The 144,179-nt window shown below is 45.9% G+C and overlaps 1 protein-coding gene across 4 annotated transcripts; it reads right to left on the reverse strand.

Moving 5' to 3' along the window:
• Window positions 1–710: 710 nt before the first annotated feature.
• hrob (homologous recombination factor with OB-fold) lies at window positions 711–61,296 on the reverse strand. 4 transcript variants are annotated; one of them, XR_015073446.1, is made up of 11 exons: window positions 61,121–61,296; window positions 45,384–45,437; window positions 41,201–42,520; window positions 35,269–35,352; window positions 28,465–28,602; window positions 20,108–20,216; window positions 15,554–15,639; window positions 14,603–14,725; window positions 9,272–9,494; window positions 6,064–6,147; window positions 1,153–1,209 (listed from the first exon to the last, which is right to left on the reverse strand). XR_015073446.1 is itself a non-coding variant. In XM_085966295.1 (10 exons), the coding sequence occupies exons 1-10, from the start codon at window positions 61,121–61,123 to the stop codon at window positions 1,154–1,156; spliced, it is 2,196 nt and encodes a 731-aa protein (XP_085822421.1). In that variant the 5' UTR covers window positions 61,124–61,293; the 3' UTR covers window positions 711–1,153. The 4 variants fall into 4 exon arrangements, 3 of the variants coding, with proteins under 3 accessions (XP_085822421.1, XP_085822424.1, XP_085822423.1); XM_085966295.1 differs by lacking the exon at window positions 6,064–6,147 and having other exon boundaries at window positions 711–1,209; window positions 61,121–61,293; XM_085966298.1 differs by lacking the exons at window positions 6,064–6,147; window positions 14,603–14,725 and having other exon boundaries at window positions 711–1,209.
• Between the last annotated feature and the right edge of the window lie 82,883 nt (window positions 61,297–144,179).

Below are 144,179 nucleotides of genomic sequence, written 5' to 3' on the forward strand. Positions count from 1 at the left end.
TGTTCAGTTTAGTACCTGGGTATGTTTGACACACTCCCAAGGCCCAAGGTCCTGGGTTCAGCACTGGTATTGAAAGTCAGAAAAGCTGGAAGCTAGAATGATTATGCACACTTTTGACCACTAGCTGGTGCTATTGCCCTTCATGTTGGCCTGTAAAGCATTGCAAACACTTCTGCAGCTGCACAGTGCTCCTGAAGCTCAAAACCACAAGGTGATTTTAAGAACTGGCCACAAAAAGAATACAAAAAAAAACTTTAAAATCAAAAGTACATGGAGGTACATTATTCTAGAAACTGATGCAAACAGATCAAATTAAAACTTATAGTACTGGCCTGATTACGTACTCCTGTTAATCTCAAATGCATGGGACAGCCGAAAAGACAAACAGAAGGGCTGAGAAGTTGAGAAAGCCCATGTCCCAGCTGCTCAGTGGAACTTCCTGAAGAACATTTCAGTTAAGAAAGCTCCAGTCCACCTTGCCTAAAGGCAAATGGGTCTCCAGCTCCAGAATGGTATTGGAGTCCATGGTAGTGTCCCTTCCAGGAGCAGGCGCTGAAAACTACAGAACTAGACGCCCGCAGGGAGGGGTACCGGGGTGCACAACTTGCAATGGGATCAACTAGTTTTCATTTACTGTTAATTCAGAACTTTCTCCTGCTGTATGCCCACCAAGAGGCTCCAAGTACTTCTTACAAGATAAAGGAAAAATATTTCTTGGCACAAAATCCACATTTTAATAAATTTCCAAAATCAGCATTCTTTTCTCATTCAAAATACAACAAGATTTAACAAAAAAAACCTCAGGCTTAAGCTAAACAATTACAAGTGTCTAAAGTAGATTTAACATTTCAGTTCATTTTAAATGCACCAAAAGTATATTTTGCAGTAATGTAGGAATGCTGCTGTTGTAGATCAGAACAATGGCCTCACATCCCAGCCTGGTTCCCAATCCCGGAGGGAATGTCTCCTCCTTAATGGCCGTAATTTCAGGTCCTAATTGAAGCGATTTTGGGTAGTCTCATTAACCCAAATCCCAGTGGACGCGCAAACACATGTCGCTCACAATTATTGGTTCAAAAAGAAACAAAAAAGAAATAAATAAGCGGCTATCCAAGATTCAATTCCATGCTTCGCCGGCACATCTACTGAGGTTCTAAAGGGTGGTGAAGAATTCCTCCGGCAGTTCAGCCATCAGGCAATCAAGACCATCTGCAAAAATAAAAAAATGAAATTGCAGGCAACTAGACAAGTCGGTATTGTAATTACAATTTAAATCCCATTCACAGGAAGTGAGGGAAATTACAATTCATAGATTTCACAAACTGAGATCACAAAATATAGATTTGCCCAATGGCATTATAGGCAAGGAACACTTAAATATATAGGCATCTATAGAATGCAAACTGAGAGTTAAATCTCTTATTAATGTTGCATTCTATTCATAAATCCCTTGAACTCATAGCAGCAATATACTTACATAAACATCAGGCCTTTGAGTGAGAATGATTTTTATTGAAATGACAAATGGTGGGGGGGGGGGGGGGGTGCGGAAAAGGGTTTCTAAGCAAACAAAAACTATCACACACAGACAAGGTGCCAATTCCCTCTAGTACAATACCTTATGGCCATGAGAAGGTTGCAATTAGAAATGAACAGATTGCCAATTATCTGCTTGCCATCATAACAAATATCCAAGAGTGGATGCCGAAACCCACAGACAGCTTTTGTAGATTCGATACAAGTAACTATTTAGAAATACCAGCTGAAGTGTTTCTGAAGATCGACAGCCTTGAAGTTACAACAGCAAAGTTCTATAAAAAAATCTACAATTGTACAAGCACCTACTTCATGTTTACTGCAAGGTTCTTGCAGTAGAGATACTAAAGAATTTTTGTTCTGGAGGACATATGGCTCACACTGTGTGTTGATGCTTGTTTCTCCTACTAGAGTCTGTGGTTTCGACCACTGACCAAACTTCCATGACAACAGTGAGAAAATGGTCAAACTGTTCAATCCGAAGAGCAACTTCCTACAACAACAACTTCTTGCATTTATATCGCACCTTTAACATACAGGACCTCGCAAGGCACTTCACAGAGGCATAATCAAACAACAACAGATGTTAACCCAAAGGAGGAGATATTAGAAGGGATGACCAAAAGCTTGGCCAATGAGGTGAGTTTTAAGGAGGTTTTAAAAGGAGAAGAGGGAGGTGGGGAGGCAGGTGTCTAGGGAGGGAATTCTAGAGCCTGGGGCTTAGACGGCTGAAGGCAAAGCCACAAATGGTGGTGAGAAGTGGGTGTGGAGGGCAATCTTCGTGATGAAGAGGATATGGTGGGTAGGCAGTTGGCAGTGGAGAAAATAAGCCAGGGGTTATCTCTGCGCTCTAGGATAATCCTAGAGTAGTGGGTAATTTGGCAGAGGAGAGTGAGGCTCAATAGCACTCAATGTGGCCCGGTCAGATCTGGCGATGGATGGCTAAACCAGCTGTGCACCACATACACTCAAGTTTAGATCCCTTGGACTTGAGGGCACAAGACAGAAGCCATATCAAGAGATCAACCAGGATGGAAGGGAGTAAAGGTTTTGCTGGAGACAAGGGCATTGAAAGGTGGATGCAAGGGAGGGGTGGAGCAGAATAATGGCTGTGGCAAATGGAAGGTCAAAGACTAGTCTCATATTCCTGTTCCAAGTACTCTTTAATAACCTATTAGCTACACAGGCTAATATGCACAGAAAAATTGATGGATTTGCAAATTACAGAACACTAGTAAAGATACCAGAATTCCATAGAATCATAGCGCAGAAGGAGGACATTTGTCCCACTGGACCTGCGCTAGTACCAGTTCTTCAACTGGATAATCCTCTGCCTCTATCCCTTGGTACAGGTTTGTTACTCAGCAATAAATACATGTCACTGCTAACCTTGTCATAGTCTTAATATCTTCCAATAGGTCCCTCTTAACCTTCTTTGTTTATTACATATAGACCCAATTTTCCATCTTTTCTTCATAACTATAACATCTCATTCTGGTATAATTCTAGGAAATTTTGTGCGCACAACTTTCTTTCCTATAATTGTGTACCCAGAATTGTATTCAATACTTCAAGCATAGTCTAACTAATGACTTGTATAAATTCAACATTTCTTCCTTCCTTTTATATTCAATGGGGGAAAAATTAGATTGCTTTGCGCCTCCCGTTAGCACCCTAAGAGCGCGCTAACGGGGCGCAAAGTAACTAGTGCCTGGGCGTGGCGCCGCCAATGCCTCCCGTGAAATTCAGCGGCGGTGCTAACCGTTAGCGCCCCGCGGCGCTGCACCACCGGCGATGACGTCATCAGCATGCGCAGTGCCCTGGCCGCGATCTTCGGTAGTGGTCCCCGACTTATCGGCGGACGCTATGTCCGACGGGGTCAGGGGGGCCTATCTGCGGCCGGGGCGGCGCTATTTAAAGGCGAGGTGCCGGGCGGCCATTTTTGTTGCTGGCCGCCTGCCAGCATCTGCCTCCGCCCCCCCCCCCCACCCCGCGCAGAGTGCCGGCGCGTTCCATGAGCCCAGCACCTCGAGTGCCAGGCTCCTTTGCCGACACTCCCAATCCCCGGGGGCGCAGCTGAGCCCCGGGTCGCGCTGCGCAAGGCCCCTCCCCTTTAAGAAGGGGAGGATGGCCTGCAGTACCGCGGCATGTAGCGCCACGATATTCCCTCGCAGCGCCCCAAGAGGGAGGCGGAGACTTCCAGTAGCGCCCCTCTTCCCTCTTGGGGTGTTACCACTCAATTTTGGTCACGGGGGGCGCTAATTTTTCCGGGGTGCTGCAAAGTTAGCGCCCCAAAGGGGGCGTGCGACTCAATTTTTCGCCCAATGACCCCAGAATCCCAAATGTATTTTTAAAATCATAATTTTTATCTGCACTTGCACTTCAAAGATCGATATAACTGCATCACTAGATATCTTTATTCCTTCACTCTGTTAAGCATTTTAACACTTAAGAGTATAACTACTTTTCACTATTCTTTTCCCCAATTGCACTATTTCATGTTTCTCTGCTTTGAATTGCATCTGCCTACTCTTCTAGCTAATTTCCTCCTGCATAGTCCCTCAGGTTGCCATGCCCCCTAATTTGGTATGTTCAGAAAATGTTAGTCTCACTCATCTTGTACCTATGGTCTAAATTATTTATATAAAAATGGAAAAACAGCAGTCCCAGCACAAATCTCTGGTGCACACCATTGCCCACATCCTACCTATCTGAATATGATCTGCTAACTTCTCCTTTTTATCTGCTAGCTATCTCTATCCATGCAGCTACAGACTCTTTAATACCATCTGTCTTCATTTGCTTCACAAGTGTCTAATGTGGCACCATATCAAACATTGTGCTGGAGAATGATCCAGCTCAATGGCAGGTGGGCAATGCATTTCTTCCCTTCAATTTGACAAAAGCAGCATGGGCTGAAGCCAATGCGCATCGACTCGCTGGGATAGCCAGCTCCAGGAGGAATGCTGTGTCGGACACAGACGCAAAGCAGACTAGATGTTTAATTTCCCACGATTCCAGACACAGGAAGCATAAACCTGCACCAACTGCAAATGTAATGAGACATACAGACGGGCGGATTGGGATTCTTTGTGATCGTCGCAGAAAATGGGAGGGGGGCCCATAATACAGCGTAATGGAACCATTCACAGGGGACACTTAGAAATCTCCCCATTTCCCATATGGCTAGTCCGCCCCCGCGCGCACAGCTGGTAGAGGATTGCAGCGGGCTAAAATTACATAGCGAGTTGGCAAGCTACTATTCTGAATGCCAAATGTTCAATATTTTGAAATACATGACCTATGATAGAAAAGAAAACGAGAACATGAAATTCCAAACGACAGCATACTTTTTCCAGTCTTAAATAATGATTTTCTTTTACAAGATTATACACACATGAGGAATTGAATCTTGAACATGGTTGCTACCCAAAAAAGACAGCATCAACACAAGGTATATCTTTCCAAGCAGAAAACTCAGTCAGGTCTACTTGCTACTGACAGCAGGGGATGCTGTTTCTCCATTAGTTAATACACATAGAAAAAGCAGCACCTATGCAACGCTTAGTTGTCTTCTCTTTGATTCACTAACAGTGAATTCATTACACATTTTCAGTGGCCTTTACTTTAAAAAAAAAATTACAATACTAAAGGGGTTTTACTCAGCCTACATTTTGACAGCTTCACACTATAAATCTTTTAACATCTTAAATCAAATCTCACATTGATGCTGGTGAGCCCCTTCACATATATGGAGATCAATGCACATACAGGCACAGTATGAACAGAACAATGCTTAGGAAAAGCATTAAAAACTTTTCTAGGTAAAGACATTGCCCATTGAGAGGAACCCTCTGCATATTCACTCGAGAACTACAGGAAACTCTATTATCTGGCACCAACGGGACCGGTGTGGTGCCGGTTTATCAAAAAGTCCGGATTACAGAGAAGTATAGTTAAAAGGTACGAGAGCTCCGTACACAGCAACAAATCCAGGCTTTCCTGTTGCTTAGCAACGTGTGCAGGAACTCCGGCCACAGACCAAATGTTCCTGTTGCTTAGCAACATAGAAACATAGAAGATAGGAGCAGGAGTAGGCCATTCGGCCCTTCGAGCCTGCTCCGCCATTAAACGAGATCATGGCTGATCATCCAAACCCTAGCACCCGGTCCCTACACCGACAGCCATCCCACACAAGCCCTATCCCCGTAACCCCACGTATTTAATCCCCCCTAACACTAAAGGCCAATTTTTTTTATCATGGCCAATCAACCTAACCCACACATCTTTGGACTGTGGGAGGAAACCGGAGCACCCGGAGAAAACCCACGCAAACACGGGGAGAATGTGCAAACTCCACACAGACAGTCACCCGAGGCCGGATTTGAACCCGGGTCTCTGGCGCTGTGAGGCAACAGTGCTAACCACTATGCCACCGTGCTGCCCATTAGTGCTGCAACAAGTGCACGAACCCCAGTTACACAGCCACAGATCCAGGAACTGCCACTAACATGAAGTAAAACTTACCTGAACCTACTCCTGAATTTTGCCGGTTAACAGAGATTTCCGGTCATTTAGCTGCCAGTTAAGAGTTTCCTGTATGTGCCTGAACTATGCACATTTTCAAAGACAAAAACAGAAATAAAGTGTAATAAATGATGTAAAAGTTTTTGCGAAAAGGGCAGATTCAGGCAATGTCAGGATAAAGTAATGGTTCTAAATGAGGCATTGGATACAACATCACAACTACTAAAAATATTCCAGGAGTTTGCTCTAGCCTACGAATACACTGGACCCTCTATTGTGCTGGCCATGAAAGCGGGTGGGGCGGGGAGTATAGAGAAAGCTACCCCAGCTAGTAAAGAAGGGAACATTTCCAAGATTTCTTCATTCAGCAGAAAGCTATTAATATATTTTGTATCAGAATCTTAGTGAGGAGGGTGTTAGATATAGTTTAAATCTTAATGAGAGAGCTTTAAACAATTGTCAGAGTTTAGCAGTGAGGAGTTGGTAAATTTCAATATAAAATTGGTGGTGAATGTTCAGGTCACTAAAATACATGATAAAAGTGACCAGAAATTAACTGCAATATGCCCTTTGTATATCAGGTGAGCTATTACTGACCCAGACTCAACTACATATCTGCAGAAATTGCTTACAGGAAACTTTCAATTTACCGGCACCTAAATAACCGGAAATCTCGGTTAACTGGCAAAACTCAGGAGTAGGTTTTACTTCATATTGTACTTGCCTTCCTCCATCTGTTGCTGTGCAAGGGTGTGGCTGCAGCTGTTGCTAAGCTACAGAGACACTTGGAACTTGTGGCCATTGTTCTGCACTTGTTGCTAAGCAACAGGGTTTGTTGCTTTATACGGAGCTCTCAGCTCTCTGTATCTTTTACTATAGCGCTCGGTTATCCGGAATTTTTGATGAACCGGCACCACGTCGGTCGTCGGTGCCGGATAAAAAAAGGTTTCCTGTAACTTGCTGTATTTTGTAAAAGTTGCTGCACTGACTGCAGACCCTCAGATTGTTCTCAGTCGTGCACTGAAAGATGGATTTTTAAAAAATCCTACAACCTGATACAATGAGGTGTGTGAGGTCATGTTTACACACATCAGGACTGTCCATTAACCTTCCCTTTTTCAGAATGCTTTTCTCCAAGAAGGTTATTCACTTTACTTTTAAGAATTTCACTAAGCATTTGAAAATGTAATAAGTAAAGATCCTCTTCATAAATTGTATTTTTTGGAATAACTTACTATTGTTAAGATTTAAGGTGGGGGAATGGGTGAGGAACAGACATTAGGTATAATGTATACTGAAGATCTTTTGCTAATCTGTATCTTCAGCTCTAAACTTCTTGTAAGGGCACACAGATTATGTTCTGGTAATTTTCTACCCATCTGACAGCAACTGTGGTGTTACAATTTTAATAACAAAAGCTATGATAAAAAGTCGCCTCCTCACTCCCAAGGTCACTCACTCCTGACACCAAAGCAGAAAATGATTTAGAGAGTGGAAGAAACTTGTATTTCATACAATGAACAGATGTGTACTGGACCCTCAAGGTTTGCAGCATGCATCTGTAGGTGTGGGTACAGCAGTCACTGATTCGCGGAATTAGTAATTCACACCGAGCATTACTAAATACCTAATATTTACAAATTTGATACCTTGTAATTTCCATAAACAACAACTTGCATTTATATAGCGCCTTTAACGTAGTAAAACATCCCAAGGCACTTCACAGGAGTATTAAAAGAGAGGAAAAAAAATTGACACCAAGCTGCACAAGGAGAAATTAGGGCAGGCAGAGGCAGGTTTTAAGGAGCATCTTAAAGGAGGAAAGAGAGGTAGCGAGGTGGAGAGGTTTAGGCAGGGAATTCCAGAGCTAAGGGCCTCGGCAATAGAAGGCACGGCCACCAATGGTTGAGCGATTATCAGGGATGCTCAAGAGGGCAGAATTAGAGGAGCGCAGATATCTTGGGGGGTTGTGGGGCTGAAGGAGATTAGAGAGATAGGGAAGGGGTGAGGCCACAGAGGGATTTGAAAACAAGGATGAGAATTTTGAAATCGAGGCGTTGCTTAACCGGGAGCCAATGTAGGTCAGCGAGCACAGGGGTGATGGGTGAACGGGACTTGGTGTGAGTTAGGACACGAGCAGCCGAGTTTTGGATGACCTCAAGTTTACGTAGGGTAGAATGTGGGAGGCCAGCCAGGAGTGTGTTGGAATAGTCAAGTCTAGAGGTAACAAAGGCATGGATGAGGGTTTCAGCAGCGGATGAGCTGAGGCAAGGGCGGAGACGGTCGATGTTACGGAGGTGGAAATAGGCGGTCTTAGTTATGCTGTGGATGTGTGGTCGGAAGCTCATTTCAGGGTCAAATATGACACCAAGGTTGCGAACAGTGGGGTTCAGCCTCAGACAGATGTTAGGGAGAAGGATGGAGTCAGTGGCTCGGGAACGGAGTTTTTGGCGGGGACCGAAAACAATGGCTTCAGTCTTCTCAATATTTAATTGGAGTAAATTTCTGCTCATCCAGAACTGGATGTCACAGTCTGACAATTTAGAGACCGTGGAGGGGCCGAGAGAAGTGGTTGTGAGGCAGAGTTGGGTGTCGTCAGAGTACATGTGGAAACTGACATTGTGTTTTCGGATGATGTCGCCAAGGGGCAGCATGTAGATGAGAAATAGGAGAGGGCCAAAGATCGATCCTTGGAGGACACCAGAGATAACGATGTGGGAGCGGGAAGAGAAGCCGCTGCAGGTGATTCTCTGGCTACTATTAGATAGATAAGAATAAACAAGTTAACATAATATCCGCACAGCATCAGAAACTGCACATGCTCCAATAACTTATCAACTTGGAAATCATCCATTTGTCCACAGTAATGCTACACTGCTGACATAATAGATTAAAAACCACCCATACTCAACTCACTTTGAAAAGGCAGCAGCTGGAATATAAACGCACGTAGCTTAATTAAAAAAAAGTTTTTCATAAACTAACAGATTATTAATGCAAGTTATTTGGAGAGATTAATTATATGGATTTTTAGGAGATTCATTATGGAGTTTGCACTTATGTAAATACTTTGTTCAAGATTAATGTAGGACAATACACAATACTGAAATTTACTCTGAACCAATAATAAATATTTATTTTATTATCTATATGCAAATAATTTAAACACACATTTGTCCTGGACAATTTCCCTGAACATCTGACCTACCTGCTTCCCAGTCTTCATCACAATGTCCCTGTAACACAGGGCCTTTGCATCCAGATATTTCCAAGTTGTCGTTCCTTGTACTGGTAGGAAGTGGCTGAGAATCCCATGATGTAGCGACTGTGCAGGAGTTTCTGGTCGTGCTTAAAGAATCGCTACATCTAGGTTCACAAGGAGACTTGGCCAGTAAGTTAAAGGTGGACTGTTGTAGAAGTGAAATGGGGTTCTGAAAACAAGGAAAATATTTTAAACCAAAATTGCCCGTCAGACAAAGTTTTACTCGGAAAAATCTAAGAATTCCACTCACTGAAAACCAAGACAAGGCAGCAACACCAGCTATTGTGCAACTACTTGAACCAAGCAGTACCTACAGCACTACAGACGTTACGGAAGAAGCACCAGGAGTCCAGGTTTTTGACATTATAGAGTCAAGCGCTGTTGAAAAATATTCTTTAAAAGGGTCCCCAGCCAATCACTACTCATTAGCCTAATTTACAAGTTGGTTTCTTATCAAAGGCCCTCGACTTACCAATAAATATATTCGCCTTGTTGCTGCTGGTACTCCCATTTGGCTAAATGTTCTGTGAAATGTGTTACAAGTCACTGAACCACAATCAATATCAGATGGTTATTTCACTTTATGTGGAGTAAGGTACATTTTTCAAGAAGTTGTAAGTGTCAGCCGTGGCTCAGTGGGTAGCACTCTCGCCCGAATCAGGAGGTTGCGGCTTCAATTCCCACTCCAGAGACTTGAGCACAAAAATCCAGGTTGACATGCCAGTGCAGTACGGAGGAAGTTGCACTGTTGGAGGTGCTGTTTTTCGGATAAGACGTTAAACAGAGGCTCTCTGAGGTGGATGTAAACGATCCCACGGCACTATTTCGAAGAAGAACAGGGGAGATATCCCCAGTGTCCTGGCCAATATTTATCCCTCAATCAACATAACAAAAACAGATTATCTAGTTATTATCACAGTGCTGTTTGTGGGAGCTTGCTGTGCGCAAATTGGCTGCCGCGTTTACTACATTACAACAGTGACTACACTTCAAAAAAGTACTTCATTGTCTGTAGAGCGCTTTGGAACGTCCAGTGGTCGTGAAAGGCGCTAGTCTCTATTTGTAGGATTTTGTATTGCATGACAAAAGGTAGCATTCTTGATTCAAGACCAATGTAGGAAAATACACCATTCTGAAGTTTACCCTGAACCAATAATAAATATTTTATTGTTATCTATGTGCAAATGATTTAAACACAAGCCTGCATGGCCAGAGGAACTACATGCAGCGAGATAGGTGTATTCCAATACAGAGCACAAACAAACAGTGGCATTAACATGTAATGTTCTGCATCACAAATAGTAAGAGGTCAACCAAAAAGAAGGAAAAAGTTTGACTATGTCAAGGTCAAGGGGAAAGCAGTAGAGATGACCCCTCCATCCATGGATTCAAGTCTATCTAAACAGTAGGGTTGGAACATGTCCAGGACACAAGTAAAAAAAGATCAGAAGCTCTAGTCCTTAGTATAAAAGGGATATAAATATGGACGTTTTTAAATGGAACCCAATTGAGAACAGACAGCGTGCACAGGAGATGGGCAAGGGAATTCAGATCCTTTCACTTGTTCATATAGTATTGATTGATCTATTATTAAAATGCAAATCCCTTCTCTTGAGTATCCCTCAACATATGTGAAAGAAAGTATACCCTAAATGGTCAGACTCAAGAGTAGAGGAACAGAGAATATCTAGCGGTGCAGATACATAGATCTTTAAAGGACAAGAGTGCAGGTGGAGAAGCCACAAAAAAAGCCATTTGGATTCTGGGTTTAATACAGTTGGGCGCAGAAATTCCGATCGCAGGCCTCCCGCGGGCGGAGGGCTGCGATCTGGAAAAATCTGCGCCAAGACCGGAGGGCTCCCGGAAGGCGCAGAGTTCCGATGCTGGGCCTCTCCAAACTGCTGGTGCGCAGGGCCCACGTATCCCAGAGGCGCAGGCGGTTCGCAAGCGTCCCTGGGATCACGTGGGCCATGGGGAGCCAATCAGAGAAGGGAATCTCCCTTCATACACTTGACAGGAAGACCCGTCAAATATATGAATGGAGATCACCCCCAAAACATAGTAAAACGTAGCGGTTCATGTAGATCACCACTAAATAAGAGAGTTTGACTTCGATGAACTATTAACAAGTTGTTTATTTACAGGAACAGACTAATTACATCAGGTAAGATGGCAGGTAAGATGGCTGACTGTAGGAGCACCGTGGTATAGGTCTTGTCCCAGCGGGGACTCTACGAGGACTAACTAGAAGTTTCCCACCTCAACTGCCAGCAGGTTCCGAGCTCAACTATTGGAAGGTTCCGAGCTCTGACATCATGACGTCAGAGTACAGGAGAGAAGCCCGAGTATAGTAACAGACACATACAGTAAGGTAAGTTAAAGGGAATTATGTATCTCAATGTAAGGGACAACCAGTGGTACAGCCACAGTAAAACTTTAAGTTAAGAAAAAACATCACATTTTTAAAATGACTTGAAATTACATAAATTTACTATTTTAAACAAAAATTTAAATTTGAAAAAAATTTGAAGTTTTTACCTGGGCTAAAAATAAACTTACCTTTCTTTAAAGTATTTTTAATGATAAATCAGTGGAATTTTTTTTTTTTTTTTTTTAAATAAATACTTTTTTTCAACTCTTATCCTGGTAAAAGCAGGCCTTGCGCCCCTGCTTTTACCAGGCGCAAGAATTGTAAGTGTTTTCTGCAGGCGGAGGATCTCCAAAAAGTAGAACTCTCCACCCGCAGAGGCCCTTCTCCCGGACAGATCGGAAATGCCGGTTTCCACCGCATGCGCAGTGCATGCCTGAAGCCGGCATTTCCGATGTCCCTACGGGTGAGTACACAGCGCGTACCCACCCATAGGGATCAACATTTCTCCACTGTTGTCACGAAATATAAAAGGAAGTGATGTTGAAATGATCAGGCTATTGTTGGAGTATTGCGTGTTCCTGGGCATCCCATTATAGGAAGGATATCAGAGCAATGGAAAGGGTAACGAAGATTCAATGGGATATTTGAAAAGAGCTTATAGTTATGAAGAAAGGATCAAAATATTGTGGCTTTTCTCACTAAACAAGAAAGTTAAGGGAAGACCAAGATGAGGTTTTCCAAAACTGTGAAAGGTTTTGAGGATAAACAATGAAAAGTTATTGGGTGACCACTTTGCAGAACACCTCCGTTCAGTCCGTAAGGGTGACCCCGAGCTTCCGGTCGCCTGTCATTTTAATTCACCGCTCCATTCCCACTCGGACCTCACCGTCCTTGGCCTCTTGCATTGTTCCACGGAAGCTCAACGTAAACTCGAGGAACAGCACCTCATCTTCCGATTAGGCACTCTGCAGCCTTCCGGACTCAATATCGAGTTCAACAATTTCAGATCATAACCTCGGCCCCTATTACATTTTTACTTATATATTTTTTCCCCCCACCCCTTTGTTTTGGGTTTTCCCTCCCCCCCCCATTCCTCTCTTTTTTTACATGGCAGCTGTCTCTCATTCTGCCAGTACATTTCACACCTAATCTAAGCAGTCTTTTGTCTCTTCACTAGTCCTATCACCATCTCGTCTCGTTTTGAATACCTCTTAATGTCTATTCACTTCTTTTGTTCCCTCCCCAGCCCTGCCTTGCGATCTATTTCATTTCCTTTCCAGTTTTGAAAGAGGGTTTCAACCCAAAACGTCGACTCTAATTTCTCTCCACGGATGTTGCCTGGCCTGCTGAGTTTTTCCAGCATTTTCTGTTGTTATTTTGGATTTCCAGCATCTGCAGTATTTTGCTATCGAAAAGTTATTTCCGTTGGTTGTTGAACCAGTAACAAAGGGTCATAGACCGAGGATTATAATCAGAAAAACAAAAAAGGGAAAGCTGGAAGATTTTTTTTTCACAAAAAAGGGTCATTAGGAAATGGAATGCTTTGCCAGAAGTGGCCATTGTAATTAGACAGGTATTTGAAAAGGAAGACTATAAAAAGGATATAGGAAAATATCAAGGAAATTAGAGTAGATAGCTCAGTGAAGAGCTAATAATGGCACATGATCATTGCCTAAATAGTCTCATTTTGTGCTGCAACTTTTGTGATTCTCCCTAATAAAATGCTCCCACACCAGTAAGAGTCCAAAAAAGGAAATCCACATGGAAGCCAGAGGACAGACAATCCCATTATGCATGCACATGCAGCTGGCCTCGAACTCACACTGAGCGAGCCACAAGAGTACGCATTAAACACTTGCGTAGGATATTTCCCTCTGTGTCTCTAGTTCCATTTTGTTACCTTGTTTTCATGCTAGGTGTACGTCAGTTATTTTTCTTTTTCCCCCCACAATTACGCATACAGGAAACTTTGGTTTATCTGGAGGTTAACTGTCCGGAATGCTCGAGCCACCGGCAAAAATCAGGAGCCGTTTCGTTAGTTTTTTTTCCCCCCCACCAGTCAGGCTCTGCAAGGTCTTGCTGAAGCTGTTGCTAAGCTACAGAGACGCTTGCAAGGTACAGCCGGCTGTTTAGAAGCTGTTGCTAAGCAACAGGGTTTGTTGCCAGATACGGAGCTCAAAATCTCCGTATGTTTCAACATTAGCGCTGGTTTGTCCGGCAGTTTTGATGGGACGGCAACAGCTCGGTCCCATCGGTGCCGGATAGCACAAAGTTTCCTGTATTTGGTTGTGTCATTGTATATTTTGTTCACAAAAGCATGCACTTGAACAATTTTCTTTTCCCATATCTTATCTTCTCAAGTAATTTTTTTGTTTCTTTTACAGCTCGGTCTTGTTCCCTAGGATGCCTTGATGTCGGTGCAATCACAGAACTTAACAGAAGATGGGAAGTAGCTCAATTTCCGAACAGGGGGATGGTTACTGCAGCTGAAGACCTTAGATAGGAAAAGATGCTAGCACACTACTTTCAACATGCTATTACATTATAGTACACATTACTGTTTTTGTTTTATTGAGATGCCCAATTTCAGGATCACACTGCAGGACACCACTAAGGCTGGAAAAAGAGAGACGAGGTGGTAAATCAAGAAGTAGTGATTAGGTAACAGCAAGCTTGGATTTTAAAAGCTTTATTATTATTAGAGGAAGGAGAGACTTGGGTAGGGAGTTTCACACTAAGAGTACTGAGAAAGAATAAGTAAGAGTCTGGGGGTGAGTTTGGTACCAATATCAATGTAGATCCAGCTACAGGCATATTAGTGCTGACAAAATCACTTCTCACACATAGTTGCTGGTGTGTGCAGCATCTACTCAACTGCACAAGGAAGGACCCACCGAGATTCTTACCTGGGGAGTCTGGGCCAGCTGGCTACGAATGCATTCACTCGCACCTTGTGGATATATTCTTATCACATTGCTTGGTGTTATATTCAAATAATGATTGCGAAGCGATGGAGAAAATACACCAACCTAAAAACAGAAGTAAAAATGCACGTTAGCGTCGAGGAAATGCTGGTTTCCCTTTTAAGCTCAGAATTTACATTCAAACGAATTCCAGACAAAAATCAACTGAGGATGATTTACACCCGAGGGAAAAACAAGCCAACAAATTCTCAAAAAAGTTTAAGTTGCATCAGTCAGGAATGTAACATTTTGGGAAACACACCTGTACAAATTTAACTCAGTTGACAGCCTAAGGCATCCAACAGTAATCAGTTTCTATATTATATTAGGTGTGTATACCACCTCACAACAGCCTACTCGTCATCAACATTAGCATCGACACAGGTGGCAACATCATTTTCTAGTGCAGTGCTAGCGCACAAGCAATCTTAAATGCTTTATGATAATGGGAAAGACCCAGCAACATAACGTTGTGGTGTTGTCACCAGTTAGCTGTTTGCTGAGACCAAGCTACACTCCATCCACTCTCAAAAAGGTCTCTCCTCCAACCAGCAATGTTTTTGGAGCCAGCCATTCAAACAAAGTGACCCTAACTAGTTAACATACAGCACCAGATCATGATTCATCATCCCATACTAGAAGGGTCAACATATGGATAAAGGGAAAATGAAAGGTAATGAAGTCTCCTCGAACAATTGGCTAAATTTACGTTTTTGGTTCACTGGTGATAATCATTCACTGCGTGTTAAACCCACATTGGATACGAGTGGTAAAATCCGTTCACCCGCCCCCCCCACAATAGCGTTGTTCTTTAATTGGTGTTAAATGAGCAGTAAAATTAATGACCCAAAAATTCCACCCATAATTCTAACGTTGAAGTATAGAGCTAACAACCTGTTTCAGGAGCAGCACTGTTCCAACCTTTAGGTTATTCGGTTCCTCAACTAGAAGCTGTCTGTGAATGGTGCCTTGCATCACTCCTGTACAAACAAACAGAAAGAATTAGGCTTCAAGGAAACCAAATTCCAGCAGCCATCAGCACCATACCACCAAGTAAAGGACTATATTTACAATGCTTCATTTGTACAGATGCTTTCAAAGTAGCTTTTATAATACAATATACTATGTCTTTGGATAGCCTTTAAGCTTGTTCATTCCTAATGAATCTTTCTAAAGGGGAGGGTGTAAGAAATAGCTATTAGATTCATATATGAAGGTTGACTCTTGGAACACAAATTAAAATGCAGTCAGGAACAAATGGTTGAAGTGTCAGCAATGTCAAATAACAAACACCAAAAGACAAATGGAAATGATAAGAGGATCATAAAATGCAAGAAAACACAGGATGATAATACCATAGCTAGACAATAAGGAGCCACGAAGTCATAAAATGTCCTTAAAGAAACATAAAACATTCCTCAGAAAGATAACAAAGGCCTCGTCAGCTATGCAGAAAGGGGCAGTGAGAAATGTCTTCCCGTACCACACTTGGATTATAGATGATTGACACTAGATACATCACTACCCACCGAAATAATAACTATAAATATAGGAGGGTTGAGAGAGGGAATCAGACAGTGAGGGGCGAAGGCTTCTTTGAGGTGGAAATCAATGCTGGCTCAGGCCTAACACCTTGACTAAGTTTAGTCTCTGAGGTGGATCAATGCTGGCTTATGCCTAACACCTCCAACAGCTCAGGGGACGAATCAACAGAAGTGACCTCTGTTACTGGCTGCAGTGACCCGCTGACCCGAGACCTCCACGCTGTCTCATCAGACATCTAACCAACCGTCCGTCTGGTCGTAGCATTCTGATTCGGGAGTCGTAGATCGCTCTCTACTGTCACGGGTTGTATGTCTATTATACTCAGCTTAAACCATATGTAATATCTGATTATGCTTTAAAACTGTAGATCTTTAATAAAAAGCCTTGCAACTCCCAAGACCCTTTGGGTAATGTGTGTGTGACCTGTGATCCTGAACTTACAGGGGGGAAAAACATGTCTGGGGAGGGGTGGGGAAGAAAGCAAGCAGATAGTACTCCAAGCCAATGTCTGCCCCAATTGTTTTTTTGGGTGCGTGGCCCATTCAGTTTCGCACGTGCAAAAATTTTTTACATTGGAGGACTGGCAGAGAGCTGTGCGGCCGTGCAGTTTAGATAGAGGGAACGTTGCCCCATGCCAGACTCAAAAGAAATATTAAAAACAAAAATCTTTATTACCAATTTCAGGGAAGTTACCGCAAATTGAATCTCCTGAATGGAAAAGATGTGCACGGATGATTAACTTGACAGATCCATCACTAGCTGGCTTCTATTAATTTGTACAGGGATCAGATTGTTTTCCTGTCCTGGAAGCTAATCTCAGTGCTGAAATGTAAACATAAATTTCAGGACCAGTTCAAACATGAATTTTCAATTTGGTCTAGGGACCTTTTGGAATTCTTTATTTTGGATGTTTTTATTCCTCCACAGAAGGATTTAGAAAGAATTATTTTGAATCTTGGCAAAGCGAATTCTCAAGTTTTAAAAGAAAGACACCAAGACAAAAGATGGTTAAGATGCAAATAGAAACCCCCCCCCCCCGCCCAACTAAACAATAACCAACTCATTAGTTCATCTTGGTAATCTTATAGTGACTGTTTGTCAACAGCTACCTGGACAACACTTCCTCCCACCCCGCTTCCTGTAAGGACTCTATTCCATTCTCCCAGTTTCTCCATCTCATCTGCTCTGACGATGCCACCTTCCATATTAGTGCTTCTGATATGTCTTCCTTTTTCCTCAACTGAGGATTCCCCTCTGTGTTTGACAGGGCCCTCGACCATGTCCGTTCTATTTCCTGCACGTCTGCTCTCACCCCTTCCTCTCCCTCCCAGAACCACGATAGGATTCCCCTTGTCCTTAGCTTTCACCCCACCAGCCTCCACATTCAACATATCATCCTCCGCCATTTCCAGCACGATCCCACCACCAAACACCTCTTCCCCCTCCCTCCCCTCAGCATACCGAAGGGACCGCTCCCTCCGCGACACCCTGGTCCACTCCTCAATCACCACAACACCCCTTCCCATGGCACCTTCCCGTGCAAGCACAGGAAGTGCAACACCTACCCTTTTACCTCCTCCCTTCCCACTGTCCAGGGCGCCAAACACTCCGTCCAAGTGAAACAGCGATTTACTTGTACTTCTTACAATTTAGTATACTGTATTCGCTGCTCACGATGCGGTCTCCTCTGCATTGGGGAGACCAAACGCAGATTGTGTGACTGCTTTGCGGAACACCTCCGTTCAGTCCATAAGCGTGACCCCGAGCTTCCGGTTGCTTGTCACTTTAATTCTCTGCTCCACTCCTACTCTGACCTCTCCTTCCTCGGCCTCTTGCACTGCTCCTCTGACCTCTCCTTCCTCGGCCTCTTGCACTCCTACTCTGACCTCTCCTTCCTCGGCCGCTTGCACTGCTCTAACGAAGCTCAACGTAAGCTCGAGGAACCTCACCTCATCTTTCGATTAGGCATTTTACAGCCTTCTGGACTCAACATAGAGTTCAACATTTTCAGACCATAACCACAGCCCCTATTTTTTTTCCCCACATGACAGCTGCTGATGATTATGCCATTCCCAGTTACCTCTCATCTAGACTCATCTTTTGTTTCTTAACTTGTTCCATTACCATCTTCTTTTGCCTTGCACCATCATCCTTTTTGTCTTTTAATCTCTCCTGCCTTCCATCCTATCACAGACCTTTCCTTTTGTTCTTTCCTCCCCTCCCCTTTCCCTGCCCCTACCACTTACTTAAAAACCTGTTACATCTCTAACTTTTTCCAGTTCTGACAAAGGGTCATCGACCTGAAACATTAACTCTGTTTCTCTCTCCACAGATGCTGCCTGACCTGCGGAGTATTTCCAGCATTTTCTGTTTTTATTTCAGATTTCCAGCATCTGCAGTATTTTGCTTTTGTATTAAAACCAGATGTTGGTGCTGTTACATAGGACAATCAGGGAGTTGCATAATCTCAGAGCCTCCCAACAATCTATTCATGGGATGAGGGCATCGCTTGCAAGGCGGTGGTGAGCCGCCTTCTTGAATACAAGAGAGTGGCAGAGGGCAGTAAAAGTCAACCACATTGCTGAGAGTCTGGAGTCACATATAGGCCAGACCAGGTGTGTATGGCAGATTTCCTGTTGGTTAATTATCTCCTTAAAAAAAAAGCAGCATTTTTCCAGTCTTTACATGTTAATTCAATTAGGAATTGTGCAATAAAACAAGGATCTCTCTGTCTGGCAATCTGGAGACTATTGCTGAAGGGCGAGTGTGTTGGATGTTGACAAGATCAGGCTTGCCTGCAATTAATCGCACAAATAGCACACTGTCTAAGTTTATACATTTAGAATGGTTATTTGGGGGTTCCCTTCATGGCTGTGAGTTCACCCAGTAAGTAGCTGCCTTTATAGATCAGGAAAGTCTCAGGTGCAATCCTTGGTCAGTGCGGAGTTACCGGATTTCTGTGGGGCAGTGGTAAGGGCGTTACAACTGGTCTTAATGCTCACTGTAAGGCGGTGGAATTAACAGAAGTTCCTGTTCACTACCCAGTGACCCCTGCTGGAAAGTGTGTGTTTGCAGTGTCAGTTGTGATGCTCCCTGCAGTCAAATAGTGTGCAAATTCTATCGAGCCTCACACATTAATCACTGCCATTCAGGCAAGGTACGGCCTATGACACCTTACCTCAGCAATCAGTTGATACCTTCCGGAGAGAAAGGGAAAAGAATTGGCGAGAAATTAAAATATGTAAAAAAAAGGCCAAGAATCAACACCTTCAGGATGAGATAGGAAATGGAAAGGGGAAACAAAGTTAAGTGGATATGCAACGTTTGGGCGCATAATTTTTCACAAAGCGAGTTTCTTATCTCAGTTGGATGAATCAACGTTCATATCCTCCTCGTAGAGACCAATTCAAATAGGGAATTAGTACTTAGCATAGGCCTTTTCTGATTGACCAATAAGGGTAACACTGGGTTGCCACAACGTCACCAAACTAGAATCATCACAACAAGTGCCCCTTTTAGGGCACCACTAATATAGGAAAGAAACATGGTCCAATCAAACTGAAAGAACCCAAAATAAGCAACAAAGTCTGAACAAAAGCAAAGGGAACCTTCCCAACTAAAACATCAATGTCTATAAGACACACTATATCCTGTGGTGTCCACCGATCGTGGAAGACATCAAGAAAACGGTGAGACTTAGAGTCGGCTATGGGAGATAATCAAAGGGAAAGAGAGTTCCGAATCAATATAGGCTGAACCCAATAGGATAACTTAAGGGATCCGCACGTTCCTAAAACCGTGTATATTTTAAAGTCTAGATTGATCCAATCAAAGGTATCACACTCCTGCATTGATTTAGCTTGTCCTAGTTATTGTAACAATTTCAATTAGTGAAAGCGCTACCTGATGGGTCTTTAAAAACAGCACTGGCATCCGTGTTTGTTCGTGTCAGTGACTTTACAAGCACAGCCATGTTGGGGACCTTGCCTTTAGGGAGCTGCTTTAAGGCTGCCTATAGAAACAGAAGCGTTGGTTAAAATATTTGAAAATCTTTTTTATGGATAAATTGGAGCAAATGGATTCAACAAAATGAAAAATCATTCACAAAAACTTAACAAATGCACACCACTCACTGAAAGCAGGGCAATTTCTGTCTACATTTAGTTTTAAAAGAACTTGTATTTATATAGCACCTTTCATGATGTCGGTACGTCCCAAATTGCTTTACAGCCAATGAAGTGTTGTAATGTAGGAAACACAGCAGCCAATTTGCACACAGCACGATCTCATGAAAGCAATTAGATAATGACTAGATAATCTGTTTTAGTGATGTTAGTTGAGAGATAAATGTTGGTCAGGTCACCGGGAGAACTTCCCATCTCTTCTAAGTGTCATGGGATCTTTGAAGTCCGCACGAGGAGGCAGACGGGGCCTCAGTTTAACGTCTGATCTGAAAGACGGCACCTGCGACAGTGCAGTATTCCCTCAGCCTAGATCATGCCCTCAAGTCTCTGGAGTAGGACTTGAACCCATGACCTCCTGACTCCGAGGGGAGAGTGCTACCACTGAGCCACGGCCGACACCATGAAACACGAGCTAAAAAGGGAAGTTGTCTTCCATTACAAAACTTCTAAATAAAAGGGAGGAGACAAATTGTCTATGGGAACCAGTCCCGCTTGATTGAGCTGGAAATTAGTAAGGCGAACAATGGCTCTGTTAGATGCAAATTGAATTATACATGGTCAAAGCAGTAACAAGCACTCAGAACCCAGACGATAGTGAGCACCTGCTCATTAGCATTCTAATTTATGCTTTTGCATCTCTTCAGTGGCTACAACATGTACCTCACTCACCCTCACACTGATACCAAATGACAAAAGTCAAAGAATTTTTCAAATGAGAAATTTCAAGTCAACAGACCAGCAATTCCAACTGAGTGTAAATTTGTATACAACCTTAAATTGAGGCCTCGTGCTATGAAATTTAATCATGGTCTAACTTTCTCGATTTGTTGCTTGACACTGATTCGTTTGGAATTATGTAGGGATAGCAATTTCATGCTCATGGTGAAATTCTGAAACGACTTTAGGAAGGAACTGTGCATGAGGTTTTAGTAAGGCTTGAATAGCATGACTCACCATGACTGCCTGAAGTTTATCAGCTCTCCCAGTTAAAACTAATGCAAGGAGTACTAGTTTCAATGGTTAAAAAAAGTGTTAAAATACATGAATGCAAGGAATCAACTGAAAATACGAGCTCATAAAAAAAAATGTTTAAAAGTCCCATCTCCTGTGATGGTTCAATTGGTAAAGGCATGTGTGCAAGTCTGTCGCACTGACTGGAAGATACCAGGTTAGAGCCCCAGTATGTGTCAAGTTAGTCAGGGTGGCAGTAGGGGTGCTACAATTGGCCTCAGGACCTACCAAAACTCCATCTGGGCTCACAGGAAGAATGGTCACTTGGGTTAAGAGGGCAGTCAGCACCAGTGGAACCGTATTCCAGTCGGAATCAATGCATTTAGGAAAGGAGGGGAGAACGCATAAAGTGCAAGAGGAGTTCTGAGGGGCTGGGTAACAAAAACTAAAATGATTTCAGCTACAGGGAGGGGGCAAAGAGTCTAATAATCACATCCCAGTGGGAAATGCTGGGCTTCCCTGGATAGGAATCTGTTCTTTTTATGCTAGGTGTGAGTACAGTGGATGTTTGATAGATGGCATCAAGGTTGCAATCTGGAAGGAGGGGGGGGGAAATGGGCCAGGAAACAGCTCAACTGACAGTGAAGTGATCCAGGTCATGCAATTACAACACCAACATGTAACCATGACCATCATTAATAGGCAAGACCTCGCTGCCTTCCTTCCCCCATCGCATTTATTTTTTTACATTTAGACTTTCGGTACTACACTCATTTAAGTCATTGTACAGACAGACCAGCAGAACAATCCCAGGATCGCTCATTTACACAATTCCGTGAACTGACCATAATTAGCACACCTATACCTTAGGCACTCACACGAGGTGGTCAGTTCCTCTTGTTCGGAGTCATATTACACTATGTGGTATCCTCAATTTTTAAACACATGGGAGTTTACTTAGGAAATTAAGTCATGACCTCTTATGCCCCAATAATGATTGCCCCATCCCTAATTTCCCTTGAGAAGGTGGTGGTGAGCCGCCGCCTTGAACCGTTGCAGTCCGTGTGATGAAGGTACTCTCAGTGCTATTAGGTAGGGAGTTCCAGGATTTTGACTCTGTGACGATGAAGGAACAGCGATATATTTCCAAGTCAGGATGGTGTGTGACTTGGGAGGTGGTGGTGTTCCCACGCGCCTGCTGCTCTTGTCCTTCTAGATGGTAGAAGTCGCAGGTTGGGGAGGTGCTGTCGAAGAAGCCTTGGTGAGTTGCTACAGTGCATCTTGTATATGGTACACACTGCAGGCACTTTGCATTGGTGGTGGAGGGAATGCTTAAGGTCGGTGGATGAGATACCAATCAAGTGTGCTGCTTTGTCTTGGATGGCGTTGAGCGTCCTGAACGTTGTTGGAGCTGCACTCATCCAGGCAGGTGAAGGAGGAGGTAGAGGAGATACTGGATGGGATAAAAATTGATAGAGGAGGTACTAGAAAGGCTGGCTATACTTAAAGTAGATGAGTCACCAGGATCAGATACGATGCATCCTAGGACGCCGAGGGAAGTGAAGGAAGAAATCGCGGAGGTACTGGCTATAATTTTCCAATCCTCCTTAGAAACAGGGGTGGTGCCAGAGGACTGGAGAATTGCAAATGTTACACCCTTGTTCAGAAAAGATAAACCCAGCAACTACAGGCCAGTCAGTTTAACCTCGGTAGTGGGGAAGATTTTAGAAACAGTAACTCCCACTGGCTGGAGTCATACCTAGCACAAAGGAAGAAAGTTGTGGTGGCTGGAGGTCAATCATCACAGCCCATCGCTGAAGCAGTTCCTCAGGGCAGCGTCCTAAGCCCAACCATCTTCAGCTGCTTCATCAATGACCTTCCCGCCAACAGGTGGTCAGAAATGGGGATGTTCGCTGATGACTGCACAGTGCTCAACACCATTCACAACTCCTCAGATAATGAAGCAGTCCATGCCTGCATACGAGACCTGGATGACGTTCAGGCTTGGGCTGATAAGTGGCAGGTAACATTTGCGCCATAGATATTCCAGGCAATGGCTATCTCCAACAAGTGAGAGTCTAACCACCGCCCCTTAACATTCAACGGCATTAACATCACCGAATCGCCCACCATTAACATCCTGGGGGTCACCATTGACCAGAAACTTAACTGGACCAGCCACATCAATACTGTGGCAACAAGAGCAGGTCAGAGGCTAGGTATTCTGCAGCGAGTGTCTCACCTCCAGACTCCCCAAAACCTTTCCACCATCTACAAGGCACAAGTCAGGAGTGTGATGGAATACTCTCCACTTGCCTGGATGAGTGCAGCTCCAACAACACTCAAGAAGCTCGACACCATCCAGGACAAAGCAGCCCACTTGATTGGCACCACATCCACCACCTTAAACATTCACTCCCTCCACCACCGGCGTACCGTGGCTGCAGTGTGTACCATCTACAAGATGCACTGCAGCAACTCGCCAAGGCTTCTTCGGCAGCACCTCCCAAACCCGCGACCTCTTCCACCTAGAAGGACAAGGGCAGCAGCCTCATGGGAACATCACCACCTCCAAGTTCCCCTCCAAGTCACGCACCATCCTGACTTGGAAATATATTGCCGATCCTTCATCGTCGCTGGGTCAAAATCCTGGAACTCCCTACCTAACAGCACTGTGGGAGTACCTTCACCACACGGACTGCAGCGGTTCAAGAAGGCGGCTCACCACCACCTTCTCGAAGGCAATTAGGGATCAGCAATAAATGCTGGCCTTGCCAGCGACACCCACATCACATAAAACGAATTAAAAAAAATTTAAAAAAAATCATGTCCAAGTAACTGTCAATTTTGTCCAAGTGTGGAATAATTAAGGCAAGCCAACACGGATTTGTTAAAGGCAAATCGTGTTCCACCAACTTGATCGAGTTTTTTAAATAAGGTAACAGAGAGGGTTGACGAGGGCAGTGTGGTTGACATGGTGTACGTGGATTTCCAAAAGGACAAAGTGCCACATAATAGGCTTGCCAGCAAAGTTGAAGCCCATGGAATAAAAGGGACAGTGGCAGCATGGATATAAAATTGGCTAAATGACAGGAAACAGAGTAGTGAACAGTAATATTCAGACTGGAGAAAGGTACATAGTGGTGTTCCCCAGGGGTCGGTTCTAGGACCACTGCTTTTCTTGATATATATTAATGACTTGGATGTAGGTGTACAGGGCAAAATTTCAAAATTTGCAGATGACACAAAACTTGGAAGTGTAGTGAACAGTGAGGAGGATAGTGATAGACTTCAAGATGTAGATAGGCTGGTGGAATGGGCGGACATGTGGCAGATGAAATTTAACACAGAAAAGTGCGAAGTGATGCATTTCGGTAGAAAGAATGAAGAGAGGAAATATAAACTAAAGGGTACAATCCTAAAGGGGTGCACAAACAGAGAGACCTAGGGGTATGTGTGCACAAATTGTTGAAGGTGGCAGGGCAGGTTGAGAAAGCAGTTAAAAAGCTTACAGGATCCTGGGCTTCATAAATAGAGGTATCGAGTACAAATGCGTGGAAATGATGAACCACCTGTATAAAACACTGGTTCGGCCTCAACTGGAGTATTGTGTCCAATTCTGGGTACCGCACTTTAGGAAGGATGTGAAGGCCTTAGAGAGGGTGCAGAAAAGATTTATGAGAATGGTTCCAGGGATGAGGGACTTCAGTTACGTGGATAGACTGGAGAATCTGGGGTTGTTCTCCTTAGAGCAGAGAAGTTTGAGAGGAGATTTGATAGAGGTGTTCAAAATCATGAGGGATCTGGACAGAGTAGATAGAGAGAAACTGTTCCCATTGACAGAAGGGTCAAGAACCAGAGGAGACAGATTTAAGGTGATTGGCAGAAGAACCAAAGGCGACATGAAGAAAAACTTTTTTTTACTCAGCAAGTGGTTAGGATCTGGAATGCACTGCCTGAAAGGGTGGTGGAGGCAGAATCAATCATGGCTTTCAGAAGGGAGTTGGATAAGTACCTGAAGGAACGTTTTTTGCAAGGCTACGGGGAAAGGGCAGAGGAGTGGGACTAGCTGAAGTGCTCTTCCAGAGAGCCAGCACGGTCTAGACAGGCCGAATGGCCTTCTTCTGTGCTGTAACCATTCTATGATTCTATAAGTAGAGTATTCCATCACATTTCTGACTTGTGCCTTGTAGATGGTGGATAGGCTTTGGGGAGTCAGGAGGTGAGACACTCGACGCAGAACACCCAGCCTCTGACGTTCTCTTTTTGCCACAGTATTTATTGGCTGGTCCAGTTAAGTTACTGGTCAATGGTGACCCCCAGGATGTTGATGGTGGGGGATTAGACAATGGTGATGCCATTGAACGTCATGGGGAGGTGGTTAGACACTCTCTTGTTAGAGATTGTCATTGCCTGGCGCGAATGTTACATGCCACTTATCAGCCCAAGCCTGAATATTATCCAGGTCTGGCTTCATGTGGGCACGGACTGCTTCATTACCTGAGGAGTTGTGAATGGAACTGAACACTGCAATCGTCAGCGAACATCCCCACTTCTGTTCTTATGGAGGGAAGGTCATTGATGAAGCAGCTGAAGATGATGGTTGGGCCTCAGTCTTCCTTTGTGCTAGGTATGATTCCAGCCAGTGGAGTGTTTTCCCCTGATCCCCATTGACTTAAATTTTACAAGGGCTTCTTGGTGCCCCACTCAGTGAAATGCTGCAGTGATGTCAAGGGCAGTTACTCTCGCCTCACCTCTGGAATTCAGCTCTTTTGTCCATGTTTGGACCAAGTCTGTAATGAGGTATGATGCAGTGGTCCTGACGGAACCCAAACTGAGTATCAGGGAGCAGGTTATTAGTGAGCAAGTCCCACTTGATAGCACTATTGAAGACACCTTCCATCACTTTGCTGATGATTGAGAGTAGGCTGATGGGATGGTAATTGGTCGAATTGGCTTTGTCCTGCTTTTTGTGGACAGGACATACCTGGGTAGTTTTCCCACAGTGTTGCAGCTGTACTGGAACAGCTTGGCTAGAGGCTAGGTTAGTTCTGGTGCGCAAATCTTCAGTACTACAGCCGAGATGTTGTCAGGGCCCATAGTCTTTGCTGTATCCAGTGCGCTCAGCTGTTTCTTGATATGTGGAGTGAATCGAATTGGCTGAAGACTGGCTTCTGTGATGGTGGGGTCCTCAGGAGGAGGCAGAGATGGATCATCCACTTGGCACTTCTGGCTAAAGATGGTTGCGAACCTTTCAGCCATGTCTTTTGCACTCATGTGCTGGGCTCCGCCATCGTTGAGGTTGGGATTTTCATGGAGCCTCCTCCTCCCATTAGTTGTTTAATTGTTCACCAACATTCACGACTGGGTGTGGCAGGGCTGCAGAGCTTTGATCTGATCCATTGGTTGTGGGAGCACTTCGCTCTGTCTATAGCATGCTGCTTCCACTGTTTAGCATGCATGTAGTCCTGTGTTGCTGCTGCCCCAGGTTGGCATCTCATTTTTAGGTACGCCTGGTGCTGCTCCGGGCATGTTCTTCAACACTCCTCATTGAACCAGGGTTGGTTGCCTGGCTTGATGGTAATGGTAGAGTGAGGGAGTTGCCGGGCCATGAGGTTACAGATTAAGGTGGAATACAATTCTGCTGCTGCTGATGGCCCACAGTGCCTCATGGATGGCCAGGTTTGAGCTGCTAGATCTGTTCTGAATCTATCCCAATTTAGCATGGTGATAGTGCCACACAACATGATGGAGGGTGTGACTTTGTCTCCACAAGAACTGTACTCTATTCTGCCACATCTGCTCGGTGGTCACTCCTACCAATATTGTCATGGACAGATGTATCTGCAACAGGTAGATTGACGAGAACGAGGTCAAGTAGGCTTTTCCTTCGAGTTGGTTCTCTCATCACCTGCCACAAGCCCAATCTGGTAACTATGGTAACTTCAGGACTTGGCGAGCTCTGTCAGTAGTGGTGCTACCGAGTCACTGGACATTGGAGTACATAGTACATGCACTCAGAGTACATTCTGTGCCCTTGCTACTTCCAAGTGGTGTTCAACATGATTCATCAGCTGAGGGAGGGTGGGTTTTTACAACTTTCCGATAGCTTCATGATCAACATTACTGATGATTGTTATTCCAGATATATTTAATTAGTTTATTTCAAATTCATAAACTGCCATGATGGGATCTGAACTCACGTTTCTGGATTATTAGTGCAGACCTCTGGATTACTAGTCCAGTAAGATAACCACTATACTACCGTAGCCTAACAATAATATTAATGAGAATGAGGTGGTAATCAGCAGGAGGTTTCCTTGATGCCATGAGAATTCATTGGGTCCGAAGTTAACGTTAAGGACTCCCAGGGCCACTCCCTCCTGACTGTGTACCATTGTGCTGCCTGGTGAGTCGGTCCTTCCGGTGGGACAGGACATAACCAGGGATGGTGATGGAGGAGTCTGGGACGTTGGCCGATAGTCATACTCATAGAATCGTACCTATGTCAGGCTGTTGCTTGACTAGTCCGTTGGACAGCTCCCCAATTTTGGCACAAGTCCCCAGACGATAGTTTGAAGGACTTTGTAGGGTCGACGGGGCTGGGTTTGCCATTGTCGTGTTCGAATCCAATGCCTAGGTCGATGCTGGGTGGTCCGTCTGGTTTTATTCTTATTTACCTTTTTATAGCGGCTTGATACAACAGAGTGGCTTGCTCGGCCATTTCAGAGGTCAATTAAGAGTCAACCACATTGCTCTGGGTCTGGAGTCACATTTGGGCAGACTGGGCAAGAATGGCAGGTTTCCTTCCCTAAAGGACATTAGTGAACCAGTTGGGGTTTTTACAACAATCCGATAGCTTCATGATCACCATTACTGATACGTGCTTTTTATTCCAGATATATTTAATTAACTGATTTCAAATTCACAACCTGCCATGATGGGATCTGAACTCACGTCTCCGGATTATTAGTGCAGCCCTCTGGATTACTAGTCCAGTAAGATAGCCACTACGCAACCGTAGCCTAACAATAATATTAATGAGAATAAACTGTAAAAAAAGTGAATATACAGGTGAAAGACTAGACAGAGTGCCATAACTGTGACTGTTGCTGTAAACCATACCTTTCGTAGAACCATGACAATGCTATAGCTTCGAAGGAAACAGCCAGCATCTTCCTCATCCAGCCTTAACTCTGCTTTCATGGCAGTCCACGGGCCTCTCCCAAAGTCATCTTCAACCGATTGAGAACTAGGAACCTCCTTAATAGAAAATAGAAAAATGATGTAGGAACAGTAAAACAATATTGCTAAATACTAATAGCATTTTTCACCTTCAGTAAGTTATTAATATATTAGTACAGAAAAATCAAAACAGTATTCTAATCCCTGGTTCTGCTTCCAGCAGTCCTGCTCAGTGCTTTCTTTGCACTCCCTTGCTTACTCATCAATCTTTAATATTACAACAAAAATTCACACACTGAACTTGTAAAATACGTATTCACCTCAAGGGAAGGATGTAGTTGAGAGAAAGAAAGATGAAGGAAAAATAAATCAATAATAATGAGCGCAATAACTCAACCAGCCTATAACTATCTGACTAGCAGTCACAATATAGCTGATGCGGCTTTTTTTTTAAAGATCAAAATATTAAGCATGATTTGCAGTAGAGCAGTCACTCTATTCCTGGTGAACAATTTTCAGGAATAAAGAAAAAGGCCAAACGTTCAACATTAATTCATCATCAACTCTTGTCTAACGTTCATTTAAGGATGCTGCCAGGGAGGCCAAAACACAGCTTGGCACCACTCATCGTTCTTCTGTGCAGTTCGCAACTTCAAGTGTTTTCCATTCATTGTTTCGATGATAGAATCAATCCACCATTTTGGCTATAGTCTGCAACTTCTGGTGGCACCGACCCGGGTGTTTGCTACATGCACAGGCAATCCGTAGCCATTCGTTGAACATGCCCAAAGTATTGTAACTGCTTCATCTCAATTCTGTTAGCTAAAGTCATTCCCACATTGCTCGGTTATCTGACGTCTTGTTATCAGTTACCACTGCAGCCTGCTCATACCAAGTATCTTCTGCAAGCAGAACATTTCAAAACTGAGAATCGATTATCTTCAATCTTTAATGCACATGGCCCACTGCTGCAAAAGATGCACTAGGGTGATGAGAGATTGATAAAACGTGACTTCAGTTGCACGGTTATCATTTTGATTTGCAGATGGTACCCAGCTTTTTCAATTCAGAAGTGGGGATGCTCGCTGATGATTGCACGGTGTGCAGTTCCATTCGCAACTCCTCAGATAACGAAGCAGTCCATGCCCGCATGCAGCAAGGCCTGGACGACATTCAGGATTGGGCTAAGTGGCAAGTAACATTCGCGCCACACAAGCGCCAGGCAACGACTATCTCCAACAACAGAGCTTCTAACTGCCACCCCATGACATTCAATGGCATTACTGATGTGCCTTCAATAACCACAAAACTAGAAGTTATAGACTTTAACAAGTTGGCTTTTAATCACTAAGATCAGAGCTAACATCTCAACACACCGACTGGCTCACAGGAATGAGTCATACAGATCCTGAGATCTTTAAGTAAGAGAAGTCAGGGGCGGAGCCAAGAGCCAAGACCTGGAACCTTCCAGGTTAGTCAGGAAAGAGGAAGTGAAACTATACACCGTGTGGGGGAGGGTAATATACATGAGTGCAAAACGAATACAGGCAAGACAAACAGATTTCATTACATTCACCCCTTCTTTAGATTTAGTCCATCGGGGTGATGTTTCTTAAAAGCTGGTATAAGTGAGTCTGTCAGGAAGTTTTGCGGTTCTCAGTGATCGGCGCAAAGCCGGTTGGGGTGCCTCTAGGGGAGTGGATTCTGGTTCCTCCGCTGTCCGGGCCTCCGCAGTGTCTTCCAGGTTATCTGCAGTGTCCTCCAGGTTAAAGTTGGGTATTGATACCTCTGGGCGTCCTGCCTCTTTTTGGTGTAGGTCTTCCTCGGGTAGTCTCTCATCGTTCTCTCCGCTCCCCGAGGGAGCGAGGTCTTTTATGGAAACAGTGTCCTCTCGCCCGTCAGAGTATTCGATATAGGCATACTGAGGGTTTGCATGGAGGAGCTGTACCTTTTCCACAAGGGGGTCCGTTTTATGGCCTCTCACGTGCTTCCGCAATAGTACTGTCCCCGGAGACGTCAGCCACGCGGGTAGAGATATGCCAGAGGTGGATTTCCGGGGGAAAACGAACATCTTTTCGTGAGGGGTAGCGTTAGTGGCTGTACATAACAGAGACCTTATGGAGTGGAGCACGTCTGGGAGGACTTCCTGCCAGCGGGAGGTCGGAAGGCCTTTTGACTTTAAGGCGAACGTGACAGCCTTCCAAACAGTAGCATTCTCCCTTTCCACTTGCCCATTACCCCGGGGGTTGTAGCTAGTGGCTATCCCCTTTGAGAGCAAGAACTGGCGCAGTTCATCACTCATAAATGACGTCCCCCTATCGCTGTGTATGTAGTTCGGCATGCCAAACATGCAGAATAGATTACCGAGACACTTGATGACCGTGGCACTGGTCATGTCTGGGCAGGGAATGGCGAAGGGGAAGCGGGAATATTCATCGATGATATTGAGGAAGTATACGTTACGGTCGGCAGAGGGAAGGGGTCCCTTGAAGTCCAGACTTAGGCGCTCGAATGGCCGTGTGGCTTTGATAAGGTGTGCACGGTCAGGCCTGTAGAAACGAGGCTTGCATTCCGCACAGATGCAGCAGGCTCTGGTCATTGCCCTGACCTCCTCGATGGAGTGGGGCAGATTGCGGGACTTTATAAAATGGTATAGTTGGGTGACCCCTGAGTGACAGAGGTCGTTGTGGAGACCCTGTAATTTGTCCGTATGAATGCTGGCACACATTCCCCGCGATAGGGCGTCTGGGGGTTCATTAAGGGCTCCCAGCCTGTACATAATATCATAGTCGAACGTGGATAGTTCGATCCGCCACCTGAGTATTTTGTCATTCTTGGTTTTCCCCCTTTGTTTGTTATTAAACATGAAAGCCACCGACCGCTGGTCAGTGAGCAGGGTGAAACGTTTGCCGGCTAGGTAGTGTCTCCAGTGCCGCACTGCCTCCACTATAGCCTGTGCCTCCTTCTTGACAGAAGAGTGCCTGATTTCAGGTCCCTGAAGGGTTCGGGAGAAGAAGGCCACAGGTCTCCCAGCCTGATTGAGGGTCGCAGCTAAGGCAAAGTCTGACGCATCGCTTTCGACTTGAAAGGCACACAGTGCAGCCCTTTCAATGTCCTGTTTGATACTGGTGAAAACCTCCCGAGCTTCAGCTGATAGTGGGAAGGACGTCGATTTAATGAGGGGTCGGGCCTTATCAGAGTAATTGGGCACCCATTGGGCATAATACGAGAAAAATCCCAGGCACCTTTTTAAAGCTTTGGGATTGTGTGGCAGGGGCAGTTCCTTTAGGGGGCGTAATCGGTCAGGGTCCAGTCCAATTACCCCATCTTCCACCACGCAGCCGAGGATACAGAGACGGGTTGTGTTGAAGACACATTTGTCTTCGTTGTAGGTTAGATTCAGCTTTAGGGCAGTTTTTAAAAATCTCGCAAGATTTAGATCGTGGTCTTGCTGGTTGTGCCCGCAGATAGTGACATTGTCCAGATAGGGGTAGGTAGCTTGTAGTTTATTCTCGTCAACCATGCGGTCCATCTCACGTTGGAAGACCGAGACCCCATTTGTTACCCCGAAGGGCACTCTGAGAAAATGGTAGAGGCGCCCGTTCGCCTCGAAGGCGTGTATGGGCGGTCCTCCGTTCTAATGGGGAGCTGGTGATACGCGGATTTGAGGTCGATAGTCGAGAAGACTCTGTATTGCGCAATCTGGTTGACCATTTCTGATATGCGGGGTAAAGGGTAGGCGTCCAGCTGGGTATAAATATTAACAGTCTGGCTGTAGTCAATTACCATCCGTTTCTTTTCGCTATTTTTAACTATGACTACTTGGGCACGCCACAGACTGGTACTGCATTCAATAATGCCTTCCCGCAGGAGTCTGTCCACTTCCGCCTTGATAAAGTGTCTGTCTTCCAGACTGTACCGTCTACTTTTGGTCGCTATGGGCCTACAGTTCGGAGCGAGATTAGCGAATAAAGAGGGCGGGCTGATTTTTTAAGGTTGATAGGCCACAGACTGTGAGTGGCGGCTGGGACCCGCCATATGCTAGCGTGACACTTTCGTGGTGGCACTGGAAGTCCAGGCCCAAGATTACATTAACACAGAGTTCTGGCATCACGAGGAGTTTAAAATCCTTGTAGTCCGTGCCTTTTACAGTCAGTGTTACCACACAGTAGCCCAAAATGTCCGAAGTGTGGGGCTTAGCAGCCATAGCAATTCTGCTCCGTGTAGGTGTTACCGTTAATGAGTGCCGCCGTACCAGGCTAGGGTGGATAAAACTCTCGGTACTCCCACAGTCAATTAAACATTTCGTTAAATTCCCGTTTACCTGTATGTCCATCATGGGTTTTGTCAACGGGTGTGGCCTGGATTGATCCACCGTGATCGAAGCCACTGTTGGGCCCTGGGCGGCCGTTGAGTCGGGAAAAGATGGCGGATCCCAAGATGGCGGCCCGCACGAGGCGGTGACGGAGTTGGAAATCGGATTCCCCCTGCAGACTTTGCTAAAATGCCCCTTTTTCTTACATTTGAAGCATGTAGCGTCCTTCGCTGGGCATCGTTGTCTGGGGTGCTTGGCCTGGCCGCAGAAGTAGCATTTCGGGCCTCGAGACATTGCCGCTGTAGTAGGACTCCTGGGTGAACTTCTGTGTGGGGACTCTGGCGGCGTAGAGCTGGCCTGAGACCTGGATGGGGAAGATGGCTGATTCCAAGATGGCGGCCCGCTCGGCGCGCACGAGGCGGTGAGGGCCGCATGGCCGGAAGAATAAGAGTCAGAGTTTTTCTGGGCCACGTCCAGCGATCGCGCAGTGGCCACTGCCTTTTTTAAGTCCAGGACCTCCTTCTCCAGCAGTCTCTGCCGGATATAATTCGATTTGAGGCCCGTGATGAAGGAATCGCGGACCAATTCGTCAGAGTACGCGTTGGCCATCACGGCCTTGCAGTTACAGTCCCGGACCAGGTCCTTTAGGCCCTGTAAGAAATCGTCCATTGATTCCTCAGGTCGCTGCCTGCGTGTAGCCAGCAGAAGTCTGGCGTACACTTCGTTTACTGGCCTCTGATATTGGGCCTTCAGGATAGTGATGGCCTCCGTGTAAGAGGTGGCGTCCCGGATGAACGAATAAATCCGATGACTAACGCGAGTAGACAGTAGACTCAGTTTATCTACCTCGCTAGCGGATGAGGCCCTCACGAAGAGTTCGAAGCATTTGAGCCAGTGTCCAAATTGATTTGATGCTTCAGCAGAATGTGGATCCAAGTCCAGATGCTCTGGTTTTAGGAGTCGATCCATCCTAGTATTCTTTAGTGATTAAAATTGATGTGCCTTCAATAACCACAAAACTAGAAGTTATAGACTTTAACAAGTTGGCTTTTAATCACTAAGATCAGAGCTAACATCTCAACACACCGACTGGCTCACAGGAATGAGTCATACAGATCCTGAGATCTTTAAGTAAGAGAAGTCAGGGGCGGAGCCAAGAGCCAAGACCTGGAACCTTCCAGGTTAGTCAGGAAAGAGGAAGTGAAACTATACACCGTGTGGGGGAGGGTAATATACATGAGTGCAAAACGAATACAGGCAAGACAAACAGATTTCGCAACTTCAAGTGTTTTCCATTCATTGTTTCGATGATAGAATCAATCCACCATTTTGGCTATAGTCTGCAACTTCTGGTGGCACCGACCCGGGTGTTTGCTACATGCACAGGCAATCCGTAGCCATTCGTTGAACATGCCCAAAGTATTGTAACTGCTTCATCTCAATTCTGTTAGCTAAAGTCATTCCCACATTGCTCGGTTATCTGACGTCTTGTTATCAGTTACCACTGCAGCCTGCTCATACCAAGTATCTTCTGCAAGCAGAACATTTCAAAACTGAGAATCGATTATCTTCAATCTTTAATGCACATGGCCCACTGCTGCAAAAGATGCACTAGGGTGATGAGAGATTGATAAAACGTGACTTCAGTTGCACGGTTATCATTTTGATTTGCAGATGGTACCCAGCTTTTTCAATTCAGAAGTGGGGATGCTCGCTGATGATTGCACGGTGTGCAGTTCCATTCGCAACTCCTCAGATAACGAAGCAGTCCATGCCCGCATGCAGCAAGGCCTGGACGACATTCAGGATTGGGCTGATAAGTGGCAAGTAACATTCGCGCCACACAAGCGCCAGGCAACGACTATCTCCAACAACAGAGCTTCTAACTGCCACCCCATGACATTCAATGGCATTACCATCACCAAATCCCCCAACATAAACATTCTGTGGGGGGGGGTCACCATTGACCAGAAACTTAACTGGACCAGCCACATAAATACTGTGGCTACAAGAGGAGGTCAGCAGCTGGGTATTCGGCAGGGAGTGCCTCACCTCCCGACTCCCCAAAGCCTTTCCACCATCTACAAGGCAGGAGTGTGATGGAATACTCTCCACCTACCTGGATGAGTGCAGCTCCAACAACACTTAAGAAGCTCAACACCATCCAGGACAAAGCAGCCCGCTTGATCGGCACCCCATCCACCACCTTAAACATTCACTCCCTCCACCACCGGCGTACTGTGGCTGCAGTGTGTACCATCTACAAGATGCACTGCAGCAACTCGCCAAGGCTTCTTCGACAGCACCTCCCAAACCCACGACCTCTACCACCTAGAAGGACAAGGGCAGCAGGCGCATGGGAACACCGTCACCTCCAAGTGCCCCACCATCCTGACTTGGAAATATATCGCCATTCCTTCATAGCTTACCTGAGGCCGTAGCTTTGGCACTGCACCATGTGTTGGCATCTGTGGGGCTGAAATCAAGACTTCATCCAGGTTTTTACCAAGATGCTGGAAGACAAGCAGGATTAGCAATCAATATCTGGACAACAAGGACATCGCGGTTTGAAGAGTGAATTTGGCCAGCAGTTTAGAGTGCACTATTCCCACAACAGCTGCTGCGAGCGCTAAATGTTGGTTCTGAGTTTTGACTTTTTATTTTTGGAATTCAAGTCCATTTACTGTGACAAATTATGTTCAGAGATCTATTGGGAGTGAATTCATATGGTTTTCCCATACTTGAAGACATATTGAGATTACACATTGGAGTACTCCAGACAGATCCTGGAATGACACCTAAATAAGGTTCAATTTTGTTCATTTAAAAATTTTTTTTTTTTTTTTTTTTTTTTTTTTTTTAAAAAAAGCACAATTCCTGTAAATACTGAAAGAAAAACTGAAAATAAGATCAATGACGTTTTAATACCTGGACTGTCACAGCACAAGTGCCTTCAGAATAATAGCATTATGGATCACCTAACTACAATCATCTAAACAAATGTCAATGCCTCTCTGTCAAGCAATGCAGGAGAGCTTTGGGCAAGATTCAGGCACACCATTTTTTGCACAAAGCAATCACCTTACCTGGTGGTTTTGCTCTTTTCTTGCTATGTACCACACTAGAAGGTGGTGCAAGTTGGCATTTCACTTCCAGCTTGCATATTTTATTAAGATTTCAGTAAAGTGAATGGTGGCTGTGTGAAATTTACGTATAATGTCCAATTTCACAACACCCAACAAATTGTTTAAAATTTTGTCCAGCACTGGCCCGGAATTTGCAGTCCTTACGACAGCGAACTGGCTACGTTCACCCCCCCACCCCAAGAGCCGGCAAATCAGTGAAATCACTGATCTGATGAAAACTTCCCCTTTTCCCGAACAAGGTCGCTGTTAGAAACAGCATAAAAAGTTAGACCCATTCAAATGAGGTGCAACTGGGTTTTTAATGGCAATCTGAGTAATAACTACTGATAAACAACCATTCTGGCCCGGAAAAACTAATTTTATAATGGCGGAATGTCAAATTTCTCCATGAAGTTAAAAATTATTAGATTTTAAAATGAATTAAAAAAATTTAAAGGTTGTTCATGATATTTCAGCTTCTACCTTAACCCAATGTGTATGTCCCAATCTTTATATCGCTCTCTAAGTTTTTTTTAAAAAAAAGAGATCGATTATTAGTGCTTTCTATTTCCTGGTTCCCTGTCTAAGAATTTTGCAATGTGATTGGCTGCTTAGACAGCTTGTTGGGGTCACAGCAGCTCACACTATGGGATTCCCACTATACTACAGGAAACTTTGGTTTATCTGGAGGTTAACTGTCCAGAATGCTCGAGCCACCGGCAAAATTCAGGAGTCGGTTCAGTAAGTTTTTTTTCTTTTCGTTGCTTTTTTTCCCCCCACTAGTCAGGCTCTGCAAGGTCTAGCTAAAGCTGTTGCTTAGCTACAGAGACGCTTGCAAGCTACGGCCGACTGTTTAGAAGCTGAGCAACAGGGTTTGTTGCCAGATGAGGAGCTCAAAAGCTTCCGTATGTTTTAACATTAGCGCTGGTTTGTCCGGCAGTTTTGATGGGACGGCAACAGCTCGGTCCCGGATATCACAAAGTTTCCTGTACATTGATTTCAACTGCATGTTGGAAAAGCCAAACTTCCCGCCGCAGAGATCGCGAGATCTTTGTGGGAAGCTTGCTGCGCCGCTGACTGCAAAATACAGGCTATTATGTTTAAATTTTGCCCTTTCAAACTTGTTTAGAGCTTTGATTTATATGACACTAGGGCGAAGGTCTGGTGTTGGGAACAATGAGGGGATGCCTAAAGAAGATTTAATACTGGGTATAATTCTTCCTCAGCATATTGGTATCAATACTAAATATGCCTAACCACAAATCTATTTCTACAGTTTGAGACAGTAGTACTGAATATGGAAAATTTTCACAGAATTAGAATTATTAACCATGTCAGATTAATGACACTGCTGAAAGAATTAATAAAGTTAAACCAAAAGACAAGGGATTGCCACCTTGGAGCTCAAGAAGTAATCTTCCACCTGGATAGTCAGAGCAGAGGTCAAATAAAGGCAAAGCATAAATTAGGTGCAGCAAAAATGGTCTTAATTTATGAAAATTGTGTCATTTGCATGTGTCAGGGAAAGAAGAGTGCAGAGGTTATTGATGGGAGTCTATGCGAGGGAGAATCATCAATTTATAATACAGGAGGCCATTGGACCCATCATCACACCCTGGCAGCTCGTCACATTCCCCGGCCCTTTCAATTTTTGTTCAAATATCTATCCACTTCACTTTAAAACGATTCTGCTTCCAACAATTCCATGCCCTCTATATAAAAAAAAAACAGCCTCTCATAACCTCTCCCATCATTCTTTTGGTGGTGATGAATATATGCCCTCTAGTTACCGATTTACTGACCAGCGGATATAGTTTTCTCCGATTTACTTTACCAAAACCTCTAAATTGTAAATACCTTTATCGGATTCCCTCTTAAACTTCTTTCTAATGAAAAGAGCTCAATTGCGCCAAGTCTCTCATCATAATAAAAGCCTCTCATCTCTCATCTTAGTGAATCGCTTCTGCATCCGCTCCATGGCTTTGATATGTCTCTGCTTCTCTACACCTTTTAAAAATTCTACCATTTGGTGTAGGTTCTTCCTCCTGAAATAGTATCACCTCACACGTCTCTACATTAAATCTATTTGCCCATATAGCCCTCTTCACAGTAAGCGATGCTTCCCACTTGTTGTCTTGGCCCCCTGGGGATCACTATTTACACAGCCCCAGTCTGAGAAACATTTAACCACTACCCTCTATTTTCCATCCTTTCGCCAACTTTGTATCTATTCTGCCAGATTCCCTTTTAATACCATGGGCTAAAAATTGAGTAGCACCCCCATTGAGGCGCCAGCCTCGCCAGGGCGCTAAAAGTAGCGCCCCGGAAACATTCGCACCCCCGCATCGTAAATTGAGTGGTTGCGCCCCAAAGGGAAGCGCGGCGCTACTGGAGGCGCCCCGCATCCCTCTTGGGGCACTGCGAGTGAATATCGTGGCACAACGTGCCGCAGCGCCACGTCGCGCTGCGGTATTGCAGGCCTTCCTTCCCTTCTTAAAAGGGAGGGGCCTTGTGCAGCGCGATCTGGGGCCCAGCTGGGCCCCCGAGGATCAGGAGAGCAGGCAAAAGAGCCCGGCACCGAAGAGAAGTGCTGGGCTCTTGGAGCGCAGCCGGCACTCCGTGGGGGGGGGGTTCAGGAGGCCGGGGACGGGAGCGCAAGCAGGTGCTAGCAGGCGGCCAACAACAAAAATGGCCGCCCCGCACCTCGCCTTTAATTTGCGCCTCCCCGGCCGCAGGTAGGCCCCCCTGACCCCGTCGGACATAGCATCCGGCGGTAAATCAGGGGGCGCTGCCGAATATCGCAGCCGGGGTGTCAGTGGGGTGCTGCGCACACCGATGACGTCATCGGCAGCGGCGCAGCGCTAACGGTTAGCGCCACCACTAACGCCCACAGAATTTAGCGGGAGGCGTGGGCAGTGCCGCGCCTGGGCGCCAGTTGGCTTGCGACCCACTTAGCGCCCTCTTAAGGCGCTAATGGGTGGTGCAACCAACCGAATTTCCCCCCCCCATGTATCTTAATTTTATTAACAGGTCTCTGCCTATGTGGCACCTTATCAAGTGCCTTTTGAAAATCTGTATACTCAACATCCACTGCATTCCCTTTATCAATATACTGCATTATTTTTTCGAAGAACTATTAAATTTGCCAGCTGCGATATGTATTTTACAAATCCATGGTGGCTGTCCTCAATTGATAAGATAAGAAAACAAAAACCTAAATAAACCCAGAACACCAATCACCGCAATCAGGTATTCAGTCCTCCCATTAATGCTGCCAATGGTGCAGTTAACACGTCTGGTGACAGTTCCGTAAGACAGTACTGTACAACCGAAAGCGCTCACGTAATACTAAATAGCTTTCTCAAATCAAGTTATTCAAGAAGCAGATCACATACATCTATGTAGTCAGAGATTTATGTTCAGAGAGGCATAAAAATGTGAGGATTTCATTATCAGGTCCTTCTAGGTGTGTATTAATTTTAACCCATAATATGGCTTCAAGAAGCTTACTTACTGCTGACGTTGGGCTGACCAGTCCACATTTACCTGGTGTGTCCCTTTCTCTTTTTAAAAATAAAACAGAGGTGTTATACTGGCACCTCACCAGTTTTTTTGGCACAATCCCCATACCCAAGGACATATGAGCGATTGTGGCCAGGGGCCCTGCGAGGACCTCTCTGACCTTCATCAGCATTCTTGGAAGCATGCCACCAGCACACCGTGGCTGCAGTGTGTACCATCTACAAGATGCACTGCAGCAACTCGCCAAGGCATCTTCGGCAGCACCTCCCAAACCCGCGACCTCTTCCGCCTAGAAGGACAAGGGCAGCAGGCGTATGGGAACACCGTCACCTGCAAGTTCCCCTCCAAGTTACACACCATCCCGACTTGGAAATATATCACCGATCCTTCATCGTCGCTGGGTCAAAATCCTGGAACTCACTCCCTAACAGCACTGTGGGAGTACCTTCACCACAAGGGCTGCAGCGGTTCACGAAGGCAGCTCACCACCTTTTCAAGGGCAATTAGGGATGAGCAATAAATGCTGGCCTTGCCAGCGACGCCCACATCCCAGGAACAAATATTTAAAAAAAATCAAGGACCACTGCCGTTTCCACTTTGAGACTACCACAGTCTTCTGTGAGAACCAAGGCAAAGTACTCATTCAGTATTCTACAACCGAACCTATGACAGCACTCAGAGTGCAACCAATAAAGTACAGGGTGCATTAGAAAACCTCAGTAAACCACCTTAGAGCCCCTTGAAGCAAAGAGGCAGGTTTTGCATTCTATTATACTGCCCTTTCCAGTTTTGTACAAAAAAAGTCAGTCATTTTAGTTCCCTACCTTGTGAACTCTACTCATCCTTGCTGCACATAGGAAGATGATAAAACTTTTTTGTTATTTAGGAGGGCATATTTCAAGGATCACTAATAGTTCCTACAGTCAGGCAATCAACTTTGTTCAGGGACATTTTCCTACGATACTGAAAATCTGACAGAAACATTTTCGCTCAAAATCAATTCCACATTTCAATTCCCAAAGGAAATTCAAAATACTCCACACATCAGTCATATTGCGCTCCAAATGAGGAGCTCATTTTGAACTTTTTCTTTCATACACTCACCATTCAAGGAGTTAAAATGTTTCAGTACTTCTGTAGCTAACTACGCAACTAGACTGTACAGGAAACTTTCGATTTACCGGCACCTAAATAACCGGAAATCTCGGTTAACCGGCAAAATTCAGGAGTAGGTTTTACTTTGTATTGTACTTGCCTTCCTCCATCTGTTGCTGTGCAAGGGTGTGGCTGCAGCTGTTGCTAAGCTACAGAGACGCTTGGAACGTGTGGCCATTGTTCTGAACTTGTTGCTAAGCAACAGGGTTTGTTGCTTTATACGGAGCTGTCGGCTCTCCGTATCTTTTACTATAGCGCTCGGTTATCCGGAATTTTTGATGAACCGGCACCACGTCGGTCCCGTCCGTGCCGGATAAAAAAAAGTTTCCTGTATTTGGGGCTGCAACAGCCTAAACTTGTTTAAATTATAAATCCCCAATTACACGATAATACAATACCAAGAGGAGCTTCTTAAAGAGAGTACGGCAATGATAGTGTCATCGCTTTCTTCTTATTCATGGAACTTATTCTCAATTTAGTACAGCACAAGAGTTTTGATTTAGGGGTGACTAGTTTCAGCAAATCAAAGAACCTATTAACTACTGAAACAGCGTCATACCTGTTGTGGAAGAATTCCTGCAGGTCCAGGAAAGCGTCTTTTTGCTCGCGGTCTGCCTGACTTCGCAGCTTCTGGTGTCCGATTAGCAGCCGATACCAACTGAATCAAGTGATTGGTGACAGGGGTTCCCGCACAGCCTGGATTTGCTGCTGGCGAATACGGAGCTCCCACAGCAGCTGAAGGGCTTTCTATAGCACACATCAACGCTCGAGGTTCACTGGTGGACAGAATTGGTCTTCGGAGGCCTCTGTTCGAGAGTCTAAGGGCCAAGGAGTTCTGAAGAGGCGTCGTTGGTCTCAGCAGTATCGGATTTGGACAGTTTCTCAAGGCAGTAGAGCTTATTTGCTGGTGTTGTGCAGATTGAGACCGCAGGCTTGGAGACACAAGTTTACATGGGCTAACAGCATTACCTAGCATGCTTTTTCTTAAAAGATTTTGTGGCACTGGTGTTAATAATTCTTTTGCGGATCTAATAGCGTTAGATAGAATAGGACTATATAATTCAGTCCTTGGCACAGCATTTGACAGTGCAGCAGAGTAACTATGACTATCAATTATCTGACCAGAGCAATTCTTGGTGCCTCTCATTGTAACTGCATCAGCGTTAGTATTGCTCAAACTAGTTGGACATGGGTTGAATCCAGATAGATGATTGAAAAACTTGAAAGTTTTGCTTGCATCCTCAGAATCATTAATTACAATCCTCTCTTCACCATTCTTACAAGCAGCAGCCACTTTGGAGTTTCCATTCTTGCCGTTATCCGCTTTCTCATGCCGTGGCAGTTTGGCTGGTAGTACCGCATCGTCATCGCTTGGATAGATTGGAGAAGAAACCCTCTTCCCACAAAAAGTTGGACTGCTAGTCTTCCTCAACTCTGAACTTTGTACATTCCCAGCTTCATTCAACTCCTCACAATCAGACCAAAATAAATCATCAATTTCCTCACTTGAGCCAACTTCAGTGATCCCTTTGGTGGTGTTCTTCTGCTGGGCATTGCTAACAAATTTGAAGGCAGGGGTGGAGTTCTGCTGGTTACTTGGGTTGTTTCGCCACGGTAGTGATTTTAAAGAGGCATCTATTGACGCTGCCAATGTCTTTTTTGCAAGGTCAGCATTGGTCCCCAAATTCTTTGAGGTAGAGTCATATTCTGACTGGCAATACCTCTGACCTACAGTGCTGTGTGGCAAGATCTTGGGCTCATAACATGAACTAGCTGGTGTCCTGAGGACTGAAGCAATGGGCCTTAATCCAACACAAGGGCTTGTTCCAGATGAGCTGGTAGCTGTGCTTTCAGCATCCAACACGGCCGATAATAAATCCTGTCCACAGTGGATAAAAAAGAAAAAGTAGTTGTACATCACTGGAGAAAATAACTATTGTGCATTCTACATAAAGTACAAGGATTTTTGACTTTTTAAAAAATAAATGCCCAAGTTAATCTTAAAATTGCAAAACAATTACACTATAGCTTATTTTATCCACTATGAAAAAAACTCTCACCATTAATTCAGGATTATTCATTAAGCATCTGGGCCAAAGAAAATTCAATATAATTTTCAAGATATTAAATAAAACAAAATGTTGTTCAATGAAGAGTCAATTATTGATCTCAACTGTTTGGGCTACACTGGAAATAAAACCCAACCGACAAAGTAAACCTGAATTGAGTGGGAAATCAACCTTTGACACAAATAGATCCAAACAAAAGTCAATACTAAAAAAAAACATAATATTGTCACTTTTTATTATATTTTGTTCCTGGCAGGAGTTAGCAGACTGTTGAGGACAATCAGAACACTGGCCTTTCACCTCCTTCATGCATTACTGAATCCAGCTCAGACTGATGAAAATATTACAAAAGTATTTACAGCACAGAAACAGGCCACTCGGCCAAATAGATCCATGCCGGTGTTTATGCTCCACACGAGCCGCCTCCTACCATTTCTCCCTCAATCAACATCACAAAAACAGATAATCTGGTCATTATCACAATACTGTTTGAGAGCTTGCTGTGCATAAATTGGCTGCCACGTTTCCTACATTGCAACAGTGACTACACTGCAAAAGTACTTTATTGGCTGTAAAGTGCTTTGGGACATCTGATGGTCGTGAAAGGCGCTATATAAATGCAAGTCTTTTTTTCATTAAAAAACCATCCTATTCCTTTTTCCCCTCATGCTTATCTAGCTTCCTCTTAAATGCATATATGCTATTCGCCTCAACTACTCCATGTGGTAGCGAGTTCCACATTCTAACCACTCTCTGGGTAAAGGACGTTCCTCCTGAATTCCTTATTGGATTTATTAGTGACTCTCTTATATTTACTGGTCTCCCCCACAAGTGGAAACATCTTCTCTACCTTTACCCTATCAACCCCTTTCATAATCTTGAAGACCTCTATCAGGTCATCCCTCAGTCTTCTCTTTTCTAGAGAAAAGAGCCCCAGCCAGTTCAATTTTTCCTGATAATTCTAACTTCTCTGTTCTGGTATTATTCTAGTACGTCTTTTTTGTAGCTTCCCTGGTGCCTTTACGTCCTCTTTATAATATGGAGACCAGAACTGTTCACAGTACTCCAAGTACTCTTTCTCAAGGGCAAGTAGGGAAGGGCAATAAATGCTGGCCTTGCCAGCAACACCCACATCCCATGAATGAATAAAAAAAGTGGGGTCTAACCAAGGTTCTATACAAGTTTTACATAACTTCTCTGCTTTTCAATTCTATCCCTCTAGAAATGAACCCCAGTGCTTTGTTTTTTTTTGTTTTTTAAATGGCCTTATTAACCTGTGTCGCTACTTTTACTGATTTTTGTATCTGTACCCCTACCCTATTTAGACACTTGTTTTCCAAGGAGTACATGTCCTCCATATTCTTCCTACCAAAATGTACTACCTCATATTTATCTATGTTGAAGTTGATTTGCCAATTACATGCCCATTCTGCAAGTTTATTAATGAGTGTTTAAACTCAGTCCTCCTCTGCATTAACTACACGACCCCAATTTGGCGTCATTCGCAAATTTTGAAGGTGTACTTCCGATTCCAGAGTCCAAATCGTTTATGTAAATGGTGAACAACAGTGATCCCAGCACTGATCCTTGTGGAACACCACTTCCCAATCTGAGTAACTACCTTTAACCGCTACTGTTTTTCCTGTTTTGTAGCCAGCTTGCTATCATTCTGCTACTTGTCCCCTTACTCCACATGTTCTGACCTTAGTAACGAGTCTACTATGCGGCCACTTTAAACTATCCATCTTACTCTAATTTATATAACGTTACTGAAAGGGACGCAGTTACTGCACAGCACTGTTGCTTTCAGACAAATATATGATTTGAAAGGTTTCTGTCCTCTTACTTTGAATATCACAAATGCAAAATTTAAAGTTTAGCAAATGGTTTTCTTTAATTCCAGTTGCTGACCATAAGTCCCAGTCCACAATGTTGTGAATCAGAATGATTATTCAAAGTCATTGATAATTTCTCTCCTTTCTCTTAATTTTTCTAAGGATCAGGTTTTTCCATATTCTGTGAAATCCATAGTTCACAACATGCAGGATGATTCAGATTTTAGAAATCTTCATTTATTTCACCAACAGAAAAAGGTTCTTTCTTCTGAAATGGGATCCATGTCCAAATCCTGGCTTCTAGATCAGTCTGTGCAATCATCAGTTGGAACCATTTTAAAAAGAGAACTCTTTTAAAAGGTGTACGAGAACTCCAGAATGCTCACAGACATTCAGGCATTGCAGGCGTCACTTTGATGAAAGTCCCACAACCAGTAACTCAACCCAAAGAAATAAAATCTACAAATCGATAGTTTACAGCTGCATTTGGCACTATGTTAAGCAGAGTGCAGAGCGTGGCTGCAACACGACAGGATTACAGCATGTTTAGAGAGACAATATATGGCACAAAGTTTGAAAATGTGTATTGGGCAGTTTTTCACAAGTTAAGTCCCATTTGTTGGTTCAAAACAGCATGTTCAGTACACATTGCAGCTGCTACCTGGAAAAGTAATATACTTTAAAATAATGGAACGTCAGTTTTCTTTTTTGTGCCAATATAGAGACTTCGCCAAAACATAAAAAGCGTATTTGCATTAATCAATATGTTGCACCATCAATGCAATGGAGACTGGAAATGAAAATTGGCTTAAAGCTGCAGATTACATAGAACACTTACATCATCATCATCAAACTCTTCTCCAACAGAAAACAGCTTCTGGAAACTGCAAGCCTTGAAGGAGAGAAAGAAAGGAAGGAAATTCAAAAACTTCAATGCAACTGAGAAATACATTATAGTCACAAAACAATCGGCATTAAGGCTCAATTGTTTTTTTTCTCATCCATCCTGTACAATCCCTCAAATTTATTACTGCAAGAAATAATTAGCTTCCAAACAAGAGTTTCTGAATAAGTTTTGAAATGGTTTCTAAAATAATAATGAGTTTTCATTTTATTTGCAGGCCTAATGATCATAAAAAGGGGCCTGCAAGATCTAGGACTGGCACCTTCAATTGATACCCTCAATTAAATAAGCTCATTACTTTCAAGTTTTCACAATCAAAACCCAGTTCAGTGCTTTTATTCTAAAACTCAATTAATGCCATTGTGTAGAGATCATGGCCCAGTAATTCGGGTCCCAACACGTGAGTAAGCACCGTGTACTCACGCGTAGGCCCGATGGAATTGCTGGTTTTCAGCATGCGCGGAAAACCGGCATTTCCTTTCCTCTGAACCAAGGTGTTCAGAGGTCGAACGTGTGCGCGCAGGAGTCTGCACGTGCGCGCTGAAATTCCTTTATTTTTAAAGGTTTGCCCGTGCATGAAGGCCTCAACTTTTTACGAATGAAAAAAGCAGACGTAAGGACTTAGTTTTCAAAAGGTAAGTGGTCTAATAATTAAAAGTTAGAAATTTTTTTCCACAGGGTTATTATTTTTAAAGACTTTACAGTAAGGTAAGTGTATTTTTAGATCCGATTTCTTAAAAAAAAATTTCAGTAATTTGAATAATTGTTTAAAATAGTTTTTTAGTTATTTAATTAGTGGGATTTTTTAAAACTTTTATTTGACGTTTAAGTACTGTTTTGGGCACCCGGAGTTTTCATGAGTTTGACAGTTCTTACTATCAAACTCATGAATGAACTTTTGCAACCTCCGATTGGTTGCCCAGTGCTCACGTGATCCTAGCCGGCTCATCGAACTAACTACGGCGCTGGATCACGCAAGCACAGCGCGCCGGGAGCTGAACCGGGCCACTGACAGGAAATCCACGCAGGGCCAGGCTTCAACTGTCGGCGCGCTATGCAAGTGTAGGTCGGGGGCTTGCACCCGCGGGAAGCCCCCGACACCAATTTCTGGGCCCATAATTTTCCTCATTCGCGCACCACCAATAACCTCGATTGGACGGTATGTTTTTGCTGCTGGCTGTTGAGTTCAGACAGGGCAAGAAAACAATACATTCAATATGTTGGTTTACATGATACCCCATGTAAAGAATGTTGGTGGCCAAAGACCACCTAGCAACGTACAGTAATAGCAGCAAATGATCAGAAGTACAGGAAACTTTGGTTTATCCGGAGGTTAACTGTCCGGAATGCTCGAGCCACCGGCAAAATTCAGGAGTCGGTTCAGTAAGTTTTTTTTCTTTTCGTTGCTTTTTTTTCACTAGTCAGGCTCTGCAAGGTCTAGCTAAAGCTGTTGCTTAGCTACAGAGACGCTTGCAAGCTACGGCCGACTGTTTAGAAGCTGTGGGTTTGTTGCTAGATACGGAGCTCAAAAGCTTCCGTATGTTTTAACATTAGCGCTGGTTTGTCCGGCAGTTTTGATGGGACGCCAACAGCTCGGTCCCGTCGGTGCCGGATATCACAAAGTTTCCTGTATGTTAAAATTGAGTTGGGAGCTGGAGATTTTGATGCAACTCAGCTATGTGGAATTGGATGTTTCTTCAGAATGCCTTTTATAAGATTCACCATCTGAGACTTTTAAGATAAAGATGAATGGAATGAGAGACAGTTCTTTGTGTTTACACAATTTACAAGTGACATGGTGGTGAGCACTTTCTAGATTATTATTTACTAAGCTAGGTAGCCAGATGATCAGTGGAGTGATAGTATTCAAAAGGATCGAAATAACATAAAATAGGTTAGAAAATATAACTAGAATCTCCACTGTGAGGACAATATACATTAAAATATTAATCATAGCTTAATGATGAAGTCAAGAAAGCGGAACTCAGTGACTAGTACAACAGCCAGTGTCATTGTTGAGTGCTTTAGTTCTCTACAAATAAACAGAGGAAGGCTAATGGTCACAATGACAAAACACAGAACAGCCATTGGTGGAATAAACTATTTTTACCCAAGGGAATTTCTTAACTGGGCAAAAGGCACACAAATATGTACTCTGTAAATCTTCCCTGCAATATTCCTTAAGTTATAAGGACCGGTAGACAGAATTGCCTTTAATGTCTTTAGAGAAAAGCCAGGCCCAACATGATCCAGGTCTTTAAACTGCTGTAAGGCATGGATTGTATAGCTGCAAGAGCTTACTTAAATTGTGATCATAAAACTTTTAGGGTGCAAACATAAAACCGACAAGCCTAAAGAGAGACTAAAGATTAGAAGTATTGCAATCCCCCTGCCAGAGTCATGTGATTAATTCCTTTAAAGAACCGGATAAATGTATGATTGAGAACAGAACTGAAAGCTACAAGGATATGGACAAACAAAGATGATCGATTACTCTGCATGAAATGTAACAAAGTCACGGGGGGAAAAAATTCAGTTGGTTGCGCCTCCCGTTAGTGCCTTAAGAGGGCGCTAACTGGACGCAAACCAACTTTCGCCCGGGCGTGGCACTGCCCATGCCTCCCGCAAAATTCAGCGGGAGGTTAGTGATGGTGCTAACTGGTAGCGTTGCGCCGCTGGCGATGAAGTCATTGGCATGCGCAGCGCCCCGCTCACGATCTTCGGGAGCGCCCCCCTGACTTACCGCCTGACGCTATGTCTGACGGGGTCAGGGGGGCGTACCTGCGGCCAGGGAGGTGCAATTTAAAGGTGAAGTGCGGGGCGGCCATTTTTGTTGCTGGCCGCCTGCCAGCACCTGCCTGCGCTCCCGTCCCAGACCTCCTGAAATGCCCCCCCACCCCCGTGGAGTGCTGGCTGCGCTCCAAGAGCCCGGCACTTCTCGAGTGCCAGGCTCTTTTGCCTGCACTCCCGATCCCCGGGGACCCAGCTGGGCCCCAGATCGCGCTGCACAAGGCCCCTCCCCTTTAAGGGGAGGAAGGCCTGCAGTACTATGGTGGGATGTGCCGTAGCATGTGGCGCTGCAGCACATAACGCCGCAATATTGACTCACAGCGCCCCAAGAGGGAAGCGGGGCGCTTCCAGTAGCGCCCCGCTTCCCTCTTGGGGTGCTACCCAATTTTTAGCCCATGGAGTTATACAGCACAGAAAGAGGCCCTTCGGCACATCGTGCCCGCACTGGCCATCAAGCCCTGTCTATTCAAATCTCATTTTCCAGCACTTGGTCCGTAGCCTTGTAAGCTATGGCGTTTCAAGCGCTTGTTGAGATACCGCGGCAAACGTGGGAGTCGAGACCAGAGCTAGTAAAACACAACTGCTTTATTCAACCTCATGGCAAAGAGAAACTGGAAATGCCCGCGCATCCACTTAAATACTCCCCAGACAGGAAGTGCTCCCGGCAGCCTGTCCCTGCGGGAAACAAGTTGCTGGAGGAAGGGGCCCCCGGCTGGGGGCGTCTGCTTAAACTGTCCGTGCCGCCGTGAGCGGATTATGTCCAGTGGTGGCGTGTCGCCACAGAGCTCCCCCCAGAATCCGCTTAGGAGGAGTGGATGAGTTGTGACGGTGGTCTGATTGTTCTGCCGCAGCGGCTCCGAGTGGTCGCCGGTCTAGTTGGTGGGGCCGGGCGGTTCGCCGCCGGCTGTGCTGGCGGGACGGCCTCTAGTTGGAGGCCGGGCCACGGGGACCTGTTCCCCTGGTTCTGTGTGTGCTGGTTTGAGCCGGTCGATGGAGACTGTGTCGACCCTGTCGCCGAGTCGCAGCTTGAAGACCTTGTCCCCGGTTTGTAGTACCTCGTACGGTCCGTCGTACGGGGGTCGCAGGGGCCTGCGGTGCGTGTCGTGTCGCACGAAGACGAAGCGCGCCTGCTGTAAATTTGGCGGGACGTGAGGTGCGAGTTCGCCGTGTCGGTTGACCGGAAGTGGGGCGAACTGCTGAGCGGAAGAGAAAGGGTTGAGCCGCTGCTGTTCGGCCGACCAAGGCGTGGTAGCCTCCGGAAGGAATTCGCCTGGGACGCGCAGCGGTTGGCCGTAGACTAACTCCGCTGCCGAGGACTGGAGGTCTTCCTTGACCGCGGTGCGCAGGCCTAGTAGCACCCACGGTAGGCGGTCAGTCCAGGTACTGTCCTGCAGGCCGGCGCGGAGTGAGGCCTTGAGTGACCTGTGGAAGCGTTCACACAGCCCATTGGCCTGTGGGTGGTACGCCGTGGTTCGGTGGAGCGTCACCCCGAGGTTGCGTGCTGTGGCCGTCCAGAGTTCGGAGGTTAGGTCGGCTGGGACGCCGAACCTTGCGACCCAGGTGTTAACGAACGCCCTGGCGATGTCGGCTGTAGTGGTGGAGGGCAGCGGCACTGCCTCAGGCCAGCGTGTGTAGCGGTCGACCATCGTGAGGAGATAAGTTTGGCCTTGCGATGGCGGCAGAGGACCGACGATGTCGACGTGTACGTTGTCGAAGCGGCGGCTGGGTACCTCGAAGTCTCCCAGGGGTGCTTTTGTGTGTAGCTGTACCTTAGCCCGTTGGCAGGCGAGGCAGGAGGTGGCCCAAGTCCGAACATCTTTGCTGAGGCCGCGCCAGACGAAACACTGGGAGAGGAGTTTGCCGGATGCGCGGGCACCCGGATGGGAGAGCGCGAAGATGCGGCGGCGCCAGGTTGCAGGGACGACCGGCCTGGGTTGGCCGAGTGAGACGTCGCAAGTGACTGCCGTGGCTTCGGGCCCGTGCGCGACCTTGGCTAGGTGTAGCCCTGGCAGGCTGGTAGCCGCCGAGAGGAGGTCTGGGTCCGTGAGCTGGGCCGCTGCTAGTTGCGCGTAGTCGACCGCGAGGTGATTCGCGCAGATGGCGGGGCGGGAAAGGCAGTCGGCGACAACGTTGTCTCTACCGGAGACGTGCTGGATGTCCGTAGTAAACTCGGACACGACCGCGAGCTGGCGTTGCTGCCTAGCGGACCAGGGTTCGGTGTGCTTGGCCATCGCGTATGTCAGCGGCTTGTGGTCCACGTACGCGGTGAAGGGGTGGCCTTCCAGGAGGAACCTGAAATGGCGGACCGACAGGTGGAGTGCGAGAAGCTCGCGGTCGAAAGTGGAGTATTTGACCTCCGGGGGGCGCAGTTGGCGGCTGTAGAAGGCAAGTGGCTGCCACGCGCCATTGACCCACTGCTCGAACACGGCTCCGACCGCATGGTCGGCGGTGAGCGCGACCTGGGCATCGGCCCTCGGGTGCGCGAGCAGGGTGGCGTCGGCGAACGCGTTTTTGGTGGCGTCGAAGGCGGCTGACGTGTCAGTGGTCCAGGCTACGTCCATCTTGCCGGATTTACCTCGGAGGGCGTCGTATAGGGGCTTCATGAGGGCTGCAGATCTGGGGATGAACCTGTTGTAGAAGTTCACCATCCCGAGGAACGCCTGGAGGCCCTTGATGGTTTTGGGGCGGGGGAATTGCTGGACGGCCTGCACCTTGTTGGGCAGGGGGACGGCCCCAGCAGGGGTGATGTGGTGACCGAGAAAATCGATCTCGGTTAGGCCGAATTGCCACTTCGCTGGGCTGAGGATGAGCCCGTGTTGGGCTAGGCGCCCGAACAGGATGCGAAGGTGTTCGAGGTGTTCCTGTTTGGAAGAGCTGGCCACGAGAATGTCGTCTAGATAGACGAATAGGAAGTTCAGGTCCCGGAGGACTGAGTCCATAAGGCGCTGGAAAGCCTGGGCTGCATTCTTGAGGCCGAAGGGCATCCTCAGGAACTCGAACAGGCCGAATGGGGTGATGACGGCCATTTTGGGGATGTCCGCGGGGTGTACGGGGACTTGGTGGTAACCGCGCACCAGGTCGACCTTGGAAAAGACGGTTCGTCCGGCCAGTTGGGCCGAGAAGTCCTGGATGTGCGGCACCGGGTATTGGTCGGGGGTGGTGGCATCGTTGAGGCGGCGGTAGTCCCCGCAAGGGCGCCAGCCTCCGCCGGGCTTGGGGGCGATGTGGAGGGGCGAGGCCCAAGGGCTGCTGGAGCGGCGGATGATGCCGAGTTGTTCCATGGTGGTGAACTCGGCCCGCGCGATTTCCAGCTTGGCCGGGTTGAGTCTGCGGGCGTGGGCAGAAACTGGGGGGCCGGTGGTGGGGATATAGTGCTCCACCCCATGTTTGGCGGCTTTGGCCGAAAAGGTCGGGTTAGTGAGGGCGGGAAACTCGGCTAGGAGTGCCGAGTAGTCGTCCGTGGCTCTGGCGAGGCAGTAGGTCGTCAGGCCGGCCGAACGGGCCGGGGTGAATGCGCCGGGGATGGGGGCCAGTGTTGATGTCGACGAGGCGGTGCCTCGGAATGTCGACAAGTAGGCCGTGGGAAGTCGGCGCCGATGAGTGGGCAGAGTACCTTGGCTGTGAGGAACTCCCAGCGGTAGCGGCGGCCTGCGAGGTCGAGCGTGACCATGCGGGTGCCATATGTGCGGATGTCAGAGCCATTGGCTGCGGCCAGCGTGATACCCCGTGTGCCGCGTTGGATTTCGAGGGCGGAGGCGGGGGTGATGCTGTGCTGGGCCCGTGTGTCGCACAGAAATCGGCGGTTGGTTCTGTTGTCGGTGACGTACAGTAGAGGCCCCTTTTGCCCCGCGGCCATCGCGGGGGCCGGTGCGGGGTTGGGGGGGGGTTTGAAAGTGCACGGTGGCGTGCAGCGTTGGGCCCTAGTGCCAAAACGGGTGTGGTAGTAGCAGTGACCCGGAGTGGTAGGGCGGTCGGGCCTAGTGGGCCGGGAAGACCGCGTGGTCGTTGCCGTGAGGTCGGGCGCGATGTCGCGAGCGGACTGCGCAGAGAGCAGCCGGTCAGCCTTTTCGGCTATGTCATTCAGGTCCGTGGAGGCAGACTCCACAATGAGCGGGCGGATGCTGGCGGGGAGCTGCCGAATGAAAAGCGCGCGAAAGAGGGCGCCGGTGTTTTTGTCGTCCGAGAGGGACAGCATGTGGGAAAGCAGATCCGAGGGTGAAGCGTCACCAAGGCCGGGGAGGTCAAGGAGTTGGCAGTTGCGCTGGTAAGAGGACGTTTGAAATTTTTTAAGGAGCGCAGCCTTCAGATGTTCGTACTTGCCTTCCACTGGTGGATCCTGCAGCGCTGCCCAAACCTTGGGGACTGTGGCGTAGGTGAGAGAGGAGACGAGGTAGTCGTACTTTGTGGCGTCGACTGTAATGTGTTTCAGCCGGAATCTGGACTCAGCTTGAACAAACCAGGCTTCGGCCAGGTTCTCCCAAAAGTCCGGTCGTTTAACCGTGACTGCGTTTGTATCCGCCATGCTAGCTTAGGATTCGTCCTGAGCGTCGGGGTCACCAGTGTTGAGATACCGCGGCAAACGTGGGAGTCGAGACCAGAGCTAGTAAAACACAACTGCTTTATTCAACCTCATGGCAAAGAGAAACTGGAAATGCCCACGCATCCACTTAAATAATCCCCAGACAGGAAGTGCTCCCGGCAGCCTGTCCCTGCGGGAAACAAGTTGCTGGAGGAAGGGGCCCCCGGCTGGGGGCGTCTGCTTAAACTGTCCGTGCCGCCGTGAGCGGATTATGTCCAGTGGTGGCGTGTCGCCACACGCTCATCTAAATGCTTCTTGAATGTTGTGAGGGTTCCTGCCTCTACCACCCTTTCAGGCAGTGAGTTCCAGATTCCAACCACCCTCTGGGTGAAAATGTTTTTCCTCAAATCCCCTCTAAACCTCCTGCCCCTTAGCTTGAAACTCTGCCCCCTGGTTATTGACCCCTCCACCAAGGGGAAAAGTTCCTTTCTATCTACCCTATCTATGCCCCTCATAATTTTGTACACCTCAATCAGGTCCCCCCTCAGCCTTCTCTGCTCTAAGGAAAACAGCCTCAGCCTGTCCAGTCTCTCTTCATAGCTGAAGCGCTCCAGCCCAGCTAACATCCTGGTGAGTCTCCTCTGCACCCTCTCCAATGCAATCAGATCCTTCCTATAGTGTGGTGACCAGAACTGCACGCAGTATTCCAGCTGTGGCCTAACTAGCGTTTTGTACAGCTCCATCATAACCTCCCTGCTCTTATATTCTATGCCTCGGCTAATGAAGGCAAGTATCCCATATGCCTTTTTAACCACCTTATCTACTTGTCCTGCTGCCTTCAGGGATCTATGTACATGCACACCAAGGTCCCTCTGATCCTCTGTCCTTTCTAGGGTCCTACCATTCATTGTGTATTCCCTTGCCTTGTTAGTCCTCCCAAAATGCATCACCTCACACTTTTCAGGGTTAAATTACATTTGCCACTGTTCTGCCCATCTGACCAACCTGTCTATATCGTCCTGTAGCCTGAGGCTTCCCTCCTCGCTATTTACCACTCCACCAATTTCCGTGTCATCTGCGAACTTACTGATCATACCTCCTACATTCATATCTTAAATCATTAATGTACACTACAAACAGCAAAGGACCTAGCACTGATCCCTGCGGTACACCACTGGACACAGGCTTCCAGTCACAAAAACAACCTTCGACCATCACCCTCTGCCTCCTGCCACTAAGCCAATTTATTTAACCAAAGTGCCAAATTGCCCTGGATCCCATGGGCTCTTACCTTATTGACCAGTCTCCCATGCGGGACTTTGTCAAAAGCCTTACTGAAGTCCATGTAGACTACATCAACTGCACTACTCTCATCCATGCACCTAGTCACCCCCTCAAAAAATTCAATCAAATTGGTTAGACATGATCTCCCCCTGCCAAAGCATGATGATCCTTGCTTCTCCAAGTGGAGACTAATTCTGTCCCTCAGAATTTCTTCCCATAATTTCCCTACCACTGATGTTAGGCTCATTGGCCTGTAATTCCCTGATTTATCCCTACTACCCTTCTTGAATAATGGTACTACGTTAGCTGTCCTCCAGTCCTCTGGCACCTCCACTGTGGCCAGAGAGGATCTGAAAATTTGTGTCAGAGCCCCTGCAATCTCCTCCCTTGCCTCACACAGTTCCTTTACTGCTGGGACTTTGGGATTATCACCTGTGGAATGTAACAAAGTTGGGGTAGAATAAAAGATTGTGACAGTGGACTGATATTTGAAAGCTTTTGCTCAATTACCTTCGAGGGCTGGAGAAAGTTCCACGCATGGGATTAAATAAACTGGGGAAGAACCAATGACACTGAATATCACATACGGTTTCTACTGGAATGAGTGGGCTTCATGCAATGAAAAACTCTCTTATACCATGCTTCACTTTTATTTTGAATGTGCTAGTCAAGGTGAGGGATGTTAATGTTGGGAAATGGTACACCTTTCATTTCAGGCATTCGCAGGTCAAGTACAGCACAATCAAATGCAGAGTAAAGGTCCCTCCACTCTACCCTAAAAACCATGCCCCAGCCCTTATAGAACACCCCCTAACTTTTTTCCATTTCCTACATGTGGTAAACCACTGTTATTGTTATTCACTGTTGTTGTTGTTGTTGCACACTGTTGTACCTATGCATGCCTCAACATGTCTCGGCTGGCTCCACCCACAGGCCCAGGTATAAAGGTGATTGACCTGCAGCCCCCTGCCTTCTTGGAACCCAGTCAACCACGAGAGGCATGCTCTGTTCTTTGCTAATAAAAGCCTTTAGTTACTCTCCTAACTCTCCGTCTTTTATGAGTAATTGATAGCGCATCACTACAGCAGCCATCCTGTGATTTCTCTGACTGAGAGTGCCTAATTAGAGGCAATTTTGTGCTCATGCCCATTGAGAACTAGATTGAGACTACCCAAACCCATTTCACACAGCCCCCGTACAGCCAGCAGAGATTTACTTACTCTGGGCAAGATTTGAACCCAGGTCTGAGGTAAAAGGACAGTATCAAATCCACTGTCCCAACTCATTTCCCCCTTCTGCTCGTCTGAATGCTGATAATTTGATTTGGGTATCAAGGCAACTAACTGGTCTACTCAATGTCTCCCCCATCCATTTACAATGAAACAAAAAAAGTTCTAGCAATATTACATGGAATTAGTAAAAAGTCCACTGGCTTCAATACCGAAATGCTCGCTCTTCCCTATTTTCAGGCTCTCAGTTTCCTCTTTGGTCGTAACTGTGTAAACCCCTCACACTCACTCACTTTGAAAGCTTCTGCAGTTACTCAGGGTAATACTGGCAGAGCCCTGGAAGCAAATCTCTTCCCTGCTGCAACAGTAAGGGCACTTGAAATAAGTGATATTTTCTCCTCGACTTTATTCACTTTTATAAACCCTTTAACTTCTCCTCGTGTTCCAAGCACCCCCATCACCAATGTCTTCATTCTGAAGGTCAAAACAATATCCTTTGATTTTTCACTGGTCTGCATCAATGTTTAATGCTCCAGTGGACAAGATTTCGTAGATCAATATTTCATTAAAATTTTACACTTCCTGGGACTATTATAAAAAATGAATTGTTGCCTTCCAAGAATGTATGGAAAAGCCAATCTAGCATCTGGTCTGCCCCAACTCTTTCTTACTGAAATGATATTTAGTCTGCACAATCATCTTGAGCTGCAGCAAAAAGGATTACCAACAATAATTAGAGATTGGCATCTTGATATTAATTAGATCATTGCTCCTATAACTATGTAAAAATCGTAGAATGGCAACTGAACCTAAATCCAATTGAGGTCCTCATCATATGAAAGATATTGCAAATAAATTAAACTGTAATGTATTCAAAATGTTATAGCAATAGGCATTACCCAACTTAGAATTCATAAAATCAAAATGTTTACGATTTTTAATGTGACCGTATACTTTTTAAGCTATGAAAAATGATGACCTAATTTAATATTTAAGTCTTACTTTGAGTACTGAAGAAATCAATGAGCTAAGAGTGACTTTTTTTCCCCCCAATATAATTTATTAAAAGCTGGTAAACTCCTTATTGCATTTCAGTGATTGTGTAGCCTAAACAATATGCAATATTTAGTATTAAAATTCCCAAATGGATTCATTAAGTTTTGATATCAAAGTAAAAGAAAAAAAATGAGCCCACCGTCTAATAATTTACTGTCACTCATTAATTTTGGTGCAAATTAAAAATTCATTTACAACTACTAAGTAGGCCATTAATGCTTATCTTAGTTAACTGTCACATTGATCATAAAGGTAATTGGGCATAACATTATTTCAAACTTTTCCTTTTTCAAGGCAATCTGTAGCCTGGCTTAGTGTAAGACTATGGAAACTAATTTAAAATTTCAACTTCATGATAGACTGGAGAAAAATTGCAGAAAGGTTTTTTTTTTTTAAAAAGTTGAAAGTCAACAAACTCCGATTTAATCCCCAGCGCCAGCGTGTAGGATGTTAAAATATTTGAGGTGTGGTACTCACTTGATCTACGCCACACTCGCTGCTTTAACAGGCGTGTTTTGGGCAGAGTGAGATACAAATGTCGAGGTCTGATGGCATCGTTCAGTCCCCATACAATTTTATGATGTGTCGTGCATTCAGCACCTGGTGCCAGCCTCACCAGCGGCACCCTGTGCCAGCCTCACCAGCGGCACCCGGTGCCAAAGAACACCAGGTCCGGAAAACGGCCCAGAAGGGAAGTTAATTTTTTTTGTAAAGGTTTCCTTGTAGGCCAGGGGAAGCAGGAGTGCTTCTCCAAGCCCCAGAAGGTAACTTTGGGCTTCTCCTGCCCCCAGCATCCCCTCCACTCCCCCGACTGTGATGGTCTCTGGCTGCTGCCCCCCCCCACCACACCTGATCAACTCACCTGACTGCCAGGAAATGTTCCCCATGGTCTCTGGTGCTGCCTCTCTCACCCCACTCCTACCCGCTGGCCTCACATAATTTCCACCAGGTTCGGGTGGGAGTCGGGCCTGCACTATGGTAATAAGGCCAGGGAGTTAAGAGAGATCCAGGCCTCACGTCAGTGAAAAAAGATTTACACTTATCTAGTGCCTTTCACGACCACCGGACGTCTCAAAGCGCTTTACAGCCAATTCGCACACAGCAAGCTCCCACAAACAGCAATGTCATAATGACCAGATAATTTGTTTGTTTTTTTTGTTATGTTGATTGAAGGGTAAATATTGGCCAGGACACTGGGGATGACTCCCCTGCTCTTCTTCGAAATAGTGCTTGGGATCTTTTACATCCACCTGAGGTTTAATGTCTCATCCGAAAGACGGCACCTTCGGCAGTGCAGCACTCCCTCAGCACTGCACTGGAGTGTCAGTCTAGATTTTTGTGCTAAAGTCCCTGGAGTGGGACTTGAACCCACAACCTTCTGACTCAGAGGCGAGTGTGCTACCCACTGAGCCACAGCTGACACGGTGAGTAAGGAAAGGGGGGTGGGGGAGCCTGCCTCTCACCCTGCAGGCCCTATGCTCACCTCTTGTTCCGTGTTAAAATCAGAAGAGTAGAGACTGAGTAGTTTGTGATAATTATAATCAAAAGCCAAAGTGTGCTTTGTAAACTGTATCAGAGCTAGAACAGAAGAATTAATGTGGGACATGATGGAAAATGATGGCTACCATGGCCCTATACTATTACCTTGTTGGGTTCTTACCACTACTAATGAGTGAGGGTCCTCTATTATAATTTTTGAATCCCCCCAATGGCCTCATCCCTCCCTATGTCTGTAAGCTCTTCGAGCCTCACAACCCTCTGATAACTATCTGTTCCTTCAGCTCTGGCCTCTTGTGCATCATCCACTTCCTTTGCCCCACCATTGGTAACCGTGCCTTCAGCCGTCGAGACCCCAAACTCCGAAATGCCCTCCCTAAACTTCTCTGCCTCTCTCGCCTCCTACCTTTCTGACCAAGCTTTTAGTCACCTGTTCTAATATCTCCATATTTGGCTCAGTGTCAATTTTTGTCTGATTATTCTCCTGTAAAGCACCTTGGGACATTTTGCTACACTTAAGGCGCGATATAAATGTAAGTTGACTTTACAGATAGATGGAGGAGCTCCCAATTCTAGAACTGCACAACATGTGACTCAAGGTGCCAAAATAAAATACTGTATGAACATAGGAACAGGAGTAGGCCATTCATCCCCTCGAGCCTGTTCCGCCATTCAATGAGATCATGACTGATCTGCAACCTAACACCACCACTCTGTATTTAGATAGTGCCTTTAACATAGTAAAACGTCCCAAGGCGCTGCACAGGAGTATTTTAAGACAAAAAATTTGACACCGATCTACATAAGGATAAATTAGAGCAGGTGACCAAAAGCTTGGTCAAAGAGGTAGGTTTTAAGGAGAGTCTTAAAGGAGGAAAGAGAGGTAGCGAGGCGGAGAGGTTTAGGTAGGGAATTCCAGAGCTTAGGGCCTAGGCAACAGAAGGCACTGCCACCAAAGGTTGAGCGATTATAATCAGGGATCCTCAAGAGGGCAGAATTAGAGGAGCGCAGATATCTCGGGGAGTTGTGGGGTTGAAGGAGATTACAGAGATAGGAAGGGGCAAGGCCATGGAGGGATTTGAAAACAAAAATGAGAATTTTGAAATCGAGGCGCTGCTTCATATAACCTAACTCCATTTACCTGCTTTTGGCCCATATCCCTTAATACCTTCAACCTCAGATTTAAAATTAACAATTGATCCATCATCAATTGCCATTTGCAGAAGGGCGTTCCAAACTTCTACCACCCTTTGTGTGTAGAAGTGTTTCCTAATTTCACTCCCGAAAGGTCTGGCTCTAATTTTTAGACTATGCCCCCTAGTATGCATGCATTGCACTTATTTTATAAAGATGCTCAGAAATTATTCACTCCAGTTGCCACAGAAACTCGATTCAAAATATATGTTCCAGGAGCATTTCTGCAGGAAGGGGGCTTTATTTGACTTTAGGAAATTGTGCTCCCTTTTGGTCTGGCGTACTCAGTCACATAAAATGTGTGAAAAATTGAGCACGCGGGCCTCACTACTTCTGATCAACTATGCCAGGCCAACAGTGGGATTAGCAATGAGCTTACCAAGGAAATAATAATATCAAGGTCTTTTCAGCTGTTAGCCGTCTGACTTCATTGAAGGATTTGTCAAAACAGATTTGGGTGAACTCCCAGGAAAAGGTAAAGACTTTAAATAGCTACCATTAGCTTTGACTTCAGTTATAGGTAGGTTGATGGAAGGGATCATTAGAGATGCACTGTTTGACTATCTTGACAGAGGAGTTATTATAAACTCTCAACAGAGCTTCTGGAAAAGGTGGTCATGTCTCACCAAAACCTGGTTGAACTTTGAGGAAGTGATTAGGTTGTTGGATATAGGTAGCCCAGTTGTATACCTTGATTTTCAAAAAGTCTTTGTCAAGATGCCATTCAATAGGGTACAAAAAGAATTGCGAGGGACTGGTGGGCAGGTTTTACATTGGCAATGCAGCTAAAAGTCCATATCCTTAGTTATTAATTGGTTGTTTTTAATGGCAGTGGTTCTGCCCGCTACTAGCAAAGTTTCACAGGGATCTGTGCCCTTGAGTACTGCATACCTACCTAGTTCAGGCATTGAATTAATAAGTCAGCCACAGAGGGTTGACTTGGCTCCAACCTTCCATCACCAAGCATTTGATCTTAGAGCCACTCTGATCCCAAAGAGATAGCGGTTTGCTTCCTTCCTCTCTCGTCCCAACCCTAACCTCACCCATAGTCAGTCATTACTCATTAGATAATTGACAAGCATAACGTCGCATCCGTTTTTCGGATGAGACATTTAAACTGAGGCCCCTTCTGCTCTCTCAGGTGGACGTAAAAGATCCTATGGTAATATTTTGTTATTCCCGGTGTCCTGGCTGATATTTATCCCTCAATCAACATCACTAAAAAAAAATTACTTATTTTTTTATCCACTGCTTTGTTTTGGCCCTTTCCCCTCCCCCCTTTTTTTTCTCTCCCACATGGCAGCTGTCTCACATTCTGCCAGCGCATTTCACACCTAATCTTGAGCCGTCTTTTGTCTCCACTAGTCCTATCACCATCTCATCTCGTTTTGAATACCTCTTAATGTCTCTTCACTTCTCTTTTGTTCTCTCCCAGCCTGGCCTTTTAATCTATTTCATTTCCTGTGCTTTTTCAGTCTTGACAAAGGGTTTTGACCCAAAACATTGACACTATTTCTCTCTCCACGGATGTTGCCTGGCCTGCTGAGTTTTTCCAGCATTTTCTGTTGTTATTTAGGATTTCCAGCATCTGCAGTATTTTGCTATCTCACTAAAACAGGTCATCTGGTCATTATCACATTGCTGTTTGTGGGAGCTTGCTGTGCACAAATTGGCTGCTGCATTTCCTACATTACAACAGTGACTACACTTTAAAAAAAAAGTACTTTGCTGGCTGTAAAACGATATGGAGTCGCAGAAGGCACTATATAAATGCAAGTCTTGCTTTCGAGAAGTGCTCGGCCGACGCCCCCCTCCCTCCCTGCAGCTCAACTTGTTAAAGAGAAAGTTCAGAGTTGCTGTGCGGCTGCACAACCTACGTGTGTAAACAAAAGCAAAGAGTTCTCCCAACCTCTTCATTCTCCTCTTGGCCCACACACAGCCCACTTGCACAGAGGACAAGTGAGCAGCTGCTGCTTCTGCCAGGTCGCCCTACCTGGGCTTAACCGGAGCCGAGAATCTCCACCCTCCACCCCCAACAATGAACGGTCCGGCTCCAGTTCCACACACCGCTCCCTCCCCCCGATATCCGCACAGTTTCTTACCATCCATCTATCTCTCTCCTCTCGCCTCTCCTCTCCTGTAACTTAGCGCCCAGGAAGCAACTCCGCCGCCCGGGGCCCAGCTTGTTGTTGAAGCTTGCCGCCGCTGTGACGTTGCTCGCTCCCACAATCCACCGCGAGCCAGGCTCCCCTATAGCAACCAGGCCAGCCAGCCCCTAGCAACCAGGCCTTTACTCGCTCCAGGCAACCATAGAAGGCTTAAAGTAAGAAAAACTTGCATTTAAACAGCGCCTTTCGCGACCACCGGACGTCTCACAGCGCTTTACAGCCAATGAAGTACTTTTTTTTGGCAGTGCAGTCACTGTGGGAAACGCAGCAGCCAATTTGAGCACAGCAAGCTCCCACAAACAGCAATGTAATCTGTTTTTTAGTGATGCTGATTGAGGGATAAAATATTGGCCTAGGACACCGGAAATAGTGCCACGGGATCTTTTACGTCCACCTGAAGGAGCAGACGGGGTCTCGGTTTAATGTCTCATCTGAAAGACGGCACCTCCGCCAGTGTGGCACTCCCTCAGCACTGCACTGGAGGGTCAGCCTAGATTTATGTGCTTAAGTTCCTGGAGTGGGACTTGAACCCACAACCTCCTGACTCAGAGGCAACTGTGCTACCCACTGAGCCACAGCTTTTCTTGTTATAAATGCAATACAGCATTCCCCAGCTCAGAGTGTTCTACTGTAATTGTTTCTATATTATTATCGTACCTATGAGCTCAACCCATAAAATTGTAATATCATGATGCCATGGATTGGCAGAAGGAGCTTCCAACTGTGATTCCCCATAGAACTTAACATTATACAATCATAGAATTCTTACAGCACAGAAGGAGGCCATTCAGCCCATCGAGCCCATGCCAGTTCTCTGCAAGAGCACTTCAGCTAATCCCACTCCCTCGCCCTTTCCCCGTAGTCCTGCAAATTTTTCCCCCTTGGGTACTTATCCAATTCCCACGATTGATTCTGCCTCCACCACCCTGCATTCCAGATCCTAATCACTCGCTGGGTAAAAAAGTTTTCCCTCCTGTTGCCTTTGGTTCTTTTGTCAATCACATTAAATCTGTGTCCTCTGGTTCTCGACCCTTCCGCCAATGGGAACGGTTTCTCTCCATCTACTCTGTTTAGACCCCTCATGATTTTCAACACCTCTATCAAATCTCCTCTCAGCCTTCTCTGCTCTAAGGAGAACAACCCCAGCTTATCCAGTCTATCCACGTAACTGAAGTCCCTCATCCCTGGAATCATTCTCATAAATCTTTTTTGCACCCTCTCTAAAGCCTTCACATCCTTCCTAAAATGCGGTGCCCAGAATTGGACACAATACTCCAGTTGAGGTCGAACCAGTGTTTTATAAAGGTTCATCATAACTTCCTATGCCTCTATTTATGAAGCCCAGTATCCTGTATGCTTTTTTAATTGCTTTCTCAACCTGCCCTGCCACCTTCAACGATTTGTGCACATATACTCCCAGGTCTCTGTTCATGCACCCACTTTAGGATTGTACCCTTTAGTTTATATTGCCTCTCCTCGTTCTTTCTACCAAAATGTATCACTTCGCATTTTTCTGCATTAAATTTCATCATGTGTCCATACACGAAAGAAAAAAGACTTGCATTTCTATAGCGCCTTTCACGACCACCGGACGTCCCAAAGCGCTTTACAGCCAGTGAAGTACTTTTTGAAGTGTAGTCACTGTTGTAATGTAGGAAACGCGGCAGCCAGTTTGCGCACAGCAAGCTCCCACAAACAGCAATGTGATAATAGAAACATAGAAACATAGAAGATAGGAGCAGGAGTAGGCCATTCGGCCCCTCGAGCCTGCTCCGCCATTCAATGAGATCATGGCTGATTATCCAAACTCAGTACCCTGTCCCTGCCTTCTCCCCATATCCCTTGATCCCTTTAGCCTTAAGAAATATATCTAACTCCTTCTTGAATATATTTAATGAATTGGCCTCAACTGCCTTCTGTGGTAGAGAATTCCACAGGTTCACCACTCTCTGGGTGAAGAAATTCCTCCTCATCTCTGTCCTAAATGGCTTACCCCTTATCCTTAGACCTCTTATCCATAATGACCAGATAATCTGTTTTTTAGTGATGTTGATTGAGGGATAAATATTGGCCCAGGGCACCAGGGATAACTTCCCTGTTCTTCGAAATAGTGCCACAGGATCTTTTACATCTACTTGAGAGAGAGCAGACGGGACCTCAGTTTAACATCTCATCCGAAAGACGGCACCTCCGACAGTGCAGCACTCCCTCAGCACTGCACTGGAGTTTCAACCGAAATATTTGTACTCAAGTCTCTGGAGTGGAACTTGAACCCACAACCTTCCGACTTGGAGGCGAGGATGCTACCAACTGAGACACGGCTGACACATGACACGGCTGACATGCAATTTTATGTAAAAGAAAACTCAATAAAGATGCACGTTGGGGGGCTGATTTTCATCTTTGAAGTCTAAACCAGTTCTAAATAGTTTAGAAATGGTGCAAATCCCACCTACAAGGTCATGTGCAAATAGCAGTCATTTGCCAATCTGCTAATTTGCATAATTATTCACAGATTCAGATACATCGAAGGATGACATGAGTAGTAGATGGATAGAGGGACAGGGTGGAAAGAGCTACTTAAAGTGGAAGGAGGCTCATGTGGAGTATAGATACCGGCATAGACCAGTTGGGCCGAATGGACTGTTTCTGTGCTGTAGATTCTGTGCAATTCTATGTAAAAAACACTTTAAGACTCAACCAAGTGATGAAAGCATGAAGACTGCCGCTACTCGGGCCCGGCTTGTTGTTGAAAGTTGCTGCCACTGTGACGTTTCTCATTTCCATAATCCACCGCGAGCGAGGCTCACCTTGGCAACCAGCCCTAGCAATCACACAGCAACTAGGCCGAGGGAGGCCCTGCACTTCCCAGGAAAACCCCAGCAAATGTTAATGAGGATCAAGATCATAATATAAATGAGGAAACCACCTTTCAACTCACTTTTGACTCATTCATTCAAAAAAACAATCCAGCTCCGCAACTACAGTATCTCACTGTCTCTTAAGCCATTCCAGATGATTTTGCTTTCTCCACCTGGATGGTCATTGCACCTGTTCACCACTTTTTATGTGAAGCTGAGCTTCCTAAAGACAGTTTTACAATTACCCTGGGTTTGGGCAGAACCCGCGCCAAACTGGCCCCTGTGGTGCTCTCGTAGAATCATAGAATAGTACCTGTACTGATTCTGCCCTTGTGTAGTACTGTTGGAGGCTGATTCAAGAAACAGAGACCCAACCTTTCTGCAGCTCTCCATTTTTCGATTTGTTCTGCAGGAGGGCCATAATTAGTATAAGTTACTTGGTTCTTCTTTTGGAGTTTTTTCAAAAAAATAAATTTAAAAAAATCTGAGTTGAGGTAAATACAGATGATGATCCAAGCCAGATCATACATACATGCTCATGCCATGACACAATATTTCATCACAATGCAATCATGGTGATGTGGTGAACTGACTCAACAACAATAACTTGCATTTATATCAGCGCCTTTAATGTAGTAAGGCACTTACATGAGCGTTATCAAACAAAGTTGACTCAGTATATTTGGAAGGGCAAGGAGGGAAGTCACTGTTCTAGCAGCAGATCGTGAGACCCACAACAAAGTATGTCCCTTCTGCTGATGAAAGGTAGGTCAGGTGGTTCATATTTCCACAAGTGCAGCCAATGGCAGGAGAACTGCTTGTTGGCCATCAGTTGAAATCTTGAATTCTTTGGAGAAATAACAGAAAGAGTAGACAAGGGCAATGTAGTGGATTTGATATACATGGACTTTCAGAAGGCCTCGGATAAGCTGCCACATGAGACTCATGACAAAGTATGCCGTCAAGGGCCAAGTAGCAAAATGGATTGAAAGATAATAGGAAACAGAGGGTAGGCGTTAAGGGAAGTTTCTCAGACTGGCAGAAAATGGGAAGTGGTGTCCCGCAGGGATCTGTGCTGGGACCACTGATGTTCACCATATACATAAACAATTTAGACTTAGAAGTTGGAGGTATGGCGTCGAAACTTGAATAAGATACTACATTAGAGGGTATAGCTAATGTGGAGAACGGCACCAAAAAACAGGAAGACATAAACAGGCTTGCAGGGTAGGCGGATAAATGGCACGTTAATTTCAAGATAACAAAGTGTTGGGGTGGTTCATTTTGGTAGGAGAAAAAAAGGCCCCTTATTCCTTGGAAGATAAGAAGCTAAATAGGCTAGAGGAGCAAAGTGATCTTGGAATATGGATACATAAATTGCTAAAGTGGCAACGCAAGTTGATAAGGCCATAAAGAGGTCAAATAAAGTACTAGAGGAATATAATACATAAGCAGGAAGGTAATGTTCAATTTATATAGCACCTTGCTTAGACCACACTTGGAGTGCCATGTGCAGTTCTGGGCTCCATATTACAACATGCAAATTGAAGCGCTGGAAAAAGTGCAGAAAAGATTTACATGGATGATACCAACATTGAGAGGATGCAACTATCAGGAAAGATTGGGAAGGCTGAGGCTCTTTTCCCTGGAAAAGCGAAGACCAAGAGCAAACCTGATAGAGGGCTTTAAAATTACAAAAGTGTTTGATAGGGTGGATGTGGAGAAACACTTTCCACTTATGGGTGTCCAGAACAAGGGGGCATAAATATAAGGTAAGCCACTAAAAGATCAGACAAAGAATGTAGGAGGAATCACTTTATACAGAGAGTGATGCGAACGTGGAACTTACTGCCACATAGGGTAGGGTTGCCAACTCTTTTTGGATGCATTCTGGGAGATTTCATCACATGATCTTCTGCCCCCAACACCCCACCTCATTCTCCCGTCATTGGTCGCTCGACACATCCATCCTTGCGGCACACCCCCTTCCCACGCCAATTGGAAAGCGAACAGACTGTTACCTGATTGGATGATTCTCGGCTGTCGGTCAAACAGCTTTTTTCCCCCCCCCACTTCCAATATTTTTATAACTAATAAATGAAAGTGTTAAGAGAAAATTTAAAAAAACACACCATTTTTTTTAATGCCCTATAATTTTTCTCCTAGGATACTTGCAGTAGTGTCCGAGAACTAAATCTTTAATTCCTGGAAACTCTAGGGCAATCCAGGAGGGTTGGCAACCCTAACAAAGAATGGCTGAAGCAGATAGCACTGATGCATTTAAGAGGAGGCTTGAAGGATACATGAAGGGGAACGGAATAGAGGGATACAGGCACAGGGTAGGCAGAGGTACTTAAAGTGGAAGGAAGCCCGTGTGGAGTATAAACACTGGCATAGACCAGTTGGGCCGAATGGGCTGTTTCTATGCTGTAGACTCGATGCAATTCTATGTAAAAAACACTTTAAGACACAACCAAGTGATGAAGGCATGAGTTGCAGCCAAATTGACTGGGAATTCAATGGTTGGTTTAGGAGATCCAGAAGCTTTAGGTTATTACAAAACCAGACCTTTCAAGTCCTATTCATCTGCGGTAAGACTCCCTCGTTTTGGTTTAAAAATGTAACCCATTTTGATGTGTCTGGCTCTGAATAATAAGTACAGGTCCATATTTTTAAATCGCATTGCAATTCATTTCACTCCTTTTGATCGCACAGCTCACTTCTAATATTTTCCTGTTGTTGACAGCCCTGGAAAAGTTTAATGCGTTCTGTTTGATAAAAAATATATCAGTAAACTAATCTGTATATATATATTAAAACAAATCAAGTGATTGTTCAGAAACAAGCGTGGCGCCATTCAAATGAAAGTGAGTTGAAAAATTTGTGCTAGCTGAACACACAAAGCAATAAGACAGGCCATTGGCTTTGTTAGTACAACCGCTTTGTTCAAGCCCAGCAACAAGAAAGACTACTGGACCCAGTATCCTACACACAGGCCATAAACTACTGGATATGCGATAGTTACATAATTAAAACACACAGCAAGGGAGTGGTCAGCAACGATTGGAGGCCAGAGCTCCAGATCAGGGGCCGGAGGAGCAGACCGGACTGGTGGAGAAGTGGGGTGGGGGCTCGGAGCACCATTGGAGGGCCAGGAGGAGCACGGGGTGGGGGGGTCAGGAGGAGCAGGGTGGGGGAGAAGGAGCAGGGGACGGGGTTGGCGGCAGATGACATTGGGTGACCAGAGGAGCATAGGGGGCGGTGCTGGGGGGAGGCTTCGTGGAGGAATCGAAGGCCTGAGGGGGGTGGGGGGGGGTGGATTGGTGGTCTCGTGGGGGGGTTCTCTGATTGCGGGGGGAGGGGGGGTGGGTTAGGTAGGGACACTGGATCCAGGAGGTAAGTGTAAAGGCACTTTCCTCTTGGATTCAGCAGTCCTCGCCTTACTTTAGCTGGCAGGTTTCATGAGGCCTGCAAAACCGTAACAGCTAAAGTTAAATTCAAAATGGAGGTTAAATCAGAGGCTTCCAGCCTCATTATAATATTTAATGGCCGACCTGCCTCCTGGCTGCCTGCCCCCCACCCCCCTCCCGCCCCGTCCCTCCTCCGTAAAACCGGAAGTGGGCGGGTTGGAGGGGGGTTCTGGTCAGGATTCAGATTTTTAACACTTTAACTTCCCACATGACCTCAACCCACCTGTTTTTTGTGGTTAAAATTCCCCCCATTGTTGCTTATGCTTCTGTGTCAGGTTGATTGACTGAGTCTGGAGAGCTTTTCTTTCCCTATTTAATTGAGTTTGGGTGTTGATGTTGTTAGCAATCTTTGACAGAAATGCCATATGCATGGTTTTGAATCAGACTGTCCAATTTTTGAACGGTTTATATCTTAAAAATTTCCAGACTGCCCAAATACCAAGGGCTGGATTTTCTTAGCGGTGTCGGGATGGTGGCGGGATAGCTGGTTGCCGGGTTCCGGTCCCGCTCCCGGCTGCAGCCGCTCTGTCAAATGGATTGTCCCTTGATTGGCCTTGTTAGGCCCGCCCGGCCAATTAACAGGAAGCAGGTCTGGTGACGTCATTTGATGATGCGTCATCAGCCGGTTACCTTAAAGGGACCACGGCCACATTGAGTTTGACAGTTGTTCTGTCAGTGTTTTACAGCATTGAGGTGCTGCAAACACTGACAAGCACTGCACAAAGGTGGATGCTTACTCCCAGACTCTCCAATGACTCCCTCCATAAGGGAGTCACAGCACGCTGGGAGGTTCTCTTCCCTTCCAAGGGTGGAAGAGAGCTCCCAGGACACCAACGCAGCCTGGTTACACATTGTACAGGAGGGCAAAAGCAGGGATGCCATCAGGGGGTCCCTGGCTGCAGTGGTGCCAACCTTCAATGATCTCAGTGGATCACGAAACGTTACTGCAAAGCCACACTCAAATTCACCCTGCTGTGCCACTCAACACATTCCCATCGCTCTGCCTTCCACACCCATCTCCTGCACATCCTTACTCACACCAACTTACCTTGCACCTCCACCCATCCCTCTCTACCTACATTATCACTTCCCCATCTCACTAGCCACCCCTCACACTCACCCTCATCCTAGTGCAATCATACCAACTAACAACACACAAGGGTGGGCACTTGAGAGGTTTAGCCAATGTCCATGTGAAGTTTCTGGTAATGTGTTGCCATTCAGTGAAATCTATATTTTCAACATTACCCCTTATTGGACAGATCTGTGCACACCTTGAGAAGTGACTTAATGAGTTCCAGTGAATGTTGAGAAGTCCATTTTATCTCATTTATGTACTTTCTGATGGGGAGACAGTAACGCCACTAAGGTTTTCAATTAGTTTTCATTGTCAACAAAGCAAATCTCAGAACTCAAGCTGTTGTTGTTTCGTATGAAGGGAAAAGCTTATAATGGGATGTCTCGTTTGGCTCTCCATTCAATGGCCTCCTGAGATGCCGAGTGGAGAAATGAGGTGCCTCCCGCAACAGATCTCAGTGGGCAGGTTAATGTGATGTGTTCCATGGTCTGGGACTCATGGCCACAGTCGCACTCTGGGTCGTCCCTCATCTTCCACTTATGGAGCAGGTAACCGCATCGTCCGTGCCCCATGTGGATCGGGTTGAGCGCCGTCCACTGTCTTCGAGGGAGGTCGAAGCCAGGAACCTCTGCTGTTGGGTCAGTGACGAGGTGTTGTTTCTTTATATTGCGCGCGTCCCACGATTCCGTCCGTCCGTCCAAGCATGAAAGCATCAAACATGCCAACTCAAGCTGTAGTTCTGTCCTTAATCTGATTCTTGGCAAAAGATACAACTGCAGGTTTTCAGTGTCAATGCTGAACTTCCACAGTGTGCCACTTTTAGACAATTTCCCCCTTTATTCTTTGTGACGCAATTTCTCAGCAGCATCACAAAATAATGACATTCATTCATCATTGCAGGGTTGGCATGCCATCTAATTGAGTGACCCCCCCAAACTATGCCTATAGGAGCATTAAACATTGTAGGTGCTAATTGAACAACCCATGTAAACTCTTCATACTCACTACAAACCACTCATAAACGTTCAAAGCTGCTGAAAAACACTCAGAATAACTGCCTATTAATGCTCCAAGGTGCTTAACTGCTTTAAACCAATTACAGCTGTTTATAACCATTCATGAATATTCAGAAATAATTAAAGCTTGCTGAAGACTAGCTGGACCATAAATGAAAGGTTGGACTTATTCTGTTCATGGCTTTTAATGCAAAAAAACACACAAAAGTGATTGCAATCATTTACCACCTACGTATTGATACATGATTCTCCACTTTTAACACCTTAATTTACTGACAGTGTCGAGTTACATTACCCAATGGGATATTTGGTGTAGTCATAGAAATTAAAATGTTTAAAAATGAGATATTTGTCGTGAAGTGGTGCGCTGATAACAACCTGGCCCTTAACATCAAGAAAATCAAAGAAATCATTGTGGACTTCAGGAAGTCTAAAGGCGGAAGTCACACCCCCATCCACATCCATGGGGCTGTGGTGGAAAGGGTGGACAGCTTTAAGTTCCTTGGAGTCCACATCACGGAAGACCCCTCCTGGTCCCTCAATACCTCCTCTCTGGTGAAGAAGGCCCAGCAGCACCTATATTTCCTAAGGAGGCTGAAGGGATGTAACCTGTCACCCCTGATCCTCTCTAACTTTTACCGCTGCACAATAGAGAGCATCCTGACGAACTGTATCACAGTATGGTATGGCAGCTGTAGCTACTGCAGCGGGTAGTCAAAACTGCCCAACGCATTACCGGCACCCGGCTACCGACCATAGAGCACATATACCAGAAACGCTGTTTACGGAGGTCACGGACCATCATCAAAGACCCTACCCACCCCAGCCACAGTCTGTTCGCCCTCCTGCCATCTGGGAGACGCTACAGATGCATTCGCACCCGTACGACCAGATTTAGGAACAGCTTTTTTCCCAGGGCTGTCATCCTACTGAACTCCACAAATAAACTCTAAAGCCTGCACATCTGCCAATGCACTTTATTATGGTTATGTTTATGTTAATGTATTACAAGCCAAATGAATGTTGAATGTTTAAATGTCTTAATCTAAATGTACACTCTCGGGAGCCGCAAGCCTACATTTCGTTGTACTGCACTTGTGCACTAACAATGACAATAAAGTTGATTATGATTATGATTATGAAGAAAAATCACCTTTAGTTATTGTGGAAGTAACAGGTAGAAAAGTCAGTTGCAGATGTAAGACACATTTTAGGGAACATAAGTACTTTTTTAAAAAAGGAAGCAGAGACCCCATTCTCCACAGCTAGTGGGCTAATTTATGTAAAATAATAAATACAGATGGATACAAAGGACTTTTGGAAGTTGCTGAATGACTCAGAAGTGTGGAAAAGGCGGCCTGTAACAAAGATCTGTGAATGGGGACAAATGTGGAGAGGCAGCCCAATCAATTATTCTTTGTCACCAGAAAGTAAAAATGGTTTGAAGAATAAAATAGAGGATGTTTCCACCTAGGCCTCAGATATTGGTAAGTTTTTTTTTTACTTTATATGTCATCATACCATTTACCTTAATTATATTTCTATTCTCCTCTCGTGAAAGTACCAATTTATGCTGGGCTACAGCTATCCACAGTCACAAATACTCTTCTGATACTTTACCGAAGTGGCCTTTATTCATTCTCAACAGTGAGAAAGTAGGCTATTCAGCAATGGAAGTTGCACATCACGACCAACAATAATCCTTTCTCTCCCAAAAGCTCTGCAGTACTTGCCAGCACAGGTTGCTGCCACTGTGATTAGGAGCAAGATCTGTAATTAATCATTCCCCTCCTTAGCTCCAGGATACTGAAGACAATTTTAACATCCCCACATTCAGTGTGTGGACACTAAAAATTCCACTAGCCGAGAACACTTGGGGGAAAAATTGAGTTGCGCCCCCTTTGGGGCACTAATTTCGCCGGGGCGCTACTTTTAACACCCCGAAAATATTAGCACCCCCGCAGCCGAAATTCATCAGTAGCGCCCCAAGAGGGAAGCAGGGTGCCGCGGTACTGCAGGCCTTCCTCCCCTTCTTAAAGGGGAGGGGCCTATCGCAGCGCAACCTGGGGCCCAGCTGGGCCACCAGGGATTGGAGTGTCGGCAAAAGAGCCCGGCACTCAAGAGAAGTGCCGGGCTCACGGAGCACAGCCAGCACCCCGCCGGGGGGGGGCTGCAGAGGAGGCCGGGGACGGCAACAGGGTCAGGTGCTGGCAGGCGGCCAGCAACAAAAATGGCCGCCCAGCGCCTCACCTTTAATTAGCGCCGCCCCGGCCGCAGGTAGGCCCCTCTGACCCTGCCGGACATAGTGTAAGTCAGGGGGCGCTACCGAAGATTGCAGCTAGGGCGTGAGTGGGGCGCTGCGCATGGCAATGACGTCATTGCTGGCGGCGCAGTACCGTGTCGCACTAACGGTTACCGCTGCCGCTAACTTCCTGCTGAATTTCGCGGGAGGCGTTGGTGGTACCGCACCCGGGCGCTAGTTGCTTTGCGCCCCGTTAACGCCCTCTTAGGGTGCTAACGGGAGGTGCAAAGCAACCAAATTTTTCCCCCAAGATATCCAGTTAACATTCACTTGTGGATTCAACTGGCTTAACTAGCTGTAGAAAGCCACTTCACCTATGCAAGAGTTATTTTTTCTTCACTCTGCACAGGTTGCAAATATCATAAAATACCATCTGGTGTAGTTACAGGACAAAGTTTTCCAATGTCTCATTTAATAGTCAGTTTGTTAACCATAGGGTCATAGTGAAAACTCATTTCAGCTCCCTGGACAAATCAACTTGGAGCTTCAATTAGCCTAAAAGAGTTATTTCCATCAAAGGTGACTGTGCTCTAATGATGTGAGCAGGTCAAACTTCAACATCTGTTCACTGTTGGCTCAAAACAACAGTCTTTGAACCATTGATACCATTGATACTCAGCCAGTTAGTGATCAGACTTTTACCGTGTGCGTCCCAGCTGCAGAAACATAGAAACATAGAAAAATAGGAGCAGGAGTAGGCCATTCGGCCCTTCGAACCTGCTCCGCCATTCAACACGATCATGGCTGATCCTCTATCTCAATACCATATTCCCGCTCTCTCCCCATACTCCTTGATGCCTTTTGTGTCTAGAATGAACAAAAACACACAACATCCTAACCATTGATGTTTGAAATACACTGAAGGGATTTGTATATAAGAAAGTTAATAGGGGAAAAAAATTGAGTATTGCCCATTTTGGGGCGCTAATATCAGCCAGGCTCAAAGTTTAGTGCCCGGTGCTAATTATCGCAAAATTTGCCTCTATCGCCCCCTGGAGGTGATTTGAGCGCTAAATCAGGTGCTACACACCTCTCTTAAGGCGCTAATGTCGGGGAGCGAGGCGCTACCTCAGAACGCTACCGAAGCTCAGGCGATGCCAGTTACCATGGAAGCCATACAGACTGGCGCCATCCAGTAAAGGGGAGGGGCCATCTTGCTGGCCAGCCACACCCTGCTCATTGCAGCCTTGAATCTCGGCCTGGAGAGAGCTCTGAAGCATTTGTGTTGGAAGCACTAATGGATAGGCCCAGGGAAACATAGAAACATAGAAGATAGGAGCAGGAGTAGGCCATTCGGCCCCTCAAGCCTGTTTCGCCATTTAATGAGATCATGGCTGATCATCCAAATTCAGTATCCTGTCCCTGCTTTCTCCCCATATCCCTTGATCCCTTTAGCCTTAAGAAATATATCTAACTCCTTCTTGAGTTTTGTTTCATTTCCTGCTTTTTCTCTCAGTCCTGACGAAGGGTTTCGACCCGAAACGTTGACTCTGTTTCTCTCTCCACGGATGTTGCCTGGCAGGCTGAGTTTTTCCAGCATTTTCTGTTTTTATGAAAATCTCCACTCAGCTTTGGACCATTTAGGTATTTTGAGATGGTTCAAAGGCATGGAGTGGTTCTGTCTGATTTCATTTCTGTTTGAACAGAGCCGTTAATCGGTGCAAGGCTCCAAAACCCTCCCCAGGCACCTTCACCTAATGATTTGAATCATCTCTTGGAAATATCCTCTGTGTGTCATTCCATTCTATGCATATTTGTTGCTGCTGCAAACTCTCTACTTCCTCACACTTGTCTTTTTCCGGGATACCCAGTACAAAGCTCTGTATTCCAGGATCGCTCTTGCTACTACTGTACTCGGTTTGGAGAGTGCTACACAGTCCAGTGATAGCCAATAAATGCCTCTGCTAGATTATGGATGTCCTAGCCGTAGATCCATTCTGTGACTAGGATGAAATTACTTTCCATGTGAATGTACAATGGCAGAGGTTACAGTATTTGAGGGGGTTACTTTACAATGTTTAGCTGTATCCGTCTGTGTGGAGTTTGCACATTCTCCCCGTGTTTGCGTGGGTTTCCTCCGGGTGCTCCGGTTTCCTCCCACAGTCCAAAGATGTGCGGTTAGGTTGATTGGCTATGATAAATTGACCCTTAGTGTTAGGGGGATTAAATACGTGGGGATAGGGTGGGACATGTGTTGGTGTAGGGGTTACGGGGATCGGGTGGGATACGTGTCGGTGCAGGCTCGATGGGCCGAAATGGCCTCTATCTGCACTGTGGGGTTTCTGTGATTTCTGTCATAATATTTACCTTTGATCACCCGGTGAGCAGCTCAGAGGTCCTGGTGGATCCACTCCTAGGCCTGGCAAGATCTGTCATGCGCTGCTTTGGGATGTGTAAGATTTCCAGGGAGAATTTCTCAAAGTGTTTACCGATGTTCCAAGTAGATGCCTGGGTGATCATGGACAATGTTCACACGTCCACGCAGATTGGGTGACCGCTTTGCGGAACGCCTCCATTCAGTCCATAAGGGGGACCCCGAGCTTCCGGTCGCCTGTCGCTTTAATTCACCGCTCCACTCCCACTCAGACCTCACTGTCCTTGGCCTCTTGCATTGTTCCATGGAAGCTCAGCGTAAGCTCGAGGAACAGCACCTCATCTTTCGATTAGGCACTCTACAGCCTTCTGGACTGAACATAGAGTTCAACAATTTCAGATCATAACCTCGGCCCCTATCATATATATATTTTTTATCCACACCTTTTGTTTGTGTCTTTTCTTCTCTCCCACAGGGCAGCTGTCTTTCATTCTGCCAGCGCAATTTACACTTCATCTAGAGCCATCTTTTGTTTCTTAACCTGTCCCATTACCATCTCCTTTTGCCTTGAATATCTCTTAATGTCTCTTAACCTCTCCTGCCTTCTATCCTATCACAGACCTACCCTTTTGTTCTTTCATCCTCTCCCCCATTTCCCAGCCCCTGTACTTGCTTAAAAATCTGTTCCATTTCCTGCTTTTTTCCAGTTCTGACGAAAGGTCATCGACCTGAAACGTTAACTCTGTTTCTCTCTTCACAGATGCTGCCTGACCTGCTGAGTATTTCCAGCATTTTCTGTTTTTATACCACATGTCCACTGTTTTGCTTGAAGTCTTCCATGACCAGTGGGCACTGCAGAATATTGATTGTTTGATCGATACAAAGTACCATATACATGTGTTTTAATTTGAACAGGTCATCTGTTTTTTAATCAGCGATGACCTCCTCCTAGAGGGGCAGCTGTAGTTGTTCTGATGACATTGAGCTTCACTCAATGCCACCCTACAGGCCTGAACAACTTGCATCAAAAGGCAAGTCAAAAAGCATAGGTTAGCAACAAAACCCTAACTTAGTAACTCAGCATAGAAACATGGAAACATAGAAGATAGGAGCAGGAGTAGGCCATTCGGCCCCTCGAGCCTGCTCCGCCATTCAATGAGATCATGGCTGATCATCCAAGCTCAGTACCCTGTCCCTGCCTTCCCCCCATATCCCTTGATCCCTTTAGCCTTAAGAAATATATCTAACTCCTTCTTGAATATATTTAATGAATTGGCCTCAACTGCCTTCTGTGGTAGAGAATTCCACAGGTTCACCACTCTCTGGGTGAAGAAATTCCTCCTCATCTCTGTCCTAAATGGCATACCCCTTATCTTTAGACTGTGACCCCTGGTTCTGGACTCCCCCGCCATCGGGAACATCCTTCCTGCATCTAGTCTGTCTAATCCTGTTAGAATTTTATAAGTTTCAATGAGATCCCCTCTCATTCTTCTAAACTCCAGCGAGTATAAGCCCAATCGACCCAATCTCTCCTCATATGTCATTCCTGCCATCCCAGGTATCAGTCTGGTGAATCTTCACTGCACTCCCTCCATGGCAAGAACATCCTTCCTCAGATGAGGTTGGTGTACACATGCTTGGTGTTAGCCCTACCCACATGCTCTGAGGTGGCCAGTATGCTAAATTTTCATTTTATGGAGTGCTGTAACAAACTTGCCTTACCTTTAACATCTGTAAACTAGGTGTCCATGTACACAAATCGTTAAAAGCAGGTATGCAGGTAGAAGTAATCCAGAACCAAGAAGGCATAATCTTAGAATGAGAACTAGGCCATTTAGGAGTGAAATCAGGGAGCATTTTTTCACAAAGGGTAGTGGAAATCTGGAACCCACTCCTGAAAAGGATGTGAATGCTGGGTCAATTGAAATTTTCAAGGCTGAGATTGATACATTTTTGTTGGGTAAGGGTATCAAGGGATATGGAACAAAGGTAGGTAAATGGAGTTGAGATATGCATCAGCCACAATCTAATTGAATGGAGGAACAAACTCGAGGGGCTGAATGGGCCACTCATGTTCCTATAATTCACAATGCAAAATTAAAGTTAGCTGTATTAACACCAAAAGCACATTAAACAACCAGAAAGCAATTATCCAATGAGCACCAACTGCACCATAGATAGGGTGGTTCTATACATAGATAGAGCTAATTTACAGAACAAATGGGAAACTGTTCAATCTCCGTCGCCTCCAGTCCAGATCCAAGGTTATCCCATCTTCTGTCATTGAATTACAGTATGCAGACGACGCTTGCGTCTGCGCTCACTCAGAGGTCGAACTCCAAACCATCGCCAACACCTTCACCGAAGCGTACGAGAGCATGGGCCTTACACTAAACATCCATAAGACAAAGGTCCTCTACCAACCTGCCCCCGCCACACAGCACTGTCCCCCGATTATCAAAATCCACGACAAGGCCTTGGACAATGTGGACCACTTTCCATACCTCGGGAGCCTACTGACAACAAGGGCAGATGTCGATGACGAAGTCCAACACCGCCTTCAGTGTGCCAGTGCAGTCTTCGGTCGCCTGAGGAAGAGAGTGTTTGAAGACCAGAACCTCAAACCCGGCATTAAGCTCATGGTCTACAGAGCAGCAGTGATACCCGCCCTGCTCAGAGACACGGACCATGTACAGCAGGCACCTCAAAGCACTGGAGAGGTACCACCAACACTGCCTCCGCAATAGGCGCACCAACGTCAGTGTTCTCGCTCAAGCCAACATCCCCAGCATCAAAGCTTTGACCACGCTCGATCAGCTCCGACGGATGGGTCACATCATCCACATGCCCGATACGAGACTCCCAAAACAAGCGCTCTACTCGGAGCTCCGCCACGGCAAGAGAGCCCCAGGTGGGCTGAGGAAACACTTCAAGGACATCCCCAAAGCCCCCTTGAAAAAGTGCAACATCCCCACTGACACCTGGGAATCCCTGGCCCAAGACCGCACAAAGTGGAGGAGAAGCATCTGGGAAGGCGCCAAACACCTCGAGTATCTTCGCCGGGAGCAAGCAGAAGGCAAGCGCAAACAGCGGAAGGAGCGCACGTCAACACAAGCACCCCACCCACCTGCCCCTTCAACCACCATCTGCCCCACCTGTGACAGAGACTGTGCAGTCACCTGAGAACTCATTTGTAATGTGGAAGCAAGTCATCCTCGGTTCCGAGAGACTGCCTAAGAAGAAGAAGACAAAGCAATTTGCCAATTCCCAGGGAACATAATGGAAGTTTCTCATTGTTTGAAGTAAAATATTGCAGTTGCTAAGAATTCTTTTTATCCGTGTATTTTGAATTCAAGGAATGATGAATCATGTTTGAAATAATTGCAGAAGTCAGCTAGTGCACCGTAAAGTTTCCATGTAGATGTGGAGCTGGTCAGTATAATAATGAGCCGTCTTTGTCGGAGGAATGTGGTAACAATTCAGATTTGCAAGGTCAAGCTCTTTCATGAAACTAGATCATGTATATAACCATAAAGGGAATCCACACTTTGATATCAGGTCATTGTAATTCTTCCTGACCCTTTTCAGGTAGGCTATTCTTCCCTAAGTACCATATCTTGTGTCTCAGGCTATGAACACAGCTGCACATATAAAATCTGCATTCAAAACATAATATCGTACAGTCAACCAAAACCATTTTCTCTACAAGATTTCACATTTCAATAAATAAATGATAACTGCCCCTCTTGTGTTATACATTATTCATGTCTTAAACAGGGGGAGGAGGGAGGGGGGAGGGGGAGGCGGGGAGGGGGGAGGGGGAGGCGGGGAGGGAGGGGGAGGGGGGGAGGAAGGGGAGGGGGAGGGGAAAGGGGAGGGGGAGGAAGGGGAGGGGGAGGGGAAAGGGGAGGGGGAGGAAGGGGAGGGGGATGGGGGAGGAAGGGGAGGGGAAGGGGGGGGAGAGCAGGGGGAGGCCCCGCCCCCCGATCTCCCGCCCCCCGATGTCCCGCCCCCGATCTCCCGATGTCCCGCCCCCTGATCTCCCGATGACCCGCCCCGCAATCTCCCGATGTGCCGCCCCCCGATCTCCCGTCCCCCGGATCTCCCGGTGTCCCGCCCCCGCGATCTCCCGATGTCCCTGCCCGAGCCGGCTTCAAGACCAGAGAGACGCTGCCGCGCAACCTACCGCGTGAGGCTCGGCCGGACTCAAGTCGTGCTCCGGGCAGAAGATGACGTGGACGCTGACTCCCGCCCCGCCCACCTTTACTAAGATGGCGGCGGTGGCAACGCTTAGCTCAGGCCCGCCCCCTCCAGCCTTCACAAAGATGGTGGCGATCGCTGGCCTTTTGTTGATCGCGACGGGAGGCGCCTAGCTCGGGTGTGGCTGGTCAACAGATGCCCAGGCTTTGAGGCCTGGAAAAACGGTGAAAGGTAGGAAAATTATAGAGGTTAGACAAAAGATTTACAAATTAATTAACTTTTTTAAAAAACAATTTGTCTTTTAAAAGCAACTTTTTTTTTGCTGGAAATGTAGATTTGAAAAGAAACACGCAGAAAGCGGGAAAAAGAAAGGAAAAGTTTGGAATCAAGATGGCGGCGACTCATCTCGGTTCAGAACGATAAGGCCCGCCCACACACGCACCGATTGGTGGACTGTCAGGTCACCGAAGCGTAGGATTGGTCAATCGTCCCGTCACTCGACCGTAGGAGGGCCCGGCCGCACGTGCCAGGAACCCGCCGTACGATTGGTCGACCTCGATGTCACTCGATGCTAATGAGCGGATAATGAGCGGAATGTTGAACGTTTTTTGGATACCGCGGGCGCAATTTTTGTCCGGCCGAAACGTAAATATGCTTAGGACGGTTCTGGAATCGTCAGCTTTCTTTCGACGTAACGCACGTGTAGGTACGCTCTATAACTTTTGCATTAATTCAAGACAGACAGACAGACGGAATGACAGACAGAAGTATCCTTTTATATATATAGATTCAGTTGGAGCTTTGGATTTATACTGCACTTACTGTTCATTAATCCAGGCAAATTTTTTGGACATTCGAGTTCCAGGAGTCTTAATTTATCAACCCACTAAATGTATTGATCTTGTAATGCATTGCTGTTATAATTTGCCTCTGCTTCCATTAACATATACAAGATATCAATGAGGGGACACTGTCACCTCACTCCACCCAGAAGTTTCATCCCAGGAGAGCTTCTTAGGACTACATAGACACCCATAATTTTCATAATTTAAGGAAAATCTTGAGGCATCACCATGCCTGGTAAACGGTCCTCCTCCAGTATTATGTGCTGATCTTGCTGAGTGTTCCAGCTCAAGCTCTGGTAAATGTTAGCCAATTGTTTTGGTTAGTGACCATTATACAGGAAACTCTCGATTTACCGGCACCTAAATAACCGGAAATCTCTGTTAACCAGCAAAATTCAGGAGTAGGTTCAGGTAAGTTTTACTTCATATTAGTGGCAGTTCCTGGATCTGTGGCTGTGTAATTGGGGCTCCTACACTTGTTGCTAAGCAACGGGGACGCTTGGTCTGTGGCCGGAGTTCCTGCACATGTTGCTAAGCAACAGGGAAACCTGGATTTGTTGCTGTGTACGGAGCTCTCGTACCTTTTAATGATAACTCTCTGTAATCCGGACTTTTTGATAAATCAGCACCACGCCGGTCCCGTCGGTGCCGGATAATAAAAAGTTTCCTGTAGTCCTTTGCTTGTTAGGCCAGATTCACCAAATTTTTCTCCACAGTGGCACAAGATAAGATGCCACTGCTAAAGAGGTGGGTTATTGTCCAGGCTATTGGAAAATTGTGGAAGATGTGACAAAAAATGAGGATTTTCCTTAATTTCTTGTGGAGATAATGTGGGCTACTGTAGATATTGTTTATTGGTGCTAAATCAAATATTTGTTAAATTGTTTTAAAATGATTTACAATAATTTCCCCCTCCCATCTGAGTTCTCATAGCCACTCTTCTTCCCCTGTTTATGCTAGCACTGTCCTCCCCATTACGCAAGGTCCACTTGGTACTTTGCTTCCCTCCCACTCACATTTCATGCTGGCACTCGTTTCCCCCCCACCCTCAGCTGACAATAACACTCTTTTCACAACACGCCTAGTTCATGTTGTATTTTTCTTCCCCATTCATGCTGGCAGTCCTCTTTCCCCTCTCGCCGGTTGATGCTGACACTAATCTCCCAATTTCCTTGCTCCAGTTTATGACACAGTCTTTCCTCATTTGCTTCTCGCTGTCCCTTCTGACCCCTAAATGATGCTACCACTGCTCCAAGAGCAGGTATACATGCTTTAGGAGTGTTGGGGTGAGACAAGATCTCAGAAATATCACAATATCAGGAATTTCCAGCTGAAGTGTGCAGTAGTCTTTTATACCCCAGAGCGTAATACCATTAGGTGGGAGCGGCAGTGAAGGCACAAATAAGAGGGTAGAGCAGAATGATTTTTGTGGGGCAACGTGGCTTTGTAGATTCCATAATAAAAACATGGCTGCAATTTGTCAGCAGCACAGATTACTGGACAGGAGAATATGAATCCAAAGTTGAGTTGATGTAATGTATTTATTCAGGGAAAATCATCTTGAATGTGTACAAAATCTAAAGTCCAGACAGCAGACTTCTCCATGAACACCGCTAATCACAAAAAGAAAGACTTGCATTTCTATAGCGCCTTTCATGACCACCAGACATCTCACAGCGCTTTACAGCCAATGAAGTACTTTTGAAGTGGAGTCGCTGTTGCAATGTAGGAAAACAAGGCACATTGCAGGCGAGATGGAAACAGAGTAGGTTGTACATCTTACACTCAGCTTCCTCCATGGAGGAGGACAGTATTGTAGGTCTATGGTTGGCTAACATTAATACATTTATGGAGTGGTATGGCAGCAATATTCGTATACCCATCTGGTGCAGTCTTCTACTTCTGTCACGTATATCACAGTAGAAATGGAAGCTGATTCCATAATAATTTTAAAAGGGAGTTGGACAAGTACTTGACAATGAGGAGCTTACAGGGTTACGGACAAAAAGCGGGGATGTGGGACTAAATACGACTGCTCTTTCAAAGAGCCAGTACAGGCACGACAGGCCGAATGGTCTCCTTCTGTGCTGTAGGTTTCTATGATTCCATGAAACCTGACAGAATTAATTAAATTATAGCTGGCCGATTAATATTGGGCTATGGAATGTTCACTGCAGGTTTCATTGGTGAATTTAGACTGTCCTGGAACTGAAATTCATAGCTATTCGCTGCCTGTTTTTTCCAAGCTAACACGTGGGTAATATGCCTGAAGAATTTTGACTGTTAATAGAGCCCAAGTGAATGGTGGCAACTCACGACACTTGCAGCCTTTTCCTTATGGCTGTTTCACCTCCAACCATACTTCTGTAGCAGTGAATTTTCAGTGACACTCTATGGCTTCTAGTTAATTGCATTAGTCAAGTGAGTGATGATCAAATTAGGTGTAGCGAGTGCCTTCTGAGAAGGTTAATATCCACCCAGGGAAATGATCTTTAACTGCTATATGTTCAGGACATGCTGAATAATGGATAACATTTACATCTGAGCCTAGACATGAATCTATGAAATATTATTGTATGAACGTTTAATACAGAGTCATATCCTGCATTCACAGGGCACTTAATGTGTTCCTTTCAATTCTCCTGTGTCCTATTTTAACAGTGTTTACCCATTTATTTTAAATAGATAGTCTGGTGCCTGGAGCAGAGTTGTGATGTTACCATGGTCCCATTCTTAGCAGGAAGTGGGGGACAGCAAGAAAGTGGGTATGGGGGTGGGGGTGGGGGGCGGAGGGGGTGGGAAACTAGTTGGGTAGATGAGCAGGGAGAGGAGCATAATCGGGGCGAGGAGTACAGAATTTCAAGATTAAAGTCACTCACTGGACACTGAGGGAAGTAGTGACCTAGTTGTTTAGTAGTGCTGGAGATGCAACAAACTGTGATACCAGCTGTTCTAGGAGAAAATGTTTTTCTCTGGATCTTTTTTCCGATCTGAAGGTTGTATCTAGGAGAAAATATTTCCCTCCAATCAGGAAAAAATTGTGCTGTGTCCTAAAAGGCTAGAGTGTTTTTATTGACACAGTAAAAAGAGAGGTTGGGGCCATGGTCGGCCTCACCACCAGATTTTGCCTCGTTCTCTGCCCCATTTTGGGTGGGGTTGCAGAGAAGAATGCAGCTTGTAGTCTAGTCTGATGTGCACAGAATGACACTGGTAGATCCTGGATGTCTGCTACTTAGTTGAGCTTCTTGCTTCCTGCAAGGCTCAGGTATACGTTGCTGGCTGGAGAATGAAAGATAACTCAAGGCCAATGCGTAGAAGGAGGAGTAATACCAACACTTCTTGGTGCCATGGCTAACATATATTGGCTGACTTTTTGGATAAGGTTTTTGGAATTATTTATTTTTTAAACCATTTATGCCATAAATATTTTTAGTTGTATGGAATGGGCTTTGTGGACACTTGGCACTTCTGGCTGAAGATAGTTGCAAATGCTCAGCCTTGTCTTTTGCACTTACATGCTGGGCTCTGCCATCATTGAGGATGGGGATATAGTCATAGAGCCTCCTTCTCCCATTAGTTGTTTAATTGTCCACCACCATTCATGAATGGATGTGGCAGGACTGCAGAGCTTTAATCTGATCCATTGATTGTGGGATCGCTTAGCTCTGTCTATAGCATGCTGCTTCTGCTGTTTAGCATGCATGTTGTCCTGTGCTGCAGCTTCCCCAGGTTGGCACCTCATTTTTAGGTACGCCTGGTGCTGCTCCTGGCATGCTCTTCTACACTCCTTATTGAACCAGGGTTGGTCCCCTGGCTTGATGGTAATGGTAGAATGAGGGATATGCCAGGCAATGAGATTGCAGATTGTGGTGGAATACAATTCTGCTGCTGATGGCCCACAGCGCCTCATGGATGCCCATTTTTGAGCAGCTAGATCTGTTCTGAATCTATCCCATTCAGCACGGTGGTAGTGCCACACAACACGATGGAGGGTGTCCTCAGTGTGAAGACGGAACTTTGTCGCCACAAGGACTGTGCGGTGGTCACTGCTGCCAATGCTGTCATAGACAGGTAGATTGATGAGGACGCGGTCAAGTAGGTTTTTCCCTTGTGTTGGTTCTCTCCCCACCTGCCGCAGGCCCAGTCTGGCAGCTAATGTCCTTCAGGACTCGGCCAGTATTGGTGCTACTGAGCCACTCTTGGTGATGGACATTGAGTCCCCCACCAGAGTACATTCTGTGCCCTTGCTACCCTCAGTGCTTCTTCCAAGTGGTGTTTAACATGGAGGAGTACTGATTCATCAGCTGAGGGAGGGCAATAGGTAGTACTCAGCAGGGGGTTTCCTTGTCCATGCTTGACCTGAAGCCATGAGACTTCATGGGGTCTGGAGTCAATGTTGAGGACTCCCAGGGCCACACCCTCCCGACTGAACACCACTGTGCCACCACTTCTGGTGGGTCTGCCCTACCAGTGGGACAGGACATAGCCAGGGATGGTAATGGAGGAGTCTGGGACATTGGCTGAAAGGTATAATTCTGTGAGTATGACTATGTCAGGCTGTTGCTTGACTAGTCTGTGGGACAGTTCTCCCAATTTTGGCACAAGTCCCCAGATGTTAGTGAGGAGGACTTTGCAAAGTCGACTGGGCTGGGTGTGCCTTTGTTGTGTCCGAAGTTGGTGCTGAGGTCGATGCCGGGTGGTGTGTCAGGTTTTATTCTTCTTGTTTTTTGTAACGGTTTGTTAAAACTGAGTGGCTCGCTGGGCAATTTCAGAGGGCAGTTAAGAGTCAACCACATTGCTGTGGGTCTGGAGTCACATGTAGGCCAGACCAGGTAAGGACGGCAGATTTCCTTCCCTAAAGGACATTAGTGAACCAGATGGGTTTTTATGACAATCTGATAGTTTCATGGTCACCATTACTGATACTAGCTTTTTATTCCCGATTTATTTAACTCAATTTAAATTCCCCAGCTGCCGTGGTGGGATTGGGATCATTTAGCCAAGTGAGTGAAGATGGACCAATGATTCACCGACTACCCATTCACCTTGAGCTATCAGTTGATCATAGGTCCACTTATTACTTTGTTGCCTTTATTGTCCATGTATTGATCAGTGCAATATTTGTGATGCGACTAATATCAATTTTTTTGCTAGCTGTGTGGCCCTTCAGTACAAACTTAATTCCTGAACCTCCTCGCAATACTATAAAACATGTAAGCTTGTCTTTCGACACCTTCTTTCCTCCTTAAACCTTATACTATATTTGCATTTCGCTCTTTGCCCCGAGCAACACAATGTCCTCCTACCTCTTAATCAGCAAAAACCTTTTGCAAATCTCTCTTCAGCAAAGTGTGAGCCCCTTCCCCCTCCAAATAGGTTTGAATAAGTCTAATCATTTTTGTTTTGTGGTAACAATTGGCTCCCTATCTGGCTATGTGCAGACCATCCTTCCCTTACCACTGGCGCGCCCCTATCCATCTTCAGCAGGTTTCATTTACAGCGCAGGATTTTGTTGCCCTCTCTCATGCTACATTTAATAAGATCTTTGAATGCTTGCCAGACTAATTGGTGGTTCTGTAGATGTCATATAATTTTTTGACAGTTTTACATTTGCAGTGATTTCTGTGTTCCCTTTCAGCCATTCGAAGATGGATGACCTTTGGTTAACTTACTGACTAAATCAACAATTTTCATATGACTTGAGGCGTACAGGATTGATGAGTTACAGTTAAAACCAGTAGAAATCCAAAATCGCATAACGATAAATTTTCTGGTAAGTTTCAAAATTTGTTTGTAGACACAATATTCTATCTATATAAATTTAAAGTGTCTGTCAAAGTGTCATTTTTTTTTTAAAAAGCAAAGGCTAATTAAAGGTCAATATTATATAAAATATCAACCAATCTTAATTGAGCATTCTTGCAGTATACAAGAGAAAGGAAGCCCGTTATTAGCCTTTAATAGATCTCAGAATGTACCTATCAGTACCTATTGGAATGTGAATATTTACCTTGTGGGTTAAGGGACAGACTAGGTTAGTACAGCTCTACCTTAGCTGCAGAATAACACATTGGATTAGATCTTGACTTTGTGCGATAGAGTAAAATGGGCGATAGAGTAAAATGGTAAAAAAATCCATCACATTTTTAAAATGAATTAAAATTACATTAAATTAAATATTTTAAACAAAAATTTAATTTTTTTGAAAAAAGTAATTAAAGTTTTTTACGGGGCTAAAAATAAACTTACATTTTCAAAAAATATTTTAAAATTATAAATGAGTGAAATTAAAAAAAAAAACCTTTTAAAACTCTTATGCTGGTAAAAGCAGGCCGTACGCCTGCTTTTACCAGGCGTAAGATTTTTAAGTGATTTCTGTGGGCGGAGGTTCTGCAGAAAGCGGAACTCTCCCCCCGCAGAGGCCCTTCTCCAGGGCAGGTGTCCGATCTGTCAAGAGCATTCTTGACATCTCGGAAATGCTGGTTTTCAGCGCATGCACTTCGCATGCACAGCATAGAAACCTCACAAAAACAAGCGACACAGAACTCCATTTATCGTGATCACTGTAACCCAGAGACTGAGCTCCGTCTCTCACAATCTCTGTAACCCAGAGACAATGAGCTTTGTTCCTTAGTTCCAGGTTCCTCAACAAGTTCCAAAAAATAACAAAACAATCAAATATTTTACACTGTGAAACAGAGATAACGGGGTCGATTTTCCAGAAGCTGTCGGGAAGAAGGCGGGACTTCAACTTTCGGGTTTTTGACCCGCCCACATCGATGTCCGGCCAATCCACGCAATTTCCCCTTGATTGACCTTGTTGAGCCTGCCCAGCAGGCTCAGCAGGCCAATTAAGGGCCACCCGGCAACAGGTGACGTCACAGACTGCAATTTCATCTGTCAAGAGTTCTTGACAGATGAAATATCAGTGTTTCACAGCTGTTTGAAGCTGTCAAACACTGACGGTCTGAGTTCTAAGATGAGTCCTTCTGCACAGACTCAGTTAGAAATCTCAGCAGCACTCAAAGCTGAAGGCTGTCACTTTTCACAGATCGCAGCCATTCAGCTTTAAGTGCCGGCTGAGTGATGGGCTCCCGACGCCTACAGGAAGAAAGGCTGTTAAGGTAAGTACAGGTAAGTAAAAGTTCTTTACACACTTTAGACACACCAAACACACTTACCTTTGCACTCATGCACCCATCACTCACCTGAGCGCCGACATCGCAACCCCTCCAACCCCTTCAACCCGACGGCCCGCCTGCTCTAACCTGGCGTGGTTTGGAGCCGTCGGGAAAACCACACGAAACCCCTCAAAATAGGGATTAGGCTAAAAACTGTCTGTTAACTACCTGTTAACAAGCAGTTAATTGGCACTAATTCCTTCCCGCCTGGTTTCGGCGGGTCCCAGTGCGGGGTACCCGCCGCCCCTGAAACTTGTGTGGGGCGGGGTTTTGGGCGGGATGGTGTCGGGACCCCCCAATTCGGGATTTTCCCCCCCCCACACGCCTGAAACCCCGCCTGACGGCTGCAGGAAAATCAACCCCAACAAGTTCACTGTGAAGCATCCAGCAGCTTGACTCCAATATAATCCAAGTAACACAAATCCTGAATAACATCCAGACCACAACAGAATGACAGACATGTTTTATACAAATATTTAAAAAAAACTTTAATTCTTTTACTTTATAAAAGAAATTACTTCCACCAATTTTTTTCAAGCAAATTGTTTTTGGGGGGAAATTTGTTACTTTCATTCAGTAACCGGTGAGAGAACCTAATTAGAGAAACTGGTAGTGGCCTCTGCGGGGAGAGAGTTCCGCTTTCTGCCTTTGTTTAATGCTTAATTGGCCATTGTCTTTTTACCTGCCTGTATGCAGACAATTGTGGTAATCAAAAAGTTTACTCAGATGACAACAGTCAAGATGTGATGTAATTGTCCTTTCAGGCTTCTAAGAGCCATATGGGCTCGATTTTCATTGGGCCGTTCAGGCGGGATTGGAGGCATGTGGGGGGTTAAAATCACAAAATCGGGGGGCACGAACCCATCCCACCCCCAACCCGCCTCCATGCCAGTTTCAAAGGAGGCAGATACCCGACCTGTGCTGGGAGCCACCTCCCCGAGGTGGGAAGGGGATTAGTGCCAATTAACTGCCTGTTAACAGGTAGTTAACAGGCAGTTTTTAGCCTAATCCCTATTTTTATTCCTGAAGTGTGGGATTCCCGATCGCTCCAAGTTAGCGAGGCGGAAAGTCAGGCTGAAGGGCTTGGAGGGTTCCAGATGTCCGGTGTTCAGGTGAGTGATGGGTGCATGAGTGCAGAGGTAAGTGTGTTTAGTGTGTGTAAAGTGTTTAAATAAGTTTTACTTACCTTTGCAGCCTTCCTTCCTTCCTTCCTTACCTCCAGCCTGTGGAATTCCCTGCCACAGAGGGCTGTGAAGGCTAATTCAATAAATATTTTCAAGAGAGAATTGGATATATTTCTGAAGGCTAAGGGGATTAAGGGTTACGGAGAAAAGGCGGGGACGGGGTACTGAACTGGTAAGATCAGCTATGATCTCAGACGAAGATCAGCCATGATCTCATTGAATGGCGGAGCAGGCTCGAAGGGCCGAATGGCCTACTCCTGTTCCTATCTCTATGTTTCTATGTTTCTATGTCTCAGGAGTCCCTCATCTCACCGGCACAGAAAGCAGAATGGCCGCGAGCTGTCAAAAGTTGCAGCATTCAGCTTTCTGTTCTGGAGAGATCTCTAAATCAGCCTGAGAGGAAGGAATTAACTTAGTGTACAGATTTTCAGTGTTTGACAGCTTCAAAGAGCTGTCAAGTGCTGATATTTCATCTGTCAAAAGCTATTGACAGATGAAATGTCAATCTGTGACTTCAGCTGTTGCCGGGTGGCCCTTAATTGGCCTGCTGAGCCCGCTGGGCGTGCTCAACAAGGTCAATCAGGGGAAAATCGCGTGGGTTGGCCACAACTCGATGGAGGCGGGACTACAACCCCGAAAGTTGCAGTCACGCCCCCTACACACCTCCAGTATCAAAATCCAGCCCTATGAGCACCATGGACTGCCATACAATGAAGGCAACCTGATTGCTTCCCAGATAATGGCATATGACATGCATAATGATGTCTCTGCAGTCAGATACTACCTGAATATTAACTGAGTGTAAACCTGTTGTGTATGTACCTTTAAGAGAATAACTGGTCTCAGACTGCAGTACCGGCAGTGACCACCCCTGTATAAAAGGCGCTAGAGAGCCTCTGTTGGTTAGTTTCGTTATGGCCTTTCACCAGTAAAGATCTATTTGTTTTCTCTCCTGCTAGTCCGTGTCTCAATCATTCACGGACTTAACACTGGCGACGAGTAAGAAACGTACTTACCTGCAACTCGGCAGCAGCTCCGACGACGTGTTGAAGGTCGGAGCCAGAAGAAAAAAAAAAAAAAAATAGGCCATTGAAACTCGAGAAACGGGCATCGACCGTCAATCATCGGGTTCAAGGCTTTGCAGGAGAAACTGTCCAGAGCCAGGCTGGGTTCCTCGGTCCGTGGTTTCCCAGCTAATCGGGCTGGTGGCAGGTAGTGCTCTGATCCTTCCTGGGCTGCGGTGGGCTGAAGCTCGATCGGGTGGCCTTTCAACGGGGCCGGGCAGCGAGTCGGGAAGCAAGGAAAGAGAGAGAGAGGGTGGAGCACACAGGGCGCGGCCGGTGTTTCGAAGCTGGGCAGCGTTCGGACCTCAGAAGAGGGAGGGAAGTGTCCCAGAGGGTCCGCTCCATGACGGGAAAATAATAAAAGAAAAAGAATACGCGCAAGAAACCGTGGAAAGCAGCGCTAACAACAGCGGGGAAGAAGACAAAGCGCGGGAGGCGCCATTTTGTTAAATCGGGGAAGAAGGCAAAGCGCGGGAGGCGCCATTTTAGATTTGCAAGATGCCGAAGACTGGCTGTATCACTGCTTTTGATAATACATTAGAGGACTGGACCATGTATGTGGAAAGAGTCGAGGTATATTTCGAGGCAAATGAAATAGCGGAGGGGAAAAAGGCATCAATATTGCTAAACTTAATGGGCGCTAGAATGTACGGCCTATTGCGGGATCTGATTACTCCAGCCAAACCGAAGGCGAAGAGTTTTAACGAAATTGTTGCTGTTCTACAGGAGCACTTAAACCCTGCACCGCTGTTGATAGCAGAAAGATTTAAGTTCCACAGGAGAACTCAGCGCAAAGATGAGAGCAATGCTGAGTATCTTACGGAACTACGCAAGCTATCAAAGCACTGCCAGTTCGGAGCAGGACTGGCAGATACCCTACGGGACAAATTTGTCTGTGGACTCCTGAGTGAAGGAACACAGAAGAAGCTACTCTCAGAGAAAGAGCTGACGCTAGATAAGGCTTTCAGCGTGGCAGTATCGTATGAAGCAGCAGCCAGGGGAGCTGCAGAAATGTAACAAAAACCACAGGAATACGGCACCCACGAAATGACACGGGGATTTGCAAAATGTTATCGCTACGGCAGAACTAACCATGACCAGAAGGACTGCTGGTCCAAAGACAAAATATGCAGACAATGCGGGAAGATTGGACACATTGCACGAGTTTGTAGGTCTGGGAAGAAGACCAGCGACAACAAAAAGGCTACTAAGGAACCGTACAAGAAAGTACAAAAGATGACGGACAGTAGTTCCGAAGACCAGATGAGCGATAGTGAATCCGAGAACAGGAGGTTAAGCTGTCTCAAACTTCACAATGTAATCGCAAAAGAGGATCACCGAACCATTTGGGTCACCCTCACGATAGCAGGGTCCCAAGTTAAAATGGAATTGGATACAGGATCAGCGCTAACCGTCATGAATCGACGAGACTATGAGCGGCTATTTTCACACATACCCTTGAGAGAGACATCCATCGTCTTGACAACGTATACGGGGCAAAAAGTATACCCCAGAGGAAAAATAAGGGTGCCTGTCGAATACAATGGCAAGAAAATACGGAAATTGTATCTCTACATACTGCCAAATGGTGGACCACCGTTATTGGGACGGGAATGGATCAGGAAGATAAACTTAGATTGGCATTCCATTCATGCAATGACGGTGGACGGTAAAAAAGATGAAGACGTCACTCCTGGACGATTGTCAACAATCTTAGCTAACGCCAAAGAGGTATTTCAACAAGAACTGGGCACGCTTAAAGGCGTAACTGCCTCGATAAAAGTAGAAGAGAATGCAGTTCCCAAGTTTTTCAAAGCGAGACTGGTACCATATGCAATTCGTCCAGCCGTCGAGGCAGAGCTGGAGAATCTGGAGAAGGCGGGCGTGTTGTCTAAGGTCGACTGGAGCGAGTGGGCGACACCCATCGTTCCTGTCATGAAGAAAACGTTAAGCAATAAGTCTGGAGAGCCAAGGAAGATTCGCATCTGTGGGGATTTCAAGGTGACGGTGAACCCTGTCCTTCACACAGTACAATATCCTCTTCCAAGGATAGAAGACATCTTCGCCTCACTGTCTGGAGGGAAGCATTTTACAAAAATTGACCTAGCACAAGCATATTTGCAGATGGAGGTTGAAGAGTCCTCTAGGAAGTATCTCACGATAAACACTCACAAAGGTCTTTACCAGTATCATCGATTGGTATTCGGAGTAGCATCGGCTCCGGCGATATGGCAAAGAGCGATGGAGCAAGTCCTGCAAGGGATTCCGGGGACTCAGTGTTACTTGGACGACATCCTTGTAACAGGTGAAGATGACAGTGAACACCTTAACAACCTAGAACAGGTGCTCACTAGACTACGGGAACATGGGCTGCGAGCCAACCGCCCCAAGTGCGAATTTTTTAAGAAACAGATATCGTATTGTGGCCACGTGATTGATGAAGAGGGGTTACACAAGTCCCCTGACAAAATTGAAGCGGTTGTTAAGGCCCCCAGCGCCTGAAAATGTGTCGCAACTGAGGTCATTCCTCGGGTTGGTGAATTACTAGCATAAGTTTTTGCTGAATTTGTCGACAATTCTGCATCCACTGAACGCCCTGCTACGAACGGGGGTAGCATGGAAATGGAGCGATGATTGTAAACGTGCTTTTCAGAAGAGTAAGGACTTAATCACTTCGAAGGAAGTATTGGCTCACTACAACCCAGCACTGCCAATCAGGCTGGCGTGTGATGTGTCTCCCTACGGCATTGGGGCGGTACTGTCACATAAATTCCTTGATGGTTTGGAGAGGCCGATAGCTTTTGCGTCACGCTCGTTAACTTCTGCCGAGCGTAACTACGCCCAGATTGACAGAGAGGCCCTCAGCCTAGTGTGGGGGGTGAAGAAGTTCAATTACTATCTGCACGGTCAAAAATTTACTCTACTAACCGATCATCAACCTCTTGTCTCCATTTTCAACCCTCAGAAGGGCGTACCGATAATGACAGCACAACGGCTGCAGAGATGGTCCCTTTTCCTAGGGGCACACCAATATGACATCGAGTACAGGGGAACTAAACAGCATGGAAATGCTGATGGATTGTCACGTCTACCATTGCCGACGGTGGAAGAAGAAGACCTTGCAGTGGATCCAATGGAGTTATTCCACTCGATCATAGTCGAATGTCTCCCTGTGACGAATGCAAACATAGAAAAGGAAACACGGAATGACCCGACACTATCACGGGTCTATGATTTAACGGTGAAGGGATGGCCAGCACATGGCGAACCACTGCTGCCAGCATTTTCGCCAAGAAGAGAACAGCTGTCAGTGTGCAGAGGAACCTTGATGTGTGGATCCAGAGTAGTAATTCCACCTAAGTTGATGGATAGAGTGCTCAATGAGCTTCATGAGGGTCATCTGGGTGGGGTAAAAATGAAGAGCTTAGCCAGAGCGTTTGTGTGGTGGCCGGGAATCGATAGAGAAATCGAAGAGATGACCAAGAGCTGTGCAGGATGCCAGAAGGTCCAAAACGCCCCACCACAAGCTCCTCTGCATCCATGGGAGTGGCCCTCATCTCCATGGCAAAGGGTGCACATTGATTTTGCTGGTCCCTTCATGGACTCGATGTTTTTAATTGCGGTGGATGCACATTCAAAGTGGCCAGAGGTAATAAAAATGTCCTCAACCACCACGGAAAAAAGTATCGCAGTTTTACGAACCATATTCGCCAGGAATGGGCTGCCTGAACAGATTTGCTCTGACAATGGACCACAGTTTGTGTCTGAAGAGTTCCGGAGGTTCTTAAAGAACAATGGTGTTAAGCATTACACATCTGCCCCATATCATCCAGCCACTAATGGATTGGCCGAGAGGTTTGTCCAAACATTCAAGAAGGCTATCAAGGCAATGTGTAATGAAGATATACCCCTACAACACAAGGTGGACAACTTCTTGTTTGCCTACCGGAATGCGACACATGCGGTTACCAACCAAACTCCAGCCATGATGTTCTTCAATCGAAGACTACGATGCCACTTGGATTTGGTTAAGCCAAACGTCCGAAGAGATGTGGAGAACAGGCAGTTTCAGAATATGAATGAAAGGCCGACCAGGAGTTTTAAGATAGGTCAACCAGTTTTGGCCCAGGACTACCGCACTGAGAAATGGCAGTCAGGAACGATTTGTACACGACAAGGACCTCTCATGTATACCGTGGACGTTGGGGAGAGCATTGTAAGACGCCATGCTGACCAGATTCTAGAGTCACTGGAAAACGTCAACTCCACACCACGATCTGATACACCTGGTAATGAAATCGACGTTCCAATTGCAGCTACCGCAGAACCGGTAATATTGGAAGCAGATGAACCAAACAACGACATTGATTCCGACTCAACATTGCCAGAAGAACCTGATACTCCAAAGAGGCGTTATCCAGACAGAATCAGGAAGCCTCCTCAAAGACTGAACTTATAATTGCTTAAACTTAACCAATGTATCTAGCAACAGTAATTGTGATTGTAATTCGTTATCATTAGTTGTTAAATGAATGTTATGTACTGTTTATCTAAAAGGGGAGGAATTGTTGTGTATGTACCTTTAAGAGAATAACTGGTCTCAGACTGCAGTACCGGCAGTGACCACCCCTGTATAAAAGGCGCTAGAGAGCCTCTGTTGGTTAGTTTCGTTATGGCCTTTCACCAGTAAAGATCTATTTGTTTTCTCTCCTGCTAGCCCGTGTCTCAATCATTCACGGACTTAACAAAACCCTTTTTGTTCATGTAGCCCATGAGGCTCCTATGAAGACCCCTGATGTCCACATGGGTGCAATCCACAATATCCCACACACGAGTGCATTAGGAGAGCTTTCAGCTACCATGCCCCTGCAATTTTCTTCCTAAACCTTTCCTTGCCTTCAAACACCTTTTCAGTACTTGGCTCAGTGACTGTGCTTTCAGTCACCTTTCCAAATCTTATTCCTCTACATCTTGCTTGGTGTCCACTGCTCCCCTCTGTAAAGCGTCTTTGGGGAAATGTGAAAAAATAAATAATTTTGTTTTCAAGTTTCCCATAGCAACCGCTTTGTTACTTCCTTTTGCTTTTAGATTGCTTGCCGAGGGCTGACTCGCTGGCTCTTTGATTTATCAGATGCAGTGTCCATAGAAAAGCTGCCAAAATTCCCGTGACTTTTATCTGTACCTTTTTTTTTGTGGCACACTCTGTTCCGTGTCCTTCATCACACGGAGATAATCGGGGGAAAAGTGTCTCAATTGAACTGCGCTCAGTCAACCAGACTGAGATCAGATTGCCACATCACCATGGCAACAGGAATAAAGGGCAGATAATACACTCGGGGCTCTGGATATCAGAATTCAGAATACTAATAGCCATTTGGACCCGAGTGAGAAATATTATAGGCCTCTCGCTGCCAGTCAGGTTCTAAAATTTCAGCAGTTCTCTGGACACAAGGCAATATTTCGCAATGCATATAATGTTTTTTTTGCCTGCATACCTATGCATTAATTGCTGAGAAAAATGTACAACTTCAAAGTAAGAAAATGCTCAATCAATTCCAGTTTTGTTGTCCCTGTCATCTATCATTCACATCTCAAATTCAATATTGTTACTGAATTTTTCTTTAACCTGGTAGAGGAATTATATCATCTCTCATGACAACTGGTCAGTAATTTCATAACTTACTTTGTCATGGCGGAAATTGCCTGTCGCCATCTGTATATTTAATTTTGTTTTCTGTTTTATAGATTAGAAATCTAATTACTTGAGATCTTGTGACTCGCTTCTTATTTTTGTTGTGCAAATTCTACTGAGAATATCCCAGGTGCATAATTGAAAGCCACAGCCCAAAACATAGTATACAATGACCACTGTATTAGAGATCTAATTGACACTGACTATTCAATTCATTCTCTTTGATTCTGCGTTTCTTGGATTGTTTTAAACTGTAGACATTTCATCATTGTGGCAAATATGTGGCCATGTAGAAATGACAGGGTAGATATTAACTATGGGCTGGCTGAGTCGGGAGCTGGCGGCCTGATCCTGCTGGCAGGAGGCCCGGTCCATTTTGGGGGCCGAGCCTCATTGCCACGCTGCCGATGAGCCGCAGCCGCGAAATGGGCGACCGCTGCAGCTGGGCAATCTGACCCTGCTGGTAGGTTGGGGCAGGGTGGGGTGGGGGGGGGGGGCGGGACGCTGCTAGCTTGGAGCAGCAGTGGCCCACATTATTTTTTTGGAGCCTGGCGGCGCATTCGTGCTCCTCCTGACCTCCCCAAAAATAATTTTGTACTTGTAATGTATTATCACATGGTTTGTCTCATGGTTTAGTGTGAGCATGCTCAGTTCGCTCTGGCCCAGTAAAGCAAGCACATGGACGAGCAACTCCTCCTGTCTCTGTCCTTCATTTGTTCTACCCACATATATTACATTTTGGCAGCAAGGATGGGATCCCAAAGCCATTTTTAGGGATCATGGAAGGACACAGTGTTCAACCTTTGAGTGGAAAAGTTTAAGGTGAATTTGTGACACCTAAACTGAATTTTTGCAATGTTTTACCATTAATGCTGATGCAGAATTGTCTGTGCTTCGCCTTCGCTTGTATGTATACACAGCAACAGTGGCGTTGATTCTCATAGGTACACAGGGAGCGGCTGAGTCACTGTTCAACAGGATGGGGACAATCATGGCCGCACCTACGGGATTCATCGGAAGCCTCGGCATGTATGACTGAGCTCACGAACCATTCAGTTCTTACATTGAGCGGATGGAGATTTTTTTTAGGGCCAATAACATTATTGAGACTGAAGGTGCAGATGAGAATGTTCAAGCTCAAAATAAAGTAATTCGTGAACAAAAAAACGCAATTTTTCTAATGGCGATTGGGCCAGATCTCTACAGAGCATTGACAAACCTACTCGCCCCAGGCAAAGCAAAGGATGCGTCGTTTGAAGACATTGTCGAGAAGCTCGAGGACCATTTCAACCCAACGCTGTTAGAAATAGCAGAGAGCTATAAGTTTGATATTAGAAACCAAAAACAAAGTGAAACCATCAGTGAGTACATTGTAGCTCTTAAGAACCTGCCTTTGCATTGGAGCTTCGGCACATTGTTGGATCGTGCGTTGCGAGATAAGTTTGTGTGTGGACTGGTGGATGAGCGCACACGGTCCAAGCTACTGAACACTCCAAACCTAACGTTTGACATAGCATGCAAAATTGCCCTATCTATGGAGATGGCGTCTAAGAATGCCAGGAAGCTCCGTCCAACTCAAGTGACGAGTGCAGCTGAGGTCTACAGTCACAAAGCCACCACTGAACCTAAAGCTCTGAGACCGAGTCAAAAAGCATGTTGGTGAGTGCAGTTCAGTGCATTGTTATCACTGCAATGGAAATCACTCACCACAGCCCTGCCAATACAGAAATGCGAAGTGTTTTCACTGCCAGAAGCAAGGCCGTATTTCAACAGCTTGCAGAGCTAGATCTAAAACAGGAAGTGAGAACCATTCTAGTGGCAATGCAAAGCAGCGACAACAAAAGGGAAGAGTTCACAATATTGAAGTGAACACACCTGATCTTGAAGAACTAGGTATCTACAGTATCTATGCCACTAGCGGCAATGCTAGCAGTTGTGAGAAAGACTTCCATACAAAACTTTTGATCAATGAGCAATATATTGATATGTGTATCAACACAGCAGCGGACTGCTCTATCATGAGTAAGGACACATATGAGAGTAAGTTTAATCAAATCCCACTAACAAAGAGTACCGTAGAGTTAAAAACCTACTCTGGAGAAATCCTAGCGACATGTTGACAAATGGAATGTACAGTTCAACACAATGGCCAGTTAGTAAAGCTGCCTATTATTGTAGCGAGCTACAACAACAGGCCAACACTCATGGGCAAAGACTGGTTGAGAAAGTTAAAACTAGACCGGAAAAACATCTTCAGTGTAGATGCTTCAAAGAAGCGACTCGACACAACGCTGAACAAGTATGAAAGCATGTTCACAGACAGTTATGAGGGCATCGCTGGGTATGACGCGCATATCCACATCAAGTCCAACGTGAAGCCGATCTATTGTAAGGCAAGGCCAGTCCCCGATGCGTTGAAAAGTCAGGTGGAGGAAGAGCTAGAGAAGCTCAGAGAGAATGGAGTGCTAGTAAAAACTGACAAAAGTGAATGGGCTACCCCGATTGTGGTAGTGCCCAAAGCAGACAAAACTCTACGTGTGTGCGGTGACTACAGTGTTACTATCAACCAAGCAGTTGACGAATGAGCAGTGCCCGTTACCTACATCACAAGATTTGTATACAGCACTCCCTGGGTCAAAGGTTTTCTCCAATCTTGACCTGTTGCACGCTTACGCTCAGCTGAATGTTGACAAAGAGAGTCAACAGTATCTCACCATCAACACACAAGGGACTGTACTCCTACACCAAGCTGCCGTATGGTATAAAGTCCTCCCCCAAAATCTTCCAGGCTACAATGAATAGGAACATAGGAACAGGAGTAGGCCATTCAATGAGATCATGGCTGTTCTGCGACCTAACTTCATACACCCGCCTTTGGCCCATATCCCTTAATGCTTTTGGTTAACAGAAAGCTATCAATCTCCGATTTAAAATTAACAATTAACAATTGCCGTTTGCGGAAGAGAGTTCCAAATTTCTACCACCCTTTGTGTGTAGAAGTGTTTCCTAATTTCACTCCTGAAAGGTCTGGCTCTAATTTTTAGATGATGCCCCCTAGTCCTAGAATCCCCAACCAGCAGAAATAGTTTCTCTCCATCTACCCTATCTGTTCCCCTTAATATCCTGAAAACTTCGATCAGATCACCCCTTAACCTTCTAAGTTCTAGGGAATACAACCCTAATTTGTGTAATCGCTCCTCGTAACTTAACCCTTTGAAGTCCGGGTGTCATTCTGGTAAACCTACGCTGCACTCCCTCCAAGGCCAATATATCCTTCCTAAGGTGTGGTGCTCAGAACTGCTCACAGTGCTCCAGGTGTGGTCTAACCAGGGTTTTGTACAGCTGCAGCATAACTTCTACCCCCTTGTATTCTAGTCCTCTAGATATAAAGGCCAGCACCCCATTAGCCTTTTCGATTATTTTCTGTACCTGTTCATGACATTTTAATGATCTATGTACCTGGACCCCCAAGTCTCTTTGGACCTCCACTGTTTTTAGCTTTTCACCATTTAGAAAGTACCCTGTTCTATCCGTTTTAGGTCCAAAGTGGATGACCTCACATTTACCTACATTGAAATCCATTTGCCACAGTTTTGCCCATTCACTTAATCTGGCGATATCCCTTTGTAATTTTATGCTTTTATCTACACTGCCTACAATGCCGCCTATCTTTGTGTCATCGACAAATTTGGATATATGACTTTCTATGCCATCATCTAAGTCATTAATAAATACTGTGAATAGTTGAGGCCTCAACACAGATCCCTGTGGGACACCACTAGTCACATCCTGCCAGTTTGAGTGCCTACCCATTATCCCTACTGCCTGTCTCCTGCCACACAGCCAATTTCCGAACCAGGTCAATAATTTGCCCTCAATTCCGTGGGCTTCTACCTTAGTTAACAGCCTCTTATGGGGATTTTATCAAATGCCTTCTGGAAGTCCATATAAATAACATCCATAGACATTCCCCTGTCCACTATTTTCATCACCCCTTCAAAAAATTCACTCAGGTATGAAATACTTTTCACATAGAAACAGAAACTTAGAAAAATAGGAGCAGGAGTAGGCCATTCGGCCCTTCAAGCCTACTCCGCCATTCAATGTGATCATGGCTGATCCTTTATCTCAATACCATATTCCCGCTCTCTCCCCATACCCCTTGATGCCTTTTGTGTCTAGAAATCTATCTATCTCCTTCTTAAATATATTCAATGACTTGGCCTCCACAGCCTTCTGTGGTAGAGAATTCCACAGGTTCACCACCCTCTGAGTGAAGAAATATCTCCTTATCTCAGTCCTAAATGTCCTACCCCGTACCCTGAGACTGTGACCCCCTCGTTCTAGACCACCCGCCAGCCAGGGGAAACATCCTCCCTGCATCCAGTCTGTCTAGCCCTGTCAGAATTTTATACGTTTCCACGAGATCCCCTCTCATTCTTCTAAACTCTAGTGAATACAGGCCTAGTCGACCCAATCTCTCCTCATACGACAGTCCTGCCATCCCAGGAATCAGACTGGTGAACCTTCGCTGCACTCCCTCTACAGTATATCCTTTCTTAGGTAAGGAGACCAAAACTGCACCCAGTACTCCAGGTGTGGTCTCACAAATCCATGCTGGCTCTCTCTAATCAACTGAAAATTTTTAAGGTGTTCAGTCACCCTATCCTTAATTATAGACTCCAGCAATTTCCCAACAGCAGATGTTAGGTTAACTGGCCTATAATTCCCTGGTTTCCCTCTCTCACCATTTTTAAATAGCGGAGTGACATGCGCAATTTTCCAATCTAAAGGAATGGTTCCTGAATTGAGAGAACTTTGGAAGATTATAGTTAAAACATCTGCAATATACTCACCTACTTCCTTTAAAACCCTGGGATGGAAACCATGTGGTCCTGGGGATTTGTCACCCTTTAGTGCCATTATTTTCTTCTTACTGTTATTTTACTTACATTAATTTTATTGAGTCCCTGTCCCTGATTAAATGTCCTTGGGATTTCTGGCATTCTATCCTCTTCCTCTACTGTAAATACTGATGATAAGATTTTGCAAGGAGTTCCAAATTACTTATGCAATCAAGACGATGTGCTGATCACAACAAGTAGTGAGGAAGAAAATCTAGAAGTATTAGATATAGTGCTTCAAAGGCTGAATGCCCACAATGTCAAATTGAAAAGAAACAAATGTGCTTTTGTGCAGCCTGAGGTTGTGTACCTTGGTCTGAAAGTTGATGCAAATGTCTTGCAACCAGTTACGGAAAAGGTTGATGCTGTCATCAATGTTCCAAAGCCACAGAACATATCTGAGTTAAGATCTTTCCTTGGAATGGCCCAGTACTACGCACGTTTCTTACCTGAGTTAGCGGCCATGTTAGCTCCATTGCACAAGCTCCTCAAGAAGGGTGTCCAGTGGAAGTGGACAAAAGTGCAACAGGAAGCTTACAACGCTTGTAAGAGAAGTCTCTCTAGCGATGCTCTACTTGTGCACTACGACACAGAGCGTGAGCTTAAGTTAGCGTGTGATGCTTCCAGTTATGGCGTGGGTGCTGTCATAAGCCACGTAATGGATGGCGGTCAAGAGAAACCAATTGCATACGTATCGTGAACCCTCAAAGAGCGAAAGAAACTACGTGCAAATTGAAAAGGAAGCACTCGCCATTGTGTTTGGAATTAAGAAATTCCAACAATTCCTGATCGGCAGAAAGTTTACCCTGATAACCGATCACAAACCGTTCCTAGCAGTATTGGGGCCCAAATCTGCCATCCCTGCAATGGCTGCTTCAAGAATGCAACGTTGGGCAGTGTTGTTGTCACAAATATGACTGCACGATTGAATATCGCACTTCAAAGTAAAACGCAATCGCAGATGCCTTGTCCGGGCTGCCACACGAAGACTCGTGTTGGGACTGAAGGTGAGATTTTCACGCTAGGTGCAGTTGACAAAGACTTTCCTGTGAATGCAACTGAGATTGCAGATGAGACTCAAAAGGACTCAGTACTGAAAAGAGTGTATGAAAACACCTTGACTGGATTGGACCGTGATCTTGAACCACTTGATCATGAACACAGACATGAGTTTGGCTCATTTCAGTTACTGAAGTCTGAACTATCAGGTTCAAACAAATCTGAGATAGAAACCGGATCATCTTTTGAGTTCGGAACCAAAACAAAACAGCCCGAAAATTAGTTCAACACCAGAACCATCTGTAAGGAGATCAGGAAGGCTCTGCAAACCTATTATTAAACTGGATTTGTAGTTCATTTAAAAGAAAAAAAGCCCAGGGTTTTGTTAAGTGGTACATCTAATGCTTACCTATTTGGCGTCTCTTCTGCTGTACCGCCTGGTAAAACTGGGCTGAGTGTACACTCTCCCCAGCTCTGCGTCAAAATATATAACCGGGGTCCTATGTACCTCCCGATATGCTTATTAAAATGGCCAACCACCTGAAACTGGTGGGCGGTTGGCTGCCCAGTGGAATGCACTTTTTGAGGAAAGCGCTAGCATAAACGGGGTGTCGAGCCATTTTAGAGTCATAGAGTTTTACAGCACAGAAAGAGGCCCTTCGGCCCATCGTGTCTGCGCCGCCCATCCATCCCTGTCCAGTCTAATCCCATTTTCCAGCATTTGGTCCATAGCCTTGTATGCAATGGCATTTCAAGTGCTCATCCAAATGCTTCTTGAATGTTGTGAGGGTTCCTGCCTCTACCACCCTTTTAGGCATTGAGTTCCACATTCCAACCACCCTCTGGGTGAAAAAGTTCCTCCTCAAATCCCCTCTAAATCTCCTGCCCCTTACCCTGAATTTATGCCCCCTTGTTATTGACCCCCCTACTAAAGGGAAAAGTTCCTCTTTGCCTACCCTATCTATGCCCCTCATCATTTTGTACACCTCAATCAGGTCCCCCCTCAGCCTTCTTTGCTCCAAGGAAAACAACCCCAGCCTGTTTAGTCTTTCTTCATAGCTGAGGCGCTCCATCCCAGGTAACATCCTGGTGAATCTTCTCTGCACCCTCTCCAAAGCAATCACATCCTTCCTATAGTGAGGTGACCAGAACTGCACACAGTACTCCAGCTGTGGCCTCACCAGCGTTTTGTACAGCTCCATCATAACCTCCCTGCTCTTATATTCTATGCCTCGGCTAATGAAGGCAAGTATCCCATATGCCTTTTTAACAACCTTATCTACCTGTTCCGCTGCCTTCAGGGATCTATGTACATGTACACCAAGGTCCCTCTGACCCTCTGTACTTCCTAGGGTCCTACCACTCATTGTGTATTCCCTTGCCTTATTTGTCCGTCCAAAATGCATCACCTCGCACTTTTCAGGGTTAAATTCCATTTGCCACTTTTCTGCCCATCTGACCAACCCGTTTATATCGTCCTGTAGCCTGAGGCTTTCCTCCTCGCAATTTACCACCCCACCAATTTTCGTGTCATCTGCGAACTTACTGATCATACCTTTTACATTCTCATCCAAATCATTTATGTAGATCACAAACAACAAGGGACCCAGCACCGATCCCTGAGGTACCCCACTGGACACAGGCTTCCAGTCACAAAAGCAACCTTCGACCATCACCCTCTGCCTCCTGCCACTCAGCCAGTTTAGGATCCAACGCGCCAAGGCACCCTGGATCCCATGGGCTCTTACCTTCTTGACCAGTCTCCTATGTGGGACTTTGTCAAAAGCTTTACTGAAGTCCATGTAAACCACATCCACAGCATTTCCCTCATCCACCCCCCTAGTCACCCCCTCGAAAAATTCAATCAGATTTGTCAGACATGATTTACCCTTGACAAAGCCATGCTGACTATCCCCGATTAATCCTTGCCTCTCCAAGTGGAGACTAATTTTGTCCCTCAGAATTTTTTCCAATAATTTCCCTACCACAGATGTTAGGCTCACTGGCCTGTAATTCCCTGGTTTATCCCTGCTACCCTTCTTGTATAATGGTACTACATTAGCTGTTCTCCAGTCCTCTGGTACATCCCCTGTGGCCAGAGAGGTTCTGAAAATTTGTGTCAGAGCCCCTGCAATCTCCTCCTTTGCCTCCCACAGCAGCCTGGGATACATCTCGTCCGGGCCTGGGGATTTATCCACTTTTTGGCCTGCTAAAACCGCTAGCACCTCCTCCCTCTCGATGCTAATATGTTCAAGTATGTCACAGTCCCCTTGCCCGATTTCTATGTCCGCATCGTCTTTCTCCATAGTGAACACAGATGCAAAAAATTCATTTAAAACCCCGCCTACATCATCTGGCTCTACACACAGATTGCCACTTTGGTCCCTAATGGGCCCTACCCTTTCCCTGGTTATCCTCTTGCCCTTAATATACTTATAAAACATCTTAGGATTTTCCTTTATTTTGCTCGCCAGTGTTATTTCATGGCCCCTCCTCGCCCTCCTAATTTCTTTTTTAAGTATGCCCCTGCATTTTTTATACTCCTCTAGGGCTTCTTCCGTCTTTAGTCTTTTGTAACTGCCAAAAGCCCCCCTTTTATTTCTAATGCATTTTTGTATATCCCTTGTCATCCAAGGTTCCCTTTGCTTGTTGGTCCCACCCTTGACCTTTACAGGAACATGTTGGCGTTGTACTCTCTCTATTTCCCTTCTGAAAGTCTCCCACTGTTTTGATGTGGATTTTCCTATAAGTAGCTGCTCCCAGTCCACTTTGGCCAGATCCTGCCTTATCATATTAAAATCGGCCTTCCCCCAATTTAGAACCCTTATTTCCGGGCCGTCTTTGTCTTTTTCCATGACCACCTTAAATCTCACCGAATTATGGTCACTGTCGCCAAAATGCTCTCCTACTGATACTTCCACCACTTGCCCGGCTACATTCCCCAGAATTAGGTCCAGTACCGCCCCCTCTCTTGTAGGACTTTCTACATGTTGGCTCAAAAAGCTCTCCTGGATGCACTTTAAGAATTCTGCACCCTCTAAGCCTTTCACACTCTGACTATCCCAATTTATATTGGGGAAGTTGAAATCCCCCACTATTATTACCCTATTATTTTCACACTTCTCTGAGATTTGCCTACATATCTGTTCCTCTATCTCCCCCTGACTGTTTGGGGGCCTATAGTACACTTCCAGCAAAGTGCTTGCCCCCTTTTTGTTTTTAAGTTCTACCCATAAGGCCTCATTAGAGGAACCCGCTAATATATCATCCCTCCTTACAGCAGTAATTGACTCCTTAATTAATATTGCAACACCCCCTCCCCTTTTACACCCCCCTCTGTCTCGCCTGAAGATTCTATACCCCGGAATATTGAGCTGCCAGTCCTGACCCTCCCTCAACCATGTCTCCGTGATAGCAACAATATCGTACTCCCATGTGCTCAACAACAACTTCAGTTCATCCACCTTATTTGCAAGACTCCTTGCATTAAAATAAATGCCTTCCAGCCCTGCCATATTCCCTTTTGCCTTCACATATTTGCTCTGCCTTCCCAGCTGACTTGTTTTTTCCTCTGTATTTGGCTGTAAATCACCCCCTACTATAGCTCCACTCTGTACCCCATCCCCCTGCCAAGTTAGTTTAAACCCCCCCCAGCAGTGCTAGCAAACCTCCCCGCAAGGATATTGGTTCCCCTCTGGTTCAGGTGTAAACCGTCCGACTTGTACAAGTCCCACCTTTCCCAGAAGCAGACCCAGTGATCCAGGAAACTAAAGCCCTCCCCCCTGCACCATCCCTTTAGCCACGCATTCATCTGTTCTATCTTCCTATTCCTATACCCACTAGCACGTGGCACCGGGAGTAATCCAGAGATTACAACCTTTGAGGTCCTGCTCTTTAATCCTTCACCTAGCTCCCTAAATTCTTGCTGCAGGACCTCATCCCTCTTTTTACCTATGTCGTTGGTACCAATGTGGACCACGACCTCTGGCTGTTCACCCTCCCCCTCCAGAATGCCCTGCAGCCGCTCAGTGATATCCTTGACCCTGGCACCAGGGAGGCAACAAACCATCCTGGATTCACGTCTACGGCCACAGAAACGCCAGGCGGCCCAAGTTTGAAATCTGCCCCTAAAATTCTTTATTTCAGAGCTAAATGTATTCTTAAAAACTGTTGCTAACTGCACTCATTCAGCTTGTACTTGACTGAATTACTACACGCATTTTTGTAATTCTCCTCTCTCCAGTTTTTATAATTCAGCCCTTGCTGAGAGGGTGGGGTGGCGATCATCAAACAGGAGGAGTAATCCTGATTGCAATTCAGAATACAACCATCCAGCTGTCAGCTATTATCACTTGCCTCGAAATGCTACTTTGGCTGAAGTGGCACAATGCATTTTATATTAACTTGCATAACAAGCCAATATTTTGGAAAAGATTTCTACCCCTGGAGACTTGATGGAAAAGTTGAACTGTGCCTTTTGTGTATGGCATTGTATAACATTGCATTTTTTTGAAAAATGTTTGGAGTGCAAATGTTGGACTTAAGTAGGTTTTTCCAAAGAAAGCCTCAAACCCTGGGTTTCTGTGCCCAGACCCCAAGGCATCACCCTTGCTGTCTCCACAAGCCGAGACCCTCTTCCCGTGGATCCCATATCTCAAGATCCCGTCCTCCCTCCAATGCTTTCACCTAGAGAACTCCCTAACTGTTCATAAACCCTGGCAATTCACTCCAATGCTTCAAATGCCTAGGACACGCCTCAGAGACTCAAGACTTGGTGATCTCCATATTCTGCCAAACTCTACTATCCCAGCCAATTCCCAGGTATCTCCCACTTCCTAGTACTTTGCTGCAGCTTTTCAACCACCTTCTTCTGTAACTTGGGTCATAAAGATCAGAGGTAAAGTTGAGTGCATAAGTAAAGGAACATATAATAATAATCAAGGCCACTAATTTAGAGTTTTCATGGAAAAATGGACATAATCATGTAATTTGACCCTTTTTATTATTGGTAAAACTCCCAGAATTACAAAAATATGCATTTTGACTGCTCAGTTGGCAGCACTCTCGCCTTTTATTCAGAAGGCTGTAAGTTCAAGTCCCACACCAGTACTTGAACACATAGGCTGACACCTCCGTGCAGTACTGAGGGAGTGCTGCAGTGTCGAAGATACCATCTTTCAGATGAGGTATTAAATCAAGGTCTGTCTGTTCAGGTGGATGTATACGATCTCATGCCACTATTGATAGGAGAGCAGGGAGTTCTCCAGAAGGATTCGAAGCCAGTGGCCAATACTGCCGCTATAGGCTTCACAGGCCTGCAGGAGCAGTTGACTTTCCTCCCTGCTTCTGGACACTGGCCTCTGACAAAGTTTGTGCCTGTGCCTGGGGGGCATCAGGCCTATGCAGCTGACCTGAACCCGGGAATATAGGCAGGGTCGGGTCAGGCCAGGTGGAGCATGCTCAAGTTGAGGGGGTGTGGCAGAGTGCTTATGTTATTAAATTAGTAATCCAGAGGCCTAGACTAATGATCCAGAATCAGGAGTTCAAATCCCACCACAGCAGCTGGGGAATTTAAATTCATTTAATTACATATAAATCTGTAATAAAAAGCTAGTATCAGTAATGGTGACCATGAATCTACCAGATGTCATAAAGACCCATCTGGTTCACTAATGTCCTTTAGGGAAGGAAATCTGCTGTCCTTACCCGGTCTGGCCTATATGTGACTCCAGACCCACAGCAATGTGGTTGACTCTTAACTGCAGTTCAAAAAAGGCAGCTCACCACCTTCTCAAGGGCAATTAGGGATGGGCAATATATGCTGGCCTTGCCAGTGACACCCACATCCCATGAACAAATATAAAAAGAAAGGAGGAAAATTGGGTCCTAATTATTTTTTGTTTAAAACGCAGTATCATTGGATTGATGGGGACTTTATTAATGTTTAGATCTTCTGAGACAAATATATTTTCTGCTATTTATGCTGTAAATCCTAGCTAGCTCCACACTCTGCATAAAATGTAATTATTTGTATATTTTCATTTATCATTGGCAACTATCCATATTTGAATGCAACATTAAATTAGTTTGACGATCTCAATTGCAAACAATGAGATAAAAGGGAGCCATTGTCTTAGTTCAATAATTCTTCCGAGATCCCATCAGACATCAGTTAGAGACACTTTCATTCTGATTCAATGCATGAAAAATCTGGCCCTTAAAACAGCTATTTTTTTAATAACACAAAGTGACCAATTGGAGAGTTTTCACTATGAGTAAATCAGACTGCTACTTTTGTATGACGGGAAAAGCTTATAAAGGGATGACTAGTTTGGCTATCCAGTCGATGGCCTCCCGAGATGCCGAGGGGAGAAATGAGGTGCCTCCCGCAACAGATCTCAGTGGGCAGGCTGATGTGATGTGATGTGTTCCACGGTCTGGGACTCATGGCCACATTCACACTTCGGGTCGTTCCTCATTTTCCACTTGTGGAGCAGGTAACCGCATCGTCCGTGCCCTGTGCGGATTGGGTTGAGCGCCGTCCACTGTCTCCGAGGGAGGTTGACGCCAGGGACCTCTGCTGTTGGGTCGGTGATGAGGTGTTGGTGCTTTATGTTGCGTGCGTCCTACGGTTCCGTCCATCTGGATAGTGGGTCGATACCAGCTGCAAGAATATTGGCTGCTGGTTCCCAGAATGGCCAGTAACTGGATGAATGAGGGATTAACCTCAACACACTGATGTTTGAATCCAGTGAGGAGGCTGTCTCTAAAAGATGCAGCTCTTAAAGAACAGTCTGTGAAAGGCTGACATTTAATTCCCTGCTCTTTCATTGCAGTCTTTGTGCTGCTGACAGGCAGAATATTAATGAAAACATCATTTCTCTCCACAATTTGTTATATTTTTTTTATCACCCTTTAGCTCAAAATGTTTGTGCCACAAATTTCTGGAAGTGTCAGTGAACATAGGAGCTAGGAAAATAGGAACAAGAGGAGGCCATTCAGCCCCTCAAGCATGTTCCGCCATTCAATGAGATCATGGTTGATCTGTATCTTAACTCCATCCACCTGTCTTGGCTCCCATATCCTTTTATACCCCTGTCGAGCAAAAATCTATCAATCCCAGATTTAAAATGATTAATTGAGCTAGCATCTACTGCTTTTTGTGGAAAAAGTTCCACACTTCTACCACCCATTGTGTGAAGAAGGGGTCGATTTTGCCAGCCCTGGGGAGGTGGGTTTGGAGGCAGGTCTGCCGGGAAAATGTCAGAATCTGGGGGCGGGTACCCATCCCCCCCCCCAACCCACCTCCTTGCCATCTTCCCAGGAGGCGGATACCCGACCCGTGCTGGGTCCCGTCTCATCGAGGCGGGAAGGGGATTAGTGCCAATTAACTGCCTGTTAACAGGTAGTTAACAGGCAGTTTTTTTGAGAATCCCCATTTTGAGCCCTGAAGTGTGGGTTTCCTGACAGCTCCGAACCTTGCCAGGGTCAGCGAGGCGAGCCGTGGGTCTGCGGGGGTCTGCGGGGCCGAGATGTCCGCTGTTCAGGTGAGTGATGGGTGCAAGTGTGCAGAGGTAAGTGTGTGTAAAGTGCTTTTAATAAGTTTTACTTACTTTTACTTCTTCCTGCAGGCTTCCTCCCTTCAGTTCTTAGGAGTCCCTCAGCTCACCGGCACAGAAAGCAGAATGGCCGCTGAACTGTCAAAAGCTGCAGCCTTCTGCTTTCTGCTCAGGAAGGCTTTCTAACTGAGCCTGAGTGGAAGGACTCAACTTAAAGGACAGATTGTCAGTGTTTGACAGCTTCACAAATGCTGACATTTCATCTGTCAAAAGCTCTTGACAGATGAAACGTCACTCGCTGACGTCACCTGTAACCGGCTTTCCCTTAACTGGCCTGCTGAACCCACTGGGTGGGCTTAACAAGGTCAATCAAGGGAAAATAGCGTGGGTTGGCCACAAGTCAATGGAGGCGGGACTAAAACCCGACAAGTGGGAGTCCCACCTCCAAAAGCTTCCCATTGACAAAATCCAGCCCGAAGTGTTTCCTGCCTTCTCTCCTGAATGGCCTGGCTCTGATTTTAAGGTTATGCCCCCTTGTCCTAGACTCTCCCACCAGCGGAAAAAGTTTCTCTCGATCTACTCTATCAATTCCTTTTAAAATTCTAAAAACCTCAATCAATTCAACCCTTAACTTTCTATATTCCAGGAATACAAGCTTAGTCTGTGTAATCTCTCATAATATAACCCTTGGAGCCCTGGTAACATTCTGGTGAATCAGCGCTGCACTCCTTCCAAGGCCAATATATCCTTTCTGAGGTGCGGTGCCCAGACCTGTACACATTACTCCAGATGTGGTCTAACTAAAGCTTTGTATAGCTGCAGCAAAAAGGCTAACATTCTATTATCTTTTTGATTATTTATTTGCACCTGACTACTTTTTAGTGATCTGTGTACATGGACCCCTAAATCTCTTTGGACCTCCACTGTTCCTAGCTTTTTACTATTTAAATAATACTCAAATCTATCCTTGCTTAGGTTCAAAATGGATGAGCTCACACTTAACTACATTGAAATCCAGCTGCCACAGTTTTGCCCACTCACTTAATCTATCAATGTCTGTTTGTAATTTTATGCTCCTGTCTACATTACTTACTATACCACCAATCTTTGTGTCAGTGGCAAACTTGGATAGATGGCTCTCCATTGTGTTATCTAATCCATTATTAAACATCGTGAATAATTGCGGCCCCAGTACAGATCTTTGTGGGATATCACTCGTCACTTCCTTCCAATTCAAGTAAAAATCCATTAACCCTACTCTCTGTCTTCTACCGCCTAACCAATCTCCTATCCAGGTCACTAATATGCCTTCAATTCCAGGGGCTTTAATTTTAGCTCGCAGTCTCTTATGTGGAAACTTATCGAATGCCTTCTGGAAATCCATATAAACTACATCCGTAAATATTCCCTTGTCTACTACTTTAGTTACTTCATCTAAAAATTCAATTAGGTTTGTTGGACATAACCTATCCTTTACAAATCCATGTTGGCTCTCTCTGATTGGCTCAAATTTCTCTAAGTGCTCAGTCACTCTGTCCTCAATTATAGATTCCAATAACATCCCCACAGCAGATGTTAGACTAACAGGTTTGTAATTTCATGGTTTTTCTCTCTCACCTTTCTTTAAATAATGGAGTTACATTTGCAATTTTTCAATCTAAAGGGACAATTCCTGAATCGAGAGAGCTTTGGAAGATTATGGCTAAAGCATCTGCAATTTCCCCATCAACTTCTTTTAAAACCCTGGGGTGGAAACCATCAGTTCTTGGGGATTTGTCAGTCTTTAGTGCCATTATTTTTACTAATAAGGTTTTCTTGCTTAGTGAGTTCCAGTCCTTGATTCATTATTAATTTCCCTGGAGTGTCCGGTATATTATCCTCTTCCTCTACTGTGAAGACTGATACGAAGTAATTATTGAACAAGTCTGCCATTTCCTTACTTTCATTTAGGCCACAGTATTAACTTTTTAAGTGCCTTACCAACTAAGAGCCTATTTTCACCTCATTAATCTTCAACAGACTTTTATTTATTTTTTTAAACTTAGCATGGGTGCTGCAATAAAATCAGTCATGTTCGGGTTATGAGGACGGCAAAACAAGATATCCTCTGACTCACAGTGAGCAAAGCCACAGGAGATCTGTTTATATTAAAGTCTTGTATGTAGTGAACACCTCCTGTAAGTGCCAAACTTGCTTTTTGAAACGCTTATCCTGTCAAACCTTTATCACACTTGGTTGATTTGATAGAACAGAATTTGACTTATTCAGTCATTGTAAATCAGTGGCCCTGGTACAAGTACATTGTGGATTACACGGTTTAACATCCCCATTGTTACAGAACAGTGTATCCTCAAACTTGGCTTGAAAACCCGCAGGAGCGCTACAGTTTATTGAATAGTCAATAGCAATTGAAAGAGGGAGGGAGGGCAGTTGAAAGAGTCTTCTGTGAATAATCACCGTGTGCCACTGGAATAGGAGAGATAGACAGCCCTTTGCAGCTTGAGGCAGAGTCTAGCCTTAAATTAACTGCAATGAATGTTTTGGATTTTTGTATTTGAATGGGATTTAATTTCACACGCAAGGTTATACCTTGGCTGAGAACAAAAAGGGGAAAAGTTGAAGCTTAGAATCTAAATTCAAGCCCTATGGGTTCACCTCCTGTGAGAGTCCCTGCGTTGGCGGTGTGCTGGGTATCTCGCGGCTGCTGCATGGATCACACCGTTTGTTGTTGCAACAGCAGACCAGTGGAAATTTATGCAGACAATCCATAATTGCAAATAGGGAGGCATAACATTCTGATCATTTAGCTGACACATAAATAAACCATGAGTTTGTCACAATGACCAGTTTAATTGAAATTTCGAGCACAGCTTTCAACTTCCGAGAAAAAAATCAGCATAAAAATGTAATTTCAGGAATTTTGTGAACTCTGCTTTGATACAGTGTTATAAGTCAATGATGTAATTTTTGATTCTAACTGTATCTGAATGAAAGGCAAGATAGTTAATTATCTTGGTTAAGTTCTGGCACATTTATGTTATCAAATCATTTCATGAAAAACATTTTTTTAATGCTTCTGATAAATTCATACTTTGTGATTGATACGGATTTTGCAAAAATACATCCTGTTTCATCACATTTTGTTAATATGCTTTAATAACTTTTGCAATGAGGCATTAAATTTCAAATATGAATAGACTGAAGAGCAATAAAGATACATAAGAACATAAGAACATAAGACGTAGGAGCAGGAGTAGGTCATTTGGCCCCTCGAGCCTGCTCCGCCATTCAATAAGATCATGGCTGATCTGATCTTGGCCTCAACTCCATTTTCTTGCCCGCTCCTCATAACCCTTGACTCCCGTCATATATACAGGCTGGACCATTCAGTGTAGGCAAGAATTTCTAGACTGAGACTTGCCTTGAGAGAATCATATTAAATGAAGATGTTCAACGTGAAGCGGGTAGTACAAGAGAGACCATTCAGAGTAAGGATTGTATCCCTTACAAGACCTGATTTTTGTGCAGCGAATCCAATATAGGTCCCAATACCAAGAACTATATGCAATATCAGACCTAACCCCAAGACCGTATCCGATGTGAGACATGATTAAGTCTGTGTCCAATTTGAAGACTGTATCTAATCAGAATTAAAATGTTCTGTTTTGATTGTGTGAATGTTATGCACTCAAGCTTGATGGAGGTCAAAAAAGTCCAGTGGGGACATTCTTAGGAAATGCTTTAACATGCAGTGGAGTGTTCGCCAATGACCCCGCTTCAATGCAGTAGCTGAGGTGGAGAGTTCCGACTACTGTTTCACCCAGGTGATGCCTTTTAAAATCTGTGAAGGACCACAAAATGAGGTAGTGCCTTAAAAACTAGCACAAACTCTGCTGTCATTGGAATAATGAAAATTCTGCCTAGACTGAGAAATGCAGCAAAGCAGGCTAATCAGAAAGATAAGAGCACAGGTTAAGCCCTCAATTGGCCTGTTGTGTTCAGTTTTGGGGAATAGTCGAGGCATTATTACTATTTGATGAAAATGCAGCTGCCTATCCTGTCTCGCACTAAACTCTACTTGCCCATCGCCTCTTTCCCCTGTCCTCGGGAACCTACATTGCCTCCCTGTCCCTAGTGCATTAAATTTAAAATTCTTGCCCCATCCTCCAATCCCTCCATAGCCTCACTCCAGCTTACCTCTGCAACCTTCTCTAGACTTGCTTTTTCTTCCCCCATCCTTTGGTCTTCCAACTGCTCCTGTCTATTCTCCTTCTCCTTTCACCCCACATTTGGTGGCAGAGCTTTCAGACTTTTGGGGCCTGTGCTCTGAAACTCTCTTCCCTAAACCTCTCCACTTCTCTACTTCTCTCTCTTTTAAAAACCTCATTTTGCCCATGTCTTTGGTCACCCCATTTAAACTCTCTTCCTTACCTCGGTGTTCCGTTCCTCTAACTGTTACCCTGTAAAGTACCTTGGGGAGTTATTTACATTTAAGACATGGTATAAATGCTTCCTGTTGTTGTCATCATCTGATGAATTAATAAACTCCTTAGCTGAATTACTCCCTTTTGCCTTGCAGCATCATCCATTTTGTCATTCAATCTCTCCTACCTTTCACCCTATCACAGTCCTTCCCTTTTGTTCTTTCCTCCCATTCCCGCCTTTCCCTGCCTCTTTACTTGCTTAAAACCTGTTACATCTGTAACATTTTCCAATTTTGATGAAAGGTCATCGACCTGAAACGTTGAGCTGAAATTTGCGGTCAGAGGCGTACTTCCGGAGTATGCCTCTGACCCGGGAAAAAAAAAATCTGAACCTACCTGTTGGGTCCCGGGCTTCGGAGTCTTCGAGTCCCAGGCCTGCAAAAGGCCCATGGATCCCAGGGACGCAGGCGGTTCAGAAGCGTCCCTGGGATTACGTGGGCCAGATCCTTCAAGCAGAAAGGAGGATTGCTATTAGGCTTATTGAGATTCCATTTACGAACAGAATCTCCATAAGCATATGAGGAATCCCTAAATAATTAAATCATTTATACAACTGAAATAAAAATAAATGTTCCGATTTTCAAAATTAATTTAAAGTCCCTTTTAATGAAGCATTTACAATCATTTAATTTTTTGAAAAATAATTTTAAACATTTTAATCCAGGCCAAAATTTACATAAACGAATTTAAAGGGCTGGATTTTCATTGAGGAGTCGGGTAGGAGGCGGGACTACAACTTTTGGGGTTGTAGTCCCGCCTCCATCGAGTTCTAGCCAACCCACGTGATTTTGACTTGATTGACCTTGTTGAGCCCGCCCAGTGGGCTCAGCAGGCCAATTAAGGGCCACCTAGCAACAGGTGACATCACAGATTGAAATTTCATCTGTCAAGACCTTTTGACAGATGAAATATCAATCTTTCACAGCTGTTTGAAGCTGTCAAACACTGACAATCTGTACTCCAGGTTAATTCCTTCCTGTCAGGATGATTTAGAGATCTCCCCGGAACAGAAAGCTGAATGCTGCAATTTTTGACAGCTCACAGCCATTCTGCTTTCTGTGCCAGTGAGGTGAGGAACTCCCGAGACCTGAAGGAAGGAAGGCTGTAAAGGTAAGTAAAGGTATGTAAAACTTCTTTAAACACTTTACACACACCAAACGTACTTACCTTTGCACTCATACACCCATCACTCACCTGAACACCGGACATCTCGACCCCTCCAAGCCCTTCATCCCAATGGTCCGCCTCCTCTAACTTGGTGTGGTTTGGAGCCGTCGGGAATCCCACACTTCAACATTAAAAACAGGGATTAGGCTAAAAACTTGGCACTAATCCACTTCCCACCTCAGGGAGGTGGGTCCCAGTGCGGGGCGGGTACCCGCCTCCTTTGAAACTGGCATGGAGGCGGGTTGGGTGCGGGATGGGTTCGTGCCCCCCCCCCCCGATTTCGGGATTTTAACCCCCCACACGCCTCCAATCCCGCCTCCACGGCCCAATGAAAATCCTGCCCAAAGTGTTTGTGTATTCTTTTTGATTTTTAAAATTTTAATTTAACATTTATATGAACCCATACGTTGGTAAAAGCAGGTCCTATGCCAGGCGTAAGGGTTTCATGGGCATTTGCTGGGCAGTAGTGGGGCAAATGTGCACCAGCGGAAGTGTTTTTGGGGTCGCAGGTGGACGATCTGTCAAGGCGAACCTCGACAGAGCACAAGTTTCGGGTTTTTGCGCATGCGCCGTGCGTGCAGAGACCTGGAACTAGTGGGTCCTTTTACAAGGCTTACGACGCTGTGCGTACACTGTCACAGAGACCTCCACAGATGCTGCCTGACCTGCTGAGTATTTCCAGCATTTTTCAGTTTTTATTTCAGATTTCCAGCATCCGCAGTAATTGGCTTTTGCACTCCACATTGATGTTTTGAATTTCTCTCACGCTTAATTAGATTCTGATGGGTATTGATCCAGCCCCTTTCATCTGCACTTTTACAAGCATTTCATTTGTTGCCCTTGATCAATTGAGTGGTAAGGTGGCATAACTCACTGGTGTTCATCTTCTTCAATGTGATCAGATGCACATTTAATCTCCCAATTAGCTTCATAATGTGATCAGTGGGAGACCCAAGAGGGGGGGGGACTTTAAAACAGCCATACCAATTCCTGGCCTCTTTTTGTTCCGCCTCCTTAGAGTTGGCACAAAATGATCTTTACAAGCCTGAGAGCAGCTCGTCTGCCTGCCTGCCTGCCTTGGCTGATGTGTAACAGGAAGTCCTTAAAATGGAGGGCAGAAAAACACATTTAAAAATAATAGAGGGGATTAAAAAAAAAGAATTATGCAATAGGGTTCCACATGAAAGATGGCATTTCATTGTCCATTTATTACTGTGGACAAGCATTGAGAAGTTGCAGAAATATGATCATTGTTAAGATGAGGCATTAGTTATGAGCCTACGTTACAAGCTGTTGCCATTCTGCAGGTCGTCTGACTTATTGCAAAGCACTCAAGAGCAAGCATTTTTTCAGATAATTCATCATGACAGCACCACATACAGTTCATGTTTAATAAAAGACATGAATGGGAATTGAAATAATTGAAAGCCCTCTGGGCTCTCCAAAAGCACCTTATTCTCAAAAATATGACAGCGATGTTGCTAGTTAATTAAAACCAAAGAGGCCAAAGGGGAAGTAGAAAGGTTGAACATTAATATATAATGCTTTGGGGCAATGCATACGTACAACACAATGAAATTCAGATTGAAGAGCTGCTGCATTGTGAAAACATGATTGTATCATTTATGAAATATTACAGTGGTGGAAATGATATATGGCTCTTCCGTGGGCATTTTCCCAACCTAGTATGTTGACTATATGAAACTATCTGATGTCCTTTCTCTAAAGTTGTCCCATTTTGGACATAATGGGGGTGATCTTTGACGTAATAAAACTCACGACGCACTTGGTTTGAGCGTAAAGCAAGGCTTTAATCAACTTATTTCAGAACATGGAGGTCTAGTTGTATTTCACTAGCTCCTTGTCTTTACAAAATGTCCCTGGCAAGCTGGGGCCAACGCCCGAGTATTTATACTCCTTGGACAGCGCCACCAGCTGGCCGTCCAGTGTTATTTCATAGGCAGTTTCTCGATGATGAGATTTATGACAATCTTCGTCAAATCGCCATTGCAGCCACTCCTCTCATTCGTGCCAGTGTGAGGCACGAGCCAAATGGAGTCCTGAGTCTCATTTGCATGCCACCAGTGGGCTGCAGCTTGCCAGTTCTGGGAGGGCAGGAAATTGGCCGATTTCCCATACTGAGCCAGGTTGGGCCTGGGGCAGAGGGGGAGGGGAGGGTGCGGGGGCGGGGGGGGGGAGGGGGTGAAGAGGTGATCCCGGTAGGGTGGGAGGGAGCCTTGAACGGGCCAGAAAGGCTTTCTATAGCGCCTTTCATGACCACCGGACGTATCAAAGCGCTTTACAGCCAATGAAGTACTTTTGAAGTGGAGTCGCTGTTGTAATGTAGAAAATGCGGCAGCCAATCTGCGCACAGCAAGGTCCCACAAACAGCAATGTGATAATGACCAGATAATCTGTTTTTGTTATGGTGATTGAGGGAGAAATATTGGCCAGGGCACCGGGGATAACTCCCCTACTCTTCTTCGAAAAAGTGCCATGGAATCTTTTACGTCCACCTGAGAGGGCAGACGGGGCCTCAGTTTAACATCTTATCCGAAAGACGGCACTTCCGACAGAGCGACACTCCCTCAGCACTGCACTGGAGTGTCAGCCTAGATTTATGTGCGCAAGTCTCTGGAGTGGGACTTGAACCCACAACCTTCTGACTCAGAGGCGAGTGTGCTACCAACTGAGCCACAGCTAACGCCATTTCTGCACTTCTTGGATCCACTTTAAAAAAAAATGGAAGCTTCTTTGGCTGTTTTTTGAGCAGCCTCTGTTAGGTTGAGTCTGCACGGTGCACATTCTGCCCATGTGCACCTGAAAATTGCAGTTGGCGTAGGACCCCAGTTTGCCTGTTTCTGATGGGCGGGCTGCCCACCCATTTACAGGCTCACCTGGAGATTGCATCAGGCGGGTCTTGGGCAATAAAGGAGTGGCTGAGGTGCCCCCTTTGATTTTCAATTGCTGGCTGCCCATTGTTTTGAGGGAGAAATGGGCGGCCAGTGGTTGAAAATTGCCCCCAATTTCTCTTGCTCCAGGACTAAGTATTTCAGTTTTTAACTCCTTTTGAAGATATAATTAAAACTGAAATTGGGGATTTTATTTCTATTCTACAGAATTCTACAGCTCATTGTAGTGTTGAACAGTTTAGGCTTAGTCTTGTGTAGTTGAGACACAGGGTGGGATCTGGATTTCAGACCCACCTAGTTGAATTAAGCCTTGAAGTGAATTCAGGTCCAGGTTTGGATTTGGGATTTGGATTTCAACCCAGACTCTGGGTTCAGATTTGAATTTATATCTAGACTCTGAGTTTGGATTCAGATTCAGTGGGCTGGATTTTGTCGTTGGGGGCGGAACTGCTGGTTGTCAGGTTTCAGTCCCGCCCCCAATGAAGTTCGGGCAACCCACGCTATTTTCCTTTGATTGACCTTGTTAAACCCGCCCTGCGGGCTCAGCCGGCCAATTAAGGGAAAGCCGGTGACAGAGAACATCAGCGTATGACGTTTCATCTGTCAAAAATATTTGACAGATGAAATGTCAGCATTTGACAGCTTTGAGAAGCTGTCAAACACTGACAATCTCTGTTCTAAGGTGAGCGCTTGTACTGAAGGCTCACCAAACCTCTTTCTTTAGCAGAAATCAGATGGCTGCTGCATTGGAGAATGCAGCAGCCATTCTGTCATCTCTGCCATTGAGAGGAGGTACCTCCGGATCCGCAAGGGTTGAAGTCTGAGGGAGAAGCAAAGGTAAGGAAACTTTTTCTAACACTTTACACTTACCTCTCATACTTACCGCTCCACACTTGCACCCACCACTCACCTCCACAGCGGACTTTTCGACCCCTCTCACCCCCGCAGACCCACTGCTCGCCTCGCTGACCCTGGTGAGGTTCGCAGCCATCGGGAAGCCTGCACTTGTGTGGGTAAAATGGGGATAATCCTCTTAACTGCCTGTAATCCCCTTCCCGCCTCGAGGAGACGGGTCCCTGCACGAGTCGGGGACCCGCCTCCCGGGAAGATGGCACAGAGGCGGGTTGGGAGCGGGTTCGGTACCCGCTCTCAGTTTCTGCCATTTTCCCGGCAGTCCCGCCTCCACATCCGCCTCCCCAGGGCTGGGAAAACTCCCCCCAGTGAGTTCAACATTTGGCACCTTGGAAACCAAACCCAAAATCTGAATTTCAAGCCATGGAATGCAAGAGCTATTTTTAAATCTCCTGCCTGCTGGATTGTGGCTGATTGGGCAATTACCAGCCAAGCATGATCTGAGATAACAATACTCTTTCTTGTGGCTGGTGAGATTGATTTCAGATTCATGAGAGATACTCAGATTTGTTCTCTATGTGGGATTGAATTGTGATAAGGTGGAAATTTGTATATCTATCATTCAACAACAACATGTATTTATATAGCGCCTTTAATGTAGTAAAACCTCCCAAGGTGTTTCACAGGAGTATTGTAAGACAAATAAAAACATTTGACACCGAGCCACATAAGAAGAAATTAGGGCAGATGAACAAATAGGTAGGTTTTAAAGAGCGTCTTAAAGGAGGAAAGAGAGGTAGAGAGGCAGAGAGGTTTAGGCAGGGAATTCCAGAGCTTAGGGCCTCGGCAACAGACGGCACGGTCACCAAAGGTTGAGCGATTATAATCAGGGATGCTCAAGAGGACAGAATTAGAGGAGCGCAGATATCTCAGGGGGTTGTGGGGTTGGTTGTGGGGGTGATGTGTGAACGGGACTTGGTGCGAGTTAGGACATGGGCAGCCAAATTTTGGGTGACCTCAAGTTTACGTAGGGTAAAACGTGGGAGGCCAGCCAGGAGTGTGTTGGAATAGTCAAGTCTAGAGGTAACAAAGGCATGGATGAGAGTTTCAGCAACGGATGAGCTGAGGCAAGGGTGGAGACGGTCGATGTTACGGAGGTGGAAATAGGCGGTCTTAGTTATGCTGCGGATATGTGGTCAGAAGCTCATTTCAGGGTCAGATATGACACCAAGGTTGCAAACAGTGTGGTTCAGCCTCAGACAGATGTTAGGGAGAGGGATGGAGTCAGTGGCTAGGGGGCCGAAAACAATATTCAATTGGAGAAAATTTCTGCTCATCCAGAACTGGATGTCAGACAAGCAGTCTGACAATTTGGAGACTGTGGAGGGGTTGAGAGAAGTGGTGGAGGTCATTAGAATACACGTGGAAACTGAGGCTGTGCTTTCAGTTGATGTCGCCAAAGGGCAGCATGTAGATGAGAAATAGAAGGGGGCCAAGGAAGGATTCTTGGGGGATACCAGAGGTAACGATGCGGGAGCAGGAAGAGAAACCATTGCAGGTGACTTTCTGGCTACGATTAGATAGATAAGAATGGAACCAGGCGCGTGCAGTCCCACCAAGCTGGACGACGGTGGGGAGGTGTTGGAGGAGGTTAGAGTGGCCAACCGTGTCAAAGGTTGCAGACAAGTCAAGAAGGACGAGGAGGGATAGTTTACCTTTGTCACAATCACAAAGAATGTCATTTGTGACTTTGATCAGAGTTGTTTCGGTACTGTGGCAGGGCGGAAGCTTGTTTGGAAGGATTCAAACATGGAGTTGCGGGAAAGATGGGCATGGATTTGGGAGGCAACAACATGTTCAAAGACTTTGGAGAGGAAAGGGTGGTTGGAGATGGGGCGGTAGTTTGCAAGGACGGAGTGATCAAGGGTTGTTTTTTTGAGGAGAGGGGCGATGACGGCAGATTTGAGGGAGAGGGGGCCAGTATCTGAGGAGAGAGAACTGTTAACAATGTCAGCTAACATGAGAGCCAGAAAAGAAAGTTGGGTGGTCAGCAGTTTGGTGGGAATAGGGTCGAGGGAGCAGGAAGTGGGTCTCATGGTCAAGATGAGTGCGGAGTGGTCATGAGGGGAGATTGGAGAGAAACTGGAGAAAGATGCAAGTTCAGGCCTAGAGCAGGGGACAGCCTTAGAGAAAGTTTGGCCTGGTGGGCTGGGGGAAGGAAGGGAAGTGGCAGAGGCAGCTGAACGGATGGTCTCAATCTTAGAGACAAAGAAGTCCATGAGCTCCTCATGCTTGTTGTCAGAGGTGAGGGTGGAGGAGACTGGAGAGTGGTTTAAGAAGACGGTTAGCAGTAGAGAATAGAAGCCGGGGTTTATCTTTGCATTCCAGAATGATTCTGGAATAGTGAGCAATTTTGGCAGACAAGAGCAGGGCCCGATAATGCTTTATGTGGTCCAGCCAGATCTGGCATTGAATGGCTAAACCAGTTGTCCGCCATATCCATTCAAGTCTGTGTCCCTTGGACTTGAGGGATGGAAGGTGAGGGCAGTACTAGGGGGAATGGCCAGGGTGAGAGAGAGTAATTGTCTTAATAGGGACTAGGGCATCAAAGGTGGTGGGGAGGATGTGGTTGAGCAGATCGGCAGCTGCAGAAATGTTGTGGTGAATGGAGAGCCAGAGGTTGGACAGTTGGGATTTCATAAGTGCATGTGTAAGAGAGTTGGGAGAGAGGTTTTTCCAGGGGCGGACACAAGAAGGAAGTAAGGTTGGGGGGTGGCGGGGGAACAGATGTGGGTGGAGAGTGATACGTGGAAGTGGTCAGAGATGGCCTTATCTGCAATTGACACAATGGGAGTAGTGAGGCCATGAGAGATGGCAAGGTCGAGGGGGTGGCCGTGAATATGGGTTGGGTAGTTTACATGGAGGGAGAGATTAAGGGAGGATAGGAATGTAGTGAACTTAGAGGAGAGAGAGTTTGATGAATTGAGATGGAGGTTGAAATCACCGAGGATGCGAAGTCGCTCGGTGCAGAGGCTGAGGGAGGAAAGCAGTGAAGATATCTCGGTAGTAACATTTTTATGGTACTTGGGTGGGCGGCAGAGAACGAGAATTTTAAATGAGAGGTGAGAGCGGGTGGAACAAGGTGAGATGATCAAATGAGGAGAAAGTGCCGGAGGAGTAGGGGGACAGACCAAGGTGTGATTTGGTGATGAGAGCCACACCGCCACCACGGCGGTCTGAGCGGTGCCAGTGGTGGAACGTATAGCCAGGCGGGGAGGCTTCATTTAAGGGTAAGGTGTCATCACCCATTCAGTTGTAAGAATCACTTTATTACAGCTCATTGCCAAAGTCTGTTCTGCTTTTTGTAAGAAGCCTGTCCACCACCAGGGTCAAGATCTATACAGATAAATGCCAATGATAAAACTGAACTTGTCTCCAACAATTTTTCAGATGTTTTCTTAGTTAACTAAACAAACTGTTGGTTTATGTATCCCTTTCATTCAATGTATCATCTAAAGATGGGAAGCACTGTTCCAGAATTGCATATTTCTATCATCAACACAAATCTTCCTCTCGCCAAACTTCCTGCCCAGCATACCCACTGGGAGCCAAACACATTCCTGCCCCACTCATCCCACTGTCCCCTTGGACTCCGCCAACAAATCAACAGTAACAGCCCCTCTCTCCATTTCCTCCCAGAATGTCTGTTCACGCATGAACGAGGCCCTTGCCATCCTCAACCTTATTAGGGATGATTGCTTTGACTGAAATTTGGCTTATGGGTGGTGACTCCTTACCCTCGCACCTTTCCACCACCTGCCTTACCCAAACCACCGTAGTGGTAGTGGGGTCCTTATTCCCAAATCACCCCTTCATTTCCCTCTAGTACCTTCTCCTTCGAGCACTTCACCTTGTTCTATTCCTCTTCCATCTCCTTTAAATCTTCCCTCCTCTCCTCCCTCAGCCTCTGCGCTGAGCTACTCCTCGTCTTCTGTGATTTCAATCGCCTCCCCTTGCACTTTCTCCTCCGAGTTCAATGCCTTCCAGTCCTCCCTGAACCTGTCCCTTAATTTTTTCTGCAGCCTCCTCAAATGTCGAAGGCACAATTGGTGACGCATTTCTCGGAGGTCCAGGGGCATGCTCCCCCCAGTAAGTCTTTGTTTTTGTTTTCATTTAAGATAATATACATTCTGGCAAATTTAAATGCTTTTAGATTTCACAGGTGGATTTTTTTATTTAAATAAAAAGCAAAGTGACATTTGGATTTCTGTCACTTCCCCAAATGTTACCCCAATAGTCACACTCCCGCAACCAATCCCCTGCCCCAGTTCACAGAGACATTCTGCCCCCCTCTGGACAATGTACACCATCCAACTCCCTACCCTTTCACAGAGACACACTCTCCTCCTCCAATCCTCCTAGTGTCTATTGCCTCTTTGCACCCCATCACCCTTCAGTTCAACCTGGCACTCTTCAAGATGGCACTCTTCTTCCACCCATTCCCTGTTCAAGCTGACACTGTTCTCTCCCTCCATTTCCTGCCACCTCCTCCCCCCGCCCCCCTCCCACCCGGATCAAGCTCCTTTCTGCCTCCAATTCATGCTGGCATTCTTCATCTCCATATTAATGCTGGTCTTTTCTTTCCCCACTTCCCTTCAGTTAATGCCAGCATTCTCTTTCCCCCCTTACCTCATAAGAACATAAGAATTAGGAGTAGATGTAGGCAGTTCGGCCCCTCGAGCCCGCCCCGCCATTCAATAAGATCATGGCTGATCTACGACCTCAACACCACTTTCTTGCCCCATCCCCATATCCCTTAATTCCCCTAGAGTCCAAAAATCCATCTATGTCAACCTTGAATATACTCAACAACTGAGCTTCCACAGCCCTTTGGGGCAGAGAATTCCAAAGATTCACAAGATACCTCAGTGTCCCTCCCAGCTTCTGCCCCTTCCCTGTCTTCTTTGCTCCTCCCTCCTTCATTACCATCCACCTCCTTCTTCGTTACCATCCAATTCCCCCATTATTGACATCCATTGCCCACTTCATTGACATCCAATTCCCCCATCATTGACATCCAATTCCCCCATCATTGACATCGATTGCCCACTTCATTGACATCTAATTCCCCCATCATTGACATCCATTGCCCACTTCATTGACATCCAATTCCCCCTTCATTGACATCCAATTCCCCCATCATTGACATCCAATTCCCCCATCATTGACATCCATTGCCCACTTCATTGACATCCAATTCCCCCATCATTGACATCCAATTCCCCCATCATTGACATCCAATTCCCCCATCATTGACATCCAATTCCCCCATCATTGACATCCAATTCCCCCATCATTGACATCTAATTCCCCCATCATTGACATCCATTGCCCACTTCATTGACATCTAATTCCCCCATCATTGACATCCATTGCCCACTTCATTGACATCCAATTCCCCCATCATTGACATCCATTGCCCACTTCATTGACATCCAATTCCCCCATCATTGACATCCAATTCCCCCATCATTGACATCCAATTCCCCCATCATTGACATCCAATTCCCCCATCATTGACATCCAATTCCCCCTTCATTGACATCCAATTCCCCCATCATTGACATCTAATTCCCCCATCATTGACATCCATTGCCCACTTCATTGACATCCAATTCCCCCATCATTGACATCCATTGCCCACTTCATTGACATCCAATTCCCCCATCATTGACATCCAATTCCCCCTTCATTGACATCTAATTCCCCCATCATTGACATCCATTGCCCACTTCATTGACATCCAATTCCCCCATCATTGACATCCATTGCCCACTTCATTGACATCCAATTCCCCCATCATTGACATCCATTGCCCACTTCATTGACATCCAATTCCCCCATCATTGACATCCAATTCCCCCATCATTGACATCCATTGCCCACTTCATTGACATCCAATTCCCCCATCATTGACATCCAATTCCCCCATCATTGACATCCAATTCCCCTTCATTGACATCCATTGCCCACTTCATCGGCATCCATTGCCTCCCTAGATTGCTCTTACTGAACTGGGCCAAGGCCCATTTTTCCTCAGCACCACTAATGGCATGATCCCGGTTGCTGTATAGTATAGGAGGGAACTTTTGTTCTTAGAGAGAATTCCCACCTACAGTATCTGCTGGTCAAGATCACTGACATTAGTGACATTGAGGTGAGAGGAAGCCCAGCTGGACTTGGGTGGGAGCCAGGAGAGAGAGAGAGAAAAAGAGTACAGTAAACTCTCCTTTAAACAGCACTTAATCATCCAGAATTCTTTAATAACCGGCAAAATAGATAACAGGTAATCTTGCCGAATCCATCCATTGTTCGTTTTTCCAAGTCCGAGTTTCTCGCGGTGGCCGAGTCAGTCAGTGGTTTTTAATTTTTTTTTTGTGTTAAAAATTGCCTACCTCTCTGTTATCTGGAATTTTTCATCAACCGGCACCATCCCGGTCCCGTAGGTGCCGGATACGAAAGAGTTTACTGTACATGGCTGCACTGATTTCTAATTGAGCCCCTAGAATGCTGAGTATCGGTGTGGAATGCTAATATTTGTTGTGTATGATATCCCCAGCAAAATTAAAAAATTGGCACTCCTTAAACTAACGTTTGAATTCAGAACTTGCAGCTTTTTCCCAATCTCGCAGCATTATTATTCACCCTTACAGCAAGGAATTACACTTCAGGCTATATAATTGTCTTAAATACAACTTTAATGGCAGGAATTTATTCTCCAGCCACCTCGTCTACTAATATGATTTCAATCGTAGAGACTCAATTGAACCTGTTAATCACATCAAAAGCTTGTAGAACAGGCATGGTAAATCCCTCTGGATTTCATTTCAGTTTTGAAGTGTTGAGCAAAACTACAATAATACTTCAGGTAAAAATCACAAACAAGGCTATAAACTATTATTCTATATGCTGTCTATCATTCCAAGCAGTCTTGAGCATATTTGATGCAGCTTGGCCTCTGCCTTCAATGGGGGAGTAAACAACATTGGTTTCCCTCCATTTTGATCTTAAGGAGGACTGAATAATAAGAACCATATCTCACTATCATAAAAGGTTTTCCTTCATGTTACCAAACCTTTCTTTTAAAGCTCAGCGCATATGCTAATATCTACTAAAAGCTCACTCACTCCCATAGTTACCTGGATTACACTTCCTCCCACCCTGCTTCCTGTAAGGACTCTATTCCATTCTTCTAGTTTTTCCGTCTTTGTTGCATCTGTTCTGACGATGCCACCTTGCACGCCAGTGCTTCTGATATGTTCTCCTTTTTCATCAGCTGAGGATTCCCCTCCACTATGCGTGACAGGGACCTCAACCCCATCCGTTCCATTTCCTGCACTTCTGCCCTCTCCCCTTCCTCTCCCTCCCAGAACCACGATAGGGTTCCCCTTGTAGTGTCCGCGTATCAATAATACACGGACTGCAGGAGAACAATAATAACAGGTATTTACTGAACAGAGGGTAAGCTTAAACTGAAAGTACAGAAGCCTGCTATGGCTTTATATACAGGTGTGGTCACTGCCGGTACTACAGTATAAAATCAGTTTTCCCTTAAAGGTACATACACAACAATTCCTCCCCTTTTAGATAAACAGTACATAACATTCATTTAACAATTAAATAATAACTAATTACAATTACAATTTTCTCTGTACTATATACATCAACTGAAATAATCATTTATAAGTTCAGTCTTTGAGGAGGCTTCCTGATCCTGACTGGATAGCGCCTTTCTCGAGTATCCTGTTCTTGCGGCGGAGTCGATTCTGGCTCATTGTCATCGGTTGGTTCGTCAGCTTCCAATACCACTGATTCTGAGGTAGACGCAATCTGTACTTCGGGTTCATTACCAGGTGCACATGCTCATGGTATGGGTTTGGCTTGTTCCTGTGACTCTAGAATCTGGTCAGCATGGCGTCTCACGATGCTCTCTCCAACATCCACTGTGTACATTAGTGGTCCCTGCTGTGTGCATATAGTTCCTGGCTGCCATTTTTCTGTTCGGTAGTCGCGGGCCAAGACTGGTTGCCCTATCTTGAAGCTCCTGGTTGGCTTCTCATTGATGTGCTGGAATTGCTTATCCTCAACATCTCGTCTTATGTTTGGTTTGAGCAAATCCAGGCGACACCTTAGCCTTCGGTTGAAGAACATTATGGCTGGAGCTTGGTTGGTGACTGCATGTGTCGCATTCCGGTAAGCAAACAAGAAATTATCCACCTTGTGTTGTAGTGATATGTCGTCGTTATACATCACATTTATTACCTTTTTAAAGGTCTGAACAAACCTCTCAGCCAATCCATTTGTGGCTGGATGATATGGGGCAGATGTGTAATGTTTCACCCCATTATTCCTCAGAAACCTCCGGAAATCCTCGGACACAAACTGTGGTCTATTGTTGGAGCAAATCTGTTCTGGCAAGCCATTCCTGGCGAAGATGGTCCGTAGGACTGCAATAGTTTTCTCCGTGGTGGTGGAGGACATTTTGATGACCTCTGGCCATTTCGAATGGGCATCCACGGCGATTAAAAACATTGAGTCCATAAATGGACCAGCAAAATCAATGTGTACCCGTTGCCATGGAGATGAGGGCCACTCCCATGGGTGTAGCGGGGCCTGTGGTGGAGCATTTTGGACCTTCTGGCATCCTATGCATCTCTTGGTCATATCCTCGATTTCTTTATCAATTCCCGGCCACCACACAAACGCCCTGGCTAGGCTCTTCATTTTTACCCCTCCCAGATGACACTCATGAAGCTCATTGAGCACTCTATCTCTCAACTTGGGTGGAATTACCACTCGGGATCCACACATCAAGGTTCCCCGGCACACTGACAGCTGTTCTCTCCTTGGCGAGAATGCTGGCAACAGTGAGTCGCCATGTGCTGGCCATCCCTTCACCGTCAAATCATAGACCCGAGAGAGTGTCGGGTCATTTCGGGTTTCCTTCTCTATACTTGAGTTTGTAACAGGTAGACATTCGACTATGGTCGAATGGAATATCTCAACAGGGTCCACTGCAGGTGCTTCCTCCACTGTAGGCAACGGTAGGCGCGACAGCCCATCAGCGTTTCCATGCTGTTTCGTACCCTTGTACTCTATGTCGTACTGATGTGCCCCTAGAAAAAGTGACCATCTTTGCAGCCGTTGCGCCATCATCACCGGAACGCCCTTCTTTGGGTTAAAAATGGAGACCAGAGGCTGATGATCAGTCAGTAGGGTGAATTTCTGCCTGTGCAGATAGTGATTGAACTTCTTCACCCCCCACACCAGGCTGAGAGCCTCCCTGTCAATCTGGGCGTAGTTACGCTCGGCTGAGGTTAACAAGCGCGACGCAAAGGCTATTGGCCTCTCTGACCCGTCGAGGAATTTGTGTGACAGCACCGCTCCAATGCCGTAGGGAGACGCATCACATGCCAACCGAATCGGTAGTATTGGATTGTAGTGGGCCAATACTTCTTTTGAAGTGATTAGGCATTTACATTTCTGAAAGGCACGCTTACACTCATCACTCCATTTCCATGTTACTCCAGTTTGCAGCAGGGCGTTCAGTGGGTGCAGAATTGTAGATAAATTCGTCAAGAACTAATGGTAGTAGTTCACCAACCCGAGGAACGACCTCAGTTGCAACACCTTTTCCGGTGCTGGAGCCTTGACTATTGCCTCAATCTTGTCTGGGGACTTATGCAACCCTTCCTCATCAATCATGTGGCCACAATACGAGATTTGTCTCCTGAAGAACTCGCATTTGGGGTGGTTGGCTCGTAGCCCATATTCTTGTAATCTAGTGAGCACCTGCTCCAGGTTGGCAAGGTGTTCACTGTCATTTTCGCCCGTAACCAGGATGTCGTCCAAATAACACTGGGTCCCCGGGATCCCTTGCAGGATTTGTTCCATCGCCCTCTGCCAAATAGCCGGGGCTGATGCTACCCCGAATACCAGTCGGTTGTACTGGTAAAGACCTTTGTGAGTGTTTATCGTGAGGTATTTCCTAGATGCTTCTGCCACCTCCATTTGTAGATACGCTTGGGCCAGATCAATCTTCGTAAAGCGTTTCCCTCCAGATAGTGAGGCGAAAATATCTTCTATCCGTGGCAGTGGATATTGTACTGTGTGCAGGACTGGGTTCACAGTTACATTGAAGTCCCCACAGATGCGAACCTTCTTCGGCTCCCCAGGCGTGCTGCTCAATGATTTCTTCATTACAGGAATGATGGGGTGTGGCCTACTCGCTCCAGTCCACTTTGGACAGCACCCCCGAACGCTCCAGACTCTCCAGCTCTGCTTCAACAGCTGGGCGGATCGCGTACGGTACCGGTCTGGCCTTAAAAAATTTTGGGTTTGCGTTATCTTCGATTTTTATCATTGCCGTTACTCCTTTTAGAGTCCCAAGTCCTTGTTGGAACACCTCTTTTGCCTCAGTTAGAATTTTTGACAGTCGTCCAGGTGTGATGTCGTCATCCTTTTTGTCAGTCACAGTTAGCGCCTGAATGGAATGCCAATCCAATTGTATTTTTCGGATCCATTCACGTCCCAATAATGGTGGTCCTCCATCTTGTAGTATATATAGATACAGTTTCTGTGCTTCCTTGCCATTGTATTTAACTGGCACCCTTATTTTTCCTCTGGGGTAGACTTTTTGCCCAGTGTATCTTCAATACAACGGACGTGTCCTTCAAGTGTATGTGTGAGAATAGCCGCTCATAGTCTCGTCGATTCATGACAGTTAGGGCTGATCCTGTGTCCAATTCCATCTTTACTTGGGACCCTGCTATCATGAGGGTGACCCAAATGGTTCGGTGATCCTCCTTTGCGATCACGTTGTGTAACTTTAGACAACTTAGTCTCCTGCTCCCGGAGTCATTATCACTCTCCTGATCTTCTGAACTACTGTCTGTCATTTTTTTTACTTTCTTGTACTTTTCCTTAGTAGTTCTTTTAGTGTTGGTTTTCTTTCCCGACCTGCAGACTCTTGCTATGTGTCCCATTTTCCCACATTGCCTGCATACTTTGTCCTTAAACCAGCAGTCCTTCTGATCATGGGTTGTTCTGCCGCAGCGATAGCACTTTCCTGCTCCATATGCCATTACGTTAGCGCTGTATTCTTGTGGTTTCTGTTGTATTTCCGCAGCTCCCCGTGCTGCTGCTTTGTAGGATACTGCCACGCTGAAAGCCTGTTCTAGCGTCAGGTCCTTTTCCGAAAGTAGTCGTTTCTGGGTTCCTTCACTCTGGAGCCCGCAGACAAACTTATCCCTTAAGATGTCTGCCAGTCCTGCTCTGAACTGGCAGTGCTTCAATAACTTGCGTAGTTCTGTAAGATAGTCAGCATTGCTCTCATCTTTGTGCTGGTTTCTTTTATGGAACTTGAATCTTTCTGCTATCAGCAGCGGTGTAGGGTTTAGGTGTTCCTGTAAGATATTAACAATCTCTTCCAAACTTTTATCCATTGGTTTAGCTGGGGTAATTAAATTCCGCAATAGGCCATACGTTCTCGCGCCCATCAAATTTAATAACACCGACGCCTTCTTTACATTGGCCACCTCATTTGCCTTGCAGTACACTTCAATTCTTTCCACATACGTGGTCCAGTCTTCTACCTCGTTGTCGAAAGCAGTGATACTGCCACTCTTCGGCATCTTGGGTGGTTTAAAATGGCGCCTCCCGCGCTTTTTCTTCTTCCCCAATGGATTAAAATGGCGCCTCCCGCGCTTTTCCTTCTTCCCCAATGGAATAAAATGGCGCCTCCTGTGCTTTTCCTTCTTCCCCTTGCTGCCACGCTGCTCCTAGCGTTCTACAGGGTAATGGCGGCGACCCGCGGATTCGGCGCGTCTCACTTTTCCTTCCCCACGTTTTATTTTCTCTACGCTGCCCGGTTCTTGAGCACCGACCGCGCCCTGTGCGCTCCACCCTCTCTCTTCCTCCCGACGACGCTGCACGGCCCCTTTGCAGAGCCGCTCGATCGAGCTCGAGCACGCCACCGTCCGGAAGGGTCAGCGCACTACCTGCTACCAGCACGATTTGCTGGAACACCTTGACTGGGGAGCCAAGCCTAGCTCTCCACAGCCTCCCCTGCAATTCTCCGAACTCTGATGGATCCCTGGGCGGTTGCCCGCGGTCGACGCCCGTTGCTCTGACTTCGACCTCCAAGAAGCTTCTTTTCAGGGAAAGATCCCCGTGAGGTGATGCAGTACTGCAGGTGAGTTCGAACCTGCTCGTCACCAGTGTAGTGTCCGCGTATCAATAATACACAGACTGCAGGAGAACAATAATAACAGGTATTTACTGAACAGAGGGTAAGCTTAAACTGAAAGTACAGAAGCCTGCTATGGCTTTATATACAGGTATGGTCACTGCCGGTACTACAGTATAAAGTCAGTTCTCTCTTAAAGGTACATACACAACACCCCTTGTCCTTACTTTCCACCCCACCAGCCTCCACATTCAATGGATCACTGCCCGCCATTTCCGCCACCTCCAGTGCGATGCCACCACCAGACACATCTTCCCCGCCCCTTTCAGCATTCCGAGGGGACCATTCCCTCCGCAACCCTGGTCCATGCTTCAATTACCCCAAACACCTGCTCCCTTTCTCACGACACCATCCCATGCAAGCGCACAAGATGCAGCACCTGCCCTTTCACCTCTTCCCTTCCCACTGTCAAGGGCCCCAAACTCTCCTTCCAGGAGAAACAGCGATTTTCTTACACTTCTTTCGACGCAGTGTAATGTATTCGCTGCTCACGATGCGGGCTCCTCTACACTGGGGAGACCAAATGCAGATTGGGTGACCGCTTAGCTGAACACCTCCATTCGGTCCGTAAGCGTGACCCTGATCTTCCGGTCGCTTGTCATTTTAATTCTTCGCCCCACTTCCATTCTGTCCTCGGCCTCCTGCACTGTTCCAATGAAGCTCACCAGAAGATCGAGGAACAGCACCTCACCTTTCGATCAGGCACTTCACAGCCTCCCGAACTCAACATTTCAGTTCAAAAACTTCAGATCATAACCACTGCTCCCATTACGCCCCCCCCTCCCCCGCCACCAGACAGCAGGTGCTGGTAATGGTTCTGCTGTTGTCATTTACGGCTCCTCGAGACCCAGCTTTTGTTCAAAAGCAAAATACTGTAGATGCTGGAAAGCTGAAATAAAAACGGAAAATGCTGGAAATACTCAGCGGGTCAGGCAGCATCTGTGGAGAGAGAAACAGAGTTAACATTTCAGGTCGATGACCCTTCATTAGAACTCTTTATTTTATCTTTTGTTTCTTCACTTGTCCCATTACCACTCCCTTTTGCCTCGCACCATCATCCTTATTGTCATTTAATCACTCCTGCCTTCCACCCTCTCACAGACCTTCCCTTTTGTTCTTTCCTTCCCTCCCCTCTTCCCCTGCCTCTGTATTTGCTTAAAAACTGTTACATCTCTTAACTTCTTCCAGTTCTGATGACAGGTGATCGGCCTGAATCAATGGACCTGAAACTGCGGTCGGAGGCTTCCCGCGGGCGAATGCCTCCGGTCCGCGAGAAAAGTACGCACATACTTGGTGCCTCCGTATCTTCGGACTCTCGCAGTCCAGGGCCTGCATGCATAGACCTGTGTAGAGGCCCACGGATTCCCAGGGGCGCACGTGGTTCACAAGCGTCCTGGGTAAACGTGGGCCGGCCCGATCAATCAAAAAGGGGGGATTCCCATTATGTTTGTGGGGATTCCATTTACATACGGAATCCCTGTAAGGATATTAGGAATGACATAAAAAACACACTTGCACACAACCTAATTAAAAATAAATCACATGTTTAATTAAATTGTATTTTTATTAATTTTAAACATTTAAAACAAAAATGTAATAAAAAAAAATAATTGAAACATTTTTTAACGGGGCCAAAAATAACCTAATTTTAAAGATCTTTGAATGTTTAAATGATTTAAAAAATGTTATTTTAATATTTATTTTCACCCTTACGCTGGTAAAAGAAGGCCCGATGCCTGCTTTTACCGGGCGTAAGGGTTTTGTGAGCATTCGCTGGGCAGTAGTTGGGCAAATAGCCCGACTCCCTGCCAGCGAATGTTCATTTCCTGGGGATGCGGTGGTTCTGTCCAAGCTGAAACTTGACGGATCGTTAGTTCCGGGTTTTCGTGCATGCGGAAAGCCGGAACTCGCCGGGCACCTACGCCCAGCGTACGCGGTCATAGGCCCCTGGAAAATCCAGGTCATTATCTCTGTTTCCCTCTCCACAGATGCTGCCTGACCTGCTGACTATTTCCAGCATTTTCTCTTTTTTGTTTTATATTTACACGTTTCGCTTTTGTGCTAACGTGGTGGCCCTGGCACATCAGCACTCCTCTGTGTTCCAGTTGTCACTCTGCTGTCACTGATGCCTCTAGATCAGTAAAATCAAAGGAACCAAAAGATAATTGCCTGAGGCAGATGTTCCCGCAAAGCTTAGGTCAGCTTGCAGGAGACACTTTATATCTATTCTTGATAATGAAAACAGTGAGGCAAGCCCAGCCAAGTTAGCAGATTGTTCTGTACAAATTGTCCGCTCTTTAAACCTTCTTCTGCTCCTACAAGAAGCTGATCAGCATCAAATTATTCTACTGTACTAAATCTTTTATCACTGCAATGTCTTTCCACTTTTAATTTACGCCCTTGAATACCACTGCTGAAGCCTATATTTCAGTCCCAAGTTGACTCTTTCTCTCCGTACGTGACTGGGCCGCTTTCCTCTTTACCAGGCTCAGACGGCGGGCTGGGCACAATCTTGAGCGAGGAAGTACAGCTCTCTATCTGGCCACTCTATTTGTAGCCAGACAGAGAATGCATTCTTGTGTTGTGCACTGGGGAGGCGGAAGCTGACTGGTTGTCATGCAATTGCTCCATTTGTCCACTAGGTGGTGTACACTCTGTTCTAGTCAGACTTTCTGATTTCCCGAATGCCAAGAACAGCACAAAGCCATTTCAGATAAATCTCATTACTAAGGTGCTTTATGCACAGAGGGTTCATCAGGGAATGTCTGACATTATTTTCCAGTTTCATTTATTGCATTACAATGAACTACGGCTAAAGGTGGAGCTTCCTACATTACAACAGTGACTACACTTCAAAAAGTACTTCATTGGCTGTAAAGCGCTTTGAGACGTCCGGTGGTCGTGAAAGGCGCTATATAAATGCAAGTCTTTCTTTCATTCTTTCTTCCCATGTACGACTCTGTATTATCCAGTAGGTGTATTCATTTGGAAGGGTTTTGTTATGTTTCAATTGAAAGGGTAATTTTATTGTGAACATGTTTGATTTAAAAAATGCTGAAGTAATGGTAAAGCGTAAGCGATTGGGCTGTGATGGAGAGTTGTTCGCAGGATGCGGGTGATGCTGGCAAGTTGCTTTTATTGTTCATCCCAAGTTGTCCTAAGGAGGTACCAGGCATTGTTTCCAACTGAGTGGCATACCAGTCCACTTCTGAGAGCATTAAGAGACAACCAGATGGTTGTTGCATGTGGGCCAGACCGGGTTTGGGCGGTAGATTCCCTTCCCCCAAAGGACATTAGCCAACTAGTTGAGCTTTTACCACTTGGCCCACAAATAATCAGATTTATTGAATTCAAGTTCACAACTTGCCACGGTGTGGTTTGAACTCACTTGACCTCGTTCTGTCCTGCAGGAGCAACTGTTGCCCCCCTCCCCCCCCCCAATGCCCCGCCCCGCCCTCTCATCCTATTTTCTACTGTTTCTGCAGCAAATGTTATCAAACTGCGAACCCAAGTATCTGTGTCGAGTTTTATTTTGGTGAGGGTTTGTGAACGGCAGCCACAATTAAACGAAAGCAGGAAGTAAACAAACACAGTAACAGGCGCAGTTACAATAACAAGCCACTGGGGGATGGCAATCTCCGACCTATCGTTCAATTAATAACTACCTGTGACTAGTTTAGAGAGCTAATTATTAGACGCAACAACACCCCACCCCCCGCCCAGTATTAAACCCAGTTTTCTATCAATCATACTGGTCCTGTTTCTCCAAACACTCTACTTCATTAGCTTTCCCTTTTTACAGAGCTCCTCTGTGTATTGCAAGTGCTATGTCTTTCCTCCCAGATTTTCCCAGAGCAACATCTTGTTTTATTTACATGTCAATGGGCACCAATGTGCCCCAGACCAAGATAGTAACCCCGCTTCAGTTACCATTTCAATCAAAGAGCCATGTAGTTTAAAGAGCTAATTATGTTCCATTTTACAAATGATTTGTGACAATTGTTAAACATTTTGCCATTTATAACACAATCAGAGACAAAAGAAAATGTGCGATTCTGAAGTGCTGAAAAATCAGTCCAGTATGTGTTGTCCAGATGCATAAACCCTTACAATTGGACATAGTCCTGTACCTTGGACAGGTGCCCGTGTCCTAACTCGCACCAAGTCCCGTTCGCCCATCTCCCCTGTGCTCGCTGACCTACATTGGCTCCCAGTTAAGCAGCGACTCGATTTCAAAACTCTCATCCTTGTTTTCAAATCTCTCCATGGCCTCGCCCCTCCCTATCTCTGTAATCTCCTTCAGCTCCACAACCCCTCGAGATATCGCCGCTCCTCTAATTCAGCCGTCTTGAGCATCCCTGATTATAATCGCTCAACCATTGGTGGCCGTGCCTTCTGTTGCCTAGGCCCTAAGCTCTAGAATTCCCTGCCTAAACCTCTCCGCCTCGCTACCTCTCTCTCCTCCTTTAAGACACTCCTTAAAACCTACCTCTGTGACCAAGCTTTTGGTCACCTGCCCCAATTTATCCTTATGTGGCTCGGTGTCAAATTTTTTGTTTTAAAATACTCCTGTGCAGTGCCTTGGGACGTTTTACTACGTTAAAGGCGCTATGTAAATACAAGTTGTTGTTGTTACGAAGAGTACTGCAGCATGTGGTATTCTATTTCCAAGCCCAAGCAGTTCCCCAGCTATTGCCCCTTTTCACTGGCCTCTACTCCTTCCCCTGACCCAGGATTATCTCTAGCCATAGGCTCTGTGCTCTTTTGTTTCCAGTCACAAATAACAAAAATAATCTCTGTTGTCAGTTAATAATGTTTAGAGCTATGAATATTGTGCATTAATTCTGTTACACTCTGAGGGGTTCAGATTATGTCAGTATTTACAGGGGTGCAGTTTTATAACCCCATAGTGCACATGTGTAAAACCAGTACCAACCTCTCTCCACTCTTAAATATTAACATACTAGCAGGGGTGCCCGGCGTTGCCAGGGCAATTTTGGGCCACGCGGTCTCCCTGCCCCTGTCTGTCCCCCCTCTCTCTCCCTCTCCTCGTCTCCCTGTGCTGTCCTCTCCCTCCCTCCCCTCCCCCTCGCTCCCCTCTCCGTGCCTAGTGCCCGAGGCCCGGTGCCGTTGTGATAGCGGCCGTGCGGGGCCTAGCGGTTGAGGTGCGGCCAGGCTGCCGGGCGGAGACGGAGCCGAGCTGAGCTCCCCCGCGGATGGCGCGGCTGACGGCCGGCCGCTGTGTCGGGCTGAGCGGTTGCGAGGCACGGCCCGAGTGAGCCCAAATTACCTGCCGCTCCGGCGGGGCGGGAGCGGGATCGGGAGCTGCAATGTGGGGATTTCTTTTGGTGCTGGTGTACCTGTGGGGATGGAAAAAATGGCGGCGAAGTTTAGGGAGACTGGAGGATTAGGACCCGCCCGTGATGCACTGATTGGTCAACCATCAGGTGAGTGAACTGTAGGATTGGTCAAGCAGCACGTCAGTCAACGCTAATGACAGGTAGGATTTTTGAAACTTTTTTGTATACTGTCCTAACAATTTTTGTGTGACGAAAAAGTAAATACACCTACGAGAGTCCCCTAATGATAAGCTTTCTTTTGATATGTGTAGGTACGCTCTATAACTTTTGATTGTATAGCCGGACAGAGAGACAGACAGAGAGACAGAGAGACAGACAGAGAGACATACTTATTTATATATATAGATGTAAAGATTTGTCTTGCATTATAACATTAGGAAGCTCGTCATCCTTTTCAGGAACAAGACAGGGAAAATAAAGAGTAACTGATCATACAGAACACAGTGTTAATTTATAAAGACAAGGCCTTTTAAATAACTTTTTAAATTGAAATTTGTGTAAGTATTTCACAAACTGAAAAGTTATAAACAAGATTAAAGTTATGCTTGGAGATTAGTGAGTTGGTGTGCAGTCATATTTTGCCGGTAACCTTAGGATCCCAATGCAGAGTAATCTAGGAACGTAGGCTACTCAACCCCTCGAATCTGTTTCGTCATTTAATTAGATCATGGCTGATCAGCTGTACTTACCTGCCTTTGATCCATATCCCTTGATACCCTTGCCTAATAAAAATCTATTGATCTCCGTTTTGAAAAGTTCAGTTGACCCAGCATCCACAGCCTTTTTGTGGGGGTGAGGGGTGGGGGTTTGCGGGGGGGTGAGGGGTGGGGGTTTGTGGGGGGGTGAGGGGTAGGGGTTTGGGGGGGTGAGGGGTGGGGGTTTGTGGGGGGGTGAGGGGTGGGGGTTTGGGGGGGTGCGGCGTGGGGGTTTGTGGGGGGGTGAGGGGTGGGGGTGAGGGGTGGGGGTTGGGGGGGGGAAGAATTACAGATTTGCACTTCCCTTTGTGTGGAAAAAATGTTTCCTGATTTCACTCCTGAATGGCCGAGCTCTAAATTTAAGATTGCGCCCCCTGGTTCTGGATTTCCCTACCGCAGGAAATAGCCTCTCTGGGCTGGATTTTGTCAGTGGGGACGTGATGGAGGCGGGACTCCCACTTTTTGGGTTGTAGTCCTGCCTCCGTCGATTTGTGGCCAACCCACGCGATTTTCCCCTGATTGACCTTGTTGAGCCCACCCAGCGGGCTCGACAGGCCAATTAAGGGACACCCGGTTACAGGTGATGTCACGGATTGACATTTCATCTGTCAAGAGCTTTTGACAGATGAAATATCAGCGTTTGACAGCTCTGTGAAGCTGTCAAACACTGACAATCTGACTTCTAACTCGAGTCCTTCTCCACAGACTCAGTTAGAGATCTCTCCAGAACAGAAAGCTGAATGCTGCAACTTTTGACAGCTCGCGGCCATTCTGCTTTCTGTGCCAGTGAGATGAGGGACTCCTGAGATCTGAAGGAAGGAAGCCTGCATTAGTAAGTAAAGGTAAGTAAAACTTATAAAAACACTTTACACTCACCAAACAGACTTACCTCTGCACTCATGCACCCATCACTCACCTGAACAACGGACATCTCGAACCCTCCAAGCCCTGCAGACCGACGGTCTGCCTCGCTTACTTGGCGTGGTTCGGAGCCATCGGACAGCCCACACTTCAGGGCTAAAAATAGGGATTAGGCAGTTAATTGGCACTAATCCCTTTCCCGCCTCGGGGAGGCGGCTCCCAGCACAGGTCGGGTACCCACCTCCTGGGACATTGGCACGGAGGCGGGTTGGGGGCAGGATGGGTTCCTGCCCCCCGATTCTGCAATTTTCCCACCACTCCTGCCTCCAAACCCGTCTCCTCAGTGCTTGGAAAATCGAGCCCAATCTGTTTTTGCCCCTTTGTAACTTCCTACTCCATATATAATATATATGAGGCCCTAGTACAGATCCCTGGGAACCCCACTTGTCACACCTTTTACAATCAGTGTACATTTGCTTTATCCCTACTCTCTGTTTCCTACCTCACAACCAATTACTAACACATGTCAGAAGGGTTACCTTCAATTCCATACACTCTCATTTTTGCTAACAATCTCTTGTGCAGAACCTTGTCAAATGCTTTCTGGAAAACCATATAGGCAACATCCATAGACACACCGCTGTCCACCATGTTAGTGACCTTTTCAAAACATGCAACTAGACTAGTGAGACATGACCTACTCATCACAAATCCATGCTGACTCTCTTGGATCAGCGCATGCTTGTTTAAATGCTCAGGTACTCTGCCCTTGATAATATATTCCAATATGATAATATGACGTTAAACTAACAGGTTCTGTAGTTTCCGAGTTTCTCCCTCCCTCCTGTCTTAAATAATGGAGTGGCATTTACAATTTTCAAACTAAAGGCACAATTCCTGAATCTAGAGAGCTTTGGAAAATGCAATTTTCCCACCTGTGCCTTTAAATACCCTAGGGTGGAAACCATCTGTCTCTATCTTGAGTCCCATTATTTTCTTCATTTACCATTTAAAAAATTTATATTAAATCAAATAAATTCCTCCCATCTCATTATAACACTGATATTTTGTCCTCTTCCTCTGCTTGAAAATTGATACAAAGTATTAATTTACACCTACAAGGCACAAGTCAGGAGTGTGATGGAATACTCTCCACTTGCCTGGATGAGTGCAGCTCCAACAACACTCAAGAAACTCGACACCATCCAGGACAAAGCAGCCCGTTTGATTGGCACCCCATCCACCACCTTAAACATTCACTCCCTCCACCACCGGCGTACCGTGGCTGCAGTGTGTACCGTCTACAAGACGCACTGCAGCAACTCGCCAAGGCTTCTTCGGCAGCACCTCCCAAACCCGCGACCTCTACCACCTAAAAAGACAAGGGCAGCAGGCGCATGGGAACACCACCACCTCCAAGTTCCCTTCCAAGTCACACACCATCCTGACTTAGAAATATATCGCCAATCCTTCATCGTCGCTGGGTCAAAATCCCGGAACTCCCTCCCTAAGAGCACTGTGGGAGCACCTTCACCACACGGACTGCAGCGGTTCAAGAAGGCGGCTCACCACCACCTTCTCAAGGGCAACTAGGGATGGGCAATAAATGCTGGCATTGCCACCGATGCCCACATCCCATGAACAAATAAAAACAATTTTTAAAAAAGTTTGCCATTTCCTTATTATCCATTCTAGTATCACCCGCATCTGTCTTTATTGGGCCCACATTTCCCCTTGCCACTCTCATTTAATATATTTGTAAAAACTTTTACTCTTAGCTTTGATATATCTTGCAAGTTTTTGTTCATAGTCTTTTCTTTTAGAATCATAGAATCATTCGGCCCATCGTGTCTGTGCCGGCCGAAAAAGAGCTCTCCAGCCTAATCCTACTTTCCAGCTCTTGGTCCGTAGCCTTGTAGGTTACGGCACTTCAAGTGTATATCCAAGTACTTTTTAAATGTAATGAGGGTTTCTGCCTCTACCACCTATTCATGCAGTGAGTTCCAGATCACCAACGCCCTCTGGGTGAAAAATATTCTCCTCAACTCCCCTTTAATCCTTTGACCAATTACTTTAAATCTATGCCCCCTGGTTATTGACCTATCTGCTCGGGGAAATAGGTCCTTCCTATCCACTCTATCTAGGCCCCTATATACCTCAATTAGGTCTCCCCTCAGCCTCCTCTGTTCCAAAGAAAACAACCCCAGCCTATCCAACCTTTCCTCATAGTTAAAATCCTCCAGTCCTGGCAACATCCTCGTAAGTCTCCACTGTATCCTCCCTAATGCATCACATCTTTCCTGTAATGTTTTAATTCAGTACTATCTCTTGCCTCGTTTGTTGACTATGATTGCTTAATCTGACATTCGTGTATTAGGCAATACCAATTAAAACTCTATAGTGGCAGCAGGGACAGTCACAGGCTGAGACAAAGACAAGAACCTGCTGTGATGTGCGAAGAGATGAGGTTACTGCAGCGCATGGATCAGCACGCAGAGAAAATCTGGGCTGCCCTAACTTGAATTGGCAACACTAATGACTTTCTATAGTCTTTCATATTCATAAAATAAATTGCATTGCAGTCCCTGGATTACTTGTTGTACTCATTCTGATTTCCAGGTGCGTGCAAAGCAGAGCTGACTCCTTTCTATCTCCTGCATTGTAATGCACCTAAAATGACAGACTAATTATTGTTAACTGATATGTCATATTGATATCAGATACACTGTGCCATTACGGGAAAGCATATAACTAGCCAGTTAAATCATCATTTCATCTTGTTTGAACTCATCATTTGCCTCCCATGTTATGCAAGAGATGATGACAGCACTTAGTGCCCTTTTAACTTACCTTTCATACGCTTTCGTGTCACAAATGGTGATAATACCATGCAGACAAGGAGAATGCAACAATGGTTTTCATGGCCAGCTTGTTTACAGAACAGAAGGAACAACTAAGGGAAGGCTGCTTTTGAATGATTACCTTTTAAAAGGTTCCCCATGGTGCAGGGCGCCATCGACTGCACCCACGTGGCTTTGTGGGCACCGCATACCAATCCTGAAATACTCCGTAACCACAAAGGCTATCACTCACTTATTGTGCAATTGTTGTGTGACCACACCCAATGCATCATGATGGTGAATGCCCGGTATCATGCCCGCAATCTTCCAGCCACCACGTCAAACTGGAGGGTGGCTGCTCGGAGATTAGGGCTATCCACTCTACACCTGCCTGTTGACTGCCCTCCACAACCACACCAGTCCTGCCCAGCACTCATAATGACAGCCATGCTGCCACCAGGAACTCATCGAGTAAACCATCGGGCTGCTGAAGCGACGGTTCCGCTGCCTTGATGGCTCGGGAGGTGTCCTATTTCGTGGCGGTCTGCTGCATGTTTCACAACTTGGCCATCGGTGATTGCAGGACCACCTCAGGAAGTGGAGGAGGGAGAAGACGAGGATGAAGGGAGGAGGCAGGCAGCAGATCTCTGTTCTGCATGGGCTGTCTGTGAAGGCCTCATCAGACTCTGATTCCAGTGAATGAAACCCCAGATCCCCGTTGCTCACCACAGTCCTATCATACCATTCCTCTGTCACAGAACATCACAGCGTCCTCCTGGGCACAAAGCTGAAATGAGAGTCACAACAAAACAAACATTCCAAACAAAATTAATAGATTCATCACAATTCAATCAACATTACAATATTAACTAATCACCTATGTGCAATCCCTTAGTGCTTGTCGTTCATGTGCCTTTTCCTACTCTAGTGCTCCTACGCAGTGCTCCCCCAATGGCTACAGCATGACTGGTGGAAGGCTGCTGACTCTCAGTGGGGGAGATTGCAGATGGCCTCGCAGGGCGACCTTGACCAGCTGTGGACCTAGAAGGCTCGGCTCTAGACTGCACCACCTTGGCATGGGCGGCAGCAGTCTGGGCTGGCTGACTGACAGGCAGCGACAAGGACAATGGCGGAGTGGTGGTGGTGGGAGCAGGAATGCAGCCATCCCGAGAGAGGACGGCAGGTTCCTGCTCCACTGCCACTCCCCCGGGGCAACACCTTAGCATTCCTAACAATCTGTTGGAGGACAGATTGCTGGACTGCTGCAACACCCTGCAAGCCCCTTTCCACACTCGTAAACCCCGCCTGTGCTGCAATGGAAGCTGTGACATCGTCCATCACATGCAGCATCATTGCTGGATTGACCAGGTCTCTCTTGGAGTTGTCCATCATTTCCAGCCTGCAAATCATGGGCTCCAAGCTCTGTGCAAAGCCCTGTCCAATGTTGGAGCCAGACTCCTCCATGCTCCTCAACATTGACAAGTTGCTGTCTGGCAGGCTTGCCATTGCACCTAGCATTTCGGTGTGCATGGCCATCACCCTTTTTCTGAAGGCCGCCCCATCGAGATCATCATCAGAGTCCTGTGCAGCAGAACTTGTGCGCGATCTCACCCTCCGGGGAGCTTGCCCCGAGCTACCATTCCCCTCTGGCCTTGCTGCAGCCCATTCGTGCCCGGTGCCTCACCACGTGCAGATCCCACCTCTATATTACCCTCTACGTTCTGTGCAGTGCCAGTTTCTGAGCTGGTTGCTGTGAGTGTCAGATGCAGTGGTGGTGTGTCGTCGTCGTCTTCTCCTTCACTTTCCTCCTCAGCAATGAGGGACGGGCTGGCCTGCTGGCTGTTCGTGGGGATCTGAAAGCAGAAAGGCACAAGGGTCAGGTTGTGGTGAGGGGAGGGGAGTTGGAGGAAGCAAGATATCCATGCATACACCATCAGCAGCTTGTAAGTGAGAAGAGATTGTGGGATGAGGGGAAAGTGGGATGTGAGAAGAAGGATTAGGAAAGACCATACCATTATTGTCCCCAAGGGCTTCAACTTCTCCCGTTGCCATGGCCTCGGTCACTGCCTCAACAATGATGTCGAGCACGGACTCCTCCAGTTGGCTGAGTGTCTGTACAGCGGCTTGGCTGCCTCCCATCTCCTGTTGTTCCCGGCGGTTATGATCCACCTTTGCCTGAGAAAGGGAAGTGTCTGAGTGAGTGCAGTGCAATGTGTTTGGGAAGATGTGCCTGCCATAGTTGAATAGCTGTCAGTGTGTGCAAGGTGTTCGATGTGGGTGTGGGTGCTGTAGCAGTGGTAAGGCTGTGAGGGTGAAGTGAAGCCATGATTGTGAGTTATGAGTGGTGATAAGTAGAGATTGTTGGTAGGTGAGTGATGGGGGTGTGGTGCATTGAGCCGTGTGTGAGGCTTGTGGTGCAGATAGTGGGATATGGCATTTGCTGAAGTTGTCACTCACCTTGACATGCCGTGTGAGGTCATTAAACTTCTTTTGACATTAGATCCATATCCTTGGAACCACACTGGTGGCCGAGACGGAAGTAGCTATCTCCTGCCAGAGCCTTCTACTGGTAGCCTTGGATGGCTTCCTGCCACCCTACGGGAACAGTACATCCTGCCTTCTTCAAACTGCCACTACCAAGGGCTCCAGTGCAGCGTTTGAAAACCTCCTTGCTCTTTCTCTGGGTTGTTGTGCCATGGCTTCAGCCTGATTGACAATGAGGTGCTTCAGCAACAAAGCGCCTTCCCTTTAAGTAGTGCAGAGAGCCTCGGCCGAACATTACTGGCCATTAGACAGCACCCGATATTGGCTTGGCGCTCAACATATGGGCCAATCAGCAGCGCGTTTAGCGCTGAGCTCAGCGCTCCGATCATTATAACGAACAGGCAGAACGAATTTTGCATGCTGCCTGGACCACTTTCAATGAGTGCAGGTAAATAGTGCTGGCCCTGGTCACCGCCCGTTTTCGGGCCTTATCCGATTTCTGCGCCTGCGTGCCTCAGTGAGGATTCTTCGATCTGATTGGTTGTAGAGCCTCGTTGTTGCTTGGCCCGCTCACAGATGCCGCAGATTCCCCTGTAGAGGGCGGCGCACTGGATCAGACCTCCGAAGGCAGCAAGTCTCTGCTCAAAAGCCCGCAAAAACTTTGTGGGCAGATGTCAGCGTAGTGAACCGCGTGTGCTGTTCCTTCGCTACTGACCGTAAAATCCAGGTCATTGTTCCGGAGCGGAGACTAATGGTGCAGATACAGATCAGGTACTGCTTCAGACTAAGGGTTATATGTAAGGTTCCTTTTTCAAGCTTATAATAAAGGTTAAAACACTTAATAAATTATATTTTTATCAATTCAGATGTAAGGATACAAATCAGGAAAATAAAATAAATAGATCCTACTTCAAATAACAGTAAACAACAATAACCTGGATTTTTAATGTAAATGAGAAATATTTTTGCCGAGTGGGGTGGTGTTTGTGGGATTTTGACAAGTGACAGTTGAATTACTGTGAGGGTTCCAGGTATCTTGATGAGCGATACAGCAGGAGGCTGGTGGCGGTGATGTTACCAGCAGGGGTCCTTTTACAATCTCGTCTAAAGTAGGTTTCAGTCACATGGTACAGGGAGCTTACAATCGCTCATTGTTATTCATGACCAAGTTCAAATAACACAGGACATGGAGGTTAACAAAAGCTGAAGCATTTTACTAAACAGCGGGAGCAGCAGTTATTTATTTGGCAGCAGACACAATTATTCTGCCAACTATTCAGATATATTCATTACGGTAAGCGACCATTTACATTCTTGGGCCCTTTAATCAGGCACCACTTTCAGGCAGGCGCATTTTTTAGTTATTGCATTTCATCAAAGTGCTGATCCCAAAGATAGCTCATAATTGTAACATTTCTTTCCTCCCCAGTTTAATCTCTTCCAACTCTCCTGAGGGCATTTATTCCATATTGGGGTGTGATTCCATGGGTGCCAGTCAGTCTACAGTACATTACCCAGTTTGCCTCGACAGTGTGGGGGCAATCTTGCCAGCCCTGTGGAGGTGGGTTTGGAGGCAGGGCTGCTGGGAAAATGGCAGAATCTGGGGGCGGGTTCACGCCTTTGTGCCATCTTCCCAGGAGGCGGGTGCCCAACCCGTGCCGGGTCCCGTCTTCTCGAGGCGGGAAGGGGATTATAGCCACTTGCAGTTTTTTGGATAATCCCCATTTTGAGCCGTGAAGTGTGGGTTTCCCCACGGCTCCGAACCTCGCCAGGGTCAGCGAGGCGAGCTGTGGGTCTGCGGGGTTTGGAGAGGCCGAGATGTCCAGTGTTCAGGTGAGTAATGGGTGCATGTGTGCAGAGGTAAGTGTGTGAGGTGTGTTAAAGTGTTTTAATAAGTTTTACTTACCTTTACTTCTTCCTGCAGGCTTCCTCCCTTCAGGTCTCGGGAGTCCCTCAGCTCACCGGCACAGAAAGCAGAATGGCCACTGAACTGTCAAAAGCTGGAGCCTTCTGCTTTCTGCTCAGGAGAGATCTCTAACTGAGTCTGAGTTGAAGGACTCAAGTTAGAGGACAGATTGTCAGTGTTTGACAGCTTCACAGAGCCATCAAACGCTGACATTTCATCTGTCAAAAGCTCTTGACAGATGAAACGGCACTCGCTGATGTGCTCTGTAACTGGCTTACCCTTAATTGGCCTGCTAAGCCCGTTGGGCGGGCTTAACAAGGTCAATCAAGGGAAAGTAGTGTGGGTTGGCCTCAAGTAGATGGAGGCGGGACTAAAACCCGACAAGTGGAAATCCCGCCTCCAAAAGCTCCCCATTGACAAAATCCAGCCATGTGTGCTGGTAGGCATTTTGTTCAC

Source organism: Somniosus microcephalus, chromosome 24 (genome assembly GCF_052327205.1).
Source record: "Somniosus microcephalus isolate GS21.2 chromosome 24, FLI_Smic_1.0, whole genome shotgun sequence".
In the NCBI taxonomy this organism is placed as follows: domain Eukaryota; kingdom Metazoa; phylum Chordata; class Chondrichthyes; order Squaliformes; family Somniosidae; genus Somniosus; species Somniosus microcephalus.

What these genes read in the sequence shown, in the direction of transcription:
- hrob (XM_085966295.1), bottom strand. An exon ending in CAGGAATTCTTCCACAACAG is followed by an intron (nt 35,353 to 41,200) that starts GTATGACGCTGT and finishes CTTGTCTTCCAG; the next exon opens with CATCTTGGTAAAAACCTGGA. An exon ending in AGCTGGCCCAGACTCCCCAG is followed by an intron (nt 9,495 to 14,602) that starts GTAAGAATCTCG and finishes CCTTGTTTTCAG; the next exon opens with AACCCCATTTCACTTCTACA.